At 40.6% G+C, this 101,713-nt stretch overlaps 2 protein-coding genes across 22 annotated transcripts in view; one reads left to right on the forward strand and one right to left on the reverse strand.

Moving 5' to 3' along the window:
• itpkb (inositol-trisphosphate 3-kinase B) overlaps positions 1–19,363 on the reverse strand; it is a 27,860-nt gene extending 8,497 nt beyond the window's left edge. Inside the window, exons 1-7 of one of the 2 annotated variants that reach the window (XM_069158445.1) lie at positions 18,819–19,363; positions 14,741–14,966; positions 14,159–14,321; positions 13,632–13,913; positions 11,389–12,360; positions 733–832; positions 83–120 (exon numbers count right to left, since the gene is read on the reverse strand). In XM_069158445.1, the coding sequence (XP_069014546.1) occupies positions 83–120; positions 733–832; positions 11,389–12,360; positions 13,632–13,913; positions 14,159–14,321; positions 14,741–14,784 (1,599 nt within the window). In that variant the 5' untranslated portion in view covers positions 14,785–14,966; positions 18,819–19,363. Of the gene's footprint in view, positions 1–82; positions 121–732; positions 833–11,388; positions 12,361–13,631; positions 13,914–14,158; positions 14,325–14,740; positions 14,967–18,818 lie in introns of both variants that reach the window. The other variant, XM_069158444.1, reaches the window with a different exon arrangement.
• Positions 19,364–25,929: 6,566 nt separating this feature from the next.
• epb41l2 (erythrocyte membrane protein band 4.1 like 2) lies at positions 25,930–80,075 on the forward strand. 20 transcript variants are annotated; one of them, XM_069158447.1, is made up of 25 exons: positions 25,930–26,627; positions 42,861–43,099; positions 43,248–43,433; positions 44,653–44,904; positions 48,196–48,300; positions 48,462–48,504; positions 52,494–52,569; positions 54,009–54,105; positions 54,273–54,397; positions 54,551–54,638; positions 58,385–58,537; positions 58,724–58,821; positions 59,343–59,515; positions 60,670–60,755; positions 65,175–65,225; positions 65,428–65,463; positions 68,728–68,895; positions 69,630–69,848; positions 70,830–70,898; positions 71,319–71,966; positions 73,313–73,441; positions 73,736–73,834; positions 74,271–74,351; positions 75,809–75,923; positions 76,250–80,075. In XM_069158447.1, the coding sequence occupies exons 2-24, from the start codon at positions 42,875–42,877 to the stop codon at positions 75,911–75,913; spliced, it is 3,312 nt and encodes a 1,103-aa protein (XP_069014548.1). In that variant the 5' UTR covers positions 25,930–26,627; positions 42,861–42,874; the 3' UTR covers positions 75,914–75,923; positions 76,250–80,075. The 20 variants fall into 20 exon arrangements, 18 of the variants coding, with proteins under 18 accessions (XP_069014548.1, XP_069014547.1, XP_069014550.1 ...); XM_069158446.1 differs by lacking the exon at positions 25,930–26,627 and adding an exon at positions 38,624–38,871; XM_069158449.1 differs by lacking the exon at positions 25,930–26,627 and adding an exon at positions 38,624–38,871 and having other exon boundaries at positions 65,431–65,463.
• The last annotated feature ends 21,638 nt before the right edge of the window (positions 80,076–101,713 follow it).

Genomic DNA, 101,713 nt, shown 5'->3' on the forward strand with positions numbered 1-101,713 from the left:
TACTCTTTGTTTCATTGATTCAGTATCAAACAAAAGCAGAGCCTCAAGACAGATTGTGACTGGTGGTTAAAGGGTGTCTTACTTTTAATATGCGTCCGTTTGCTCCCGCCTTGAAACTCCCTGTAAAGAGACACACTTTTACTGGGAAGCAGCTGCAGAGAGGGTTTGGGAGTAGCTTGGCTTTAGTTAGCTGGATTGACTGAGATTAGAAGTTTGAACCAACAGCAGGAATTTCAGTCACCTTTTAACAACTTAAACAAGTTAAGTGAAGAAGAGGCACAGGTTCTTGTTTGTTTTTGTTCAACCACCATCCTCCAGGACATCTTTTCAAAGGAGGCGTTGCCAGATGTTTCCCATTCCCATTGCCAACCATCCCAACACTCACAAGTCCCCAGAGAGGCCCTGATCTTAAACAATTAGCTCCAACAAACACAGTTTGCTGTGAAAAACTGCATCAACAAAATACTTTCATCAGCTCTCCACTAACATGTAAATAGAAAGTAAATGGGGCCTTTATTCAGCTGTAAACTGATTGGTCTCATCATACGCTAGGATCAAGATAGAAACTGCAAATATGATAGATGAGATGAGATGAAACTGCAAATCACAGATAGTCAGCTACAGTTTGGGCTCTTAGGTTGCCGCCGCTTTAGCTCTATGCTCAGCCAGGGAAGCCTCTGCTATTCTCCTTGTGTTGCACCATGTAACACATGTATGTGTGTGTCCACATACCTGCGTGCCCAGCCAGTTGTATCCAGGGATATTTCTTCTTGAAGGACATGACAAACGGTGACCAGTGGACCATGTTCTTAATCTTCTTCCAAGACTTGTGCTGCACGCACAAAAACACACACAAACACAGTAATTACACTTTACAATGACGCTTTGTCCGAAGTTTAACCATAAGCTCCAACACACATTGCTCTGGTTGTTACTGTAATCCTGACTTCTTGAGCATTGGCCTGAGCTTATCTACCCCTAAACCTGTTTAAACCCCACTTTCTGTGTAAATATATATTAATTAATATAATTAATATATAGTAATTAGTCAGTGTAATGTTGGTATTTGCTCTTCTTCTTATGCAAAAATAGCTGAAGTCATTACTTCAATCATGCTGATTGATTCACAAAAAAAACAGACTAACTGTAACATTAATCTTCTGGCTCATCCGATGAGTTTTACCGCTTTGTTTAATGGCCATGAGCAAATTGAGTCTTTAAAACACACACACACACACACACACACACACACTGGGTTATCTCTGACTGTGGGGGAGCGGCCTGCTTCTCCCACACACATACTATTTTTTTTATTTTAGACTATTTTAACTAGACTCGGGAGGATCGAGCTGGGGTTTCCCCTGGTAACACACAGACACACAGATACACACACACACACACACACACACACACACACACACACACACACACACACACACACACAAACAAACACAGTGTTTCTCCAAAAGGCTCTCCCTGTCCCTGGCAGGGACACACTGAAGTGCGGGACTCCTGCCACACAAACAAACAAACACAGACAGTCATTCATGAACTGGGGCATATATGCTGTCTGACACACACACACACACACACACACACACACACACACACACACACACATGCAGCGTTGTTGTTTCGGCATAAACAAGCCTTCTCTAAATCAAATCCAGCTCCTTTTCCTCCACCATCCTGTCTTTATGATGAAAAGACTTTTATTTCAACTGTATTAATATTTAACAGTAGAAGAGCTGCAGCTGGAAAAACATCCATTAATCTCTGTCTATTTAGGTTAACTGGTAAAGGCAAATTACAACAAATATTGGATAAACAAACTACTCCACATTGTCCCTTAAAATCCATAAACCAAACCCCTCTTATCTCTTAGAGCATAAATATTTTCTGTAGTTGCCCCATAAGGTTTGAATGTGCTAATTGTGCTGCACCTCATTGAAGCTACAGCAAATCACAATCTTACTGAGTAAAACATTGAAACCCTCAAACAATGTTTTTATGGCTGCAGCATTTCATCAGATGGAAAACCTCCTCATGTCTTGATCTGTGGGTTTAAACAATGCTTGGCTGTACAACACAGAGACGGAGAAACCAGAGAATGAAGCAGCACTGGAAATAAAGAAAATCCCAAACTTTTTAGGGTGTGATGTCACACACAGGAGATTTCCACTGGTCTGCAAATACCAGGAGAAATAATATTATGTCTACAAATAACTAGAGAGGAGAAGTGAGGAGAAGATAAGAGAGAGGAGGACCAAAGAAGGTGATATATAACCCATGTCACATATTTCATCAGCTGATAGCATGACTATCTATGGTTAGACGCATGCACACACACACACACACACACACACACACACACACACACACACACACACACACACACACACACACACACACAGCCACACAGCCACACACATCCCCTTTCTCTCTCTCTCTTTCTTTGTCTGTCCAAGGTGGCATAGAGTCGATTGAGGGGGTTTTCTCTGCACCAGTGGAGGCACGAGAAAAAAAAATTAAAAAAAATAAAAAGTAAAACACACTGACACATTCACGTGCGTACAGACCATGTGGTGGAAACTGACTAAAGGGTGGGTCAGCTGAAATGGTTCAGAGAGCAGCCAGTCTTATCACCTGCATGTCATCAGGGGTGTTAACATTTGCCCCTTAAAACAGAGCGGTTCAGCGTTTCTTAGAGTCACACTGAACTGATTTCCATTAATAGGCAAATCCTGACATGACTCGGCAGCTTCTTGTACTTCAGCTTAACGAAAACAGAATGCTTTGCTTCAGTACGGTTTAAAGTAAGATGATCTGAAGGATAGAGGCAGCATCCAACAGAAGCTTTTACTGGACATCTCCATGTACCAGCATGCAGGTTTGACTAGAAACATATAAACTGTGAGCTTTCACTGAATAAATAAAACATAATGGCACAAAAAAAAAAAAATCTTAGTCACGGTTTCTGTCTTGTGTTCAAGGAAATACAGCAGGGTTTATGTTTTGTAGGCCATCAGAAAAGGTACAAATAAGTCAAACTGAATGACTCTTTTTTTCCCCACCATCTGCAGCCAGTTAGCGAGAAAGTAAAAGTATCAGGCTGCAGCTTGGTGAGTAGCCAACGGGTTTGCACTTTCTCCGACCACTCAGAATGTCATGTTTCTACCGTGTTGCCGACTGACAGCTGCCGTGTGTGAGCTGCGGAGGGCAACAGAGAGAAAGTCTGCAGCGTCTCAGGATTGAGTAACAACACACATTGTAACGGTGGAGATTCAGAAATGCAATGAGAGGCGAAGAGTGGTTTCAAACTAAAGGCTTTAACTATCACAGAGATGTTGACAGCAATAATATTGCTCAATAGAACCTAAGTGGAGTCGAGCTGTCACACATCACTCAATAAGAACTAAACCCAGTCACAAAAGCACGAGTGAAATAAAAATAAAAGTGTCAGTATACTGTGACAGTACCTGAAGGAAGCTGCTGCGGAGATGGATGATGGTAATGATAAAGATGGCTCCGACTGACACAACAACACTCCACACTAAATAGAGCCATGTAGACCACATGGTGACCGATGGGCTTTCAGTCATTCAGCTGGACAAACTGACAAGACTTATCTGTCCAACTCTGCTGCAACACACCCAGACTCTTCTCTTCTGTCTGCTGGCACCTCAGGCTTGCATGCTCCTCTCCCCATGCCCCTGCAAGATTTACACGTGTGTGTCCGAGTGTGTGCATGGATAAACAATTGTGGATCATTTGATTGTCAAAACAGAGGGCGAACATAATCTAGACATGCAAATGTCCACGGAGGTCACACCATTGCGAAGACCTAGACGGAGCTGAGTGTGTGTGTGTGTGTGTGGGAGCGAGTTTAAACGCACATGTCTGGAAAAACAGTAGGTTAGGTTAGGTTAGGTAGTTACTTTATTAATTCCCAAGGGGACATTTTTTAACAGTGGAAGTTGCGCCGAAAAGCAAACAGAACCCGTATGTTTGTGTTTATGTTTTTCGACTTCTACATGCTACATATGTATGAAAGCATGTTTGCCGTGAGTATGGCCGTTTCTGTATGTGAGGATGAGACACAGAAAGATTGTGACAGAAGTTGCAACACGGGCTAGAATAAACATAAGGAAACATCCGAAAGAACCTGCTCTACGGTGAGCTATTGAAGTTACGACAGTGCACCATCAACGTAATTCCTTTGGATGCAGCTCTGTGTCAAAAACGACACCTGAAGTTTTATAAAGTAAAAAATGACATGCACATCATTAATTCTGGACATTCTGTGATTTTGCATCATCTTGTGATACAATAGTTTCACAGCGAGCAGATGATTATTGCTTTTGTACGCCTGAGAAATAGTTTGCATGACTGAATTTACACTTGGATTGCAGCTAACATTTTCCTCATCAATGAACAAGCTGATTATATTTTTTAGTCTATAGAAGCCCATCACAATTGCTGTTATATGTGACATACTTTGTTTAACAAATCCTACAACTATTTAAGTTACAGTTATTTAAAACAGAGAAAAAGCACAACTGTTTAATATTTTTGCAGGACAAATGACTTCAATGGGTGATTATCTTCATGGCTGCAGATACATTTCATATCTAATGACTAACCAAATAATAAACTGATGCAACCTTTTTACAGCAGACCTATCTGTCTCTGCAAACAGTCAATATAATATAACCTTGGACATTGTTTTATCACCAGATCCCCACAGGAAGAAGTGTGGATGTCTTCTCCAGGAAACAATTGCTCAAAACCTACTGTTCAAAGTAAATCTCTATATTCAGTTTATTCAAATGTGGCCTTTGCAAATGCTTGTCTCTAGTTGTACTATATTTTACATTTAACTTGTTAAGTTTGCATTTAAAAACGTATGGGAAAATGGACATGCTTGAATTGGCAAAGTTCCCCTGCTTTCTCGGCCTGAAAATACCCTCAACGTCAGCTCTCATCTTTCTCTGGCTCACTACTCTCCGGCTGTCTCTCTCTTGTCTCTCCTATCTCTATCCCCACAGCAGCTGGATGACAAGAGGAGAGCAGGAGAAACAGTAAAGTTTCCATTGAGAGAGAGAGAGAGAGAGAGAGAGAGAGAGAGAGAGGGAGGAAATGGTAAGTGAAGGAACTTCTTGCAGACAGGAAGTGGGGGGGGGTTGCCGCTTGCCTCAGCGACAGTATTTTCCACATCCGCCGCTGACTACAAACAAAAGAAAGAGAGAAAAAAAAGGCCTTGCCCTGTGTAAACAACCGAAAGAGCACAGAGTAAAAAAGAAACACTGACTTCTTGTTGGCCCCTTGGTTATCATCTTCAGAAACTGCATCGTGTTCTTAAACACACACAACTGCAGATATGCTTTCATACATTTGTATGACGAAAAGTTACTCTCTCACCCGCAGTATTGACATTGTGTTGTCACAAACAGTCTGTAGAGATGTAGGGAAATTGGGTGTCTTCTTGCTGGCCAGGAAAAGTGAGGTTAAAAAGGGCAACCAGCTGCCACTCATTTGCATGCAGGGAGTAATGAAGGAAGAGGGGAAAAAAAAAAAAAAAAAATTGTGGCAAAGGGTAACTTCTGTAATGTGAAGAAGCATGGGAAACACTGATGCATGCTGATGTTTTCAACAGTGAGGAACTGAGGAAACAACAAGTCTGATATCGCTCGCCACAATGTCCCCTTGCAGATACAAAACACTGCAACTGAGTCTGCAAAGTTTAGGCTGAGAGGCGCGCGCACATGCGCGCACACACACACACACACACACACACACACACACACACACACACACACACACACAACAATCAAACACTCAGGCAAAATTAAATTGCAGGGAGTGTGAAGCCGGCTAAACAACGTGCTTGGAGAGTGCATGATAAATCTCTTAGCAACCAAGGCTGGGCAGTGGAACAACAGCTTTGCTTGACTGCTACAGAAAGGTGAGAAAAGGGGACACCAAAAAACCGGGTTAGATGTCTGCGGCGCGGTTGTTGTTGTAACTACATATTGCATTTAGATCTAGGAGACCTATTTCCAAATTGAGAACACGATGGAACATTTAAGAGCAAATGTAACTTTAGACTGAAACACCCTGAATTAAACCAAACACAGAAGTGTCACGAACAGGCTGATAAAAGCATGATGACGATCAGATAATGTAAATATAATCCCGCAAACACTCTTACAACCATTACATTTAAAAGTGCATCCTGTGGCGCTCCAGCCTGTGTATGAGTTGTACTCTACATCCCCTTTTTTTGCAAACGTGTGACAGGCAGCAGGGTTTCCCCAACTGCACTGGATCCAACACTCTAACACACAAAATGTCAGCTTCGGTCACAGCGGGCCGACCTGACTCCTCCACGCCTGGGGCAACGCAAATATGCACATGCATGCTCTCTCACCAAACAAGCTCGCACAAAAAACACCAAATAAAGAATTGGCCGGTGTTTCCCCTTTCACAGGGAACCAAGCAGGCACTCTGTTAGCGCACACAAGAGTTCGACGCACACCCATAAACTTACAGACTCTGACACAAACACACACACACACTGTACAGCTGTGAGAGGGAAACTCGGTTTGACGTCACAGGGTTGCTAGGCGACTGGCCGCCGTGGTAGTGAAGATTTTCCACTGCAGTACAAACACAGTGTGTGTGTGCTGATATTTTGGGCCGATCCACTTGAGTTACAGTTGTGGACATAGAAAAGAGTTTTCGCTCAGCACAGTGCGCCGCTAAAACTCCTTTTTTTGGTATTGGAGATGAGGTTGGATACACGGTTGGATTAACAGAGGATAAACCTGGCAGGGTGAAGATTAATGTTTAGGTCAGTGTGTGACCGCATTTCAAAGCATCATATAAAAGGGATGTGAGTCAAAGTACAGCAAGTTACAGTAGGCTTGTGAAGAAAAAAGAAACTGTGTGCACACGGTTGCATATAATGGCACAATAAAAAGTTGTAGAGTGGTGTGTACAGAGGGTTTGTCATTGTGTGTGTGTGTGTGTGTGTGTGTGTGTGTGTGTGTGTGTGTGTGTGTGTGTGTGTGTGTGTGTGTGTTGTACAGTTTACAATAACAGCAGTATGGGGTGTAGTCTTTATTCCGAAAGAGATTTATATAATGCTTTATAATGGGGTCAGTTTTTTTTAATTGGCACATCTTTTTAACAAGTGAATATATATCGACATGTGTCCAAAAATTCAATGCGTCCCAAGCTTTACATGAGTACATACATGAGTAACAACACACCACCTGCATCATTTATAGAGCAACTTTCAGAAGTCCTGCCCCACTTCCGTTCCACTGTAATTTCTGCTCCACGAGGTTTAGTTTCTTTCACCAATCTTTTTGAAAGCTGAAACATGATGCTGGAGTTTCTTCTATATTCTCTGACCCTTTACCAAGCTAAAGTTTTGACAGCAAATTTTCTGCAAGTAAAAAAAACAATACAAATACAAAATAATCTGACAATTAATCTACTGGTTATTTAAAAATGTCACAAAAGAGTGAGAAACAGTCAGTTAAATTACTGAAGCTTTAAAAAAAAAAAAAAAAAAATTGGGACAGTCCAGTTTTTTTGTGATAAAAAAGAAGGGATAGCAGTAAATCTGAATTTTTTTAGAGGCAGAAACCCATAAACATTTAATGATAAATTAGTTGGGTAAGCATTTGCTGTGAATTAGTGTTAATTAATTGATTGACTGTTAAATGAAATAAAATATACGTCATATTTGCAAGCTCACGTGTGTAAAATCGAGTTATGACTGGTTGAATCTGATCTATCCCATTATTTTTGATGGTTTTTATACATCATTTACACACATACATGTTAATGCTGTTTAGCCAGACTGATGTTTTGAGTTTTATTTGGGGGTAATACTTTGACTTAACTTCCTAGTGTTTGCATTTATATATATCTCTATGAAGTTCCATCTGCAGCTGTTTAATTTCACTCATCTAATGAGGGTGGATGCTTTGAGAGAAAAGCAAACAACTGACTGTCATCTCATTAAAAGTGGAGCTCTGCTGCTGGCAGTCTTCATTTTTCGTCTTCGGAAGTCAACTGAAATCTTGAAGAAAGAAGAAAAACACACAGATGCCAATCTATGGCAGGTGTCCTTTGGCTGTAAATTTATTAGAACCGAGGAAACCCTGGCAGCACATACAGTATGTGCCTTCCAACCTTGGAGAGATGCCAAGACGTCAGTCAAAAGATCAGCCGAACAGTGTCTATATATGGCTCGGCTCAGATTCCAGCTTCGGCCAGTGAAGTGTGTCCACTCTTCAAAATTAGTTGACATAATCCAAAAGCTAATGGCCATAACAAAACAGATGTGTTTACACAGAAAAATGAAATGTCAGGCTGACTTGGGTGACTAATTCAAAAGAGGCATGTATTAATTAAACCTTTTTAAGAGTGGTGAATTCATTTGTAAAGATAATGGATGCAACCACAATGACGCAGAGCTCTTAAATCCAGAATGTACACTTAAAACTGTGACAAAAATTTCTGTCTTATATTTATATTTTACAACAAGCATGCAGGACATTTTCATTTTCCTGCACATTTTTCTGCCCTCTTGGTGTGTATATAGTAGTGCCAGTGCTACAGTTACATATCTGTATATTTCCTGGTGCATCTTCAAATGTTTCATCATACAAAACATGTCCTTAAAGTGTGGGTATCATATTTTCCCTGTTAAAAGACAGATAAAATCAAGTCTCTCCTGCACTAAATTGGGGAAATGTCTCTCTTAATATCAGCAAAGATAAAATGGCTAATATACAGTACACATTGTACAACTTTTTCTCATCTCTCTGCCAGTTCACTTGCTCACTCGGTTTTTCTGTATTTCTTCCTCTCTCTGTATCACTCCTCTTCACTCTCTCCCTCTCCTCTCTCCTACATACCTCCCACACAAGCAAGCATGCTTTATGTGTTTCTGCACGTTTCTGCCTTTTGCACACATACACCAGGCTTCCTTAAACGACGGATCAGGAACTGTGACAAGCTACAGACAAGAACATGAACGACCCGCATGTTTGACATCTCGTGTGCTTTAATGAGGGAAATCCAGACTTTTACTGAGAACTATAAACTGTCCTTCAGTTGCTTTGCGACAGCCAGCGAGAGCTTCTGTCTCTCTCTCTGTGCCGGGACAAAAGCAAAAAACATTGACCGGAAATATGCAAAGAGCAATACAAAACACTATTCAAATCCATCAGCCAAATTAATTTAAACAAATGGTGACCTGGGACAGCTGGGATATTGGTTTAGGGCAGGTTCATTTGATTACAAATATGCAAGAAAAATCAATCCATTTGCACAATAGTTTGTTAAACTACCCTCTCGTGATTTTGTGATGTTACACAATAACACATTCAAAATTAGTTTGTGTTGCTGCTGCTTCTTAAATATGAGCACTTCCCTCTGAAAGCCAGAAACCAAAGGAGAAACGATTTTTGCAGCTTTAAGTCCTTAAACAGGGACATTGTTTAAGAAACAATGGTAAGATCAGTTATACAATCCTTTGTTAAGTCGTATTTCAAAGCAGAAGTGAGGTGGCCTCATGAACTTTTCCTGGCTACAAATAAAAAGATATCCACCCACCCACCTACATACACACACACTACAAACCCAAACAGGCCTCAGCCTCCTCTTTGAACTGAATCCAAGAGCAGGCAGAGCCTAAGTGTGTGTGACTGGCAAATTCTCCTTTCTTGCCTCTTTTCTATCACCTGCACGGTCTCTCTCTTTCTCTCTCTCTCTCTCACTCTCTCTCACTCTCTCACTCACTCACACACACACACACACACACACACACACACCCTTGTAATACCCACACACTAAAACACTCACCTTACGCACACATAGGCCTCGCGCACTGCGAGCCTTGTTAGCGTGAATATCAAAAGTTACTCAGGCAGAGAGCTCAGGCCGACGTGACAGCAGTGCCCAGCAACATGCACAGACACATTCAAACACACAGAACCAGTTGAGGCTTCTGGTGTAAGTTCGCCAGGACACGGCCCCCGGTGTTTCCCTACATGCATACTCTATTTTAACTACTATACTCAAGCGATTATAGCTCCCTTGTGTTATTTCAATCCATATGCCAAAAGCACACACTCAGTGACACACGGATACTTCTGGTTTATCATTTTGGTTTTGTTGGGCCCTTTTTCTCCCCCTCTCCCTGACCTTGTTATATTTTGTTTGGTTTTATCCCCGCATTCCTTACTCTACTGTTTACGACTGTGTTGTGAATACAAGGATTTCATCATTCAGTCAAACTGATGGGAATCGCTTTATGCTGTGATTTTTGCTGTTTGTGGAAAACAATACAGAGATGGGAAAAACACACACACACACACATACACACACACACACACACACACACACACACACACACACACACACACACACACACACACACACACACTGACTGATAAACAAACACTTTGCTGGAGGACTGGTGTCAGAGACTCATGTCAACACTAATGCTTTCCAAGGAAATATAGTTGCAACATCGATGGACTAGCTAGGTTTTGAGTTTGTAGTGTAGCCAAAATATATGTTATGTAATCACCTCCTGTCAGAGCTTGCCACCATGATATTCACTCCCATTTTCTACTTAAAGTGTCACTACTGGGCAGAGTTACTTCTAGTTTGCAGACTTTCCAGCTCTGATCATCCAATGGAGAGACATCCGAGTTTAATGTAAAATAATGGTGTGTTTATGCGTTAGCTAAAATGGGCCTACACTGTGAGGGCAATAAAATAACTTTCATAAGCAGAGCAATACAAACTGTCACAATTATAATTATTATTATTTTTTTTTTTACAACATTCCCGTCTGAATAGTTTATGTACCCCCTGGCGAGTTTGCTAACATAACAGCTTTTTAATGCTGTGCTATGGGTCCACTGAAAGGAGAATCAAACTGAGTTTACTTCAGCAAGTGAGTGCAGCACCAGAAAGAAGTCAGAGAACTCTGTGAATTCACCCGTATTACAAAAATTAAGTAACTTTAACAAAAAACAGGGCAGATATTTGTTTCATTATAATGTATTAGATGCTGTAAGTTGGCCAATGAGCCCCTGGAGTATTTTTTGAAAAGACTATTACTGAGCGCGGTAAGCACAAAAGATTTATTGGACTAACTGTAGCTGGTTTAGTTCTTTAAGTGTAACAAAATTCTTGGCTATCCAAGTTTCCAAATGTCAATTCCATTTAAATAATATAATATATATATATATATATATATATATATATATATAAATAGCATCCACTGAATCACAAGTAGGTTTTAGAGACAGGCACACAAACAAGCACATACTCTTAAGTTTCAGATGTACTTACTGCTTTCTGTTGAGAAGTGAGGAGCGCAGGGTTGAGAAGCTGCTCTCCTTTCTCCGTATCGCTGGAAATATCCTCCTCCGACTCTTCCCAAGAAGAGGAGAAACCGGCTGAGGAGGCAGAGGAGGACGACAGCTTCCTGAGAGAGTGAGTGGAGAAGTTCGGTCCGGGGCTAGAACTGGGGCTGGGGGTGCTGCACGGTCCCTGGTCTGAGGCGGGGCCTTCAGAGGTTTGAGGCTGGCTCTCCAAACCGTGGTCAGTTATTATGACAGCAGGTATGGAGGGAGGAGTGGAGGGAGAGTGGTTGGAGGTGTGATCAGTGATGTCCAGCAAACAATGGGAGCTCTCAGTACAACCAGGTACAGTTTCAAGGTCAACCTCCGACCCGTTTCCGTCTGTCTGGAGCAGCATTTTAGGACACGACTGGTCCTCCTTCTCATCCCTCACTTCTCTCTCGGTCCGTTCCGTTTCATCTTCCAACATTTGTTTGTTTTCTATCCTCGCTCTCTCTTTTTCACCCTCCTTTTCTCTCAGTACGCCTCCCTCTTTCTTCTTTCCATCTGCCGCTGCATCTTTGTCTAATGTCTCGAGGGAGCCTTGAACAGACAGTCCGTCTAAACACGGAGTTTGCGTTGCTGTTTCTGACTGGCAGACATTTTGATCAATCAGTGTCTTTTTCTCCATATTTGTTTTAGTTGCATTGCTGTCCTTCTCACCTTTGTTCCTCCCTTCACTCCTTTTTTTGTCCTCTGTTTCTTCTTCCCTTTCTCTCCCATTTTGGACGACAAGGGGAACTTCAGTCTGTGGTGGGTGTGTCATTGAGGTTTCAGGAACTGTGTTTCCTTGGCTTGGGTGGGAAGGGGTTTGGCCGATCGCTCGTCTGGGAGACCGAGGGCTGCGCTGGAGCTCAGTATTAAGCACCTGGGCACGAATCCCCGAAATGTGGGCCTCGAAAATGCCCACTTTCCCCCTGACCTGAAAGACACACAGAGAAAGAGAGTCTAATTGCAGCTACAGTTTGGTTTACTTGGTCTAACTGTAGAGATGTTTACTTTGATGTATTTTTTTCACATTTGGCTTTGGCAGCTTATCATTTCACAGGTGTCCTGTTATCAGCAGAATCTGCTCTGAGAAATATAAACTGACATGAAAAAAAGCACACAAAAAACGTCCTAATACATCACCAATATACAGACAATGAAAAAAGAAGGAGCCCTGACTCTACTAGTTTCTATCTTCTGGCACGAAACAAACTATTTTGAAAATTAACTGTTGGCAAGCTACAAATTCAATGTGTGACTTCACAGTCTGCAGTTTCACAGAGAACTAAAGTAGACCAGCTTTACACTGAATTTAAAGAAGCAAGAAGAGAACTAAGCTTAAATATGAAACTGAATTTAAACCTATAAACAGTGGTCATGTGTAATCACAACATTTATGAGAAATACCACATAATTCAAATTCTAAACAGTCAATCTTTAGCCACCTTCAGTCATCAATGCATAGCAAACAAGCACAAACAAAACAAGGCTCGTAAACAAAAGTCATGCCAACTCACAAATGTAATTACTTGAGCGATTAAAATCCGACTTCATGCATCATGCTGATAATGTTGAGCAATAAATGGAAATGGGTTACATTACAGAAAATGATCTACATATATCTAACCTCAATTTAACCCACAATTTATTAGTTGCCAACTTCGTCTTATCTATTTTGCATAAAAAGCCATAGTGTTTCATACATGGTCCTGCCATATACAACATTTTGACAGTCTTTTTCTAGGAAGACCTGGTCAGGACGGCAGAATTATATATTTGGAACAGTTGGAACTGAGAAACATCCATTAAGATTAAAATATCAAAATCAACAGCCCTTTCACAGAATGACAGGGACTTGAAGTCAACTTTCTGGCTTTCCTATCATAAAATAACAACAAAGAAACAGCTGAAAACTGTATGAGTCCAAACACATGTAGTTTACCATTTCTTCCTTTTACTCTGCTCGGCTTTTAAAGCTTGACTAACGATTGAATTTCAGGATTAATCAGCACCAGCTGCATAACAGAAGTTCTTACAGGCACTGTAATGACTTGGCCAATAAATTAAATGAAGTAAATCCTTCAGAGTTTCAACACTTTGCTCTATCGCTGCATTTTTAGATAGAGAGAGACAGAAGGGTAAATGAAGGAAGTATGAAAAACACAGTTAAGGAAAGAAAAAAAAAAGAGTCACACAGAAAATCACCTCAACGTTCTGCAGCTCTCTGTGGATCTGCAGCAGCTGTGCCTGGCGTCTCCTCTCCCGCCTCTCTCCTCCTCCCGTCTCTTCTCCCCTCTCCTCGTGCCCGTCTCTTTCCCCTCCCTCTTCACCACCGGGCGAGCTCAGTCGTCGGACGCGCTGGCCCACATTAACACCCAGGAGCTCCGGGCTTCGCGGAGAGGGGGAGCGAGCACGAGGTGTGGGGCTGGGCGAGAGCGAGGACGAAGTAGGGAAGACAAACGTTTGACCAAGGGCTCGCGGGCTCGTCTAAGGAAAGACAAACAAGAAGGGAGTGGAGGTGTGCCAAAAATTATTCATAACAAGTGAGGGTAATATATAGGTTTAGAGACAATTATGGTCATTCGATATCTATCTTACAGTTCCTTACATTAGCTTTGTCTATTGTTTTTGGTCTTTTAGTGTAGATAAACTTTACAAAACAACTGGAAAGTACGTAAAAAGTGTTGTTTTTTTTTTTAGCTCTCTCAGGTTGGATGTGGGGATTAGGGTACCTTGGGGCTGGTTGGGCTGTAGAGACCTTCACCCAGTGCTCCCCCACCCAGTAACTGGCAGTAGGTGCTCCGATCCGGAACTGGCAGCACGGGTCGGCCGACTGGGCTGGTTCGGACTCGAGAGGTGGCACTAGAGGAGCCTGGCTGGGTGTGAAACTGATTACTACTGCAGAGAGGAGAGGAGAGGAGAGGAGAGGAGAGGAGAGGAGAGGAGAGGAGAGGAGAGGAGAGGAGAGGAGAGGATTACAACAAACCAATCACTCAAGTTCATGGAAATGAGTTCTCAAAGCCTCTCAACAAAAAATAATTTAAAAGGGGAAACTTTTGGCATAACAACAACTAATACTATAGAGAGTGTCCATCCATTTTCTTCCACTTATCCGGGATCGGGTCGCGGTGTCAAGCAGGCCAAGCAAGTTAGACAGTGTGTTATTGTAAATTGCTGACACAAGAGTTATTGAATGCTCTGTAATGTATCGGAAAGACAGTAATCTTGCCCGTCAGGTCTGACTGCTTCTCAACAAACCATAGTAACTAAACACGTTTTAAGTATGTATTTCCACAGAGACATGTGAAACTCACCTGTTCATAACTACAAGGTTCAGGTTCAAGGCAGAGGCTGCCATCCCCGCGGCCAAGCCAGGGGCTCTGAGTGCCGGGTACACATCTGACAATGTCCCCTGAAGCTACAGGGAGGTCTGGAGAACAACTTTCAGTGATTCCTCTGCATCCAGTCAGCAGCAGCAGCAGTAGCAGTAGCAGCAGCAGCAGCAGCAGCAGCAGCAGCAGCTCCAAACTGCTAGAAAATCTGTACCGCCACAGAAAATAAAAAGACCAGGAAGGTTCAATTTATTGTATCTAATAGCTGTAATCATGAAAAATAAGTATCGTCAAATCATCAAATAAGAAGACAAAACAGTCTAAATAAAGGCCCTTTTAGAAAAAGGACAGATACTGGAAGTCCAATTTTCCATTCCTGGAAAACCATCCCTGACTTCGTCATGGACAAAGCCGATTATTCATGCAGTTCTGCTGTTAACCCAAAATAAAGATGTCATTGTTCGTGCTGGGAACAAAATAAATGAAAAGTAACAGACAGAAAGTCAACGGGGGAAGTAAAGAAGATAGGTAGAGAGAGGAAGACGAAGGGATAAATATAGGGTGAGTGAAATGTTTCACTCTGGTAATCATTTTCCTTTTATCCTGTCAATGTTCCATAAAAGCAGAGATTTTTATGACGCTCATTTGAATCAAACAGCTGGTTTATTACAGAGTCTGCTGTTTGAACTTGTGATTTTACACCATACTGTCTTTGAAACTTCTTACAGGTTTAAATATTAAACTGTATGAAAGTTTTTGTGCTTATTAACCCAACTCATCTTTGTCCTAAAAGGAGCAGTGACACGATCAACTCTCATCATCCTCCGCTCTGCTCGGTCCTGTGGCACCAAAACTGTTTGTCTGAAATTTGCTCCTGTCTTCAACTAAAATAACTTCAAGGTAACATTCTTTTAAGGAGAAAATGAGGGAGGCACATGGAAAAAGGGCAGAGTGATGGCGATAAAGAGAAACACGCAGAGAGGGAGACCGAGAAAGACAAACACAGATAGAGTGGCAGCAGATTGAAACAAAACGTGGTATGAAGAAAAGATGGAAAAGTGGAAAAAAGAGGACAATCCCTTTGAATCTCCTTCTTATGAAGTGATGCAGATAGAGAAGGCCAGAGATGCTCTTCTTTTTGCAGAAAACACACCCACTGTAGCACGTTTTTGGTTCCATGTTTACATATGTTCTTTTGTATGTTTATGTGGAAATATTACATCTACGTTTTCAAACACATTTTGTACTGAATAGAATCCAAATCAGCTGTAGACTTAAGATCATTTGACTCAAAATAAATGTTGATTTTGAGAACAATCCTGTCCTGGGCTTTCTATTTCAGGTGAGCAACAGTGTAAGTGGCTATTAACCTTTTCAGAAAGCAGGCCTTCATTTTCCCTTCAAGATGAACTGCAGGAAGAATAAGTAACTCTTGAACCTGCGATTTTGCAGTGTGAATTTATTGGACACATTTAGGCTTCTTTCAAAATTCAGCTACAGCTAAATCCATCTTAGTTTTTTCAGCGGTAAAGTTTAAACTCTGTATGATACGTTGTGGTATAATGTCCTGCCGTGAAATAAGCTATGCAAATAACCTTCACTGTGCAGTTGATGACTAGTGTCCGATGACCAGTGGTCGACGCTTGCAGAGCGGTTCGCAGCTTGTGTTTCAACATGGTTTACTGCCGGGAACAAAATTCGACTTAAGCGTTCAAACATCAAACGTGTAATGTCCACAACTCAGACACATGACTGATTCTGAAGAGTGGGTTGACTTACAGTCTGTTTTGTCCAACATGTGATGGTCATTCCTGGTGTGCAGAGCAGTGAACAATCAGACTACAAGCCGGTCTTTCTTTATATTAAGACTTTTGAAGGGAGGAAATAATATGTAATATTTCAGTAAACTGGCAGTGAAATGGGATATGCTGCTCATAACATGGCCCAACAGAAGCAGAAACACTCTTTTCACATCCAATAATTTGTCTTGCAGACCAGTCAACAAAACTAAAGCCCCAAAAGCCTGGAAATCAGGAGCTTTTCAAATCTTTTTCACTCCACTACTTGGGCTCTCTCAAGCATACAGCTATTCTTGTCATGTGCTGAGCTGCCAGAAACTTGTGTTTTGGTTCCTGATAAATTAAGACATCGGGTCGTAAACCACGGGGTAAACATGGGGTTTCCTCGTTGGGGTGTGTGACGCAGTTAGAGAGAGGCAGAAAACAATCTGAATGAACACTAGTGCTGCTTTCTATCACACCGTATAATCACTTCACTTGGTTTATTAGACACAAAGATCCACTGAGTTTCAGTGATAAAAACACAGCAGCCTGCAGAAGGTATGGGGAGTTTGAAGGGAGTTTGAGGGGAGTTTGAGGGGAGCTGGATGGAAGACGGAAAGAGAAAGGAAGGAAAGAGAGGTGTTTACAGGCTATTTATGTTCACTTGTCTATTCTGAGTCTTTCATGCAGAAGTAGTGGATTTACTTTCAGTGAGACAGCACAGAGTGGGTAATGAAGCAGCACTGGGCACCGGGAACCATTTTCACACAGCATGCTGCAAATACCATAACAGCAACCCAAATACTTTTTTCCCTCTTTGCACTAAAGGACCGTCTCTCTGTGTTCTCAAGTCTTGCTAGCCAAAAGGTCCAACGACAGAGAAGCAAACCGTCGCCTCATCATGCGTATACACAGCGCTCATTTCAACTTTTTAAGGCAACACAAAAAAGTCCTGCAACTGCAACAAGAAAAAAAAGAAAGTACTGTTGTCACTATACTGGCATTAGTACAGCACTACTTCAGTGTTGTCTGTATTTCAGCACATCTTAATGTCAGATTGAGTGGGACTGTGTGAGCAGTCAAACTGTCCACTTGCCTACACAAGTGGGCAATGAACCTACACACAATAAGGCTAAAATAAAGACGGCTGATGAAAAAGTTTAGAAGATGTTGGGGATGACTGCTCTTTCTAATTTATAAGCAGATATTACAAGGAGGAGGTTGAGTACAGCAATGCGAGGATTTATATTACAAAGAGATGTTATACATTTGTTTGGTGTGTCAAACTGTTTAGACAATTAAATTCATTTTATATTTCCGGGTATGTATGGTTATTGTCGACCATGTCAGACATAAATGAGAATCTTTTTCATCAACGTCATTTTTTTCATTTGGTCCACTAGATTGAACAAAAAACTGACACTCCTGCCTAATTAAAAAAATATAGCATTACCAGTTTCTTGACAATTTCCATAAACTTCACATTATAAATATATGGATATTTAAATATAAAATTATGCCATAACATAAGATGTTATCCATATCAGCTACTGCCTGCTGACACCCAAAGCTCAGTAATAAAGCTCTGGGGTTCCCAAAAGGGAAAAAGGACTCCATAGGAACTTAAGTGGGATCCAAACAACATCAGACATTATCAGCAATTATTTTGATGATTAAATATTGGTTGAAGTCAAATTCTAGGCAAATATTTGGCAGGTCCATCTTCTCCAGTATGAGGATTTTTGGACTGTTGGTGACAAATCAGGCAGCGATTTGACAAAGTTTTGAAAAATAAGATGGGCATTTTCAAACATTTATTAGAGTAATACAAATTAATTGGCAGATCAATCAATAATAAATACACTCAATCTAATGCATTTGATTAGGTAACAATACGGTAATTAAGTGAAATATTATCTGTTTTGTAAAACCCTCTGTCTGTTCCAGCTCTCTTTTTAGGAACAAACATTGCTGTAAACAACACTAAAGCAAATTTAAACAAATCCTATTTCAAATCCTAATTTTTTTATTTTTTTATTTTTTATTTTTTTGTCAATCGCATGTCAACATTTGAGTCTCAGTTCTTCCAACATATTTAAATTGAGTTACACACGGCTGTTGAAAGCTAAGCCAAACAGATCATAGAAGACATTTGGAACAATTCAGTTCAGATAAGTGGAAAGTAGGTGGTGTGAAAGTGTAATAAACTACATGAAACAACAACAACAATGTGTAGAGATGGAGGTCCTGACATGACAACAGGCCCGGTGTGTTCTTACCTCAGCCCCGTCCCGTCCTCTCCACGCTGCTCCGGGACACTTTTAATTAGTTATTGCCAGACACCAGCAGTAATAACCCGAGGATGAGTCCCCTCTCTCTCTCTCTCGCTCTCTCTCTCTCTCTCTGTGTGTGTGTGTGTGTGTGTCTCACACTCGAAGCAGCAAAGACAGCAATCTCCGTGCACCAAAACAATGCAACAGTCTACTCCTCTTGTTTGCTTTGAGTTTCTTCAATGATCCGACTCGTTCGAGTCGACGCATCTGCCGGGTGTTTCTGCTTCTTCACCTTTTCAGCCAAAAAAAAAATAAAAAAATCCTCCTCCACGGAAGAACACGTTTTCAAAAGGTCTCTTTCTCCCACGATCATATGCTTATTATTTTAAGGGGTGGGGGGGGGGAAGAAAAAAAACAACAACTTAGAAGCGTTTCGGATCGTCCGACGACATTCCTCTCACATTTTGCCCTCAGGAGAAATAGTTTTCAGGGAGGTTTTTGTTGTCATGCTGTTGCCCGACACCTCCGTGTTCGTAGTAAAGCGCTGTTGATCTGCGTGTTTGAAGCCGGAAGCGACAAGACGGACTCTCTCTCTCTCTCTCTCTCTCTGTCTCTCTCTATCTCTCTCTATCTTTCTTTCGCTCTCTCTGTGTCTCTGCATGTGTGCACGTGCATTGCAGGGAAACCCTCAGCTAAACATGCACAAACGCGTGCGTGAACTTAACTGAAAGTAGCCAATAATATTGACTTTGAAACAGAAGTGAAATAGGCCGACTGCACAAAGTAACTAACGAACTAAGTACATTTCTAAGCGTTTCTATTCAATGCTATAAGCAACTTTATTCTGCACTCCATATCAGAGGTTCATTTCTTACTTTTACTCCACTACATTCATTTGACAGCTTTGGTTTCCTTATAGATGAAAATTTAAGACAGTGGCTAATATAACAAGTTTTGTTTTTTTTTTGTTTTTTTTAAATACAACAGTGTATAAGATGAAACCAGTGGTTTCAAACCTGTTTGGCTTCTGAGGTCTTACCAAAATCAGATAGGGTCACATTTTAGATGTTTATGAGTTGTAAAGAGCTCCACCGAGTAAGGATTTTTCCCTAAATTTCTGATTTCAGTAAATGTGCGAATTATCCAATAGCTCGCCAAAAATCAAAGATTAACAATATCAGAACGCCAGAAGGCCTGTGGTGTCTGCAGTGGCAGCAACAAAAACTCAGATGTAGGTGAATTTTGGGAAAGACTTTGGTTTAAAGAACGCACTCCATTAGATAATCAGGAGGTTGAGATATTGATTACAATCAGTTTGAAGAACCTTTTGCTAATTTTCTTGGTAAATAACAGTCATGTGGAGATGGTGAAGGCTGTGGATGTTACCAGACTTAACACACCTTTATAATGTTTAGATACAGTCATTGGTAAAGTGGTTTCCATGTTTTCAAGGCTGACAATTTCTTTGGGAAGACACCAATAAAACCTCCCTAACACCTCCAAACCAGGTTTCAGTCCAGCTTGTGGACATTGCAACAGTGGATCAGCTTGTTGCCATGGATACTTGAAGATGAGAGTGTTTCCAGTGCTTCCACTTGAGACAGGAAACACTCATGTGAAGTTTGTTTGAGATAAGTGGGGGCAGAGTCTAAAACAGGTGGCTGCTGCTGCTGGACAAGGATGAGTTGAATGTTTTTGTTTTCTATATTTTTGTAGAAATATGACCTTAAACATCAGAAGATTGGCACATGATTCCTTTCAGTGGATACAAAGAACCCAATAAAAGAAATGTGACAAAAACGTCATACTTAGTCATTTATTTATCAAAGTAAATTATCCAATATTATGTATTTGTGAGTGGCAAAAGTATGTGAACCTTTGCTATCAGTATATTGTGTGACCTTCTTGAGCAGCAATGACTGCAAACTGAGCAGAATAGCTTCAACTTTGGGATGTTGGTGGGTTCCTCACATGAACTGCTCACTTCAAGTCCAGTGTTTTACTTTCTCCAAACATAACACTTCTCATTTTAACCAAAAACTTCTATTTTCATCTCAAATATACGTTAAACATTTTTCCAACAGCTTTCTGACTAGTCCCCCTGGCCTTTAACAAACTGCAGACAGACAAGCCACTCATGGGACAGCAACAAGGTCTTGAATTTCCTCCATCTGTCTGACTGTGGATTCGTGGCGTCTAAGCTCTTTAGAGATGGTTTTGTAACCTTTTGCAGCCAGATGAGAATGGACAACTCTTATGAATATCTCAAAAAATCTCCTGTTTGTGGCATGATACACTTCCCCAAAGGTGTTGTGAAGCCCATACTTTGATAGAGCTCTGTCCTTTAAATAAAACAGGGCAATTGAAAAAAAAACACCTTCAAAAGAACTGCTAATACTAAAGATTCACTTACTTTTGCTACTTACAGATGTGTAATATTGCATAATTGTCCTCAATATACATATAATATTTTGATCTGAGTTGTTCAAAGGCCTTATTTGTTATCTACGTTAAGCACTTGTGTGAAAATGTGATGATGTTTTAGTCACATTCATGCAGAAATAAAGAGAACACTGAAGGGTTCACAAACTTTCAAGCATCATATACAGTAATGAAGCCCTGCAGTGATATGACATCATTCGATTAGCTGCACATGAATAACATTAACTTTTTTGATTTCATAGAATTTGAATTCCATACCAGGAACACTTGACATTGGTTGGGGTGTCATAAATCAGCTCCAGTATTTAGCTCGGGTTAGAAGTGTTTCTGCTCCACTCTCTTGGAATGAAATACACAAAATCCTTCACATTTTTTCCAGGAATTCTTTGGTATGAAAAAGAAATTAATATTTCCCCTTGTTTGTCATGTGGATTCAGAGTAGACTCTGGTGATAGGGAGGGGAGCTGCTGTCCTCTAGTGGTCTCTCAGTATTTTGCAACCTGGCAGCAAATCCTCAATACCTCTGTTCTTTAAACTCACAGTTAATATAGATTGTACAGTACCATGGATGTTGCACAAATATTGACCTCAAATGAAAATACATAAACACATGATACATAACAGAGGACTCCAGCCTGGTGTACTGTTGTCAGTTTATTTGGAAACATAATTTGCATGTTACAGGGAACTAACAGGAGGACCAAATCTTTCAAATAATTTGCTTAAAAATAACTTTCAGTGAAATTCATCAGTCATAAGGTGAACCTGTCTGGTGTGATGCATTCAGGAATCAAGGCACAGTGGGACTATCTGTACATCCATTAAGGCCCACAATGTTGTGGTATATTACATTTCCATTTAAATCTGGCAGTGGGTTTAAGGGCTTCTAATACATGCCAGCATGGTGTTATAGTGTCGCTTGGGCTGAATGATTCACAAACAAGTCCATCCTCTTCCTCAGTCATTCTACAAGTGACCAAAATGTGATATATGCCATCTAGAGGTTGAGCACATAAGCACAAAGAGCCATTATGAGTCCGATTGACATTTTTGTGGCACTTATGTGCTACACTGTGCTATATCACACATGGGCACACACAAAACAAACACAATTAAGCTTTTTAAATAAAAAATAAAAAGAGTAGCTTTCTTTCTGTCTCTTACCCTGTCTCCTGCTACTTCTATGTTTATGACCATTCCTGTGTTTTTATCTATCTGTGCATCATGCTGTCCCTTCCTTACCTGAAACCTGATCCTGGAGTCTAGAGTTACCACACACACAAAGACGGGTAAGAGGAAGAGAGCTGGTGGCTGACATCACGTAAAACAAACAGGTGTGAACTGAGGGAGAAGTACTTGTTCGGTGTCTTGGTGTTTGTTTGACACACACGAAGACAGGGAGAGAGAAACAGAAGGAAATACTGAATCCAGTCAAACTCCTCGTTACAGCTGGTTATCAAATGTCCGTCAGGTAAACTGCAGCTTGATGTGTGTGTGTTCATTTGAACGCATTATGTTGTGTTATCATGTTTCTAGCAGAAAGAGGCTGTGCATGTGATTAGCCTGAATTGTGTGTATGCATACTGTGGCATCATGTTGTCCATAGAATTAATCTGCATGCAATTTATCGTACAACATTTTGAGATTTACTGGCAGAAAAAAATGAGGGATGAGGAATCTCCACCACACTGATCACAAATGGTGGTTTGTACCTAATACTGGATGATACACGGTGCATTATTTAAGGTAATATACCATATCGTGCTTGTGCATTATATATTTAACATGTGTTTTTTATCACTGAACTTTTAAATGAGAAAAAATAATATGGCCATGTTTCTATTTTGCCTTTTAATAACATTTTCCTTACATAGTTGGGCAATGTTGTGGCATTGAAAATAAGTGCAGAGAAGTTTGAAGGACATGTTTCAGTTGTTTGCAGAGCAGAAGACACCTGCCACACCTTTTACTTCAATATCTGAGGAATATTTTTAGGACATTAACTTACAAAACGTTTTGCTTCACAAGTGATCTACAAGACAATAATGATGATTTTTTGTTTTTGTTTTTTGTTGTTGTTGTAATAACGGGTTTCACTGGCTGATTAACAATGAGGCTGTGGGAAAAACCTGATGATTTTATCAGAAATCAGATAATCTGGAATGTTTTGGTTGGAGTTTCACTTCAATAATAAATTTTGTTGATTGATGATTATGTAACCCTTCAACTGATGACTCACAAGGATTTTATTGATAAGCAATGATATAGCTTCATGTAAGAAATAAAAACAGAAAACAATAAATAAAAACATGATCTTGTTTTAGCATGCTGATACACCAGTGTAGCCTTATAATGTTTAAACATTAAACCACACTCATAACATCTCATCATAAACCTTGTAATCAAGTCAATTTTGTGCATGAAACATGCTAAAACACTTCTTGATTGAGGTAAAACCATTAAAAGCTGGTGAGTTTAAAGGGCATATTTAATAATATTGAAAAGAGGACTTGTTAACAGTAATCACATCTGAAAAATATATGATATTGCAGTCTTAAAGCTTTTTATTAAGATACAGGGCTGCTTGATTGAATGATTTTTTTTTTTTCTGAAGTAAGAGCTGCAGGATCACTGGACGATAGCAGATTTGTCCTCAACACGGCACAGTCTCTCCTGTACAGTAGCTGTTCCAGTGGGCAATGTTTTGCTGTCCAGATGGCTGTGTCAGGGTAATTCCCCTCAGAAGTGCTCGTCACTAATCCTCCAGGGAATCTGCGCTGGCTTGATCTCATGCCCACATGGGAAACCGTACAGCTCGCCTACTGCAGCCGCCCGGCTGTGGAGGACTCTGAATTTGTCACAGTGAAGCCTGTTAGCTTGTGGACACTCAGAACAAGCTGATGGTTTACAGCGAGGACACAGCTCTCCTGGTGGATCAGCTCCACACTGTGAGCCTATAGCCAGTCAGATTACCTGCTCAGTGGGCTGTAGTCAATACAGAGCGCAGTGGGAGGTTTCTGTAGGACAGAAGAGGAGGTGAGGAGGTGAAGACACACAGGAAAGAGGAGCGAGCGACCGACAGAGATCAGGTCAGGCTGATTAGATTAATCTCAGTGTGCGAACTATTTCTGCAATATGGGACCTTTGATAATCAGGTCCACTTTTCTGACTTTCATGACTTTTTAAAATTTCTTTAGAGGTCAAGAAAAGCCTGGATGAATAGCTAATCATAGAACCCTGTGTTTGTTATTTTCCGAGCCGAGAGCTCACTTAGACATGTAAAACAAACAGAACCTAGACAAACTTTTATGGTGGACTTACTGTCTTAGAGATAATACCAATTCTCTTGAGGTATGTTTATGTAGATATATGAATTTAAAAAAAACTTTTGAGCAAATCTATTTCAGGGCTGCTAGCCTTAAAGGTTTGAAGGCTTCGGACACAGAGGGAGGTGACTTTAATTCACATAGCCCTTTATTATTTGCTTAAATGTTCCTGTGTGGATGTGTCACATTTTACTCTGCTAACATTATGTAAACAAAATTAGATTGATACAAGATCGTTTGCTGCCAAACCAGAGAGGAGATCTGCTGTGCCTTATCTTTTTCTCGTGGCTGGTCAGGAATCTGTTGTGTCACTTTCACTGATGAGCAGACAAAATAAAACTGGATTATTTTTAGCCCCCCTCTTACTCGCATCAAAATGTATCGGGATCATGAAAATATAACTACACAAAGAGCCAGTGAAATCTGCTTTATCTAGGTAATGCAATTGCATGAAAATATATTATACTCCCTCATTTCTTGACCTTGATTTTTAAAGCACATCCAGATGAGACATGCAGCTGCAGCTTGATGTGATGTGAAATAAGGCCTGGGGTTCAAAGCGATGTCCGATTTTCTGTACTCATGCTCTCCATTCCTCTGTGTCTGTGTGCACACGCTCCTCTGGCCTGCTTTGGTCGGCTTCGCTGCTGGATCCATGGTGCTGCTTTACTGATGGTGAGTCCATTGAACCACACTCCACATACCTCTCAATAACTGGAAGGCAAATGTGAAATAATGTGATGACTGACTGTCAAACTGTCCCCTTTTTGTTGAGGGTTTTTGTCACAAAATCTTTTGTTTAGTTATCAGTGTTTGACTCGTTCATCTTTCTAGTTTATATTACTCTGCTGTACATGACTGTTGTCTATGTGTGGCTGTTTACTCATCCTCTTTTGTAGATGTCAAATCTGCATGCTGCCTCCCACTATAAGCCAATTACGTGAGCTTGTTTAATCAGGGTGTCGGTGCTGGTGTATATGTGAGGGTGTGTGTGTGCAGTGGCAGTAGCCATGCCTTGTGTTATGCAATAACCAGTTTGTCCCTTGTGTGTGTGTGTCTCTGTGAGGAAGAATGATCTGAGAGGAGGAAGAATAACTGAGTGAACATAATAAAATAATCAGTCAATATGGCCATCATCATTAACGATGTCTACTCTGTTGGTTGATAATTTACATGATATTAAAGTACTTGACAAAAGCCTGTGCACAGTGCACATACAACCAATGCATCAGGTTTTCTTCTTGTTTAGGCCTATATCATATTTACATTACTATATTATTACGGCGTTTAATTGTCTTAATTTAATGAGCGTTCAAAGATTCAAATCTTTCTATATTGAGACTTATGGAACACCAAAAGCAACCTGCCCTGCAGTGTTTCTCAAAAGCTGGGTTAAGAATAAGTTGCTTCAGCTAATGTGCCCTATTTGAATTGTATCAAATTTCTGAATTTGCTGAGCTGGGAAACAATTATCAGGAAAGTATACAGGGAACAAAAACATACAAAAAAGTGGGCAAGATTAATTTTGTTCTATCACTAAGCAAAACAAGTAGGCCTAAATTATAGCTTGAATAAAAAAATTAAAAACATAGCCTGTAAATATTGCTTTACTGAAAATCCATGTGTAAAAGAAAGAAAGAAAGAAAGAAAGAAAGAAACATATTGCAGTGACTTTAACCGTCCCCTAGAGGGAGCTGTCTCGCTAAACGAGCACTGCCACATCCGATGCGGACGTCCCTACAACGCGGATGGACAACACGTGCGACCAATCACATCTCAAGATCTAATACAGTAATCCCCCTTAGCCAATGAGAGACCGCGAAAAGATGTTTTCCACTGTACGGGGCGGGTCCTGTGGATGATGGACACGTCTGCGTTGAGCCCTGGCCAGATCTTCCGTGTGTGGACTGTGCAGTTGAGATTTTTGGAGGCTGAGGTAGTGGGGACGTACGGTATTTTTTTTTTGTGTGTGTGTGGAGGACAACAGAGTGCGCGGAGTCCACGTTTCGAAACGTCTCCCATACACGTCGTTTGGAAATTACAACAGGTAACGTTTAATTTCACCTCCATTAAGTCACGTGATTTATGCATCAGCTACTGCGGCTGGTTCATTGCTTTTTTTTTTTTTTTTTTTTAGATATATCGCGTGTAATATAGTCGGTTTTGTGGCCGTTCACGTACAGGTAACTTTCTCAAAACACAAAACAAGAAGCAGCTTTCTTAAAAAAAAATGGTTGAACAAACCCGTTATCTGGAGTTCATACCTCCGGCGTGGGGCGCTTCATGGCGCCTATCTTCTTCCATGTTATCCCTGGTATCATCACCTCAACTACCTTCAGCTGCTGCTGCTGCTTCTCGGTGGTTGAAACCTTTTTTATTTTTTTTATTTTTATTTTTTTAGCTCAGGTAAAAAAAAGCGGCCGGACTAAAAGTCGTTGTCCAAATGAATACGCTTTTGTTTTTCCTGTGCTGGTCGTATTTCCCGGTTGAGGTAGATCGTGCTAAACATCCGGCTCCGTGGTTGTGGGACATTTCACGTTGCTGCTTCCTGCCGCTAAAGTTGAACAAGTTGGAGCTGCTCGTGTAAAAAAATTAAAAAAAAAAAAGCACCACGCTGCTTTCAACAACAGCGTTTCATTTTGAACGGTTTGCTTTGTTTTAGGACAGCGTTGTTTTTTCGGGTGTTTTATATTTTTTTTTATTTTTTTTATTTCTCGAGTGGGCTTCCAGCAGAAACCTAGTTTTATTTTTTTATTTTTATTTATTTATTTTTTTTTTAAATTTATTTATCCACTGTTTTCAAATAAGTGATATTTGTTTCCTGTGGTTTCACGTTGGGAGGTGGGGTAACACCTGGGAAATACAGTCCCATTCGGTTGGCGTTTGTTTGCTGGGTTTAAAAGATGGGTCTCCTCCCTTGATGAAGTGGTAAATTAAAAAAAAAAAAAAAAGGAACCGTGGCGACCCAGATACTTACTCAGAGCCCCCAACAGATTTAAGACACAGCACTGTTCCTGTTGCATTATCAGCCATTAGCAGTTTGTTTACTTTGGTTGTTATTAGTTATTTGGAGAATAAGGAAGTGGCGAAACGCTGTAAATGTTTTTACTTCATCATGATAGTCTTACTATTTGTCTGCTGGCATGACTGTATATATAGTTCTTAACTTGTCTGTGTTTCCCAGACAGACATAGAAGTAATGGTTAGTTTGACAGATGGCCAGGGCTCAACTAGTTCACAGACCGACTGCAGTGAGCTGAGATTGTGCTGACTTGAAAAAAAGTCAATGGCAACAGGCAAATTTATCTATTTTATGAACTAAGGCTGCAAGTAGCAATTCGTTTTTATAATGTATTATTGTTTTTAATTTTTTTTGATTACTCGATTAGCTGTTTGGTCTTTTAAAATGTTAGTAAATGGTGAAAAGTGTGGACCAGTGTTTCCCAAAGCCCAAGGTGCAGCCTGAAATGTCTTGTGTTCCCCCCCGACCAACATGTCCACAACCAAAAGAAATTCTGCTTATGATCATTAAGTACTAAACTAGAAAATAATCACATTTAAGCTGCTGGATTTAGAAGTTAAGCTTTTTGTAAATAAGAAATTACTTGAGAGGATTAATCGGTTTACTAAATAGTTGGCGGTTCATTTGCTAAATTGATTAATCAACCAATCAGTGCGGCCCTAGTATGAACTTTATATGATTCAAATTCATTAGACAAATGCGTATGGTACTACAGTACCATACAATTTCCCTTTATATTTGTCACTTTTTGATCAAACATACCTGACTTGAACAATAACTGTGATGGGTGTTTTTTTTTTGTGCAGTTCCATATGTTCTGCAGAAGTACAGAAAACAGCACAGACAGACTCATTAGGACACCTATTCATGTGTTTCCACCAGTCACCCTTAAATCCTACTGTAATTATGTGCTTTAGTATGTCTTGTTAAGTACTAATGCATTTCCCAGGACTGGGGTATCGTCTTGGACGGTAGATAGCCTCAGTCTGTGGCTCTCGTGTATCGGCATATATCTGGGTCACAGAGATGACTATTGGTTTTTCAAAAAAATAAATTGATTCATTTTCCATATTTGCAACAGTTTTTTTTTTTTTCTATCCAGGTAGCCAATGGGGCTGTAATTTGGAAATGGACGCACTACTTGGCAAGCTGGTTAAAAATTGTTTTTCTCATTTTTATGTGTCGTATGTGGGGCTTGCGCACGAGGCAATATGTCTCGTCATGCTTTATTGTGTGCCATTGGAATTGTTATATTTGGTTGATCTCCATGAATAATGATGCTGTTTTAAGTAAAAAGCAATCAGCGAGTGATAGAGCGCATGTGCCTGTCTGCTGAACATCCCCGACCCCGTTTACTTTTACGTAACCATTTTTTCCTCATATGATTGGCAGAAATGAGACTGCAGGTGATTTTCCATACACGTCATGCTAAATTCTCTCCATCGCAAACTTTGTTCCCAATGTTAACACATCTCTATCTGTGTTTGAGTAGGGAAGACAGGACTGTAATCTTTCTGCACACACTTGACAACACCTAAACCTCGAGAGCTGAGTGGAAACCCTGTGAATTATACAAATTGCAAAACAGAGTCAACGTCCAGCCAAACACACATCATCAAGAGAGTTTTGGAGTGACCCAGCCAGTCATTTTTGTGTTGACATTACAAATGTGTCACTATTGTTTGAGAGTAGGAACAGAAGTCCAGCCTCTTCTCCTCGGCTTTAAAACTGATTAAAAATGAGCAGAATAACAGCAACACCTGGACTATACTGTGCAGTACTGTACTGTGTAAACGAACCCAGGATAACTACAGCACAATCTAAAGACTCGAATGCTGCCACAGTGTTAAAACTATCACAAGATGAATATGTCATGCTTCAAAAAGCAGTGTGTGGTTTTGCATTTCAAGTTTTCAGGTTATGAAGGTCAGCAGCACACGTGTTATGCACTTACAGTTAAGTACAAGAGAAACCACTTCAGTATAAGTTAAAGCTTTCACCATTACCAGATACACAGAAATATAAGGAATATTCACTGGGACATATTTTAATGCTGATTCCAAATGAAGCTGGTTTAAAGCAGGAAGGCTTCTTGATTGGAGCTATAAGGGGAAGCTCGCAGTGAGCACGTCTGTCTCTCGGGTGTGTTTTTCCTGCCAGACCCCTCACTGTGTGTATAGTTTATCTATAATCATCAGTGCCATGTTCATTCTCAGACTCTCAGGATGTGCAGAACAGTGGCAGCTCTGTCAAACCCACTAATGAGAAGCCTTAATTGGTTGTTCTGGTGGGAGAATCTGCTCATTAAATGTAGATGGACTTACTCTGGCCTTTGCGGGAATGAGTGCACGATTGTGTTTTTCTTCTCAATATTGCCGCTGTCATGCACAAACTTTATATTTCCAGTCATTTTGGGGCTTTGGAGTTTGTGAAGTGATGCTTTTTAAACGTATTTCCAGTGGCTTGTTTCTTCCCAGTATCACAACGCAGGCTGTCGGTGCGTTGTACGTTGAAATTAAAAGGAAGTAGCATAAAACACCTGAGGAGCAAGATGATAGCAGCACAGGTATTACTTTCAGGCTGCAACAGATTCATTGATGATGATTTATCTTTTGTGATAAGAGCACTGGTTTGGCACTTTGCTGTGGAGGGCAGGAAGATGACAGAGTGATCTATGTATTACATTTGTTAATCCTTTATAGCTGCCTAACAGTAACTGATGTATTGTCACTCCTGTATTAAAAGAAGACAAACACTACAAACGTACTGATACTTCATTTGATCTTTTTTTTTTTCTTTTCTTCCCCTGGCTCGGGCAGGAGGGCAAGTCGGAGAGACACGAGATAAAAATAGGGGCGTAGAGATAGAGTGACAAAAGGAGAGAGAGGAAGAAACGCAGAGAGGAAGTGAGTAAGATTCAGGCACAAGAGAAGAAAGAGACTGAGTGAGCGCGACAGAGAGAGGGAAAGATATTGCTTAACCATTCGGAAAGGCTATGGGAACATCCCTGTGTGTGTGTTAGTGCGCGTATGTGTGTTTTCATCCTGACCTTGTCGGTTCAACAGGAGCAAAACACGTCACATCAACTCAGACACACACAGATAGTCCGGCTGTCTCACATCGGTTCGAATCAAAAGCACTGACTGTATTTTTAGGAAAGTAGCACGTAGAGAAATAAAAATTCATTCCTCCTGCGCAGTGTCACAAATTCACTTGAATCTTTTTTTTTTTTTTTTATACCCATTCCAGTCTGTAAAAGTGGGCGCTCCTGTAACCACAAAGCACAATTTAAGGCTTTCATCCCCTCCACGATTGTAGTGACACGGGGACGGTCACAACAATTATTAAGGTGGACATATTCTACAGTGTAGCAGTCAGCCGTGATGGGCAAGTATTAGCCTCCAGCTTTCAGGGTTGCACGGCCAGCGGGCACCACGGGACTCCCGATTCACACAGAGAAGATCAGAGAGGCACGGATGAATGGAAACTGTGATGCAGTGTTCAGCTTATTACCGCTATGGAGACAGTGAGTGGAGCCGGGAAGGTGAAAGGGTGAGGTGGGGAGAGTGAAAGAGGGATGGAGATGTAGTGGGCGTGTTTGATGGAGCGGACAAAATTGGAGAAGGAGGGAGGGTAAGTTTCTTCGGAGAAGAGGATCATCTCAACGCCGGGCAAAAAAAAAATGCACGTGTGAAAAAAAACCAGAATAGTAAAAAACATTTGTGGTAATAGCTATGAGTAAGAATACAGTCTTATCTTAATTGTGTTGAACCAACGGACTTAATTGGGTTAAACAGAATAGAGTTTTACAATAGTGGAGTCATATTTTTTTCTTAAATGAGAGGGTCTATTAGAGAAGAATAGCAAGTCATTGTTTTGAAGGGTAACATTTTACATCAGAGAGGGAAAAAGAGGGCAAACCGCCTTCCCCAGCAAGTATCCAGCTCTGAAAGAAACGATAGAATAAAAAAACTGAGAAAACGCGTTGGCCTGTGGCTTTGGCATGAAGCCAAACATAGTTAAAAAGAGATTAATCAGCATAGGGTCACGTTCTCACAGTGAGAGACAGAACAGACCAGGGCAGGACGGCCCCTTCATCTCCTGAAGGCCAAAACTTAGGGAGCAACACAAGGAAATCTTGGCACCGAAGTTTGCATCAGCCATACAAGATAACATTGTGCTCCTAATACTCATATCTGATCTTGTGGAAAGTCACTGGATTGCTCACTCAAATTTATCACGTTCAGATATAACACGAGACATGGCAAAAGTTACTTATTTCTGTGCTTTTGATCAACAAAGTACATTTTCTCAGGGTTCACCAGTTGTTGTGTAATCATGAAAATACCTTTGACTAAGATTATTAGAGGCAAGAAAAAGCGGCAGAAGGGGAAATGGATCTAAATAGTAATGTAGTAATAAATAAAGCTGCAATATTTTATAGCCAGTTCTACATTCGGCCACAAACATGCAGCAACACTGATACTGAAATGACTCTAACGATACGTTTTAAAGGTTAGTCCGTTTGTTTTAACCATAGAAGTGAATTTAATATCCCCGGTTGACATACATTTTTAATATTTAGGTGATGGCTAATGTTCGTTTAAATACCAGTTAGTCAGTTAAGGAATGACAGCAATATTAGTCATTCATTTAATTCTTTCATTCATTCCTTTATTGAGTGATTGAATGATTCCTCCCTTCATTCATTCATTTGATTCATTCATCATGTGTTGACTATGTATTTTGTGTGTCAAAATAAAAGTCGGGGAGGGAAGATGATGTGCAGCACAGAGAGATGAGGGGAGGAAAAGGAAGTGAGAGGAGGAGTGTCTGGAGCAGGAAGGTTGAATGGGCGGGCAGCTCTGCTAACTTGTTCTCATTAGTAGCTATTGAGATGCTCCAGAGTTTGTAAAACATTTTGGAAGGAGCGTAAAGAACCCTGTGAACTGTGAACTGTCTGTGAAAGACGCAGACTGAGGCAGAAAATAGGGTCAGCTGTTGTTTTTCCCACAGGTCAAAAGAACTTGTGGCAGGAAGTGGGGATATGAAGCCCTGAATATGACAACATGTTGTAAAAGTCACAAATATAGCCCTGTTCAGCAATGTATTAATAGATCATTTAAAATAAAAAAATAAAAAAGCGTAATATGTTTATTTAACTGCTGGAAAGTCATATATTTTGTATTTTCTTTGTCTTGGGACCCGTTTAACATTTTTCTATTCCTATCATCCCCGGGCAAAATTAGTAGATCATACTGAGCACCAGTCTTTCCCACTAGCTCCCTACCTGCAGCTACGGCTCTTCCTAAAACTAGACCAGCCAGTGCCTGTAAATGTAAAAGTCTTCCATATGATATTTGCTGCTGTGTCTCTGTATTTACTTTGCAAGGCAGCTGAATGTGATAAACATTGATAGACAGATGGTTCATCCAATCACCTGCCAAGTGTTTTTGAAAGTTGTTCTCAGATATTCAAAAGACAACTTCTTACTGTATTTCATGAATCTAAAGCTTTCAAAGATGATTTTGTGCCCGTAATGCAGACGTGAAGACGCCGCCCTCATGAGAAGAGTTACAGGAGTTAGTCAAACAGAGGCCAGCTTTCAGAGGGAAACTTAATGCACTGCACTTATACAGCCTGCTCGTGACAGATGGAGGGTTGTGTGAGTTTTATTTATGACCAGTGACACAACTCAACAGACGCAGAATAACGTGATCGTACGGATGTTTTGCTCCGTGTCATTTCCTGTTTTTCTGTTGACAGGTTTCTGACGCAAGAGATACAGAGACACTGATACGGAGACATGTGTAGCTAAACATGAAAAGTGATGATAAAGATGGACACAGAATGGAGGGATGGGAGATCAGCTGGGGGAGAAACAGGAGGAGGGTTACTTCCTGTTTCTTGGTTTGGGGTTGGAGGTCACTGACCTGGGATTAGTTGATACTAGAAGTCTAAATAATCTGTCTGATCATGTCCTTTGCCTGCGTCAGAAGAGCTGGTCTCTGCAACATTTTTCACATAAGGATGTGCGAGTGTGTGTCCGGACGTTAAAGTCAACATGCCCTTGTCGTAAATGAGAAAAAAAAAAAGCATGATTTTCTGAAAAATGAGGACATCTTACAGTGTTCTCGAGGGGAGTGTCTAATTTTAGAGCTCGGGGGTTAAGGTTAGCAGTTAGAAACTAATGGCAGGCAGCTGTGAGTTAAGAGATGTGAGCATGTGTTCAGAGTGTGTTGCATTTTCATCGTTGCAAGACATGAGAACATGCATCTGAACAATCCTCATTTTAGACTTAATTATTTAATGTGCATATGGTCAGAAAATAGTGAAAATTTCACATCACAATTTCCCCAAGGTGACTTTTTCAAAGGCTTGTTTGTCCGACCAACACAACTATAGGTTTTTTCTCTCGTTAGATTAGAAATGGGTAATCCGACATTTGTTGATCTGTATGTGTATGTTGTATCTTGGAGATGATATCAGACTTTGAATGATTCTGGTATTGACTTTACTGTTGCCATGTTTTGACAGTTTGCAGGCAGATTGCAAAGCTTTCAGTCTATTCTCATCAATACTTAATGACCCACACATCTACTCTCCCCTCCGTGCCAGAGGAATTGGTTGTTTTTCACTCCATCTGCATCAACTGCAGCCTTGATGCCCAATGCCGTCATTGGTTTTCCCTCTTGCACCGGTTCTTACCACCCTCTATGGGATGTAAATCGCCATAGTAACCCCACACCCACTTGTTGAGCTGTGCAGTTTCACCACGAGTTTCGCCGGCTTTCTTTATCCTTCTTTCACTCGTTCTTTCTCACCTCCCGGCTGACGCCGGCTTTCTTCCTCTCTTCCATCTTTTTCCGCTCCCTCACACGGTAAACTGTAGCCCCTCTCATGTGCACTCGTGTGACCCACCCATACTTTCTCCCTTTGTCTCTCATGCACACACACAGTCACACACACATTCACACAGACAGGGAACTTTGCGCCTCACTGCTTTAATCGCTGAATAGGGGAGTTTAGCAGTTAACAATAGTAGTTAAGAGCTGACCCATTATTCTCACACCCCCCCTCCCCCACCACACACACACACACACACACACACACACACACACACACACACACACAGAAAGAGAAACTCACATTGAACACCAGAAGACTTGATACATGGAAATATTTTCCATTTATTTAATTTTCATTTCTAATATGCTCATGGTCTTGCATCAGCAGTTTGTAATATAATCAGCATTGTTTATTTTCACTGTTGATGAATGAAAATGTCATTAGCCATTATGCCTCATGTCAATAAAGCAAACTGAAATTGAAAGGATAAAGTATGAGACAATAATCAATTGTCAAAGTAAATGATCACTAAGAATAGCACAGTTTCCATACACAAGATTAGACCTGCAGTGTTGTTACTGGTGTTGTGTTGTTGAAGAGGAGACTTCTGCCACAGACAATAGTAGTTATGAGTTGACAGTAATAATACAGTGACAATAGTAATGACATAGTATTGGTCATCTAAGAATCAATGGCTGTAGGAGCTGAACTTTCATTTGCAGAGCTAAGACTGAGAGCAAAGCGACAATAGGGAGCGAGTGTGTCCATGCTGGTGTTGTTTCAGGGCTGTGAAAGGTGGAAATCAGGTGTAGATGGAAGTGGAGCTGGAGAATTGGATGAAGGGATGAATGGGCCGACCGACCGACACACAAACACACACAGAGATTATCCTCTGTGTAATCCTCAGTTTGAGGGTCAGAGTGCAGTGTAATGGGACAGGCATGTTCAGAATTTTCACACCAGCTGTGTGTGTGTGTGTGTGTGTGTGTGTGTGTGTGTGTGTGTGTGTGTGTGTGTGCGCGTGCGTGCGCGTGCGCGTGCAAGAGAGAGAGAGAGGATGTCTCTGCATGTGGTCGAGATCAGCCACTGAATTCTTCAGAGATTCAGTGGGTACGCGTTTGCGTACGTTTCAGAATCAGTTTAAGTGTGTGCGCGCATATCTATGTATTTGGCATATCTGTGTGGGTATTTATGGGCCATGGCGTGACAGATGGACAGATCGTACAAGAGAACAGCACAGATTAGGATTGTGCCCTCTGTATGTGAACGGTTATTTCACAACCAAACTGGGGCTCCGTCGCTGTCAGCCGGTGGACTCGCTTGAAAAGCTGTTCGCTCGTTGCCTCAGTGTTCAGCGTTCGGGATGTCCCGGTGTGAGCTGCAGGATTGGATTTTTAATTCATTTGACTCGGCTGTATGAAGGCCAGTCGATGTCCAGTGCTTTGTTTACTGGACTCCAGCTGTCAGAAACAACCTTTGTAGCCCAACTGAAACACTTCAACTGTTTTTTAATGAACAGTAAGTGAACCGTGGAGTGACACAAACAAGTAGCAAGTAACGCAGCTTTGGGGATAAAGTAGTTGTCTTGCATCTACGCAAACACAGTTTTAAAGGGGAGTAACACCTCAAAGTGCTGTTGAAGTTTGCAGTTTGCAGTTTTTGGGTCCCTTGTGGGATCAGAACAAGTCAGAAAGATGGAAAGGACCGCGAGTGCTTTGACTCAGTCAGTACTGCAATGCTGGTTTGTTGATGTGTTGGTTCGTCTGTCTGTCCACCACTTAGGCTACAAATAACAATTATTTTCATCATCAAATAGCCTGTCAATTATTTTCTCGATCAATCCATCACCTGTTTGGTCTTTTAAAATGTCCGAAAATGCATCCCAAGGACTTTGGTGGTCTCTAACTTTTCGCAGCACCATGAACAGGCCGAATTGTGAATTATGCAGTGAATGACCTCTCCTTGATGGATTGACTGAACATTTTGAAAAAAACATTAAAATAAAATATATTCACCCAGAAATTTAGCGATGTTAGTGAAGGCCTTAGAGAATCATGCCTTGCTTTATGTGTGTGAAATTAAGATTTCCAATGTTACTCCAAGGTTTGTTACTACATTTAGAGCAAGTAGTAACATCTTCAGCTACATGCCATGTCTTGTTGTAAATAAACTTGTCTTTGCTCTTGCAAATTAAGGGAAAAATGTCATGTCAGTTCATATGTGCTATAACCTGCAGCGGAAGTATTCTCCAGGGAGACTGAAAACGACACGAAGCGGATGGATGCAAATATAATCAGTATCGCTGGAACAGCAGAATCAACATTTAGAGACACATCGATAAAGATCTGTTGTGCATCAAGTACTCTCTTGTGTTGGACGTGGTGCATTAGTGAAGATGTGAGGAGGAAGTGAAAAGTAGCTGCTGCAGTTAGTGTACATCCAGCATGAAACATCAGGTGTAAATCTTATGTGGTTTGAAATGGGTTTAGACACGGCCATAATCTCCATTGTCACGTATGCACTCGTCCATTAATCTGTATTTTTTTTGCTGTGGTAATCTCTTGTCTCCATGGGGATTTATTGTCCGTGAATGCCATTGCCAGGGAAACCAGTCCCTCCCTCTCTTACCCCCACCATACCCCATAGAATCGGGAAGTGAGTGGTTATGTATATGTTTTTATATTAGACAGAGTTGTCGTATCAACTGTATTAAAAGATTAAATAACATAAATGTGACAATCACTACAGCCGGTAAGTTAACACTGGATTTTCTTTTTTATTTGAATACTTTCGTGCTCACTCCTGTGGCGGTTTGTCATAAATTTGTATCTCTTGGCCACATGCCAGGCCAGGAAATAGTCGTTGCTATGATGACAACCCTAAAACCCAGTCAGACAGCAATAAAGTTGTAAGTGGAGGAGCTGTTGTATGAGTGTCTTACTCATGCGACTGCAATATGGCGTCTGAGGCGTAAAACAAGCAATTCCCTAAATGTGGAAATGAGGAATCTGGTCGGTAATGGCGGATATAAAAGTTACAGGGATTTAAAGGCAAAACAGAAAAATCTTGTGGACCGAGCATTTTCCACGGTGTTATTGTCAGAAAGCCATTCTGTTTATAACTGTTTTTTTGTTTTTTTGTTTTCCTTTCCATAGGATGTAAAATGTGGTTGCTACGTTTTTCAGTCCAAGAACGGGAAGTACAGGGCTGTCACAATCATGAACATTTAGATGACAGTTCAATGTTTTTAATCTGTTTCGTTTATGCCACTATTAGAGGAAACTCCAGTCACACTCAACATCCACTTCATGATGAAGAGCCATTCATTGGCTGGGATTGACCTTGCAACCTACGTCCATGATGTTAATGTTAATAGGTGCTAATTAAAAAGCAGCCGGTCGAACTTTAGATGTTAAACACCTTGAGATAAACAGCTGCCGGCGCTGATTCTCCACTCATGCTCTGTTAAACCACAGCAGAAGAAGGCGGAGCAACAAGATGATGTCATTAAAAGAGTGAAACTCTATGATGTTGACATGGAAATATGACATTTCAGTTAGTTTCATCCAACTGTTTATATTATAAGCTTTTCTTATTATAAACAGCTATATGTATTATTTATACTAAATTGATTTTTTTTTTTTACAGATTACTAGAAAGGATTCTAACCGTATTGAAAAATGATTGCTATCGGCTCAAGCAACCGTGATTATGTAATAACAGGCCTCAGGGATTATAAATGGGAAAACAAAGGTGCTAAATTTCCTATAATTGACAAATACTCTGAAAGAATAAAGAGATTGTGGATTGATTGAAAATAAGATGTTGAAAGAGGTTTGATTTTCTTACTCGATGATGTGATGAAGTAGCGGCCGTGCAGAGAACTGTATGAGGGCGTATAATTTGCATGTTAACGTACATTAGTAATCTGACACAGGAGGCATGTGGTCTCTCTCTCTCTCTCTCTCTCTCTCTCTCTCTCTCTCTCTCTCTCTCTTTCCCCCCCCTCTCTCCCTCCGTCTCGTCTCTCTCTCTCCCTGGTTTCTCCTGCATGCATCCTCTCATCATCTCTCTCTTGCCACTTATCTCACACACTTTGCTGCAACATGCCCCCCCCCCCCCCCCCCCCCCCCCCCCCTCAATGTTCTCTCTCATTTTCTGCCCTCGTTTCTCCGAGCGAAAGTCCCGGGGGAAAGCAGAACGAGGAGGGAGAGAGAGGAGAGGATGGAGGAGAGAAAATGGGAATGACAGTTTGTAGGGCAGGCATTTGCTAAGAGGTGGGAAGCGAAAGTGAAGGAAAGAAAGAAAACAGAAAGGTGTAGGCAGAGAGGGGGAAAAACGAACAGCAAAGGGCAAAGAGGAGGTGTAAAAGGAAGAGGCGAAAGGACAGGGGAAAGGAGAGCAACAGAAACAACAGTAGGTAAGGACACAAGTTCATCAGTTCATTTAACCATTCATTTGAAAAATAAACTAACAGGGCGGGTGTTACAGGTTGAGAACGTATGGATTTACTGTGTTGTCAGGCACAGCTGTACAGGCTACTGCAGTAAAGCTTTAAGGGTCGAACCAGTGTCATTGCACTGTAAAAAGTTCATCTTTCATCTTTGGTAGTAATCTGCTGCTGTGATTGTGTTGCGCAACATCCAGTCACAGAATGCAGACCACAGTAAATATATGAGGAGTAAAACAAAACGAAGATTAATGTTACCTTTAAAGATACACGCTGATGAGCTCTCAACAGCAAGTAGCCAGCAAATTTTCAAGCGTGTGGCTAATGATGAAATGAGCTGAGATATGCTACGTGAATGTTAGAGAGAGACGTTCTTGAATCAGAAAACCATGATTCCCATAAGTGTGCGCACAAACACAAAAATACCTTGTCTAATTCCTCTGACGGCACTCGCTGTGTCTCCGAGTTTGTGTTTATTGTCAATCCACTGGATATTTTTGTGCCTATTAAGACAACAGGGCTCCTTGAACGACACTAATTGACTGTGAAATAGTAGAATAAAATGTACCGTCAGTACGAGGCAGTACAGTACGAGCCTCTAGACAAATTCTCTGAAGATATAATCGTCTGTGATGGACAAAACAAAGCACACAACTTCTGACAGCAGCTCATACAGGAGATGAGTTTATGACTCGAGGTTTAACCCTCGTTTGACCCCATTTTTATGAAAGTTCTGTCACGTACAAGAATACTCGTGATAAATACCAGCCTCCTAACACTCACGTTAGATGCTATAAAGGCCTGTTTTCCTACCATAAACTGTACAGTGTGTTAATATGTGTATATATGAAGAGAGGCTGTAATACTGTCACTGGTATTGTTTATATAGACTGTGGGAAGAAGAGAGAAAGAGGAGGGGTTTATAGGGAGATCATGCGAGTGGGCGATTGGAGGGGATTGAAAGGGGGCCCAGGAAGAGAAGAGAGAGATGAGTGCAGAGATTTAGCAAAAAAGAGAAAGAGGCTGGAGAGAGAGAGAGAAGGACCGAGAGGAGGGCAGGGTGAGTTAGAAAGTTGTGAGAGAGTTAGAACAAGGTTGCCGGTGTTAAGCGTTTGTAGAGAAAGAGAGTTGAGTTTGAAGCAGGCCTAAGTGGCCGTGACGAAGCTCCTCTCTGATGCCAACTCACACAGACACACAGCGAGATAGTCCGTCGAGAAACACAGTGTCTCCAAGGAGTGGGAACTGCAGTAAGGTAGTAACAGAGTTGTTTTGATGACTCTGCTTGAGGGTTTGGTGAATGAAAGAACACATGGACCAAATCTACGGCCTCATACACGCTGACAGAAATGGCTCAAATTGGTTTAAAGTCTGTCTTACAGTGTCATCATGTCTGCATGGTACACAGTTGCACTTGTAGACCAATCAGCAACATGTGTTTACAATATATTATGGCCATATTATTTTCTCAGCTCAGCCCGGTGACACTGAACATACCGGAAATAACTTTTCCCCAGTCGTATAACAAAAAAAGGTTCAACTGTTTGATTTCTTGACTTAAACTGAAAGATACTTTGCTCATTTATGTCAAAGATGTTACTTATTCCATCCAAATTGACATTTCAGTTTACACTTTTGTTACACTCACTTTTTTTCCCCTCTACTCAAACTGAACACTGTAACTTTTGTAAATTAGACATTATTTGTTATTTACTCATTCAGAGTTAATCATAATCTTAGTTCAGCGTGTTAATATGCTTACACTCACACTAAACATAATGTGCAGCTGAAGCTGTGAGAATCAAGCAATTCAATTCAGTTTTAGGGTAACTGGTATCAAATTACACAGCAGTCCACCCAATAGTTGTCCATACTAATGTGTTTGGGAGGTTTTCGATTGTTTTGGTGTGCATTGGTAAATACATGGTAAATGGTCTGCACTTATATAGCTCTTTATCACCTCAGCGGTCTGAAAGCACTGACCCAAAGTTTGCCAGCCATTTACCCTCTCACACCCGGGGATCGAATTGCCAACCTTATGATTAGTAGGAGGCAACCCACTCTAGCATCCGAGTTGCCTCCACATTGGTCTCTCATCCGTTTTTAACATCATACGATTTGTCAATCTTCCCGAGTTCCATTTGATTTGTTTAAAAGATGCCATATCAATAAAGTTTGATTAATTGAAGGCATTTTCATCAAAACCAAAACGATCAACCTCACAGTGGGAAATTCTTATCAGGCAGGCCGAACTCTGCATAACACCGGCCCCCTATCAGACATCATATTTTTGGTTGAGTTTCCTTCTCTATCAGTAAATGAATGCAACAAAGATTTATATGAAAAAGAGAATTGTGATCTAAAAAAAATAGTAAAAAAGTGATTCTCATGTTATCCAGAATCGTGCAGCCCTCGCTGGGATTCTTCTTTCTTAAGAAGAGCTCAGTTTCCTTTTTCTTTTTTTTTTTTTCTTTTTTTTTTTTTTGGTGGAGTATTTATTAGACTTATCTCCACAGGTACATAGAGTATATTGCCTCTGACATTTGCATATACACCTTCCTCCAGCTATCTCTCCTCCTCCCCCGTCCCTACCTCATTAGCCGATCATGCGTAAGGATGTTCTATTTTTACTCTGCCCTCTCCCTACACACCACTGCTGCACCATGTGTTTGTGTGTGTGTGTGTGTGTGTGTGTGTGTGTGTGTGTGTGCTCTCTCTTATTGAAGGTGGCGGGGAAGAGAAGAGAAAGTCAGAGAACTGGTGAGATGGTCAGGAAGTAAAATGCAGACGAGGTCATGAATAATAGAATCGAGAGGCACGGCGCCAGGAAGATGTAGACAGGGTGACGCAGAAAAAACAGGCAGAGAAAAATTCTGAACAATTGAAAGGAGAGTGAATGACAATGACCCATCAGGGCATGATTCATGTTTAGCCTGAAGCCTAACACTGCTTGTGTACAATCTGTCTCACACACACTCACACACACACACACACACACACACACACACACACAAACACAAGAGGCATTGTATGCCGGTAGACACCCTCAGTGGGTAGGTTTTCACATTTCTGACCTCAGCTTCCCCTCAAGACCAATGTCATAGTTATGTAATGTAATCAACAAATTAGTGTCATGCTGGATAAAAGTGTCTGTTGTGGTGATATGGTGTATATGTGGACAGTGCTGCCAAAAATATTTGGGTTGAAGAGTTTGTGTGTGCTGACCACAGCTGCAGGGTAAAAAACCAGTGACGCACATGTTAGGAATTGAGTAATTTACCCTTTTTCTTTGTGTGTCTGCGTGCGTGTTAGTAACCAGCTGTTGAGCTGTTGACCCAGATGAGACTCGTTGTGTGCCATAATGACATCCTGTTCTATTGTGTTTAGGGTGTCAGATAGAAGGAAATCCACAATCTAATGTTTCAAACTGGTATGAGCTCATTTGCTAGCAGCTGTGAGATCAAGGTTTAAAATTTAGCCAATTTATATAACCCTAATATTTTTAATTTTGGTGTTTTGTTTCCTCCGTGACATGTCTAAAGTACATAACGGCTTTATATTTTTTTTCATTCCGTCTACTGCCAATGTAGAAGAACTGTGGATCACTCTTAAAGAAAGAAAACATGCAGCCATGGGGCTCATTTATAAAACATACTCCAGACTAATTCGTTGTCATAAAAAATTTATATTTTAGCAAAAATCACTGGAAGAGTCAGATTTTTTTCAATCTCTGTAACATAAAAATCATTATTCAAGGTATCAATATCACAGAAAAATCTTCTTTTTTTTTTTTTGGCATGTTTTTTAAGATGATGATCCAATGAAATGAACCTCAGATAACATATATTCATCATGTACTTTTACATATAAAAAATATTTATTCTGTGTTGTTTGGTCAATGAGCTACAATTTAAAATCGAATCCAACGCCCTTTCATCGCTCCTCTTTGTTTTTCTCTGCAGGTTGACGTGTCACCATGACAACAGAAGCAGGCTCTGAGACAGAGGTGAAGGAGAAAGCAGAGGAGTCAGCTGCTCTGCCGGACCAATCAGAGAAAGCCACTGAAGACTCCCAGGAAGTAGCAAACGCTGAGGGAGAGGAGAAGGAAAAAGAGAAGGTGAAGGAAAAGGAGGGGAAAGAAGGCAAAGGGATATCTCGATACCTCCCAACATGGCTTAAGAAGCAGAAGTCTCAAAGCCAGGTAAAGCCAATACATACTGTTGTTGTGTTATGTTGACATGATCGAGTAGAAATATATTTATGTTTTATCTCTTCATCATAACTGCTAATAACTTAAAGGACTTCTTAGTTGGGCTTTAAAAGTCAGTTTTCTTTCCTGACCCCTCAAGACCTCCCCGACGAAGGAGGTCCCACCCACAGAAGAAGCCGTTAGCAAGGTGACACAAGAAGAAGAGGAGCCTGTCCCAGAAGTGAACGGTCACGCAGACGAGGTGGAAGAGAAGGAGGAAGTAAAGTCCGATCAAGTGAAGGAAAAGGAAGCAGAATCTCATTCCAACGCCAGCGCAGACACTGAGGTACTGCTCATCAGCAGCGCTGTTGTTCTCCACACCACAACTAGTTGCCCCGAAAGCGTCAGTTCAGTGTTCAATATTTGTATTGCTTTATTGCTGAGAGTTAGATGCAAAGACTCCAGCTGAGCTCGGCTTAGTATGAAAACGACGGACAGAGATGGTGTTGTTGTCATCAGTATGAGGTTGCCAGGCAACTAGCTGACAATAATGGAAGTTAATGCTCTGAGCCAAGGCAAGTACTGCCAGGGAAAGTATACCGTAGTATCTGCTGATAACTGCACTGCTTTCCAGAAAACATTCCCACATTTTATTGTTCACAATTCAGGTTCTGTTGTAAACGGAGTATTTGGTTTCTGCTTGTGTGTGATAAGGTGTCATAGTTTTCCTTTTTCAATGGCAATATTGGATTTCTGTGATGGAAACACTACACTGAGACCTGGAAGGCAAATGTGAGTGTAAAATGTCATGCGTCAATGTGGCTATTATACCCTGCTACAGATTACTTAGTGGTCACAGAGGTGAAACCACCATCTAATGTGTCCCCCAACAGTACTAGTGTAAAAAAATATTTTGCCGAAACAACTCTCCTACTTTCTGAGGTCAGACACATATGGTGGTAGACACAGACCTCATTGTTACTTATTTCTTGTGCACTAAAGAAGAAACCCAGAGATCAGATGTGTTGACAGGTGGTTGGAAATCATTTGTCTCAATGTTTTAACAGTGTAAAGGTGAACTGACAATTTACAGCAGGACTTTCAGATTGTTAAAAACTGCTATTCAGCCAATGAGAGAAAGAAAGAAAGAAAGAAAGAAAGAAAGAAAGAAAGAAAGAAAGAAAGAAAGAAAGAAAGAAAGAAAGAGTCCTAAAGCCATTCTTCCTCATGCACATGCACACATGAACTCTTCTGTCCAGTGATCACATCAAGCTACTCAGGCCCACCCAGTGACATCAGCATTTCAGTGATCAGGCCAAAAGAAACGCCTGCATTTTCTAAGATTACGTTCAGACCAAAGGGGGATTTACACACAAGGAGAGCAACACAGAGAGTCCCTCTTATTTAGTTTGGACAAATACTTTGGTTTCTCTACATGCTAATGAAGAAATTCTATCTTTTAAAAGAAGATTGAAAGTTTGTGTATGGCAGCCACAGTGAGCTACTCTGTGTGTAACTCTGCTTTGACATCATATTTCTCCCTTTTTATCACATCTTTCAAACAGCCTGCCAAGGAAGAGAAGTTGGAAGAGAGTGCAGAGAAAACTTCAGAGGACACCAAGAAGACAACCGAGGGAGAAGGAGCAGAGGAGGAGAAGAAGGAGCAGGAAGGAGAGGCGGAGGCTGAAGGGGAGGGAGGAGAAGGCCAGACCTCCATTTTCCAGTCTCCTCTTCGTCTGGTGAGGAAGAACAAGATGAAGCTGGTGGTGTGTCATGTGACCCTCATGGACGGGACCGACTTCACCTGTGAGGTGGAGGTAAGACGGTGACACAGTGTACACGGGGAACATGAAGATGGGTGTGGAGGAAAACACAGGGAAGAGGACACAATCCATTCTGTAGTTTTTAAATGTCTCCTATTATTATGTAAATGAAATGCCTTGGAAGGCAGGTGAGGGACTTATTTTGTTGAGATGTTGTCGTTTTCGTGTCGTCTGTTCTGATCACCTTTTATAAAACCACTGCAGAACAGGACTTGGAGAATGTTTGTAGCTTTAAATGCATCATGAAGCAGGATGAAACAGTCCCTATGACTATTAGCACTTTGCTATTCGACTGCACACCGTCAGCATTGTTCAAAAAGTTGTCTGTTTGGCTTGCGTAAGGCGTTTCTCTTAGTTACTCACAGAAAGCTTCGACACGTCGTCTTACCTTCTTTTACCGGTCAATTGGACAAACGTGAGTACAGGCGTGTAAATGATGTAATGACTAATAGGATCAGATCTGTGTGTGTGTGTGTGTGTGTGTGTGTATAAGCACCGGGGGGAGGAGGAGGGTTAGGTTGGGGGTGGGGGGGTATTTAACTTTCTGACTCAAAGTGGTTAGTGGTAGTTAGGGCAGAAGCACCCACACTCATTGTTTGGGGTGTAGTTTAGGGGATAAATGCAGTGCAAAGCAGAGCACGCTGCAGGGGCTTGTCTGGTGACTAGAACACACACTCACACTCACGCACACACACACTCACACACACACACACACACACACACACACACACACACACACACACACACACACACACGCACACACACACCCAGCGGATTATGGGGGTCTCACCAGATTAGTTTCCTGCATCTGTTGCTCCCGAACAATCACGTGCCCCAGACCCCCTCCACACACTCAGACCTGCTCCTACAGATACCGACAACATCACGTGCTTCATGCTGCTGTCACAGACTCTTTTTCGAACGATCTATTCAAAGCACTTTGTTTTTTTAATTAAAACTATATCAAGTTAGTATCTGTAATTTCTGTAAATGAGAATTCTTTGAATTTAGATTTTTTTTTTTTTTTTTTTTTTTTTTCATTAGACGTTACAAATTTTGTGTAGGAATAATTAATAACTTGATGCTCTTCACTGGTGTTTATTTGTCTAACAGTTGTTTTACATGTGTGTTTTTCTCATTAAAACCATATATTACGGTTAAATACTTGTTTCCCATGAAGCATGCACATTTTTAGCCATAGCCCTCCTCACATTCCCACACTCGCTCACATTCAGTGGGAAGCTGCCCAGAATAGCCAAAGTGCAGGTCCACTGGAGCTGTTAACACTTAAATCTCTGGCTGACCAGAATACTGACCATTTACCCAGGCAAGATTTTTATAAAATTTGGTTTTAGGATTTGTACCGGCAATTTAACTGTGGCAAACCAACTTCCTAATCTACAGTATGCCAACGCCCAACAGCGTGCCTGTGAGAGTGAACAGCAGCTGCTTTGTCTCGCAACAGATAATGCTGATACCGCAACTAACCCCTATTGTCCTATAGTACGCACACACACACACACACACACACACACACACACACACACACACACACCCACCCACACACCCACACCCATCCATCCATCCACACAAGGATCGCAAGAGGGAGATGCACAATGCATTCCAGAGATTAAATTTTCTGTTTTGCCCAGCAGGCCTCCAACAAACACAATAACACACACACACACACACACATACACACACATACACACACACACACACACACACACACACACACACACACACACACACACACACACACACACACAGAGACCTTCTACTCTAAACTCCCCGTCCATTCTTCCATCATCATCTGCCCTAGTTATTAACTCATGGTATCAAATTTATTCCAGTGTAATAACTTAATACAAATTTTATTAGTTGCGGTGCTTTGGGTGAAAAATCTGCGCAGACATTTTCTGACTCAAAGGAGAGTCTTAGTGTCACATGGTCTTAATGCTGTTTCGAAGAATTTCATTAGTATCGGTTACAGCAGGATTTTAGTTTTACGGTTTAAGTACCGTTGCATAGGAATTCATTAGGTTTCAGATATTTCACATAGTTGCTTTGAGTTTGACACGATCAATTTGACATATACTTTCACAAAAAAGCAGGACACAGGCAAGCACTTTATCTCCAGCTTTATTACCTTTATATTAGTTATTCCTATGAATCTCACAATTCTAGCAGTTTGATGTAAAAATTCAAACCTGATTCAGTTTTTCATTTATGTCAATTAGGATACAAGCTGTTAAACCAGCAAATATTCTACATGACGTGGCAAACCACACGCATGAGGAAACGACTCGCATTGTACCGTCATGAATCTAAAAATGTGTGGATGAATGTTTCTCTCATGCTTTTTAATAGTCCAGATCTCAATAGCTGCCTGCAGACGTTAGACAATTGTCCCTAGGTAGTGCCTTGCTTGGAGGCACACTGGCGCAGACACAGAAACTCCAAAAGGTCACATTCTCACATTCTTTGGGCTTTCAGCTACACTGCGAGTGTGTGTGTGTGTGTGTGTGATGTGCGTGTGTTTGACCAAGTATAGGAAAATACCGCAGATGTTTTGAGCTGTCCCAGGACAAGAAGAAAAAGGAACTCTTTCATCCTTTTCCTTCCACTTTCACCACGCTCTCTGCCCCGTCTGTACGGCCGTCTGCGTAATGCCACTCTGTCTGTACACCAGTGTGAGGCCGAGGCTGTGCTGACTAACATGAATAGAAATGAGCATTATTTCGCTCTTTCTCAACGGTTCCCCCCCCCCCCTCCCTGTCCGTCCGTCTGACCTTCTGCCTGTCTAAAGGATGCCCTTGTGTGTGCGTGTGTTTGTTTGTGTGTGCGTGTGCGCATTCATTCACGCGTGCACGGATGTGTGCTAAATGTCATTTTCATAGCGCAGTCTGGAGGATTTTATGGCTAAAATTCCTATCGGGCTGATGAGGGAATGTGTTGCCCAGAGTCAGATGGAGAGTCTGAGTGAGTAAGAAAAGAAATAATAGAACAGGAGTGAAGAAACAGAGAGAACTAAAAGGAAGATATGAACAGGAATTTCTATGTGTCACTAGACTGTACAAAACTCGTTTTTATACTAATTTAAGGGGACCTTGTCTTTCTATGATATTTCTCAAGCTATGAAATGACATTTGAAACATTTGGGAAGCTTTTAGAAATATTACATATTTGCTTTTAATATTTTTTTCCAACTATAGGTAAAATAAATATGCAAATTGAAATGTTTTGTGATTAAAACTCTATTTTTTTTTTATTGTGTGTCTGCAGAAACGTGCGAAGGGTCAGTACTTATTCTTTAAGGTGTGTGACCACCTTAATCTGATGGAAAAAGACTACTTTGGTCTGACATACACAGATAGCCATGAACAGAAGGTATGTATCCTTACACACATGTAACATTTGCCATATAGGTCAATCATGTACACATGCAGAAACTCCATACATAGATGCCTGCATCGTGTTTTACATTATTACATGACGGAGGTTGACTGTCTTCTTGTGCTCTGTCTCCTCCTCTTACTTCCTCACTCCAGTGTTGGTTGGATCCCACCAAAGAAATTAAGAGACAGATACGCAGTGAGTTTTACTTTTCAAATACACTTTTGTTTTTTCTGGATGTTGATGGAAGATTTGCAAGACCATCCACCCCTATGTCCTTCACTCTGCCTCAACAGTACAAGGTGTTTTAACACTTTTTTAAAAGGCTTTACTCTCAGCCAAAAGACAATGAATAAAATATAAATATTAAATTAATAAAAGAGGGTAAGCTTCATGTCACAGGAAAAACAGCATTGTAATTAAGTCAAACAAAAAGAACAGAGACATCTGAAACCAAATGGTAGCAGTCTGGCAGCGTGGAAGAAGTTCATAGGGCGTGATCACCCTGCTTGATTATTTATTGACTCCTTTATTACCTTTTGTAAATTTATAAATGGAGAATGAGGTGGGGAATCACATCATTTATTGACTGAGTGTGGTGTGGGCACAACATGTCTGTAACAACAGAAAAGGTTTCCTCAGTGACAACATCTAGTTTTTTTTAGTTTGTAAGTACAATGACAAACAGGTTGTTGCTGAGTTTGGCTTCATCAAGTTACAGTTGCTACAGTTTGTCATTGAATTTGATTTAATTTGATGTTTTGTTATTTTTCTGGTGTTTGTTATTCGTTATATTCTCGTATTCTGATTCTTCTGTGGCTTCTTGAAGAATATGCTCATAAATCATAACTCGTACATGACTGACTGACAGTCATGAATGTCAGAGAGGCTTGATGTCTTTTCGCTGTTCGTCTCTTGCTTCTCCTTTTACAATATAAGTCAAAACAGGCTTTAACACCAAGTCTAAAACTTCAAATTGCACTTTTTAGAGTAAAAACATATAATTTTGGCTCATAAAATGTTTTTTTTTGAGTCGGTATATGTGAGGTTGTCACGTCTGGGTGTGTGCAGAATGTGTGTGGTTTCATGTGTATGTGTGAGCATCACAGTGTGTGGTGAGCATGCACGCCTGTGTTTTTGTGGCGGTGTCACACAGTGTGTGTATGTGGTTCATGGACGAGTGCTACACATCTGGCTGCATGTGTTAGTTTGTGTACATTTTCCTGTGTGTGTGTGTGAGTGTTTTCAGCGTGACAGAGATTGTACTATGTGGACTCAGGTTCATTTGAGGTACATCCTCACACTGCCTGTGTGCATGTGTGCACACACCACCGCACAAATGACAGGGTCGACGCCGTTCTGCTCTAAACTGCCATCAGTTTACACTCGGCTGTCACAAATCTGCGTCACTACATGCCGGGCTGGGACATAAACATTTGTAATTGAAACTTTTTTTTACGAGTGCTTGAATTATTTGGGAAAGATGAAAGCTGCTGCCTGTTCTGTGCTTTGAAGTGAATATAAAAAAAGAGGTGTTCTAAGTATCACCTGTAAGAGGAGTACTTAATTGACATAAACATTTTAACATTTTAGTCTATGATAAGGCATTTTAAAAGTTAAAATATCTCGGGACACATGTTTGCTGTACAGGATTCATTGGGCTTCTGTTTAGTGGGTATACAACTCTACATTAAGGTCAAAATCTGAAGGGGATGCTGCCTACAGTGCGGGTTACTATAGTTAAAGCTGTTTGGGTGGACTTGGTTCTTTATGTCTCTGACAGTCTAGTTTAATGATGGGATACAAAAATAGAGAAATGCAACAATGTAAAGAAGTCCAACCAAGTATTCCACATCATAGATAGAAGGGTGAAGTGAAGGCTGAAACAATGTATATTGTATAATCTCTTTAAGACGGCACCTAAAAAAAGGAAGGGAAAAACTAAAGTAATTTTACTCCAAATAGCTGAGGTATCGGGTATCAGTGTTAAACAGAGCCAATAAAAACCAAATGTCATCCCCAAAAAATGTCTCTGGCTGAAGTCCAATGTCTGAAGTAAGAAGATTTCCACTGTAACAAATAGCACAAGTGAAAATTTAGTAATGAGACTGTCGGTCCTCAAGTTTAAAGTGAGCACTACTGAAAGTTATTTCCATGCAGCTGAGCTGAACTGTATTTATTTATTTTTATTTTATTTCATTAGTTTTTTCATGCATATAGTCTGTGTATGTGTATTTAGTCACTGCCCTTATTTTTTTTCTAAAATAATTATTTTTTTATCCATCTTATTTCTTATATCTTATACATATTTGTAAATTATTTCATATTGTGTGCACTTATTGTTTTTCTTTGCTGCTGTGACCCCCAAATTTCCCCACTTTGGGATTAATAAAGTCAAAACCTAAATCTAAAATCTAATCTAGCTCCTTCTTAGATTTCCCTTTGACAGATAAGGACAACAAGAGTTGGTCTCACTTTTAATGTCAGACTGAATCTCACTGAAGGCCAAGCAGAGAGCACAAGTCTGGATTCAGTCCAGTCAGTGGACCTCTGCTGTGCGTGTGGCTGCTGTTAAACATTAACAGCAACTTTCTGGTTTTCTGCATAATCAAACTAACCTGTGTAGTTTAGGGGCCTCACTCTGTTGATACGACACCGTGTCATTGTACATTTGGAGCCAGTTAAGTTCGATCTCTATGACGAGAACCAATAGGTGCATTTTAAATACGTGTGGGTTGATCTGGATGATATTCTGGCAGCTTTAAATGGATTTAGGAAAGTTAAATTGAAATCAATGTTGTGATTCTCCGGATATTGCTGTACAAGCATTACTGGAATATGAGCAAATACAAATCATAAGGTTAATTTTGTTTTGTTTTATGATATACTGTCAAATCACTTCAGATTCCCACAACTTTATGCAGGTTGTCTTTATTTTATTAAAAAAAATATCCTTTAAAGGAATAGCTCACCTACAAAAGACTGAATTCATGCTAGATGTTAGAACCTGGGAGAGCTATGATGTACTGTATGCAGAGATATATACTGTATATGTGCGAGTACATGTGTATTCTTTGAATCATACAGAGGGCTGGTGGCTGTCACACGATTTTGTCAAAAGATGCAATAGTCAAAAGCGACTCCCATTTCAACTTAATCTCGCTTGCAGACATTGGTCATACACTCACCCACATTGCTATTCACACACCATTAGACACACACACACATACACACATACAAATGAAACAGGAAACAGGAATGTCAGCAATCAGCACTTTTTATTGTTGTACTGTAAGCAACAAAAATGGTTGTCAGTGGAAAAAAATAAAAGAAACACCACAAATCTCTCACCAGGTTTTCACCTCGTGTGTTGCGTCTTCTCAGCTGATGTCAGTGAGAGTGTCATTGTTGAGTTTCCTCGTGTCACTTCACCATGCCCCATTCTTCCTTTTCCTCTGGGATGCAGCTGTGAAGGGTCTGTGTTCTGTTTCTGTACATCAGTGTGTGTGTGTGTGTGTGTGTGTGTGTGTGTGTGTGTGTGTGTGTGTGTGTGTGTGTGTGTGTGTGTTTGCGCCCATGTGCACATGTGTGCATAAGTGTGTGTGAGTATGACCTTGGACGAGGAAATGGTTTCTCTGTGATGTCAGGTTTTTCTCAGATTGAATTTTCCAGATGACGTGATCGCCATGTTTTATTGCGCGTGTGTGTGTGTGTGTCCGGCAACTTGGCGTCTTGCGGGAATAAGAATAGAAAATGGGACTGAAATGAAATTAGTGCTCTCCAGAAGGAAACCACATTATGACACTGATGAAGATGTTGGTGATGATAGCTGTATCTTTGTTTGTTTTTTGATCATGATAAAGATAAAGATTACAGTATGGCATTTGGTGAAGCTAGAATGAGGTTATGCAATACCAGATCTGCTGTGTGCGTATGTACATGATGTACCAGGCTTAGTGCTGTCAACAAGCTGTTCTGCATTAGTTACCCTCACTCTCATCTGCTTCTCTCGTAACAAACACAGATGGGTGTGATGGACCCATGCAGACCACCCCCTTCATATCACTGATCCAAAAATCAAATCCATTCTCATATTCAGCTAGGTTTTACTGGTTCTCTTGTACGCATCCTCTCGTGTACTTATTCTACGCATCTAATGTTGCACTCTGAACTATAATCTTCTCCAGGTAACAACTGGCAGTTCGCATTCAACGTCAAGTTCTACCCTCCTGACCCCTCGCTGCTCACTGAAGACATTACAAGGTTTACACACACACACACACACACACACACACACACACACACACACACACACACACTGAGAAAAATGTTTGGCTATTTTGCAGCTAAATGATCCCTTACATTTTGCCATCTTTGATTTCTCATTGGTCATCGCCTCTTTGTTCCTGAAAACATCTGCCGCCAGTGGCTGGAATTGAGAGCGATAAGAGCAGTGAGCCAAAAAATTAAAGATTTGGGTGATAACATCAAAGAATTTATTTTAAGAAGTCTGCATACAGCAAAGTGGAACTGCAGAGTTGAGTTTCTTACTTAAAGTGCCCCTGCTCTACATTACACTAACACACACTAATGGCTACAATACAGAGCAAATGTAAAACAAACACAAGTTGGCATTGTGCAAATTGTTCATTCATTTGTATTTATACATATGCACACACACACACACACACACACACACACACACACACACACACACACACACACACAAAGGCATGCTTCAAGCACACAGCATTTAAGGTGAAGCGTATGTCTAATGGAGCGAACAACTTCTCTGATGGTTGCAGCTGAAGGCTAAACGAGGACACACAAACACACACCAGGAACTTACCTGCATTGATCTGCTACAAAAAGTGCTAATTCAGCAATGTAGGTGTGTAAATTGGTCAACTTGTCTTTTGTTAAGTTTTAATAGACAGACTGCTCGTCAGTGCAGCCTCAGCTGTTTTACACAGACTGCTCTATCATGCTTTATCAATGAATATATTTCATCCTCCAATTACCCACATTAAAATGGTAAAACAGAATATTGTCCAGGGGCAGTATAATGGCATCATTAATAAAAAAATAAATACATTTAAAAAAAAAAAAAAAAAGCCCTGTAACGGGACGACGGGTTAAAGCATCCATGTTAGCAAGTATCCGTCCTGCTAAAGTGACTTTGAGAGACATTGTCAGTAGCCAGAATTACTTATCAGCGCCCTGAGGGTTTAGAGATTTAGTCACTCACACGGATGTTTCATTCAGATAATGAATTCATTCAGAGGACAGCTTTCACTGCTGTAAATCCACACAACCTCTGCACAATCCACTCACTTCAAACATAGATGTTGTTATGCAACTGAGTTTGGGTATGTCATGGTGAGGATTAGACATAAGGCTATCCAAATCAACCAGTGTACCAGCGCACTAAGAAAATTGTACAACAAACACAGCTCCAACAAAGGCACTTAATCCGCACCAGCTGACCCCGTGCCGGAGCAGAGGGAGTCGAGGCACTTTGGCTACACAGATCGCTTTTTTTTTTTTTTTTTTTACTATCCTGAACAATGGAGCAGGTTCAAAGAAAAGCAAAGAAAAGGCTTTGAAAGAGTTTTGGTTTTTTTCTTTCTCTTTTTTTGATTTGACTTTGTTCCAAGCAAAAAAAAAATCAGTCCCTGTTGTCCCGTTGTCCTCTTTTGTAGGTACCTTTTGTGTCTGCAGCTCCGTGAAGATGTGGCTTCTGGACGACTGCCTTGCTCGTTTGTCACTCACGCTCTCCTGGGCTCATACACATTGCAGGTACAGCACGTGTGCTTATGTACTTTAGATGTGCTTATTTAGGTTATTTCTGTGTTTGTGTGTACATGTATGTAGCGTGCGCACAGCGTTGACATGTGACAGTGTGTCTGTATCATTATGTATGAAATGGGTGTTTTTTTGGGGGTTTTTTTGTTATTGGTTTACAGGCAGAGTTTGGTGACTTTGAACCGGACCAGCCTCGCCCCCTGGACTACATCGGTCAGCTGACCTTTGCACCCAATCAGAACAAAGAGATGGAGGAGAAGATTTTTGAACTCCACAAGTCCCACAGGTCAGAGAGGACAGGGTGATGTAGTCAAATGTAGTCAGGAAGTTCTTCTCAATAAAAGCAGTCTTTATGTGCAAGATGAACATTATCAGAATATCTCTGTACTGTCATTAATCTGAGTTTTTGGAATGAAAAGTGCATTTTCTGTGTTTTTAGGGGAATGACACCAGCACAGGCCGACGCCCAGTTTCTAGAAAATGCCAAGAAACTGTCCATGTACGGGGTGGACCTGCACCATGCTAAGGTATGAATAAATGAACGAATCCTCTCCTGTCCTCCTTGCACTGCATGCTGGGAGTTTGGGTGTGTGAGTGGCAATGGAGCTTGTGGAGTTGAGTGGGTCTGGGACATTTGGACTGTCTCCTGTAAGACTTTCAATATTTAATGTTGTACTCTGTAAGAAGGTAAAAAGAGTAATTCATATGTAGAGTAAGTAATAATAATAAGTAAGTAATGGTGAGTCTTTTTTCTGTGTCATGGCATCCCTCTCTGGGGAGGGTTCGCCTCCCCCATCTGTCAAACACGGGGTCCGAGTAATGACGGCTCCCAGGTTCACTGTGGAACAGGTTCTCCTGGCTGTAGGAGAACAGATCGGCCATGATAACATCACGTATGTCTCTCGGATGAATAAGGCCGTAGTGGCCTTTCTCCGAGAGGAACGTTTAGTCCACCTGTTGGTCGAGAGGGGTTTGGTGTTGGACGACCTGTTTGTAGCCGTCTCACCGCTGCTCGTACCATCTACACGGATCACCGTGTCAGGCGTCCCCTCTTTAATCCCCAATGAACTGCTGGAAAAAGAACTGGCCCGTTTTGGTAAGTTCTCCAGCGGGTTCAGAACAGTTCGTCTTGGCTGTAAAGACGCCAGACTTCAGCACGTTCAATCACTACGAAGACCGGCTTTCATGTACCTGGACGATCCCGACAGGTCCTGAAAGTGTCTTTTTAAGGTAAAGTTTGAAAACGGGTACTATGCGGTCTATGCTAGTTCTGGTAGCATGAAATGCTTTGAGTGTGGTGATGTTGGGCACAAACAATCATCCTGCCCACATAAAGAGCGGGCTGCCGGTGGCGGTGCAGGCGAGCGGGCTGGCTCCGCTCTTCATGTTGTTGCAGCGGTGGCTGGGCAGTACACATTCGAGAGCATTATCTTTGGTCCCAGATACTCTGCAGCTCGGCGCAGGTCTATTTGTTTGACTAACTTCTTGTTGGGTCAAGCAACAATTTGCATTTGGCCCACGAGAAACAACAAAATGAAGGGAAGAGGGTTAGTTGATGTGGAAGTAATGTTTAAAGGCCTGGTGGCTGCACGCCTCAAAATAGAGTTTGTGTTTTAGATGGGTTTGGAGTTTATTTCAATCTGGGGTGTTGGTGATGTTTTGTCCTGTGTAGATCATGATTCGCTTATTTGAGTTTTTGAAAAGGACAACAACCCTGTCATTTATCTTTCTTTGTTGGTGTGAGTCGAGTGATATCATGCAAGGGTGACATCAGGACAGCTGAAACTCTGTACATCTTCCGCCGCAAACTAAAAACACACCTCTTCCGACTTTACCTTGAATAGGTGAACTTTAGTAGCGCTTAAAATGGCACTTACTTTTAGCACTTTGTAGTTTGGCTTTCTTGAAGAAATTGTATTTTCTTGATTCTTGTTGTTCTGGGTTTTGTACCATCATGGTTGAAATGCGCTTATTGTAAGTCGCTTTGGATAAAAGCATCAGCTAAATGAAATGTAATGTAGTAATATATGTAAGTATGTGTTAAACATTTCTTGTTTTTTTGTGATTTGAAGAATTTGACAAATAAAGGGCTGATTAAATAATTTTAAAAAAAAGGTCCCCTCTCCCTCTACCTCTCCCGCTCCCTCTCTTGTTGACATCTGGGGATTAACACAGTTTCTTTGATGTGGGGAGAGTGTGCCTGTGTGTCTGCATGTTTGTGTCACTGTATCTGTGTGTGTGTCAGCTGTACAAACACTCGGAGGCCATTGCCATGGGAACAGGCAGCCGGTCTCACTGGGATAGCAGGTCATCAGCAGACTGCATGCATGCTCCCGTGTGTGTGTGTGTGTGTGTGTGTGTGTGTGTGTGTGTGTGTGTGTGTGTGTGTGTGTGTGTCTGAACATGTTTGTGTGTATTTGTGCAAGATGGGCATACTAAATGGGAGAAATATGCATGAGAGAGAGAGGGCAGAAAGAGAGGATGCGAGATTGAGAAGGAGAAAGAAATGGGTACTAAAGATAAGGTTAGAGTGAGATGAGGACAGATCCTTGAAAGAGAGAAAGAGGCGAGTCCCCTTTAAGGGCATGCTCCACTTGTTTGCAACACAGAGAGAACCGGGGGGAAAGATGAGAGTAGAAACAGAGTGTTTCAAATGCTGAAAGCCTTTTTTTTTCTTATAACAAGCCACAAGTTGTGGGATTTCAAAGCGTTGATCCATTTCTCTCCTTTGCCATTAATGTGTTATGCAAGTTTCTTAACCCACAAAATAACCATTTGATACTCTGTTAAATTTAAAGATCATCTCAATCACATCGAGCAAAAACACAAATGCACTTTTGTGTGTTAAATATAAGTAAATTTTGACATATTTGAACCATTTTGAGAAAACTAGAATCACATGATTATAAATTTGAAAATAACACTAGTTATAGTGACATGTATAGTGTACCAATTACTAAACAATTCTATGCTGGAGTGTTATAGGGCAACATTGGCTTTACTCTTTTTTTTTTTTTTAACTCAGATTTATTCACATCACGTGTTGGGACACAGCAGTGTTTGACAGCAAAGCATTTTTAAATAATAAAATGATGATGACTGAGATTCACCATTTTGCACTGGCACTGAACAATAGTGTGAGGATAAATCAATTTAGTATCTGTTTTTAATCTGTTTTAATAGCAAAGTTGCAGCCATAAACTGTAAGAATAATTCCTGATATTAGTGAAATGAATTTAGACAGTGCAGTTTCACACTGAGACAACAAATCTTATATTGACCCGACGTGGGCAAGTTTGCACAGTATAGACACGTTACACTGTTCTAATCACACCCACTGTATAAAGAAAAAACATCTGCACCAACTGTAAATTGTAACTGTTAAGTGTATTTAGACAAGAATAGTGCAAAGAAAAAAAAGAGACAAAAAACTTTACTAAAACTAAAAAATAATTACACGTGTGTTTGACACCATACATTTTCTAAGGTTGAAGTTTCATAAATATTTTATTTCAGTCTTTCATTTATTCAATTTTTTTATATTATTTATTTCTTCAGAATGTGTCACAGCTCATTACTATCTTACATTTAACCCGAATGTTAATTCATATGAAATATAAGGAGACTCAACAATCATGGTCTTTTGCACTACTTTCAAAAGTGAGACACACTTCCAGAGTGAGTGACTGAATAATACTAATACTAATAATAATACTAATAATAAGAAGAAGAAGCATCGAACGTTATATGCTTCATGACGTCACTTCGTCGTCATTGTTGAGTCACATAAAAAGCTAATTGAAAAGTGTTTCCTGTAACATCCATTCTGTCAGTACAGTCAGCCAAACTGCTAAAATGTTTCTGTAGTTGCGGCACATGGACAGAGATCGATGACCAGATAATACCATGGCAGGGCCCCGTGATTTGTGTATGCGTTTCCCAGTAAAACTGTACACTGATTTTTCCCCTGTTAATTCACAACTGTAATCAATACCTCCCTGACCGTTACCAGATGGCCTTGAATTTAAAAGCTTTGTTAGTGAGTTAGTCTGCCAGCTAACTGTGTTACAGTTGTACTGAATGACAGTGTTTGTGCGTGCGTGTGCTAATTGAATTTCTGTTGACCTTAAGCAGACTACTTTAAAAATCAATTGATGCACAGTATGATCTGATTTGGACAAATGGGTGGCATATACATATATTTAACAGTGATTCATTAATAATGTTATTATAAAAATTAATTTTTTTGTGCATTTTTATCTGACTATCTCAGGATTCAGAGGGTGTGGACATCATGCTAGGTGTGTGTGCCAACGGACTCTTGGTCTACAAGGACAGACTTCGGATAAATCGTTTTGCTTGGCCTAAAATACTCAAGATTTCATACAAGAGGAACAACTTCTACATTAAGATCAGACCAGGAGAGGTATGTATACAGACGCAGGCACTCCCAGGCTATAAATACTGACATCTACTAAAAAATTCAACACAAACTTACTCTGGACAAAGAAGAGGACACATACTATACATATTTTGAACATTATCCCCTCTTCTGTGGACTTTTTTTTTTTTTTTTTTATCTGTGGTTGATGCCTTTTTGTTTCTTTGACAGACGGAGCAGTTTGAGAGCACGGTGGGATTCAAACTCCAGAATCATCGATCTGCCAAAAGGCTGTGGAAAGTCTGTGTGGAGAATCACAGCTTCTTCAGGTAGAACACACACACACACACACACACACACACACACACACACACACACACTCAAACACACGTGTGCTGTACATCTGGATTTCAGAGATTTACAGTCTGGGGTGAAGGCTACAGAAATAGTTTATTAGATTTCGTTCAGAGGAGAAACAAACTTTATTGGGCTCAACAAAAGGCTGTTTCCTGCTGTAATGAGAGTGGACAGAGAATATCGCAAAGTTGTGAAGTCTGATGCCCCAGGCAACAGATACACACTAATACGCACACACAAAGATAAGCCAGGTACCCGTGATGCTGCGTTTGTGGTTGCTGTGAGTGTGTGCTGTGTCTGCACATTTGAATGTTTCTGCGTATTAGAGGAATAAGCTTTAATATCCTGTTCAAGGAAGACTTGCCTGGAATCTTTTTGCCTCCCGCACACATGCACATATAACTGACTGTTGAAACTTATTGCAAAATAAATCACTCTGTATACGTTTTTAAAATTCATGTTCTCCACCACCACTCCTGTCCTTTGTCACAAGGTTAAACGCACCAGAGCCTCCTGCGAAGGCCCGCTTCTTGACTCTGGGCTCCAAGTTCCGCTACAGCGGGCGAACTCAGGCCCAGTCCCGCATGGCCAGCTCCCTCATAGACCGACCTGCACCCAACTTTGAACGCACATCATCGAAACGCATCAGCCGCAGTTTGGATGGAGGTAACACACGAATAAGACTCAAAACGGCAATCACAAAGTGAGGCAAATAGTTGACATCTTCATCCTGAACAATATTTAATGAATGGACAGACGGATAAAAAGAGGAATGGGAAGAATGAAGGGCAGCTGGAGGTGGGGTCGTGGATTTAGGGATCGCACAGAGTTGTGTGTTTGTACGGATGTAAAATGCTCGGTGTCTGACCAGATACAGGAAATAGCTGCAGCATATGTTTCCTGTCACCCTGAGAGACAGAAAGAGATGAGAAGAAAGAATGTTCTGTGTGTCCAAAAGAAAGAGGCCCTCAGCATGATGAAATACAACATGTAGCTGCAGCACATTGTGTGCGGGAACTTCCACGTCAGTCACATGTCATGACAGAGAACAACATGGGTCACCAAATTCTGCAGATTTGACACAACAATTAAGACGGTTGCATTGGCTTCGGACTGTGCAGTGATTTTATATAGAACTATAACTAGCGCTAATATTTTCTTAATTTCTATAAGACCCAGAGGTTCATTTCTGATAAGCCATTTTCACCAAATATGTATTTTGTAGAAAACCAGTACACAATTTTTTTTGGTGATTTTCTGGATTTAGCTCACAGATCCTACTTTATGCAATTTATGTGTTAGGATATTTCACTATCTTACATCGTCCCCTGCTGGACACATCAGGCTACTGCAGGCTGACGTTGTTGTCACGTTATACCTAACAATATACTGCACTTTGCTTAACTTTTTTTAAAAATGTATTTACATCTTTTTATTTAACTTCTACTTTATTACAAGTTCAAACTGCAGTGTGTGAAAAATTAAAGTGTCAGTGATAGCTTGAACATTTGTGTCCTATCCAGCCTAAAGTTGACAGTACAAGAATTGCAAATTATTCAGTAGAGAATTAAATTCACTGCAAATCATCATTATAATTGTTGAGGTCAGCCCTCTGGCTGCAATCCTTGACTTTTAAATTACAAACAGTTTGGTTTACTTCTGTTTGGGATTGAATTTGGAGTCAGGTCTGACATTAATGTGTACAAAGGGATTTATATCGCTGCACAAAAGCAAACCAGTGATCTTGAATTTGTCATTTAATACATAACGCAACTGTGAGTAGAAGAAGTGGACCATTTCTGCTGTTTCTCAATCCTCAGCACCAATGATCAGCATAACTGAAGCCGGCAGGGACACGGCTGAGAACGGACGCGAGCCTCACCTGGAGCTCCACTCTGACTCAAAGGTGTGTATGTGCATACTGTACCGATCATACATAGCAGTTGTACGTGCAACAAAGGAGATAAAAACAAAACGGAAAGAAAAGGTATCAAATTAGTGTTAAAGAGTGAGTCTACTTGTTTATTTTTTGGGATATTATTGCTTTGAGTCCATATTGTCCCATTTGAACCGTTTTATGTGTTTGTGTGTCAAATAGAGAGACTGAATGTACGGGGGGGGAATCAGTTTTTAGCTGAGACATGGACTTTTTCTGGTCATAACTATTATAATATAGAAGCATCTGCTAGCTTCATGTTGCACACTTGAGTTTTTATTTTTGTGTCACAATTTGTATGTCTTTTTCATTGTTTGATACACTATAATATTGGTAACATGAGGATCCATTGATCACTGTTGATAATGTGGTGTTAGTCTTATCCACACTGTATATTTGGAGTATACAGTATCTCTGAGGACAACCATCCTCAGATCAGGGTGGGATCAATGAAATGGTGAGCAAAGTTTGATGTTATTTCAGCACCATCCCAACACCTCATAAAGGTTCTTCTCAGAGCACAAGGAGTGCTTGAACAACAGAGGTTAGATAACTGGAGCCTATAGTCATAGCTTTGTCAACAGTAACTTCAATTTTTTTTTTGCCATTTACAACCAAAAATGGTCTCAAGCTCTTGATTGATCAGTATGAAATGATAGAATTATAGCTGACTGTGTGAATTAATAGGAGGCTGACACTGTTTTTATCTGGTTGCTACAGAGACTTGCTCATGTCATTTAAGTTTTCAAAGAATATTATAGATAAATAACTTGAGCTCATCTAAGACTCTTTTGTCCGGTCAGGCTGTGATTATACGCGAGTGAGAGATGTAGAAAAACCAACAAGACAGAACTTTTCACATCTTCTTTTGAAGTTGAAAAATGTCCTAAATCTTCACTGTAATGCTTTTGTTCACGACTTCAGCGGGTCTTTACCAGAGCAGCTATTACAGGTAGCCATTCGTTCACTTTACATCTTCGGGCCCAGCTGCTACTAAGGACCTCTGTCCACTGGTGGGGCAATGCCCACCACCAACCAAGTCAGTGTGTCCCTACAGTTCAGGAGTAACTACAGAGTCATACTGTATGCTGTGCATGCCTCCTGTTCCACCTCCCTGTCCTCCTCACTGCGCCCTTCCTCCTCCTAACCCTCGCTCACCTCCCAGCACCTTGGATTTGACCTGTGTGTAAGCCTCTGTTAGTGGTGACACCTTGTCGACACTGTTTCTGCGAACACCTGTGCCTACTGTACTCTGCACTCCTGCTCTGCCCTGCTATGTTCACTTTTAAGCTGTTGTGGTGTGTTGATCACTGACTAATGTTATGTCTCTTTCCCTCTCTCTTTTTTTCCTTCACACACACTCCCCTTTTGTTTTTGCTTTCTTTGCATTCCTCTTGCATGATCCCACTTTTTGCCATTATTTCATGGAATTGAAATTTTTTTTTTAATTATTTTTTTTATGCACATGACGTCGGTTGTTTTGGTTTGTCGTTAATCTTTACTTCTTCACGGCTTGCTTCTTCACTTTGTGCGTGTGTGTGATCGTGGTTCTTTCCTTTCTGTTCCCGCCCACATCTTCCCTGTCTATCTGCTCCCCGCCCCCTCTATCATATTGTGTCCTCACTCATTCCCTCCTTTTTCCGCCCCTCCCCTTGTATGTTTTTCTCTCTTTCAATTTGCTCCCATTAGTCAATCTTCATGTTTCCTCTCTCCTTCTCCTCGTCATCCTCACTCTCATCCATCCCGCCTTCCCTCGACTCTATCTCCGAGTTTGACCACGGTCTATCAGACATCTCCGAGGATGATGACCGCATCGACGACAACACAGACACCATACACACTCTGTGGAGCCTTCCCTCAAACACCGTCTCCTTTTTCTGTGATCAGCAGCTGTCTGATCTTGAACACCCTCCATCCTCCCACCCAGTCACTGCCTCCCAAACACACAGCTCAGAGCTTTTGAAATTTGAGGAGGGCTGCCAGGCTGAAACCAGAACAACAGCTGGTCTACTAAATTGGCGGAGCTGGTTCTTTATGAAGGGTGTGGTTAAATATGTCTCCTTCATCTTGTGTTTCCTCTCCATATCGAGAAAGCATGGAAACAGGTGTCAGCCCACAAAGCTATTTTCAGGATTAACAAAGAAACTGAACACTTTAACTCCCACGTTGTTCAAGCAAATGTCCAAGTCAGTAGCTAAACTTAAGGCTTTTGCCATCACTGCCCATAAATATGTAATTTCTAACATGATCACATCCAAATTACATCAAGTTTTTAACAGTGTGGCATTTAAGTGGTCTAAATTTGTGGCATTTTGTTCCCGATATCTTCCTCCTAAGTTTGTTAATTTAGTCGCTGACGTTCCTTCGCACCCTACACAGCTATGTTTGCCGACACCATCATCTTTGACTTGGCCTCAAATCGTCTCTTCTTTTCCCTCTCGCTCCTCTCTTCCTGCAACCTTCTCTTGCTCTAATCTAACCGCATCTGTACATCGCTACCTCCTGAATCCCTCCCCTCTCTTCTTGCCCTGCCTGTTAGTCGTCTTCCTCTTGGTCGTGATGCTGACAGCAAGCCAGTCTTTGGTCCTCGCCCTGATTTTAGCCACACCCCTCGGCCTCACCCTGTGTTACTTAGAGAACGTGGTCTCCAGTCATAGAAAAACAGTCTTGCCGATGTTTATCAATGACCAGGCGAATGATCAGTCTGAGAATCAGCTAAGTTCTGGTTTTAACGCGCATGCTTCTCCTCTCACACCGACCCACACACCTGCTCGCATTAGGCACCACACAGGGGCTATGTGGACGCAAGAGATGTGTGATCCAGCAGCATAAACACACACACACACACACACACACACACACACACACACACACACAGACACACCCCAATTCATATATGCAGATCTCCCATCCTGCTCTATGTTCCACTCCCTGCGTTTGACCTTGAGTGAATGTGTATGATGTATGTTTCTGAATGTCACCTTCTTTTGTTTATCCCTGCCACCAGCACTTCCTTTACCTAAAAGTGTCTTTCCTCTTACCATCCCTGCACCCTGCCAACCCCACTGCATTGTTTATAAAGAACAGAGAATAAGTAGTAAAAGTATTGACATTTAGAAGAGTTAAAACAGAGAAATAATATTGAAATAATGATACATATTGTTAATATAGAGATAAGATAAGTATATTAAGAGTTTTAAATACTGTATAAAGTCTGAGTGAAGGAGACGTTTGCAAGATTCGACTTGAAAAGGCAACAATAACATTTAGTGAGGCGATGAACACGTCATGCGTTTCAGACATTATTAGTTGTCGTGCTCATAAAGGCGTCACTGTGTCGTTGCTTTGTGTAATATTGAGCAGGTTCTCGTCACACTCATCAAATGAAGTGACATGGTGGTAGTGATTGGTAATGTGAAATATATACAGTGTTTGCAATTTGCAATATTTATTGTAGAACGGTTTCTCGTAGCTCCAGTTTGCCTTTGCAGTGAAGAGAGAGGGTGCCACTGAAAAACTATTGTACATACACACACAGGATACATGCTGTTATCCCCTCTAACCCATAGAACTTAAAGCATATTGCATTTGTATATTATTGCTAATGAATGTTAATAGTCAACAGTGTTACACTCACCCCTACTCAGCATCCTGTCCTCAACCTCTCTCTGCTGTTTGCGTTGTTTTAAATAAGTTTTGTGGTGGCCATTTGGCGTTTTGATGATGTAATGAAGCTGCAGATGCAAAAATACCAGATTTTCAAGCAAAAGACAGGCTGGAAAGAAGACTGGCGTATTTGGCTCATTGCCAGAGTAAATAGAGAGAAAAGTTGGTGTCTGGGGGAGAAAATCATCATGGCAAAAACAATATTTCCACAACCTCCCCGTTTGAATAAAAAGTCACAAAAAGATGAAGAGGATCTAGTGGTAGTTGTAATTCTAGAATTGTACTTTAGAATTGTACTAGTGGATAAAAAGAAAGTACTTTGTACTCATTTATGTATAGTGCAGTTAACAACATGTGCTGTTTTCCAGGAAGAAATGCTGTATATATTAATTGTTTAAGAAAAATATAAAATTCTTTATTGCATATAATAGACATATACTTGAACACAAACTGTAAACCTTTTTTTATATATATACAGGATGACAGCAGTGATTAACACCTGCTGCCTCCATTTATTGACCATCTCAGAGTCCTTTCATGTTACAGTTCCAGTGGGTTTGGTGTAAAGGTCACATGACCAGCAGTTCTCCCTAACATTGAAGTTGCTGGGGAAGAAAATACCTTTTTCCCATCATCCATTTCACTTTTTTTTTTTTTTTTTCTTCGTGCCCCTAACCCCTTCATTTTGTCATGTCTACCATCACCATGACTACAACATTGAAGGTTAAGGAGGTGGACTTAAACCCTGGCGATGTGGAAGCCATGCCCTCCCAGGTCTGTAAGGCCTGTCTTACCCAGCATGCTTTGCAAATTCAAAAGAAAATAACATTGGCGATATAAAATATTATATTTTGTTGCTAAGAACTAAAATAAAGATGGTTTTGAATATTGAATAGAACTGGTTTCATGGTATAGTGGAGTGAACAGGCAGTAATCCTAACCTGTCCTTACTCTCTCTCTGACTTCACCCCACCAGCAGTCACCTGGATGCAGTGAGCTTACCCTCTCTCAGGTTCATAAACTGTCATTGGTTATTTGGTTGTGTAGTGGTCTGTCAATAATTTCCTATGCCCGTTTGGTTTGTTCGTTGGGTTCATGCTTTTAGGGTGAAGTTGCCCTGACATGACGTTATGGAGTCAGTTTTTAAATTTCTTATCTAATGAAGACCCAATCTGGAATTTGTATAAAAAAAACATTGACAACAGAGCATACTGATTTATAGATTTATTCGTAATGATATTCATTGCTTTACATTGGGATTGCAAATTGGGTCTGCCTGTAAAAACTGATCCTGAATGGGCAGGTTCACTCAGTATTTTCACTTTCAAATGCTCTGCTGTGGTTTACAGTTTCACTGTTTCAGTTTGGTTTCTGGTTCACGTCTGTGGGTCTTAACATTTTTGTTGGATTCGGTTGTAAGCACATTGGGGTTTGTCGGTTTGTGTAAATGTCTGTTGGTTTTGTGGTATTTTGAATGCTTTGGATTTTGCATGTGATAATATGGGTACGAGTACCAGCATCATGACATTCATACCAAAATGTTAATCTGTGCTTTTACCCATCTTCCAGCGTTGCTCACAGTTTGGGATATTTTTTGCTGTCACCACCTGCCTACATCTGAGTTCATTTCTTTTGTTTTTATTACTTTATTATTTTATTTTTTTTCATGATTTCATATTAGATAAATTTAGTTTTATTTTGAAGTGTTTGTTTTGTATGATTTCTTATTCATTAGATTATTTTTGTTATATTTTGTAGTGCCTTTTTACAGTACATTCATCAAATTGATTTCTTTTAAAAAACACATTTTTATTAATTTTCTTCATTTGTGCTGTATGTCTGCCTTCCAGAGTCCAATGAGAGTGCATGGGGACAATATTTATGTGAGGCACAGTAATTTAATGTTGGAGGTTGGTACTGGCATCGTCTGATGGCTGAAAATAAGACCTACATGTTTTCTGTGTACTCTGACGCCATCAGAACTACAACTTCCTCTGTACTACACTGTACAAGACTGCTGCCCTCTCGCACTCTCAGGCTCTGTGTGCATGCCTGTGTGTGTTTATGTGTGTGGAAATTTGTTCATTAAGTTTACACTCAATTCCAGCTATTCCCTAATTTTCAGTAATTCTTGTGTTCTTGAAAAAGTTTTCTATGCGATCGTTTCGGTGCTATTTGTCCTGATTCACACGGCAGCTACTTTGAACAGCTGGGTTTGGAAATTTAACTGAAATGTTGTCATGTATGAAATATAAAGCAAATTTCACTTATAGCTTCAGTAATCAATATTTTTAGGTGAACAATGGATTTGACATGGGGTTGCTCATTGTGACAAAGCCTCGGATAATCATAATCTTATTTTGCGCTACCCCTCACGTGTGGAAAGATTTTAGCGGCTTTCAGCTTATTGTTTTGGTTTCATGGCAAAAACCTAACTTCACTGGTTCACCTTCTGATAAACCCACTGTTCCTTACCTGCCCAGCAGCAAATGGCAGACAGACAAAGGCAGCGAATAGTATTGTGGAGCATTTAGATAAATATAGCATGTAGCTGAATATTTCCTTCAAGAGTTAGTGGAGAATAGAGCTACATGAAGAATAAATGTTGGACAAACTTGAGTCAAACTGTCAGAAACATGGTACAATGAAGGCTAATGTAACACCTTAGCCATATCAACTTTACACGACCACAACTTTTTTTCAACTTGTGGATTATGACAAAATGAAATGAAGGCAGCTTTAAATACATTAATAAGAAATATCTGCTGCACTTACCAGTTATTAGATTTGTAGCAGTCCTCTGAAATACAACCGCATCAACTGCTGGAATTGATCAAATCAGGAAAGTTAGGTGGTGGATATTAATGTAACTAAAGTTCCCAGAGGGACCAAATGCGGTTGAAGTCGGTCTTGCCAGGATAAAATCCCCAAACTAAAGTGTTGTATCAAGTGTACTGGCAGAAGAGAACTGAGATGTTTTCAGTGTTGAACTTATGAACAATACAAACATGCTCTATCAGAAAATTCCCCAGCCCTAGTGTTCACAATGGCTGCTTTGTGAATAGGACTGGTGGTGTGTCAGCGTGACTTTAATGCATGCCCTGTGCATGTTGAATGCTGTTTTGTGACTGTTTTATCCTGCTGTATTTTCAATCCTTGATTGGTCAAAAAGTTTAATTATTGCCAGGCAGCTGAGTCTAACCTGACTAATCCGGCCTCCCTAACCCACACGAGGAGCTTTCTTCCTGTTTTTTTGGTGATTGGTTGCCAACGCTGATGGATTTGTGGTTTGTTAACTTACTAAAACAACAATCAACAGCTGTTTGTGCAGCGTGGGGCTGATAGTGATACATTGCCAGGTTGCAGTCAAGTAGTCTACAAAGTACTCTGTGTTAGCTAATGTGGTTAGAAGACAAACCAGGACCTTCATTGCATACAGAATAATTGTTCTTCCTTAAATGTATAAGCAATCAGTCAATTTCTGATTAGATTCACTGCCTCGTTACATTAATTGTCCCATTTATCTAACTACTGAATTTACTTGCATCCCTCTGTAATATTAGTCTTTGTTTAGGACTAATGTTTGAGATTAAAGATGCTGAAAAACTGATTTTGGTAAATTGGACAGGCAGAGACACTAGCTGTGAAAAAGACAGTGAGAAAAATGAAAATGATATCAAGGTAACGTGAGAAAGCGAATAAAAGTGAAGGACAGACAAAAGGGAACACCACTACCAGCTCCATGTTCTGCAGTCTGCCCTGCTGTTCCTGGCCTGATTTTAGGAAAAAACTCCTCAACAAGATGAATGGCCCTGTTTCACTGCAGCCTGCTTAAACACACACGCAAACACACACACACACACACACACACACACACACTTGACCAATGTACTCTTTAAATGAGGCTCCAGTGAGGCATGGCATCCATCTTGTTATCCTGTTTCCCTCCAGATTGTGACCAAATTTGTATCCCTCCCCATCCTTCTCTCCCTTTATCCACCCCTTCTTACCCCTCTCCATTTCTTTCCATCTTACTCATTTCTGTTTTTCTTTTCCCATTACATTTCTGTCTTCTTGAACCTGCCCTCCCTCCTTTAAACCTCCACCTTTTTAACCTAAATCCTTTCTTTTTTTCTTTCTTCTTTCTTTCCTTTGCTTTTCTTTTCCCTTCCTCCATCTTTGCCCCTCATTCACACTTACTCATCTCATTTACTCTCCGCCTTCCCCTCCTCTTTCCCCCTTTTCTCCCATCCTCTCCCCTCCACTCAACCATTAGGACCATGATAAGACCCAAGATGATGTTCTGAAACACCAAGCTAGCATTAGCCAGCTAAAACGCTCCTTTATGGAGGCGCCACCTCCCTCTCCTCCTCAGCCCAACCAGTGGGAGAAACGCCTCACCTCTTCTCCTGCTCCAACGATACGTTTTCAGCAGCAACAAGTGGTACGTCTGTCTGGATGTTTTTGTCTCGGCGAGACACATGAATTGCAGGCATTTTGTCCACAAACATTGTCCAGGTGAAAAAGTGCTTTGCACAGGATTGCAGTGATTCCAGGAAGTGTTTTTATTCACTGCAGAGAAACAACAATGCAGTCTTTGGAGCAAGACGAGCACATCATCATGTGTTTGTTTTGACCTGATATAAAAAGTCCTCCCGGCTCGTCTCCTAAATCTGCATCACTACAGCCACTGTTTCCTTATTATCTTCTTTCATGGTTTCTTGGAGTTGGTTCCAACCTTTTGCCATTGTAGGCTTTCTTTCTTTTGCTTACAAGAGGGTTTTAATGACTAGTTGATTGCTTGATGGACGATGTGCATGTTTCTTTTTCTGGAGGAATTCTTCCTACAAAACTCACATAACTGCCACAACCTTCCCTTTTTCAGCTGGACATTTTGCAGCACATGGGTTTTATTGTGCTTTCTTCGTTGTCTCCACTCTGTTCTGCACACTCTCTCTGCTCTAGTTTATGTAATCATTACAGCAGATGCAAAGCATGACTGTCCTTTATTTTATCTGCATGTGTCTGTATGTATGTTATGTTTATGTGTCTTTCCATGTTAATCAGCTTCGGGGGATTTCTTGTCTTTCAGTCTTCTCTCAAATTGTCTCTCTTCTTTCCCTGCCTCTGTGTCTGTCTTCTCGCTGTCTTGTTTTTGGTGTGTGTCTGTTGCTATAGAGTCTTGAAGAGGAGATAGCTTCTGTACTTTTCAGCAGACACACTGGCACTGGATTTTATTCAGCTGCCGAGGCTGCCTGCGGTATTCCTGAACCAACACTAGATGCTGTTATAACCACATGTTCAGCAGCCACTTCTACTACTCCCACTGCTGTCGGCAGCTCTTCTGCACCACAAAGGCCTCTTATTCCCTCAACTTCTCCACTCTCTGCCGCTGAGGTGCTTCTGCTACTACTGAATGTTCGGGAGTCAATTTACTTTCATTCCAAATTATGCACAATTCAAGATCAACCAGTTCATTGGCTAACCAATTGGGTGGTCACCTTGAAAGTAAACTGATACCCTGTAATGCTTGCCAGATGTAACTGAAGAGGTGGTTATATGCTCTGATGCCTGCTGCGGATGCTGGATGAATGGTTGTCAGGTTTATTTTCTGTCTGGGACCATTCATCCTGAATGAATTGGTGATACATAAGTGCTCTGATAAATGTTATCAAAATCAACTAACATCTGTGAATGCCATGGATTTTAGGTTGTCATCTGTCTGTCTTTGTGATGGTAAATATGTGTGTGGATGCAAATCGGCTTCATTCTGTGATCTTTGCTTCGGCAGCATCTTCTGGGGAAAAAATTATACTGTGCCAAAAGCAGCAGGTATTGAAGCAGCAGTTTAAATTATGCTAAAAAACATGAAAAGACAACCACATAATGGGTTCATTTTGTGGCTTTTTTAAGGTGGCACAAAAGCCGTTTTCAAGTGTGGATTTTGACCTAAATTTATCATGCTATGACGTATTTTGTGTGGTTGTCCCAAAGACGCTGACTTCAACACCATGTTCCTTTTGTCTTTTTATGTTAGTGAAGATGAGCCTCTCTGCTTATTGATGGATATTCTTCATAATCCATCTCTCATCTTTTTGTTTTCTGTTCTCTTTTCAAAACTTTTATACCATCTCTCTTGCCTGCTGCAATGAACTTTACACTGTATTGACATTAACTTGATGGTGCATGAGTGCAGCCGAGCAGGGACAGAGTGAGAGATGGTGAAAGTTAAAGACAGGGAGAGGAAGACAAAATGACACGAGCAGCCCCTTCCCTATGCTGTGATAACAAGCATCCCGATGACACTAACTGCTAACAATGATGATGTCACTGCTGGTGTGTGATTGATGATGTCTTGGTAACTTCTCTTTCACGCAGGTCAATGTGCCCCAAACAGAAGCAGCAACAGCTGATAACACGATCTCTGATACCAAAGAACCTGCAAAGGTGGTCCTAACTTTCTTCTATTAATCCATCCAGCCTTCCATTCATGACACTTCTCATCCATCGTTTCCTTCATGCCTTCATTCATTTCCCACTGGCTGCTTGAAACTTTGTGTTCCTCCATCTGTTCTTTGATCATTCATTTGTCTTCCTACTTGTTCCTCAAACTTTTTAATACCTTTTTGTCCACAGTTCAACTTCATCTTTTTCCCTGATTTGATATTCATTTATTTTCAGTAAACTTGGTTACATTTTTTTCATTTATGTTCAATGATCATGTTATGCTTTTGTTTTTGTCCCCATGCGTTTGTTGTGTGTGTGTGTGTGTGTGTGCACCTCATTCTGTGTGTGTGTGTGTGTGCGTGTGCGTGCGCGTGCGTGAGCTATGTGTACATGCGTGCTTGTGTATGTGCGTGTTTATAGACAACCGAAGTTGAAATCGAAGAAACTGTTGTCATCCAGGAAGTTTCCAAAGCAGCCAAACCTGGACTTGTCTCAGTAACAACCGCTGTTCCCGCTGGCCCCCAGGAAACGAGCAAACAGGAAGTGAAAGTGGAAGAGGTGGTATTGGAGGAAGTAAAGCCGAGCAAGCAGGAGAGCATTTCATCTGAGAGCGAGAGTGAAGAGGAAGCGGAGTACCATCCAAACGTGTCCATATCCATCTCTCACGCACAAATACTAGAGGAGAAGGAGGAGGAGGAGGAAGAGCAGGAGAAGAAAGAGGAGGAGAAGAAGGTTGAGCAGGACGTGTCAGCTCCAGCTGCTGCTTTCCTTCCAGCTGAAGTCAGCCAGCCTGCAGACGAAACGAGCCGAGAAAAGAAGGAGACCATAAAAGAAGACATGGAGGCAGAGAAGAAGCACGCAGGGGAGAAATCACGGGAGTTTGAGACACAGGAAAGCACCGATGAGCCAATGGTGACACCCGATGAAGCGCCTAACGGCCTCCCACTGCCCGAGGGGAGTGTGACAGGGATGGCTGCTCCTGCAGAGGAAGCTGCGGAGCCTAAAGTGAACGGAGAAGCTTCACTGACTGAAGCCGAACCCCGGCCACAGGTTATTTGTTGCTCTGAGGTAAAGTCTTCACTGGGCCGACTGCAGAGCTTCCCCGGGCTTTGATCCCTCCTACCAACCGTAGAAACATCCACTTCTTTTTGTTTTCCTTCCCGCCTATCGCAGTGCCGGTTTCCTTCCTGCTTGCGTGAATATATTTAAGCCCCATGTACATCCTCCGCTCATTTTCTGTCCTGTGAAAACTCTTCTAAGGCTAAAATGAAAAGTACGGTTAAATCTCCCTTAAAACAAACAGAAGAGTGCTTTAATTCACCACCTTTGTTTTGGTGTGTTGGTGTTGGTGTCAAGTTACCATCCCCTACATAATGAATTTCAGCCTTTATTTTAATGTCATCAACATATTCATACATTTTAGTTTCCCAGTTATCTACTGTACTTCATACCATTATCAACATGGCTAGTCTCCTCCTGCTTCACACAGTGTGGTGTGTTGCTGTTGTTGCCTCCTTTGCAGTGTATTGTAGTGTTGTGAAGTAAATGGGGCCTAAGTGGGGAATGCATGATGCTTTTAGGTGTATATTTTTGCTCTGCATGCTGTATTTTACCGTCTGGCATGGGTGTATGTTTGTGTGTCCTCCATGTGTTTGGCAGTGATGCTTCTCTTTCTGTTAGTGAGTAATTGCCGTGTTGTGGGCACCATGGTAACGGTAGCGTGGAAATCATCATTGCCAACCACAGTGGAAATGCTGCCCGCTCACCTGAATATCATCTTTGCATCCTTTTTCCATTTCAATTACCGTTTTGTTCACAAGTCGTTCTGAGTACCGCTTGTTTTATCGCCTCATGTTTTATACATGTTTGTGCTGTGTCATACGTTGAGTTGCATGTTGACGCCAAAGAGATTTCTGTCGTTGTGCCGCTACCGTAGCTTTTTCTATCACGTCCCATTGAGTAGCCGTTGTCATATCCTGTGTGTCATGATGTCGACCCATTTGAGTTTGGGAGCTCTTGCTTTTTTTTTTTTTTTGCATGAATTTTGCTGCATGTTCTCGCATGTGCTGCGTTTATACAGCTACTGCTGCATGTACCAGTGTGTACAACACTAAATCACTTCCTTTCAGAACTATAAATTCTACTGTAATTGAAATCTGCGGTTAATTTGATAATAAGTAAACCACATGGACTGTTTTTAGGGCCCGAGCATCGGTGCGAAAGCCCTATTGTTTTCATTTCTTTTTGTAGTTAAACAATGACAAAATGATATGTAAACTGACTTGGAGGTGAATTTGAACCGAAAGCAAGCACAAAGATACAAATATATTTCTTCGTTTCCAATCTGTTGTTTCAGGTTTTAACATATTAACCCTCTTTCCTCCCCCTCACTCCTCTCTCTCCTCCCTCCCCAGCCCCCTGTGGTAAAGACAGAAATGGTGACTATATCAGACACGTTTGCTGCCCAGAAAACTGAGATAGCTACAAAAGAAGTGCCCATCGTACATACGGAAACCAAGACCATCACATACGAGGCCGCACAGGTGCACACTTAACAAAAACGGGGATCTTTCTTTCTTTCTATTATCCTAACGTGTCAGCATTTATGATTCATAAAGTACTTGTGTAAAACGTTTAGATTTATGTTTATTTTAGAGCTCATTAATGCTAATAGTCCAAAGAGCTTCCTTCCTATCGGCTGTGCATGACGTCATCATTCATCCCTTCACCTAGAGGGAAACAGTTGTTTTAGACGAGAGTTCATTTCAATCATCAAATATCAAACGGGGATATTGTGGTGTTAATGTGCGGCTAATCATCTCTCTCTCTGTTATCAGTTGGACGGTAACGGGGACGGTGAGCCCGGAGTGCTGATGACTGCTCAGACAATCACCTCTGAATCTTTGTGTACCACTACAACCACACACATTACCAAGGTACAGACAGACACACGCACATCCATATCGGTTGGGCCACTGTCATTATGACATTACATAATACACGAGGGCTTATTTCTTATGTAATTTAGATACCGCACACATCGCTCTAAAAACCGCCGACAAAATCATGTCGATACTACTATTTCTTATTTTACGATGATACATGCCTTGTATATTATATCTCCGTGGCAACCGTACATGTGGTTTCACGGTACCCTAATGCAGTAGGGTTTCTACTTTGTGTTGCGTGTCCAGATTGACATTAGCGAAGCCGACAATCTGTTACTTGACATTTGATCATACTTTCATCTGTCTGACTGTCAGGACAATGTTTGCCACTGAGCTGTATCACACCAGCACCCAGCTGAGCCTTAACAGTCATAAATAACCACCTTTGACACTCATCAAAGTGTTGTTGTTGTTTGTGTTCCAGACGTTAAAGGGAGGCCTATCAGAGACAAGGATTGAAAAACGCATCGTCATTACCGGCGACTGTGACATCGACCACGACCAGGTCAGGTTTTAGTCACACAGCTTATCCATCTGCCTCACCTGGTGTTTCAGCAGCATGGTTGATGCTTTGCTGTATTTACATGAGGATGGTGGGAAAGGATTTCTAAGAATCATTTTGTTGTAAAAGTGTAATCTAGGTGCACAGTCCAAGTCTTAGATTTTTCATCTTTTGCAGCGGAATTGGTTGACGTTGACAGGGAAATAGTTTTCTGTGATTGTTTAAACTTGAGGGAAGAGACAGATATCTGGTGACATGTCCATCATGTTGCTTACCACCTGAATGCAAAATTTTATTTGTGAATTGTTTATTAGACAAACCCACAAGCCATCAGTTTCACCCAGATTCAGCTCATCGGCTGTGATCTGCTACTGTTGCCTTGTTGCTCATTCATCCTTGCATCTAGAAAATGGTGTCAGAACTTTTTTGATGTTTTTTTTTTTTTTTTTTTTTTTTTTTGTCACTCTGTGTCTGATTTTGTTGCTCGTCTCAGTTAATTTGATGTGTTGTCTTTGTCTTTGATTGTCACATGTCCACAGTGGCACAAAATAAAATTTTCATTTTTGGGATTGATGATGTGCTACATGCTAAAGCTACACTGAAACACGTAGTTCGTGCAGTCCAAATGTATTTACACAGTGACAACAGAAACAGAGGTTTTTTTTGTTGTGTTTTCTGTGAGCAAGTATATTAGAGTTTACATGAGACGATTTTCCACTTTAATTTTAGAATCTGTACATTTTAATGAGCTCATGAGCCAACTGAACCTTCAGCCATCATCAATTATGCATTGCCCTAAAATTGGAAGAATAGGTATAAAATGGGCTCAGATTACTTCACTGTTCTTCAGATTAATGTTTTAATATAAAAAAAACAATATTAAAAAAAGCATGTACATATACAAACAGTACAATTTGATGTGTAAAATTATGGGTTTGTTGGACGTTTAAAGGTAATTTATGTATTTTAAAGATGGCGATAAATCGTTATTTTCCCAATTGGAGTCTCTCATACTTTCTAGCGGGTGCCTTTCACTCATGGCACAAACTCTATAACGAGTAAAGCTGGAGGATTGTGTTGTCAAAATGCATGTAGCACCCTCCAAACATCTCATATATTTAAAAAAGTAAATATGTGTTTTGCTCAGGTCTGAGTCTGCATGGCTCTTGTTCTACTTTTTTTTGTTTAAGTTGCCTGTCTGGTCTGATTTGCTGGATTTACACAGTAATGTCTCCATCTAAAGCCATTTTACTTCATCTGATTTACACCCCTCTTATTTTAACATTCAGTTAACCCAAAGAAGTAAAATGGCACACTGACTGTAAATCCAGCATTCTTGTCTTCTTTTCTTTCTGCTTCTTATTTTATTTTTCATTTAACACCACCATTTTCCCCTCCTTCCCCTCCACTGCCTGCTGTGCTCGGTGCTGCCACTGTGTGGTTGCCCCTCGGTACTGCAGGCACTGGCCCAGGCCATTAAGGAGGCCAAAGAGCAACATCCTGACATGTCTGTTACCAGAGTGGTGGTTCATAAAGAAACTGAGCTGGCTGAGGAGGAGGATTGACTGAACTCAGGTAATAATAATAATAGTAGATCGTTATTATTATTATTATTGGTTTGTTTTAACAGTGGGCGTGCATATAGGAGTTTATTTGATGAAGACAAGAACTCAACATCAGAGATTTGAAGAAAAAACTGGAACAAATGAAGCTGCTAAAACCGCCGGCCGTCATCACACGAGCTAAAACAGTTGAGGAAAGAGAGCGGGGTAAACTTAAGAGGGTAGGCAGTGGAGGTCTCTGTGTGTCGAGTGCAAAGGGAATGTTTTGAGGATAAAAACCAATGTTGTGTTAATCATCACAGCTCCTCAGGCTGAATGTCTTCGCCTCTATTTTCCCAGAGTTGAAGGGCCCACCGTGACTGTTTTCTCTGTTGACATCGAACGACCTTCATCAACCTACGACAACCAACCATGACTGACAGAATGGGAGGATAAGAGGAGGAGCTACAGAGCAGCAGGAGGACGGTTAGACAAATGGACTGAAGTTGCCACTCTCTTCCCACTTGGTCTTTCTTACATGTCTGTGGTGCATCTAAATCCCTCTCTGCAAAACCAAGAAAAACAAATTCTAATATCCTCACTCTTCCTGAGGGAACAAAAAAGAACCACTTCGTTAGCTTAACACTTGTAGCTTGTTTTTTTTTTAATTTTTTTTAATTTTTTATGAGTTTTTTTTTTTTTCTTTAACTGTTTTACAAAAGAGAGACAATAGTGTGTCCGTTATGTATTGCAAAGATAAAACTAGGGATGCACTGATAACCACTCCTGATGAGATTCAAGCTAAAGAGGATTATCGTGTACTCATTTCGATTATTTCGGCAGCATCAGCGACCTTCAGAGAAACTCATCCACAACAAGATGCTGGCGACCATCAAACAGAGAAAGCTTTTATCTTCTATACTTGAAATCTTTATGGAAAAGTGTTTTTGGTGCATTCCTTTAAAAAAAAAAAGTAATTTGTTAAATTACAGCTCCCCTCATAAAAACTTCACATTGGTGTAAATGGAGAGTAATATAATATAACTCAATAACTTTTAAACTGTATGAATAAGATGTAGGACTGCAGGAAACCGGGTGACACGAGGTCTTTTTTTTTTTTTTTTTTTTTTTTAACTTGTAATAAAATCCAACACACACACACTCACTGTAACTCAGTCAAGTGAATGGTAGAAACCAGCTGTGTCACATCATCACTTGTTCTTACTAATGATAACAGAAAAGTGGGAGCTGTAACTTAATATATTGCAGTAAAAAACAATCATCCAGGTTTTACATTTTTTTATGATATTCTTCTTTTCTTGTAAGTATAGTTCTTATTCATCCACATTCCTCATGTGTGACTAGCAGCTTTGTGGGTTCACTTTCAGTTCAATTCACATTTTACTCATCTCCAAGAAGAGACGACATTTTAACAGTAAGTGAGAATGGAAGAGATTTTAATTGGGATTGACATGAATTCAATTTGAGAAGCCAAATGTTGCATGTCGAATGATTTATTTGTAGTTTTTTTTACATTTTAGACAAAAATCTTTGCGAAATTGAATTGAAATTGAACTGAAAATGAAGTGACTTTAAAAGCTAGTGTATACATCGCTGTACAGTAAAAAAAAAAAAGAAGAAAGAAAGAAAAGAAGGTTATTTGATGGGAGCAGCTTTTTATTAGCTAAATGCTCTCCCTGGGCCCGCCCACTGTACGACACTAACCATTCCTATTGGGCCCCAGGGGAGCAAGGGAGATGTAAACTGACTTTTGATTGGGAGAGAGGACCAGTAAAGCTGAAGGATGATTGGGAGAGTGCCAACTGACAAGTTGGGAATGAAAAGGAATTTGATTATTAATGCAAGTTGGCTTTATTCTGTGGTAATGGCACATTTTCTTTTTAGCATGTTATTTAGCATCCTGCAGTGAACTGTTTTAATGTTCTAAAAACAGTGCTTAGTACAAAAGTAATACTGCAATTTAAATTATTCAAAATGAGTTGTGTGCTACGACTAGCACGGGTACCAAAATGAGGACAACTTGAAACAAGTCCTGTCCAAAATTCAGACTATTGCAATTTCTTGGAGTTTTCTAACTCTGCAGCGGAGCCTGTTTGTCGTCATAGTTCAGCACTGTTCATTCCCAGCTTATTTTCATGCCAGACTAGATAATACCAAGAAAATATGCTACATATAATCAGATACGACTTTAAATTCAGCATGTCTTCACACATTTTTATCTTGCAAGAGTATCTTGAGCGAGTCTAGATAGGATGCTACTGTGTTGATTGGTTTGAGAGTGCGTAGATAACAGATTATCTCAGCGCATACAGTATGTCCAGATAATATTATCTGACACATCGCTGGCTGTGTTGTAACTGTTTTACTACAACCAAAAGATAACTTTGCTGCATGAATGTGATTCAGTATGTTTCCTTTACATCACACTCAGCTGTGTTCCTCATTACGGCACCACACACACACACACAAAAAAAAAAAAAAATCACTCTGATTCCGTCACTCCACTACAAACGGAGGCAAAAACAGTTACAACACAGCGGTGAAATGCAGCTTGAAGGGCCGCGTATCACAGGGTTTGAAATGCTAGTTCAAACCCCTAAATGGAATATCATTTTGGTGTTTTCCTTTTACGGAAATGGTAAGCAGAATTCCACAAAATTGTGACTGTAAATTCTGTTGACACTAAATGTGTTAGAACAAGGTGCTTCGTCTAATGCATTCAGGCAACACAGATGTTCAGTGTGGGCAGTGAAAAATAAAGGCATATTCTCCTGAAATGTACCTGATTGTAAGCAAAGAAGTGCCACAGATTACTATAGAAAACGTTCCACCTCGACCTGTTGAGATTCACCCACACCCTCCTCTTTGACTGGACATTTTAAATGGGAGTGAAAAGGATAATGTTTTTAATATAGAAAAATTGACACGCATTCAGAAAAAAAAACCTTAATCAAATTGATGCTTTTTGACCCAATTGTTTGTCTTCATCACATTGGGTCTGTTAGTACACACCTCTTTATTATTTGACCTCATCCTTTTGACCTAAAATCTCCAGTGAACGGAGAGTTAACGACAGGCTTTTTATTGGGAAACACTGGTCTGACGTCTACTATGCAGTTAAATGACATTCCACAAGGGGGAAGCTTTAACCTCGAACCCTCTTGCAAAGAGACAAAGCAGCAGAAAAGCATTTAAAGAAGCGAACCGTGCAACACTAGGCAGCTTTGGAAGCTTTCACTGTTACAAAAAAAAACAAAAAAAAAACATCTTTTCAAAAAGACATCGGTAATATCACAACAATACGACATTTGTAGATTTTCTCATAATTTGTCATCTTCTCTGTGAAACTGATCTAGTCGTTGGAAGGTGGGATTTATCGTTTCCCCACCCCACCCCAACCCCCACCCCCACCCCTCATGCATATTTGTAATATTGTCAGTGTTTTTTGACAGTGAAGAAACGCCACTACAAATTTCTGCCACCGTTTTCTTTTTGTACTTTTAGCCCCAGGTTTGACCTCTGCTCGGGGTCCTGGGCTCTCTTAACCAATCACAGGAACTCTGGGGCTGCAGAGTCGGGTTTTCCAAAATGTTTGTCACTTTTTCTCATGAAACTTTTTGTGAGGTTAGAACTCTTAAAAAAAAAACACAAAAAAAAACAGTATCACATATGAATGTCTTGTCGGCAGTAACTTTTATTAAGATTAAAAGCAGCACAGACTGAACATTTTCTGGGATTACCGCGGCAACTGACGATTCAAAGCCAGCTGATTTTCAAACTGTCAGGGATCTCAACGTTATAACATCATGGCTATCTGTAAAGGGAGATTTTAAAAGGCAAATTATAATTGGAGTACGTTCTTGACACTTAAATCTCAGGCTCTGTTCCATACTGCACTGTAAACGAATGAGAAACCAGCACAGTTTTCTATCTTATCTGACAAACTAAAACTCACATCAGAAAACACTTTATAAAGAAACACATTTTGGAAAACCGACCAGCTGCCACGTTGCTCCTCGTTAACCAGTGATCACTGGTAGGTTTTTTTTCTCTGTCTAGCAGCTTAACTGTCTTGTGTCTCCCCCCCCACCCCACCCCACCACACACACAGCCACTCCTCTCCCTGTGTAACACTGTTTAAATAAAGGATTGTTATACTCTGAAAGCTGTGTGGTCAGTTATCAGTTATTTGGTTGATGTGATTGAAAACCGTGAAGTGTATGTTAATGTACATGAGTGAGGTGTTCTTTCTCTTCTTGCAGTCTGATAATGAAATGTGTACGGTACAATTTACCAATGGTACTATCCCAGATTTCACATGTTATCCCAAGCTTGAACAAGAGGGAAAAAGTAAAAAAATATGTGACAGATACTTGTTGATTCATAAAGATGTCAGGTTTTTTTTTTTTTTTTTATTGTGACAATGAATTGTCAAAAAAGACAAGAGTCCGCTGTTTTGATGGCCTCCAGAGTTCCCTGGGTTCCACAGATCTTCTGCTCTTGCTCAGCATCCATCATCGCACGGCCGTTCAGTTCAGCCTGAGATGTGTCCCTCAGTGTTTATATTGGCCACGTCGTCCAGGATACAGCACGGTCTAAGTGTATGTATGCTATATTCTTCCAGTTGTGTGGAAGTGTGTGCCCGGGTTTGTCTGCGTGTCCTGTCAAGTGTATGAATGAGACCCGACACTTCTCCTCCTCAGGTCTGTACTTCTGCGTGTTTGCCTGTAGATGGCGCTTCGGTCCTGTGGAAACTCCGACAGATCAGCGTCAGCTGTCGATGAAAGAAAGAAAAAAAAGGGCAAAGATGAGTAGAATAGAAGAAGATGAGCAACACAGGACAACTTATATGCATGGCCACTTAATAAAAGCACTCCTTAATTTAGGTTTGTCTACCTATTCATTAGAATGCAGGTTTAAATTGCCACATTTAGGGATTGCAAGGTTGTTTGCAAGTTTCGAGATTTGCTGTATTTACTGTGTTTACTTTATTGTATCTCATTTTGCGCATTTATGTAGGCGACTTGCACTATATTTTGAATTCATAACTTCATCACACCGACACGTATAAAAAAAAAAACATGCATTGCACTGCCAGTACCTGGATGTTGTGTGCAATTTAAGTATTAAATAAGGGCGAGTTTTCACCTTCGGTCACTATTTTGGTTACGCAGCGGGAGAGGGGGCGGCCCCCACCTGTTTTGAAAACCTCTTAAATTAACGCTGAGGACGCGGAACAAACAAACACTGCGAGGTGACGAATACAAGTTGCACACGGCTAAACAAAAGTGTTCTTTTTTTCCCCCCTCTCACTAAGTACCAAAATACTGTTGTTGGATAAAAGCCATCAGTAAGTTTATTGTGAGCGTGAAAAGGGAGCATGGACATGTTAGTTTTTTTTTTTTTTAGTAAAGTGACTAAACAAAGCCAGATATTATGTTGAGTGATGCATTTAAATGGTACAGTCATCATTTCCGGTAAATGCCCCACAGTCCTCTGCTATTTTACAAAGGTATAACACTAATGGGTAAGTGGTGATGTGCACTTTCTGGTCAGATTTCAGGTGCATAAAACATCGCCAACGCACTCGGACCAGTACTCACAAAAAGCACGTGTAATTCAGGTGCTGATTTTGATCAAGCAACGAAACTTGGAGTATTTACTCACTGAGGTTACTCCGTCTGTGCTCCGTGCACGTCCCGATGCTGCGCTCCGTTCGTGCGCAAAAGGAGCAGTATTGAACGTATTTTCTGGCATTTTAAAGCTACATTTAGCTCATCAAATGTTTACAAACATACCGGAATCATTCATTGTCAGTTTATAGCCCATTGTTTTTAACTTGTACAAGTTTGGACACTTCATAAATTGATGTGTTTTACTTTTTGTTGCTGGAAATAGACATGTCTCATTAGAAACCCAAATAAATGGCTTCGACTATTTTCCAGCATTGCCTTTGTGGTTTGGTGAAGGTCAGATGTCTCTCACAGAAACCAGCAGTGAAAAAGCACCAAGAACCTTCACATCACTTGAGTGAGTTTATATGGAAGTGCCACACTGTGCTGGTTTACAGTTGCCCATGTAAAACCTAAGTTAACATGTGTCTCCTGGTGATTTACTCTCTTGAGCAGAGATTTAGACAAAGTTCTTTCCATCATTAAAACATTTAATGGAAAGTAGCTTCCTTTAATTTGAGTATCACTGAAAAACAGTAAACTGCAGGTGTTAGATTAGCTGTAATTGATTGTAATTGCCCTCAGAATAAACAGCAGATGATGCACACCGCACCCTGACACTCGCACTGTTCTTGGCTTTCCTCTCCTATTTAGTGATTTGAGCTCATTCATCCCTGCCAAGGACATAAATATTGTAAAACTAGTCACCAAAGAATTTAAAAAAAAATGTAATTCTCAAAACAACTGAGCAGCGGTTTTCATTACTAAAGTAGATTTATTTATGACCACAGTATTTTCAGATGTGGGTTAACATCTTTTGGTGCTCTGTTATTGACCGTAGTGGGATGTTGTAGTGGGCATGGTCCGCATAGAATGAATCCTTACTTTAACCACTTCCACCCTGTACATCGCCGTTCCGGGCTCCAGGCCGTATCTGTTATAAAAAAAACATGGCATTTTTATAACCGATATGGACTAAACCCAGTGCCATTTTTCAAAGTTAGCCAAGCGTAGCAGTTTCATTGAAAAGGCTGGTATTTGTTTTCTGTCATTATTTCTGGACATCAGATTTTTAGAACAGGTTCATTAACATCAGTTTTACTGACTCATTGTTATCAGTCTGTTGTTTACTCTCTTAATTAAAACTTTTAATCAAGCTGAGGGAAAATTTCCTATGTTTGCTTGAGTTTTTAAAATTTCACTTTGGCCTGGAGATAAGGATAAAAATACATATATATTTAAATTCTCCCTTGTTTTTCCTATCCATAGAGCCCAAAGTTGTTAATTTTGGCCTCACCGTTTTGCAGCTGTTACTGACTGAATTTGTGAATGTTTTTTTTTTTCAGGTGGAAATATAAAAAAAAAATAGACTGGGTCTTCAGGGTATATTCACAAAGAGTGGGAGCAGTTGGTGAAAGTGGACTTGTGATCTGTTCAGGATGTGTGTGTCTGTATTTTCTGTCAGTACAAAGAACAAAGGGGTCAGGTTCACACAGCAAAGCAACACTTGTTACCAGAGCACACAGAGGACAGAAGCCCTGTCACACACACACACACACACACACAAACACACACACACACACACACACACACACACACACACACACACACACACAGACAGTGTGTCCTCCTCACACATTCACATACAAAACACAAACCAAGCCAGTATAACTAACCGTCTTAGTGATCACTATCTTCACAAAATGTCCCTTCGCCAAGTTTATAGTTTTCTTTTTTCTTCTTGTAGCCTATTTTAGCTGTTTTTCATTATTTAAGATGCAGATCAGTTTAGACTAAGAGATATTTCACTCTACCTGCGGGCGACGTGAGTTGTCATATTCTGTTCAAAAGACATCGTGAGTGAGACTTCCGCAGGACACAGTTGGTGGTCTGTGTGTGTGTTTCTCCAAAAACAGTGTTGTGCTTCATGTTTTATATTTTTCCATGAGTATGAAATGAGTCAAGTTTCTTGACATTTTGGGGGTTGGTTGCAGGTGATGGCATAATGTAGTCTTTACTTTGAACTGAGTGATGAATGTACATATTTATAGTACTGAATGTGTGGCCCTAAAAAAAAAAAAGGCATCTGACTAAAGTTTACCGACATGTCAGCATAGCAATTACATTGTAGCAAGCAGTCTGGAAATGAAAAGTTAATAAGATGCCCACCCTGTCTGAGTTTCCAGCTGAGGTAGATGATCAGCTGCAGCAGCAGCAGAGAGACCGACAGGAACAGCAGCAGGCCGAACAGCCAGACCGGAGGAAAGCTGTCTGGCTCTCTGTCTGACTGTGCGAAGGTCTGTCGCAGCAGCAGAGCCAGATCAGCCCAGGGACCGCTCAGCACCTCCATAGTCCTAGGCGGGGGGGAAACCCCTTAAAGACAAGAGGCCCGTCAGGACAGATGTGACAGTATCATACCTGAGATGTGATCAGACAGGAGACGAGAGTAGTAGCAAGAGCAGATGGAAAATAAATCATTTTTGTGACTAATTTCAATGTTTTCACAATAAGTTGAAGGTCCAGTGTGGAGGGTTTAGGGCAGGGGTGTCAAACATACGGCCCACGGGCCGGATCCGGCCCACCAGGGGCTCCAGCTCAGCCTGCCAGGGGGTCCAGCTCGGCCTGCCAGATGACTTTGCTTAGTGTGAAAATTACAGAAAGACATAAATTGCATTTCTATGAGAATATGGAGGTTTATGAGTACAAACATTTTGTATTTTTTTAAAAAAATCGATCCAGTAATTGCTTCAAAAACAGCGTAAATGCGAAGTCTGCTCCGGAGGCAGAAGCGCCCGCTGCTCGCTTTGTGACGCGTTTGACGTGAAACGCGTCACAAAGCGAGGGAATCTGCAGAGGAGAGCCCAGGCAGATAAACAGTGGGCTGATGTCTGAGTTTTTGGTCTTTATGTTTCTAGTTTATTGTAGAAAGACCTTTAAAACAGGGTTTATCATCCAAAAACCTTCACCAATGATTTAAACATAGAGAAATATTGTCGTTATGTATGCGTTATTATGCTATGATTTTACTGGTCTGGCCCACTTGAGATTAAAGTGGGCAGTATGTGGCCCCTTAACTAAAATGAGTTTGACACCCCTGGTTTAGGGCATGGGGTGTCAAACATACGGCCCGCGGGCCGGATCCAGTAATTGCTTCAAAAACAGCGTAAATGCAATGTCTGCTCCGGAGGCAGAAGCGCTCGTTGCCACAGGCAGCGAGGGAATCTGCAGAGGAGAGCCCAGGCAGATAAACAGTGGGCTGATGTCTGAGTTTTTGGTCTTTTATGTTTCTAGTTTATTGTAGAAAGACCTTTAAAACAGGGTTTATCATCCAAAAACCTTCACCAATGATTTAAACATAGAGAAATATTGTCGTTATGTATGCGTTATTATGCTATGATTTTACTGGTCTGGCCCACTTGAGATCAAAGTGGGCAGTATGTGGCCCCTTAACTAAAATGAGTTTGACACCCCTGGTTTAGGGGATCTATTGGCATATGAAATACAATATTTATAATTATGTTTTCAATGGTGTATAATCACCAGAAACTAAGAATTGTTGTGTTTTCATCATGTTAGAATGAGCCCGTAATATGTACATGGGGAGCCTGCCATGTTTTACCACGTCTCTACGGTAGCCCAGAAGGGATAAACCAAAGGCATTTTTCTTGATTTTCGCAGCCACCTCACCACTAGATGCCACTAAATCCGACACACTGCTTCTTTTAGAAGTGGATGAACATTTTTTTTCCACAAATGATTAAGATTCCCAGGTTTAGATAAGCATGTGATTTAAATTGAGACGGCGATGAATTGTAACTTTAACAGCTAATGATGTGCAGATTTAGCTTTGTACTGTAATAATTCTACTGTCCAGACATGCTGCAATCTTCTCATGTTTGCCTCTCAGATTGACGCATCCTTGATACTGTAGCCTCTACTTTTGAAGTTGAACTCAATATAAAATGCATTTTGACACTGATTTTGATATAATGGGTTCAAAAAATATATTCATTTTCACTAACCATATCCCCAGGCACAATTTAAAGACAGTCAAGTTCAAGGGACACATAACCATTGTTTTGGTGGTTTTATTATTAATGTGTTTCTTTTACTGCAGTGAGACAGAATTATCCAAACTAGCAAGTATTTACATAGATGATACCATAGTTCCTGCCACAAACTGCTAGAAATCAGAGCTGTTTTGCACACACTGAACTCTGTTGACACAAAGCTCAAGGCAAAGAAAATGTAGAGGGAATAAAGCAAATAGAAAGAGAGGAGAGTGCTCTTGTAGAAAACTGGTGATAAACAAGTACCTTTATCAAACAAGAATCAAACCTTTTATTATTAGAAAATACATTATGCATCACATGGTTTAGATACTATAGATACACAATATCTACTTACAGTTTTCAAGTTCCTTAAGATGCAGATTTGAAGGACCTCAGGTGGAAATGAGTTTCCAATGGCTGCCAAATATGATCAATGACTACGACATAGTTATCCTGACAGTCGTCCTTCCTGATGTTGAATTGTCTCCAGTAGTGGAAATTGTAGTGCTTCTGTGATGGCAGTCACATAACTGAAAGACTTAAAAGGAACTTCTAAAATTCAATCAGTGTCAGCGTGTCACACCGAGATTTTTACTCCTGACGTTGGAGAGATATTTCAAGGGGAAGCTGAAGATTATAATTCCACAGGGAGAAATGACCGCCGAAGTCCAGAGAAAAAAAGTTTCTCTTGTCTTTTTGTTTCTGTCTGTTTGGGTCCTGACTCTCTCACTGGAGGAAACACCACCAACTGTTGACGGTGTGAACTTTGATCCGTTTCAACACTCAAACCTTGTGATTGGTAAGAAGATTATCTGGACTGGCCAGACCCTCTGTGTGTGTGCGTCTGTGTGTGTGTGTGTGTGTGTGTGTGTGTGTGTGTGTGTGTGTGTGTGCGTGTGTGTGTGTGTGTTTTTGTAAGAGGGAGATGGTGTGTGGGGTTACAGCGAGCTTCAGTGTCCTCCAAACATGAAAATGGGGAAAGATATTTCTCCTTATCAATTTCATGTTTACCATGCAATCTGTGTGCTTACCATGCTGTGAGTGTGTGTGCTTTGGGCCCTTTGAGTCATGTTTTGATCATTGAACCTTTGACTTTTGAGCTCACTGTCATAAAACCCTCGTCAACGCGTGCACACACTTTTGCAGCTGTTCCCTTCTCCCGTTGAAACTAGGTTTCTTATTTCTCTTACCTCCCTGCTGTCTCGTTTCTTTTGTTGTTTTCTGTTCATTCTTTGGTGGCGGTATCGATCGCTTTAAAACAGAACTGACAGCATCAACCTTGACTTTATTGATCCAACAAAATGAGGACAGACAAGTCAGTTTAACACAGAAGCTTCGATACCAAACCATCGTGTGACACTTTGCTCCATATTAAACTTGCAGCAACAGATTCTTTTGGCCACCTGGCGACGGTGAAAACAAGCTACAAACACAGAACTGCCATATTTGACTGCAAAGAATGTGTATGTGCTTGACTGTTTTAATTCTTCTTTTTGAGTCCAGTAGCTTCTTCTAAAATTAGTAAAGGTTAGTTTCTATATGAGGTTTTTCAAATTTTAGTTTGTTGTTGCTTTGACATCTGCAGACTGCAGTGCTATCAGGGAGATGCATCACAGAACTGGAGCTACACAAGTAACGATTGTATTTTTTTACCGTCTGAATTATTTGCAAAACATCATCTGGGTGTGGGTGGTAAATAGTTCAAATACACAACAGTAATCTGGGAAAATTTGTTTCCAAGTTTAGCTTCCGTTTCTTCTTTCCAACCAACTAACAGGCAGACCATCGTAATGTTTATATCGAAATGCAGCTGGCACTGTTCAAATCAAAAATGTTTACTTCGTAACAGGCTGGCTTTAAACCAAAAGCAGGTCATGTTTGCTGTTGAGTCCCTGTTGGGTATCTTCACCAGAGGAGCCTCCAACACACTGCTGCTTTATATTTGAAGCCAACACATCTCTGCTCCTACTTGGCAAAGCAGGAAGTATCTCTGACCTCGGTGCAGTTTGACACTCGTTGACTCAGATCTCAGCATCGGCACTCCTGTCAGGCGGAGACTCATTTAAACACACCGCCAGTCTCGTCTCACGGGAGAGAAAGGCGGCTTCAGGTGATAAAATCACAGGCGTAATTTGGCTGCAACCGGTGAGAAGATCTGGCTAATTAAGTAATGCTGTTAGCAGGATCAATAGGATTGATTAGCTTTGTTGTTTCTCTGATTGATCAGGAGATAATGGGCTCATTTTTGGAGAAGAGGTCTGTGTGTGTGCGTGTGCGTGCGTGCGTGTGTGTGTGTGTGTGTGTGTGTGTGTGTGTGTGCGTGTGCGTGTGTGTGTGTGTGTGTGCGCGTGTGCGTGTGTGTGTGTGTTCATGTGCCTAACTGATTGTTTTGTGATTGACTGTGGCACAGGGGTGCTATTTCTGGAAAATTCACACACACACACACGCACGCACACACACACACACACACACACACACACACACACACACACACACACACACACACACACACCAAATGTGTGTTTGTAGATCTTGAAGTTGTTCTTTGTCTAAGTGCTTACACATGTGTAAACACTTAGACAAATCTGTGATTAATCGGTGCACAGATTTTTTTTTTTCTGTTTGTGGAGGCCCGAGAGAGGGAAGCTGCTTTGAAGTCAACATAACACATTCAAGTTTATCTGCTGGGTTTATGTGTTTTCCTGAAATCTGTTTTATGTATAAGCTTATATTTGAAAATGTCATCTTTCATTCAGTCAGTAAGTGAGTGAGAAAATAAATGGGAGAAACAGAATAACAAACAGAATACACAAAAGAAATAAACTGCCCATTATTTATGAGACCTGACTGATGAAAAGTGAAAAGAGGACGTTTAAAATCTCCTCTGAGCAGACGTAACTCTGGTAAAAGATTTCCTCCAGATCCAACTACATTGGTCCCCTGATGCCCAGAAGGAATTTTGGATCATTTTGTAAGCTTCCTGCAGTCCGGGAGAAATCAAGCAGAAGGATTTTTTTTAATTTTTTATATTTTACAGCACTAGCATTTTCTGTCAAGCTAACAAGCCCTTCTGTCAGTTGGTTCTTCTCTCATTATCTCTCGTGCACTGCAGCTCACACACTGCTCGTAGATATGAAACTGCAGGGAATGTGCACAAGCACAATAACAGGGCCAAACTTGTATTAATTAGAAACTGTTAAAACTTTTGCGGAACATAATGAATGAATAGAGACAGACTGTTGCGACAGTAAAGAAGCAGGATTTGGGGGGAGATCTTGTGTTCACTGTTAATATCAAACACATTGTGTGTTTTCTCAGGTTTTTATACCGTCCTACTTTGATGCCAGCCTCCAGATTTTTGTTTTTTCAGTAGTTTATGTTTTTGTTGCCAAGATTCAGAATCAGACATTCTGCCTCATCTTTGTCTGTGCAGCATCTACTTTGATAAGATTAGTTGTGTGTGTGTGTGTGTGTGTGTGTGTGTGGTGTGTGTGTGTGTGTGTGTGTGTGTGTGTGTGTGTGTGTGTGTGGTGGGTGATTGTGTGTGTGTGTCGTCATCACTGTGGGAACGGATTCTGTGTTTCATTGATTCTGCTCTGCTCTCTCTGTCTGTCTCTGATGGTACTTTATAGGCTTTATAATTGGTAGGAAACAGAAATAAAACGACCCTATTGACAAATAACAAGAAATTGACTTTGTTTTTGTTGGGAATGTAGAGTGTTATGAATACATATGCGTCTTTAGATGGGACAGTTCTTGAGCGTCTCTGACCTGAGTTATGCTACAGGTTCGAACAGAGTCCGTCATTGTTTAATAAATTGAATGTTTACTCTGCACCTCTTGCATGTTATCTCTGTTATTGTAATTGGATAAAGACGAGGTTTCAAAGAAAGCAAATAAAAGTATTTTAAGTTCTTTGGATGACAGACAACAAGATTTGCATGTGTTTTTCCACATTAACTGCTTTAGAAGTTCTTTATTTTCCTTTTTGCAAACTTTAGCCGCCCATAATTGCTATTTAGCGTGACGGTGAACTGCAGGGAGGGTTACAGATTGTCTTTCCATTTGTTTATCTAGATAATTGATCCATCAATAAGACTTTCATCAAAAAAGTAATCAAGTATTGTGAATAGTTTCTTTTTTTTTTTTTAAACAAAGTACAAATCAGTTGCCGCTTCCAGATTTTCATGTGAGGATTTGCTGCGTTTGTCTGTTTTTAATATGCTCTGTTAAAATTGAGTATCTTTAAATATCTTTTGACTTGAAAAAAACAATTAGAAAATGTATCATTTTGAGAATAAGTTCTCTGCACATTTTTCTGTTTTAGAAAGAAACAATTGGCGGGGTAATCAACAATGGCAAGTGATTTGCTGCTGTCCCATATTCATCAGTTCATACATGCATCTGTCTACGTCTTTGTCAAGTATGCATGCAGTTAAATTTATGGAATAGATAAAAAGACAAGGAAAGGTAATGAATGTTAATAACACTTTAATGATTTTTCACTTCATATGACCTCTCTATTATTCATGTACCCTTTTAATTTGAGACCTAATCAATTAGTGTACATCCAACCATCCATTTTCTAAATCCTCTTTTCCATCCATAAATAATGTACGTCACTCCATTTAATATCATCTGTTTCCATTAGAGGCATCTCGCCTGGTTTATGTGCTCCTCTGCAGCGAATCACTTTCCTCTTCAGTCATTTCAATACAACACGTGTTTGGATTCATATTCGAGCAGGCTGAAGTTGCCATAATGAAGAGTAGTGGTTTCATTTGATGGGTGTTACAATTAATGATCTGGTGGTTTCTAACAGATAATACCTTGTACCCTCACAGTCCATTATTAAAACATAGCGGGACACACTTCCCTCACTACTTTATCTCCCAATTAGCACACTTGGTTGGCAGGAGGCTTGTCAGATGTTCAGGCACAGATGGGCCACAGGGAATATGCAGCCTCCTGGATGGTCCATGATACGTCCAGACAAAACCAGCCTGGTTGAGTAAAGATGATAAAGTGCATTAAACTGTTATTAGAGGGATGAAAAGAGAAGACAGAGAGATGAAAACAGAGAAGTTTTATGCTCCAGAGTCTGAGCGAGCAGGTTGTTTCGCAGCAGAATAATCTCGTCACATATTATTGTTAATCAGCATTCATGTGAATGTGCTGTAACAAGCTGCAGCCAGGCTGTCACTGAAGTCCTCCTGTGTGTGAGAGCGAGGGTGTACTCATGCTGAGGGATGGCCCTGGAGCACAGACTGATGAGGATTGAGAGGGACTGGAAGTAAGGAGCTAACTTGTTAATTGCGACTTTTTTTTTTTTTTTTTTTTTTTCATGCATCAGTTTGTATCCGTTAGTGTTATTTTGTTGCTGTGCCTCGAGGTGTTTCTGTGAATTCACGCAGGCTTCAAGAAACCAGCTCCAACTTTCTTCCCACATCTCTCTCTTGTTTTCCTTCCAGTTGTCATAGCAACCTCTTGGCCTTTTTAGCATAAGTTACACTGGGGGTCGCCGATGATGCTCATTGCCATAGTTACCGGGGATTTGTTAATGAGATTCTGAGCTTCTGGCATTATGTAAGGTGTGTGACATTTACCTAAAATCACTTGGACTCACTAAGATATTGATGACTATTGATGCACAGAAAGGGGATTGAAGTGGGGGAGGAAACGCCAACCTCACCGACTCCAAATACCTCCAGTACACCGATAGCTGCTGCCAGTGGATGCCTCAGGGGCTTCAGATAGATTCATGCCTCTGTGTCAAGGTGTTTATGGTGGTTTCTCTGCAGATGCTTTCAGCAGAGGAAGTGATCTGTAGTTAAACATTGAATTTAACTTGTTGACTGTTAAGTCACCACAACAAAATTTTTAATTAAACACGTGTTTACATCACATAATTTTTTTTTTTATGTCAGAGAAAATGGAGATTACGGAGCCTTAGTTTCTTCAGCTTTCTCCAAAGAGTTTTCAAAAAGGTGTTAAAGTATAAATGTATCACTGAAGGATGTTGGCTTACTGTCTGTCCTGTTATATTATTGTGTACATTGTTGTAGTGGTGAAGATTTTGTGCCTTGGTTTCTCTGGTTTTAGACAGACTTTTTTAAGCTGTTAATTAAAAAAAATAAATTCCACATTTTACGACATCTCACTGCATATTTATTGGAGTATAAACTTGTCTTCATGTTATCTCCAGGTGTTGAAGAAATACAAGCTGCCCGCACGGACCGATCACAGCTCTTGTGGTTTTCTCTTTATTTCAGTATGGCTATTAAGCTGTAAATGCATCTCTCAGGCAGTGAACATCAGGTTTTTTTTGTGAAACTTCAGAGGTTTAAATAGCTTTGTTACTAATGCTGGTGTATGAAGGTGAAGACATTGCAGCTTGGAAATGTCTTGTGTTGACCTTTTGTTTTTCTTGTTATCAACAATTTAACTCCACGAAAGAAAGGAAAAAAAAACGTAATCATATTTTTCCTCTCTGTATGTTTGAATGTAGATTCTCCACATATATCACTACTTAGAGATGGTGAGACTGTCTACTAGACATATCTGTTGACAGACTGTAAGAAGGTCGCTCACTGAGACTTTTCTTTAGTGTCATTTTGCCAATAATGCTGTAACACCTTCTAGCTGCTGAAGAAGGCCATGCAGGCTAACGACCGTGAAAACCTCTTTACCGTTCGAAACTGGTGCAGACTTGTTCCTTCATGTAAAAATATCCCTAAAGAGGAGTTTTTGTCATCATGAAGCTATCAGGAGACAATCCTTCATTCTTTGATCTTCTTGAATTTAGATTATTGTAGCTTTGTTCCTATTTTATCATTTATAAGTACAATATATTATTTATAAATGTCTCCATCACCACCTTGTTAATTATCCAGCAACAAGAATAATGGTGAGTATAATTGAAACTGACAGAAATGTATTAATTCAGCTGTGTTTATTATTAAGGATGTGACATGGATCTGCTTCATTCTCTAACCTCATTTACAAGCACAACCGGGGCAGAATATTTCAATATGATGCAGCAGTGTATAACACCACAACTAACTGTGACCCATAGACTGTATATAAAAGTGGACGCATAGCTTCTGGGTCTGGAAAATGAGGTCGATGTGGAGTGTCTTAAAATGCAATACCACCGAGTGCCACTAGAGGGCTTCAAAAAGCAATACGAAGTCAGTAATTTTTTTCCACAAGTCATAACAGTGTCATTCACTAAAGTCACTCATTCTTATTAGTTTTCTGGCAGTTGATCTAAAAATAATCCCATTGTTGAAAAAAAAAAAAAGCATAAAAAAGCTGTGGTTTTGGGGGCGTGTCTGTTTGATCGACAGACCTGTGGTGCAGTCAGGTGGTCGGGACTTGGTATTATCGGGTTTCCAATTAGATCGAGTCACATCGCCCAAATATGGTCAAACTCGTCTGCAAACCCCTCCAAACTAGCTAGATAGCAACATTCAAAATCCGAACTCGAGGCTTCATAATGGCTGTTTTCAAACCAATATAATGTTAGTTGCTGCTTGTTGTGACCTCAGTAATAAACACACATAAAGTTTAAACAAAAACTGAACATTATAAGCTTTGTAAATGCGCTAGATCAGTTGTATTTGGATTTTATACATTTCCCTAAAAAGGCTCTATCTGCTGTCTTTCTTGAAATTTCACACTATACTGGACACACAATCTGCTTTTCCCTGCTTTTTTAAAAAAAAATTCTCTGATGCCTAGTTTTCTATAAAGGAGCAGAGAGCAGCGGCGAGCAGAGCAAACTTCCGAATTAAAAAGAGCAAAAAGGAACAAGAGTATTGAAGTAAATCAGCGCAGTCAGTCAAAGACGAGCAGTGGGAGAAGAGTGGGGGGGAAAAAAGGACTTAGTTATTCCTCCCAATGTGCATACATACCAACAATACATCCCGTTCAGTACTGCTCGCACACTCTGCCATCAGACATCTACTTCTTGAAGCTCGAAGGTAAAGGTCGCATGAACGGCTGCAAGAAAATGAGAAATTAAATTTAATGATAATCAGCCCACAGTTAAAGAGACTTGGGATTGACAGAAGTCTGGGGGGCACAGAGCAGCACAAAAAAAGGAAAAGGAGGAAAATCATTTCTTATATATTAACTTGTCCAAGATTGATGTATTGGTAAAGGGAAAGAGGAACGAGGGAGTCTACTCAGAGAGATTAGAGCTCCTGCAGAGACTAATAGCAAGACAACAAACCAGAGGGGATGGTGGGTGGAAGTGTGAGACAGAGGGAGAGGAAGAAGGGATGGAAGTGGAGAAAGAATGAAAAAAAAATCACGCGGAGAAAATATTTAGCGTTTAGCCTTAAATGTATCGACAGTGATGGGGCAGAGAGGGAGAGAGAGAGAGAGACTGTTAGAAATAATTAATCTGTTAATTAAGCTTTTGTTCAAAGACGGATGGATTGACAGGGAGGGGATCAGACAGTGAGAGAGGACGAGGAACGAGTGGTGGAGAGACACGGTGGGCGGATGTGGGAGAGAGCGAGAGAGAAGATGAAAGACACCCAGGGGAATGAGAAATGGGGGAGGAGAGGGTGAGGAGGAGAGACGACATTTGGATGTCAGGAAAGCAGAGTGGAGAGGAGGAAGAGAGGGGCGAGAGTCTACTTTCATACTTCATTTCAGTGAAGCTCATTTAGGTTGAATTAAAAGTAAGGAGAGAACAAAGGTGAGGACAGGGGATAATAAAACAGAGAGAAAAGCAGAGGTAGGGGGGGAGAGAGAGACAGAAAAGCTTAGCTAATTCCCGTTGCCGTGGCGACGACTTAGCATCAGGGCCGGCTGGGTGGTTACGTAAGAGTAGCCGGTGGCATCCTTTATTACATTTCCATGAACAATCATGAATACAACAAGGGTCCTCATCTGCTCGTCACCGCTCTTCTTTGTGTTTGAGTGTGTGTGTGTTGTAACTGTGGAGGCATTTCAACACGCTGCACTAAAACACACACACACACACACACACACACACACACACACATACACACACTTCACTGCAGAGATGAATTTATAACTTCATAACACAGTTTTCATCCGTTAATCTTCAATTCCTAGACACAGATCTGCTCCCGTAATCGCTGTGATTAATTACAGTTGTGCTGGAGATAAACAGTAATAATATTCCAACTGCAAACTGAAACACTGGAGATATTGCCCACAGCAGGGATGTGGAGGAGATATCTGTCTTAAGTGGATCAACATGGGCTGTTATGAGAAATCACCCAGTTCTGCTGTTGAGCTGTTGTTATGTGCTCCGTCTCTTGCTCAAGAAAATTTGGAAGCACAATACGTATCACAATCCTGCGTTGGTTTGTGAGCTGCCGTTTTTAGGCCTCCACTTAGCTGTCGAACATCTTATCTTTTTTAAGGCAGAAGTGACTGTATTTTAATGAACTTGGCAGGAGCAAGAGGTTAATCTGATTCAGTCTGACTGATAACTTGAGGACACTATGCGCTCCATACCTATAGGGGAAACCTGACTGCACACTCAGCAAGTTAATCAAACCAGGCACCCCCCCCCCTAAACATGACGCTTTTTGATGCCAAATATCTAATTAATTATGGAATTATTTTCTGAAGGACCTCCAGAACACTGATCAAAAGGAATGAATTTAGCAAATGACACCATAGTGACTTGTAGAAAAAAATTACCGTATGGCGGAGAGAAGTTGATGCTTTTTGAATGGAAGTCTATAGAGCGAGAGGCTTTTTGGAGCCCGCCCCTAGTGGCCTTTGGTTGTATTGCACATTAAGGCACTTCCACATAAGCGTCTCTTTTTGGACCTAGAAACTACATCCAGAGATACAGTCTCTGCTTTCAATATATTGTAAATCTGTAAGCAAGGCTATATCAGGGAATTTAAACAAAATAGAAAACTCATGGTATACGCTACTTTCTGCCCCAGTTTTCGTTGCTATGTGCTGCGCTACATCATATGCTTGAAGATCGATTACACCACTGCTGTCTAATGGCTGGGGGTTTAAACATAACGCCAAAAGAACTCTATTATGAATCATTGCATGTAAACTATTAATACGAAAGATCTGAAATTGTCGAGCTGAGCCTGACAAGCCGACCTCAGGTCAAACTTTTACATTTCTGCTCCACCTTTAGTAAGAATCTTAAAGTTGTCAGTTCATTTACATCCACGGAGTGATTTTGTTTTCCGATGTATAAAAAAAAAAAAAAAAGCATTCCATCTTCGCAGGGTGACTGCTGGGGCTTCAGACATTTCATTTTGTTGTGTTTGTTTAGGCAGGTAGAGGAACTGTACATTGCAAAGCAGCAGCATAAAGGGGGGTAGTTGCAGGAGCAGAAAGTGGTGCATGAATGAGTGTGTATGTCCACCGGGGAGAGGAGGCGGCGGCGTACAGAGCTGCAAGCAAGACTCTTACTCACACCAGAGAGCTGAACTAAACGTCCAGCTGTACGGACACAGTCTTGTACTGCTGCCCTGAGACAAGCAGATAATTTGCTGCAATGAGGATCACAATAATTTATATGTTTTTCTGACACAGGCACTTTGCTGAGGCACCTGCGTGACCACAGGCTACAGTCATTGTATGGAGGAGATGGAGAACAAGGGGATGGGAGATGAAGGAAAAAAATCTTTTGCTTCCAACTTTTATGCAATATTTACGAACATTAATTTGCCTCAGACGAGCAAAGAGAGCAGAAGTGGCTTGTAATTGAATTGTCTTCTAGTTACTTTGAAATTAGAGTCTGCTGCACATTTATACGCACAGAGACAAAGGACTGGAAAGACTGATGGAGAAAAGAGAGGGATAGAAGGAAACAAGTGCAGAGACAAAGACAGGATGTGTGAGGGAGAGATTAAAAGGATGGATGAAAAGGTTATCTTATCCCCCTGATGCTGCTCTTGTGCTGAGTGGGGTCATTTAACCTTAAACAAAAGAGAGGCGCGTTCAGAGAGAGGGGGAGATATGGGAGAGGGTTGAAGAGTTGAGCTGAGGAGGTTGCAATGAAAGAGAGTAGCGATAAAGAGGATGAGGAAGATGGAAAATGGGATTAGTTCTCGTCTGCCTCAGTTTCACTCTTTCAGTTTTTTTGCCCCTCTTTTCTTTTCTTATCCACATTTTGAGTCCCTTTTTGTCCTTTCATCCCCAGCCTGCATGACAATTTGCTTAATTTTAAAATGTAAGCATTTTTATACAACACTTGACACCAGTTGTTATAGAAGCTGTATTTAAGTTACGGCTACAAAAGCCTGGCTCACAAAAGGTGACAAGTGGGGATTTACTTAAAGCGAATGAAATTGATGAAACCTAAACAAACACGAAACGACAATAAACCGCGGAAGTCATCAATATAAGCAATGTGAGCATTGACCGGATGAGCGTCGTATGTGCTGTTGAGTGATTAAAGGTGCAGACGCAAAAGATTAATACCACGTAGGTGGAGGAGAGACAGAGTGATCGTTTGTGCAGCTTTTAATGCCCGGAAGGTTCAGGTGAGCTGCACTAGCTGACGACTCTCCTGTGTCACCTACAGCTGCCCTCTAAAGTGGGCGAGTATCGTCTCGAAGGCAGTGAGAGGGGCACCATAACAGCCAGGCAGCAGCTTCATGCGGCTGTGTTTAAGTGAAGTTTACGCTTGCTGTTTCCAAAAGGGCCGTCGTTATTGTTGGTGCGCGGTGTGCTTTGGTGTTGCTTTGGCTGGTCGTGCACCTCCTAAACCATTGTAACTTGGCGCAAGCTGCGTGGCTGGTGGCAATGAAAAACGGACAAGCTTGAGGCACGAGTCTGTGAGCAGGTTGGTGTCTGCAGGCTTCTGTGATTCATCAGTGTGGGAGCATAGGGATTCCCAGATGGCACAGCACTTTAAAAATGTGGAAAAACCTCCTCCATCGCTTTGTATATCCTGCGTATTACCTCCTCTATTAATAACTGTGTTGATTGTAGTTTTCTCAGCAGTGACACCTATTGGTAAGGAGGAGGACTGCCGCTAGTTAAGCGCACCTCAAGCGCAAGCATAAAAGCTTATGGCACTGTGTTCACATATTTGTTCCTGTGCAAATGACCAATTGCGTCAAGCACACCAACAGTTTTGTGCACATTCAGCTTCTTTTTTTCTTTTTTTTTTTGCTAAATGCTAACATGCTCACAATGACAGTGCTCATGCTGAAAAGAAAATGATGGATATCTGTTCCAAACTTAATGATAATCCATCCAGTGGATGTTGAGATATTTCACCCAAAACTAGAACGGTAGCACCATATGTTAGTGCTGGAAACAAGCAGGTAATCACTGAAATCAGTTGAATTCATCTTCATCTGAGCAGAAAACACAAACTGCCTTCTGAAGGGCAGAAGTGCTCCACGCAGAGAGAACTGAAGCCAGACACACAAATCTCTTCTGATCAACGGTAAAGCTTCTGTTTGGAAAACTTTGTGTTGTACACTAAGAAACACAAAACTACACACAAGCCATAAATAGATGTTGGCACATGCTGGTTTAGCCTTATTTGGATATGAAGACGTCTTCTTACAGCACTGAAACTGTTATTTTTATCACACTACAGTTAAATCATGCTTGTTGAAAATATTTGAAGGCAAACATTCTCGATGTTGCTCTGCTGAGGTCTGTGCTGTACTGACAAATAAAATCTCAGCAATTTCTCTTACACACATTTTAACTGCACATTACTCAAACAAATTAAAGTTGATGTGTGTGTGGGTGTGCGTGTACTTCACGTTCTTGGTGGTACAGTACGTCCTTTTGGTATCTTTAAATCACCACAAACCAGGCAGGATTCCAAGCAGTTGTCTCTTGCTGCTTTCGGAAAAGTGTATTAAATGTGGCTTTGTGTAGTTTTACAGAAAACTCTTGACTTGTATCTAGCGGATGATGAAGGTAGTACTTTGACTTTAAGCCATATTACATAAGCACACACACACACACGGTGAAATAAAAATGACAGTTGTCCTTTGTTGAAAACGGCTTGCCTTGCATTTAAAATAAATTAAATAAAAAGATATTAAGGTATCCCACTCATGAAGGTATCCCTTTTAAGAATAAATTGAGGATTAAATCGAGGATCACAGTGTCTCTAATCCTCTGTTTCATTTATTGCTAAATTGGTAGAGGGTTTAAAGAGAAGTGATGGAGGATTTTTGTGAGAAAAAGAGATGAGAGAGAGGAGTAGGAAGGACCCGTAAATGCATAGAGAGGAGAGGAGCAGACGGTGTGGGAAGATAAAGTGGGTGAAAAGGAGAGACACAAATAAAGAAAGAAATTCTTTGAAAGTGAATCTGCCAGAAAAATGTTTTGAGTCTAACAGTGTTCAAAGGTAGCTGTGATGGAGGGGGTGAGGACACCAGAGGAAACATGGATGAAGGAGGGGGGAGCATAATATTTACAATTAAGTGGTTCATATTTAAGATCATCACTTAGAATTAAAAATGACACAAAAGTTATAAATTATTTGTGCACTACATAGATATTTTTAAAGAGGTCTACTGAAAGAAATTGTTGAAAAATCATTTGGGGGGACTTTTAGCTTAAAGCTGTTTTAACTTACAACATACACTGTTCACATAAACACTGTAACCATAAATATATGAATAATGCAGGTAATGCTACCATTACTCTGATTAATATCACGATTTATTGGCTGATTGTTCAGATTTTCAGGATCCATAAAACAGAAGCATAAAATAAGATTTTAGATAACTTGTGTTGTGATTTGGCTCTACATAAATACAATTGAATTGAATTGTGTCTTTTATGGGGTAATATGATTTTCTCTGGACTTACTAAACCAAACTTATGTTACAAACTGTAATATGGCTGCCTTGTTGCTGTCGTACTGCACAGTGTTTTGCAAGTTATGCTCCAGATTGCAGTAGTGAAGATCGCAAAAGGTCGTTGGGAGAGAAGGTGAGTGTTAAATGATAATTATTTGTCACTGATTAATTGTTCTCAGTGATGTATATACACATGACATTAAGGACAATCATAATAGAAATAAAAACAAAAATGTGTAGTGTAGAATTAACATTCTCACATAGCTTTATCAAGTCTACTTACAGTAATACTTTTTATGACCATGCTCGTCTGCTGTTTGGGCCACCGCTGAAATGTCTTAACAATCACCGATGGATTGCCGTAAAATATTCATTACCACCGGAGGATGAATCCTACGGACTGTTGATTCTTTAAATGTCCCCCAAACACCACACTGAGCTTGATATTTGTGGTTTTTAAGTGGCATTTAAAGCGGCATTACTTTGGTCAACGTAGCAGAGACCATTGGTCGTTTTTTTATAGAAGACATTTCGACATGTGGTCAATGTAGGTACATACAGGTCAAAAGATTAGAATGACTGAATTCCATTTTGCTAGTTCTTTGTCTTTGTCTTTGTATCGTGCCTCCTAGCTCTCTGTCATACTGTCATATTTTACGAAAACACTTATCTAGAACGGAGCCATTGTTAATCAGAAACACGTGCTTTGCCTCAAAATGTTTTTTCACATCCTATAGGGGGCATGTTTAACTTAAAAATGCTACATTTTTACCATTATGCAAAAAATAAACCTTGTGCTGGACGACTGCTGCAGTGGCATATTACTGTTGCAGTACAATGTATGGTAGTTGTCCGCTGTTGTTTTCATTTGTTTAACCTCGCTTCCACGCTGCCATCCACGAGAAAATATTTAAAAAAAAAAAATGTTTTATTGCATTCACTCTCCATTGCCTGAAATTACTATTGTGTCTGTGCTTCATTGTGGTGGGACATCAGTGTCCTGCAGAAACCGTATTCTGTATGGACAAAGTGCTTCCTCTACTCTCACATTTAATTTTGCTGTGAACATTTTGCTCTTGGCTATCTCAAAAATTCAAGTTGTCCATCATTATTGTGTAGCATGTTCACTCAGTTTCTTGTTATTGCTCTCAGCGAGAAGGCAGCAGAGGCGGGAAGGTGAACAAATTATAACAGTCAGCTAGGGGAAAAGATTATACAGGCAAAGTGTTGTTGTTGTTTTTTTCAAGTAAGGAAAGCTCGTAATTTGATCATTTTAAATTGTTTTATAATTTGCCCTGAAATCTGTTTCACATCTGGGATATTTTTTGAAATTACAAAGTTAATAGAAATAGAATATTCTTATTATACAAAATTTTAACACACCGAATTTCATGTAAAGTTTTCCATTGGTTATTTCCATTGTGTTTTGTGAGTGGCCACAACACAAATCATTGATATCTGCTCTAATCTGTTATTCTGACTATGTATTATGATGTTAAGATGTTTCATTTACATTTATTGTATAGTTGACAGTGAAGATAGACTGTAGACTTGGAGTCAGAGGGTGGACGACACGCTCGGATTTGAATCTGGACTGTACTTATGCGTAGTTCACCTGGACACTGACTGTCCTTCAGGTTTCATAATCAAAGACTGTAGCCTGCTGTGTGTGTGTGTGTGTGTGTGTGTGTGTGTGTGTGTGTGTGTGTGTGTGTGTCAATTTCTCTCTTTATTATTCTCTTTAACACAAACACACACACTGCACACACACAAACAAACACAGTGCAGCTTTTAAGTTCTGTGTAGGCTACTCTCTGTGCTGTATAATTCATAACACTGACTTCAGATCAAATATGCATTATGATACCCGTGGAAATGGAATCATCTGTGTGTGTGTGTGTGTGTGTGTGTGTGTGTGTGTGTGTGTGTGTGTGTGTGTGTATAAGAGAAAGCGATGTACACAGAGAGAGCGCGTGAAGAAGAGAGAGTGGAAACGGAAAAGGTTTGTAATTGTGTGTTTGTGTGTGCAAAATAATTTTAACACGCATATTAACGTATTTATTCCTCCTGTTTTATAGTCTTGAACCTTTTTAGAGTTTCACAAGATCACAAACTGGAAGTGTAACACAACTGGGCTGTTTCTTGAGTTTTATCCATGAACATATAAACAGTGTAGAAATGCATTGTCTTGGTTAGGAACTTTGTTTTGAAAATGCTTTTTTTGTTACGTGTATTAAAACAGATAAAACCCCTAAATCTACTACACATGATCAA

This window comes from Embiotoca jacksoni, unplaced genomic scaffold (assembly GCF_022577435.1).
Source record: "Embiotoca jacksoni isolate LCO1_2020_lvr unplaced genomic scaffold, fEmbJac1.0.p SCAF_23, whole genome shotgun sequence".
Taxonomy (NCBI): domain Eukaryota; kingdom Metazoa; phylum Chordata; class Actinopteri; family Embiotocidae; genus Embiotoca; species Embiotoca jacksoni.

Bases quoted from the DNA above. Each gene is read 5' to 3' on its own strand.
- epb41l2 (XM_069158447.1), top strand. From the start codon at position 42,875: ATGACAACAGAAGCAGGCTCTGAGACAGAGGTGAAGGAGAAAGCAGAG. The intron at 48,505-52,493 runs GTGAGTTTTACT...AATCTTCTCCAG, and splicing joins AATTAAGAGACAGATACGCA to GTAACAACTGGCAGTTCGCA. The intron at 59,516-60,669 runs GTAACACACGAA...CTCAATCCTCAG, and splicing joins CAGCCGCAGTTTGGATGGAG to CACCAATGATCAGCATAACT.